Here is a 144179-nt window from a genome sequence, read left to right on the forward strand (position 1 = left end):
TTTTGGCAATTCCTGCCTCTTCGTGTAAATTTGTTATCCTAGTGTCGAAAGGACGATCAAGAACCATCCTCAGCACTCTATTCTGAGCGACCTGAATTTTGTTCCTGTGAGTCTGTGCACATGATTCCCACACCGGAGCTGCATAGATGATCGCAGGTGCTATGATTTGTTTGTAGACGGCCAGTTTGTTTACCCTTGAGAGGCGAGATCTGCGGCAAATCAGCGGATACAGACACCTAACCAAGGCAGAACACTTGACTATAGTTTTCTCTACATGCGAACGGAAGAGGAGCTTTTCCCGAGATAGGTTACTTCGGCAGACCACTCAACCCTTGTGCCATCCATGATTACAGTACAAGATGGAGCCGGTTTTAGTTTGGGCGATTGCCGATGGAGGAACATGATCGCTTGTGTTTTGGAGGCATTGATTTTGATTTTCCACGGGGTGGCATAATCAGCAAAGGCGTTAAGGCATCGTTAAAGTTTGTTCGTTATTTCGCGAGGCATCCTTTCTTTGACGGCTATTGCAGTATCATCTGCGAACAGGAAAAACACGCAACCGTCACCGAGGGGAGGAATGTCGAAAGTGTAAATGCTGTAAAGTAAGGGGCCCAGCAGACTGCCTTGCGGGACTCCTGCTGTGATGGAAAACGTGTCTGAAAGACAACCATTCAACGATACCTTAAACGACCTTTGCTGGAGGTAGTTACGGGTGATTTTAAGCAGATGTAATGGGAAGTTGAAGTTACAAAGCTTGTACACAAGTTCGTCATGCCAAACATTGTCAAACGCCTTTCAACGTCTAACAAGGCCATGGCTGTGGACTTGGATACAGCCTTGGTACTTCGGATGTTATTCATCACCCGTACTAGCTGGTGATTGGTGGAGTGCCCCTTTCTGAACCCGAACTGTAAACTGTAAACTTGAGCAAACGATTGAGAATGAGTTTCTCGAACAATTTGCTCAGCGCTGAAAGGAGGCTGATTGGTCTGTAGCTTGAAGACAATATTGGATCCTTACCGGGTTTGCGGATTGGTATGACTTTTGCTACTTTCCAGATGCTTGGAAAGTAGTACAGTTCCAAACATCTGTTGAAGATAGCGGTTAGAAAAGACTGCACTTTCATGCTGAGTCTCTTCAATATCAAGTTGAATATACCGTCAAACCCGGGAGACTTCATGTTCTTGGTGCATTTCAGCGCTGAGCAAATCTGTTGTACTGTAATCATATCCGCCGGAGTCACGACACAAGGGGAGGTATCTAGGTTTTGAACGCATTGCGCAACCTGATCATCGAGCGGACTTTGGATAGTCGAGCCAAGCAAATGCGATGAAGCGACATGCTCGCCAATCGCATTTGCTTTCTCCTGTGGGGTGATAAAAAGCCGATCGTCATTATTTTCGACTCTGAGAGGTGGAACAGGTTTGGGATGAGTTTTCAGGACCTTGGCTACCTTCCAGAATGGTCTGGAGCGGTCGTCCAGATTCTGGACAAAACGCCCGAAACTTTCATTTCGGAGTGAGTCCGTTCTGGAAGCAATCTGACTGTTCAGATCGGCCATATCACGTTTTTTGCCCAGGTCTCCAGTCCTCTGAAACTGGCGTCTACGCACATTTCTCAATCGAATCAATAATTGGGTGTGGGAATCAATAGCAACAAACTCACCCCTCACAGGAACTTGTCGAACGCATGTCTCGTCAGCCACGGTTATGGCTTGGTGGAGTCCCTCCAACGCTCGATCGATGTCCTTCACGGTGGGTTGTCGATGATGTGCCTGTCTACCACGCGTCCAAACTGGGCCCAGTTTACGCGATGGTAGTCCTTGCGCAGGCTTGAAGCAGGAGCCACGTTGCAGCCCAGTTCAGCCACCACCGGTTGGTGGTCGGAGGTGGTTCAAGGCTACCGGCTTGGACAAGCCGATATTTGTCAGGAACAGGTCTAGCGTCGATGGGTTGCCCGCCGGTGAGATGAATGTTGGTTCATCCGAAAACCAAACTGAGCACAGCCCATGCTGTGAGTGGTCGAACAGGAGATGACCGTTCTGGTTCTGCTGGTAGTTCCGCCAGGCCTCATGACGAGCATTCAGATCTCCTCCAACTACGAAGCGGGAACCGGTACGGGTGAATTTAGCCGCTAGTCCACTGCTGGCGGCACACTGTCGAGGGCAGTAGACGGTGATGAATTGGACGTATTCAGTCGACGACTCCACCTCCACACCAAGGGTCTCGATGATAGAGGTGCGGAATGGGACAGAGTGTGGTATTTTATTCCTTTCTTAACGACGACCGCAAGCCCCCTTCCCCTGGAGCTGGTGCGTTCAAGCCGGATAATTTTGTGGTCAGGCAACCAGAAGCTGTCACCGGACTTTAGATGGGTCTCGGTTAGAACGCCCACGTCGATGCTGTGCTTGCGGAGGAAGTCGGCAAGCTCAATCTTTTTTGCTCTTACAGAGCAAGCATTCCAGGTGACACTAGTTAGCGGTTTAGACGCCATACTGGATGATGAACTTACCGAGCACTTGAATCTGTTCGGGCTTATTGAGGCACTTACGAAGAGCACCGGACATGTTGACGAAAATTTCCATCAGTTCATCCGCTGAGAACAGGTCGGGGTTGTTGTTTTGAGCTGTTGGTTGTCTCCAGAATCCAGGGGGGGGATGGAGAGCTTTGGCCAGCAAAATCACCAGAAGTTGCTTGAGCGGAATGCACACGCGAATTCGCTTGCCTTTGCTGAGGAGCACGACGAGGCGGGAAATCCTCCGTCCGAAATGCCGGGACTTTGTCCTTCTTGCGTCCTGGTTGGTTGTTAGTTGCCGCCTGTTTTCGGATGCGTTTGAAGTCCTCGCGTTTGGAGCACTGTCTGTAGGAACCTTAGTGAGCACCACCACAGTTGGCGCATTTAAACTCCACGACTCCATCCGCAGGGCAGTCGAAAGTGGCGTGGTCTTGAGCGCAATTGCCACAGCGTGGCTTAATGTTGCAGTTGCGGGTGCCGTGTCCGAAGTTCAGACACCGTTGGCACTGAGTCACATCACGATGACCGCCACGGTATGGCTCCCAGCGGACGATGATGGAATTGATGGAGCGGATGGCTTTCAGCGCGTTGAGCGTCACCGTTCCCTGCTGGAAGTGTACCAGGAAGAGGCTATCCGGGTACGCCTTCACATTTTCGTCCTTCCTTGTCATCCGATAGACGGCACTTGGGGCCAGCTTGTACCGGTCTCTGATTTCAGCTTCGATAAACTTCGGGTCGAAGTTTGGTAGGCCCCTAATGACGACCTTGAATGGCTTCTCACCGGGAATATCGCGGGTGAAGAATTCCACCTTGGAAGTCCTCAGGTGGGCGACGACCAAGTCATACTCCGCCTTTGGTACGGAGCACCACCTTGGTGCCGACTCTGGCCAACTTGTATTCGGCTTTAACGCCCAGCGTCGCTAGATCTGCGATGAGCTCATTAAGATGGGCATTTTTCACTACCAATGGAGGTAGCTTCCCTTTTGCCGCACTCGGGCCGGCAGAATTTTCGTTGCCGATGGCGTCGCCGAAATCACCGATGTCGCTGGCGTTCGTCGCAGTGACATCGGACTGGCCTCGATTCTTCTTCCTCTTCTTGCTGCGTTTTTCCAACACAGCTGGTTGGATATTCCCATCCATGGGGAGAACAGCAAACCTGTTCGAGGTAGGCACATCGGAGCTTCCTTCACCGGGGTTCTGGACCTTCGCCGGGCTTCGCGACCGATGCTTCCCCATTTCGGGACACACACACACGCACGACAAACCGCGAAAGAGAGAGCGCGAACACTATCGCCACGAACTTTTCAAACAACTCGAGAGACCGAGCTAACACCGAACTGAACTGCTTGACGATCAAGCAGAGAATCTCGATTTTCGATGACAAAGATAACGATTTGGCAAGCGTTTTTATTACCGCTGCTTTTTTCGTCCTTTCCATTCATTGCAATGCATTGGTGAGCATGCGCAATGTGTATTGTGTTCGATTTGCGCTATATCGTTACGTCCGTGTATGGGATTTTTCGTAACATGTCTGAATTCTGATTTTTTTTTAATGTGAGCCCCAGTATAGAAATTAAAGACGTAGTCCTACGTCAAAAAATCTCCTCATCCATCGTATAAAATGAACATTTGACGCTTAGCATCTTCAACTATGTAAATCATTAACTTCAAGCAGAAGTCATCAAACAAAATAGTTAAAGTAATAATTTCAGGCAAAAATCGTTGCAATCCTCAATCGCAACGATTAACTCCCTTTATACTCAGATAAGATTTAGTTTTAGTTTTTCGTTTCAGGAAGTCAATTATATATATATATATATATATATACTGACATGCTGTTTAAAATACTGAATTTCCAAGGCAGGAACAATGTAAAAACACTTAGATTGTTAGAGTTCTTTTATCTGGGGACTACTTTTTGTCCCTCTCTAGGCTTTGTCCTGGGATTCAGCGTCGTTTGCTTGCTCCAGAAAGGAATTGAGTGGAAATGCTTCCCAAAACTTATCGAAGGTGACGATCAAAAGAAGATGGAGCTTACAGCTTTTTATTTTTATTTTATTTTTAGACATCATATCAACAGTTGATATGATGTCTACAAATTTTTAACAGCTAAGATAGAAGGGGGTGCATTTTGTTCGCCATGGGCATTTAAACCCCCTTTCTCCTTATGGGATTTCACGCTCTCATACTCACAATGCTCAAAACTCATTCCAGCTCAAAACTAGTAAAATCCGGACAAACTTAATTTATAGCATGCACATTTATTTTTGCGCAGCTGAATTTCGCAATGCCAAACTCATAGACGAATGATCTCACACATAAAATTGGACTTTATGATTTTTTTTTTCTGAATACTGCAGTCAAGTACACTCCACGCGTTAAATTTCTATCGGCTTTCCTGACATTTGAGCCGACTCTTGAGGGAAATCGACGAAAATGTATCTCATTCACTGAGTAATCCTATTTTTTGCTATTTTGAGTTACTTTCAGCGGATTTTTGGGAAAAATCAAGGAAATTAACCACTTCATTCGAGCAGTTAAAATGACGTTTACTACCACTCGAACTTTGGAATAAAACATTATTTTGGGATTTTTTCTTCTAGAACCACGAGAAAAGTAGCCATCATTTGTGTTTCATAAAAAAAAAATATAGAAAATAGTTGGTCCAGTTTTGTGAAATCGCTGGTAGAAAGTCACGCCAAAACTGCTTGACAAAGTGGTCAATTGAGTGAAGCTACGTTTTACAATTTTTAGTGGAATCCGACTCAATTTTGAGTTGATCTCATCGTCCGTGGTGTGGTGCTAAATTGTTCACAGATCCTACGCATTCTGTTGTTGGTGTTTTGAACTTGGGTCTTAGCGCGACCGCCTTACCTTATTTTATCCCTAACGGAAAATATAGAGCTACGTTACGGGGTGTAAGCTTTTCCAACTCCGCAGTCAGTGTATGTATGTTGTAGTTAGGTCAAATTACAGGACATCATCTGAAGTCTTAGGAGCACAGCTGGGCTTTTCATGTTTGAAATAATCTTAGACCTGTCATCTGTATCAAATGTATGGATTAATTCAACGGTTCGATCATTTGAAAAGTATTATCTCGGATGAACATGCGTTTTTAGCAAGGTTGGCAGCCCTGCTCTTGCAGTAAGCATCGCTCTTACTCCAACGAGTGATTATTCCTTCCAAAGTAGGTACTGCTACCCTGCTAGATACTGTAATCTGACGCCATCGACCGCGTGAAGAAGGCAAGGAAGAGTGCGAGCCGAGCCGACAAGCCGAGTTCAACGGGCGATCAAAGTTAATGATTTTATATAAATTTTTCAACACATTTTTGATTACGATTATTTAGAGACGATTTAACACGATTCGGTGCGAAAAAGAAGAGACAAGAACGCATCGTTGTCGTCGCCGTCGTCGACTTCGACAATGATGATGATAATGATAGAGTACGGTGACGTTACAGAGTGCTCATCGGGGAGAAGTGAGTGCTCAGCTCATCGTTTACTTCTTCCGTTAGTGAGAACCAACCGCCGTCAGCAGGGAGCATGTTGCTTGAATTATGTAATAAAAACATTATAAACTGAAGAGTGTTGGATGTTGGATCTGGAGAGGTTTATGATGACGATGTAGATGATTGCTAACGATGAGCTCGAGCCGCGGTTATTAGCATCATTAGAAGTGTATCAAATCGTTTTGGGTTTTATCTTAGTGCTGTTACTCGAAATTAAGCAATGAAGTATAATCTTAATGGGTTGGCGGTAATCTCATGTTATGGTACAATATTGAGCACAGCGTACAAGTGTGATTTGATTTGGGTTTATAATTTAGACACTAATAAAAGTATGAAATTGCCACATGAGCCACGTTCCATTCGGTCGGTCGTCATAGCATTGACGTTTCGATCCGGCTTATCAGCAAAGTGTTTGAGTTAATGTCTGTGTAAATTGGATTTCCTTGCCGTTCCTCCTTTCGTTCCCTGCGATGCTATGGAAACTTGTCCTTTCTCGACGGTGGTGCAGGCATATAGCAACATTACAGACGTAATGTAAAAAATCTTATTATCAGCTTCTCGAGCCTGATAATTAGTGTCAATTTAATTGAACTTTAAATTATAATAATTTTATTGCCCACTGGTGTACACACAAACACTACACCACACCCCAACAGTGGGTAAATGAAAAAAGCAGCAAACTCCGGGTGCTTAGTGGGCAAAAATAGCCTTGGCTGACTCGAGGCTGCAGCTTGGAAATTAATTAAAAATTGATTACCGCTCTCCGTTTGGCCGCACGGGCTCGGAGTGGAGTGCGAAAAAACAATCTCGCTTAGTTATCGCGCAAATTTTAATTGCCAACCGTGCTAAATGAGCCCTGCCGGGCAATGCCGAGACCCGAGAGTGCAGCTGATCACTTTGGCCACTGCAAGCTCTGTTATCAACTCGTTGCGACTGGAAGCCTCGTTAAAGACATAGTTGAGCCAATAAATCTTGTCTCGTGTTACTCTAGCTGAGTCCCCAGGCATGATTAATGAAGAATGATAGGCTTATCAATATTTCATTGGCAAATTCCTTTCAAAAGGAGTCATAGTCCAAATTTAAATTGCTGAATGCTGATTCAAATAATCGAAGCTACCAAAATCACATTCTTCAAGCATCGTGTAAGATTGATCACCTACCACCCGACACGAGTGACAGCAGCCAGATTTCCAATCCAATTAAGCCTCCCGTGCACGCACTGTTCGATCCGTCGATTAAACTGCAAGCGCGCCCACGTTTCCAGCCAATTATCAAATCATCGCTTTTCCCATGAAATTGCGCTTTTAATTACAAATAACCAATTCCTTCCAGTCAGCCATCCGCATTTGTTAATACCTACTCCACGCTCATGGCTCATGATTGCTTCCTTTAATTCGCTTCGATCTTCAACTTTAAGTATCACTTCGCTGTATATTTCGTTCCACTCGATAAAGATGCCCTTAAGGGCGTTGTTTTTCATTATTATTATTGCTATTATTGTTATTATTATTCAACCCTGGCAATAATGGTTAAGATGGTGATAATTTCCAGCACTCCTCACAAAGCAGGGAACATACAGGCCATCCAAACCGATCGAATCGCTTCTGCCCTCGGGCGGTAATTGCCGGGGCATCTTTTCTCGTTTTCTTAATGAAAAGAAAATTAGCAATAAAAAATGAATTGGTTTCGCGACTCCCGAATGTGCAAATCTTGCCGATGGCATGCGAAGGGGTTTTGTTTTCAAAGTCTGACGGGCAGATGGCGCGAGAAATGGTGAACTCCCAGGGTTGACGCTCAGTTAGAAGCTTAAAGCGATGGAGGACGAACGTGGAAGGTCATCAAAACGCAAACCCACAGGATCAGAATATGTCAAGCAAATGTGACGATGGATCTCAAAGATCATATTTTCGCCCTGACAATCCCTTAGGAACAAAAGGAAGGTAGATTCACAACGGTCCTTGACAAGAGCCGATGAATAGGCTGTGAGGCTATACCTTATTGTTATCATGTTGAGTATGTTAGTGGGAGAGATAACATCGCCAACCCATTCGTCACGATCCGTCAGGACTTTACGTTGCAAATGACATACATTTTTGAGGAAAGTCAGAGTTCTTGTGAAATTGGCACGTTGGAGGAGGACATAAAATTTCTAACAGAAATGAGTTTCAGTTAGAAGTTTACTTGATCCAGAATTGAATGCGGTCAAAGATTGCATGGGAAACCGGTCAGTGACTGACTCCAGTTAGTTGCGAGGGGTTCTAACCCATTCTGCGTCCTACACAAGTTTGTTTTTCTGCTGATTATTGTTCAGGATCAGGGTCCTCAGATGTGGGGTACAGTATTACAGATTTCGCACCTGATTAGACTCTTGCACTAAAAATATCAGGGTGCTTTTATTTTTGCACAGGAATCGAGTGGAGCAGAATGCGCAAAACATGCGTTTTTTAATAATGTTTCATATTCAGTTTTATTTGACTTCCAATTGAGAGTTTACGAATAAACGCGTGTGTGCTGGTTGAGAACTGAAGAAAATTGTATTTGCTTGGTTGCTACGTTGCTAGGGTAAAGGAAACTCTTAAATCTTAGGTTACTACTCAACTACAACGCTCCTCCTTACACGCTATTTCAAAACTACAAAAAATTGAGTAGAATTAACCCAGATCTGTCAACACTGAACCTGCCCAAAAATAGGTAAACTATGTTGGGAGTGACAAGTTGACAAATTAACAACGTCAATCGGATTTATGTCGATGTTGTTCATTTGTCAAATTGTAACTGCCAACACAGTTTACCCATTTTTAGGTAGGTTCAGTTTTGACCGATCTGGGTGGATTCTTATCAAATTTAGGTACTTTTGAAATAGCGTTTAACCAACGATGCCAAGCAGTTTCTTGAAAGCTTCATGATTCTGATTGGTTCAAGGGGTGGTCACTCTACACACTTGTTTTGCGCCAACTTTTTTCTCACACGCTAATTTGAAAGTACCCATTAATGGTTGAAAAAGACCCATTTTGAAGAAAAGTGGCTTAACTCAATAAATGAGTAAATTTGTTACCCATTAATGAGTATCTGTTACCCATTAATGAGTAATTGTTAATCATTAATGGGTAACAGATACTCATTAATGGGTAAAATTGTTTAATCATTAATGAGTTAAGCCACTTTTCTTCAAAATGGCTCTTTTTTACTCATTAATGAGTACTTTCAAGTTAGCGTGCAGTGTACCTCAGTGTGCCACAGCTGTACCGGCAGTGCTAAGAAGTCATCGAACTGACTTTTGATTGCTTGTGAATAATGCCTTGTTTGGCAACCCGGTATATTAATAGCTCTTGTTTTTGTTTTGTTTTTCAATGTTTTCAAAAACGACACGGTCTCCAGTTGGGACTACACACTGGATGCATCCGTCTCCAAGGATGCCTGCAACGGACGAGCTCCGTTGCTACACGATCCTTCCATCTTCGTCGGAAGTCCGACCCCGCACAACGAACGTCAATCATTAGCCAACCAACCCTTCTGGGAGCCGGCGGAGGAAACGGATTTGCACCGGAAAACTGGAAAACAACACCGGCCGGAACACAAGTCGGACTGATGAAGGACGCACCGCTGACCCGAAATGGACCAGCCAACTCCATTTAACCGGCACTGCAACAAGGCGCAGTGATGATGGTCTACGAACTCGATAACAACAACGATGAACACCGATAAGCTGTTCAATCTGTTCTGCCTATACGGAAATGTTGTCACGATAAAGTTCCTGAAGATCAAAGAGGGCACCGCCATTGTCCAGATGGGATACGCCATCGCAGTCGAATCAGTCGAACGCAGCATCCAGCACTTGAACAACATTCCAATCGGAAATGATGGTAGCAAAATTCAGATTGCATTTTCCAAGCAGAACTACTTGTCAGAGTCCACCAACTCCTACACCCTGCCGGACAAATCGATCAGCTACAACGCCTCCAAGAACAATCGCTTCCTTTTGTTGATCCAGGCCAGCAAAAATCGCATTCTCCACTTCTTCAATACGCCACCCGGCATGTCCGAGGATCTGCTGCTGAGTGCATTCACCACCAAGGACTGCCACCCGTCGCAAGTGCGAATGTTCCCGCCAGAATCGAAAAGCTCCTACTCCGGATTGGTCGAGTTCCCGAGCGTAACCCTGGCGGTGAACGCTATCATGAAGTGCAACCACAGCGCGATCGAACACAAAGTCACAGAATTCGCGTACATTATGAAGCTGTGCTTCTCCTCCTCCAAGACGATGAACGGTGCGTGGAGCAACGAGATCATCGAAAACACGTGAGCGGAAGCTTCTTTTCCTGAGAAAAGAAAGGATTATAATTTTGTGTGGGTAGTTAATGTTATGATTCGTAATTATAATGTCTTATTGTGTTAGTTGGAAGCATGCTTGTCATACACAGTTGTACTCACCAACTGCTCATTTGCTAATAACTTCGCATACATTTGACGCAACATAATTTTTTTTTAAAACAGTAGATAGAAAAGAGTTCAAGCTTGTAGATTTTAATTCTATATAGTAAGAAACTGTACTTGTTTTTGCGTTGTTAAAATGAAGTGAGAAATGCTCGCTGCAAACCTCGTACTTCACGTGTAAAAAATCATTGGCGTTGATTCAAATGTTAAGATTTACCTACTCTTTGCATATCTACAGTAAACTATGATCCTAATCTATCAATTACTTTAAAGAAAAACAAATTTCAACAACTGAGTGAAAAGTTATTAACAAATGAGCAGTTGGTGTGTACAACTGTGTATGCCAAGCATGGTTGGAAGTGCAAAAAGGCAGGATAGTAAAAATAATTTGTTGAACTATTTGAGATTTTGCCAAGACGGTCCTGCAACATTATATATTAAATAGACGATGGAATGGTTGGTGTAGCAGCCACCGCCATGGATGTATTCGAGCAGTTCGAATGGTCGGATAGTATAGTTTTTGTTTGGTTGTTGACTTTCCGATTAAAACTCAAGCTCCATTTGTCGTGACCGGACCAAGATTTCTTTCGTCGGCCACGGCTACACGAATTAGCGATGCAGCTCCCACGGCTGTGGCTGCTTCCAATGCTGCTGCTGCTGTTCCTTCTGCTGATCCGTCTCCTCTAAAATTCGTCAAAAAAGACGGACTAGCAGCAGCAGCAGCATTGGAAGTAGCCGTAGCCGTGGGAGCTGCATCGCTAGTTCGTGTAGCTATGGCCGGGAACCTAAGTCAGTTCAAGATACCGCTGACAGCTGTGGAAATGTGGACGCAACTGCCGTCACGGGTGTAACGACTTGTCTCACGCCAGCGACTACACTGATAGGGACTGACAAGGCTCCGTTATGCAGAACTCTGCCCGTGAAAGCCTGATACTGCGCTTCGATGAGGTTGACACTTTTATTAGGGACTCCCTTGCATCTCAGGGTGCCCCACAGATTCTCGTGATTGAGTCGGTCCAAAGCTTTTTCGTAGTCAATGAATACCAAATAAAGGGACTCTTGGAATTCATTGACCTGCTCCAGGATGATGCGGAGCGTGACAATATGGTCCACACAAGATCTTTCGGCACGGAGTCCTGCCTGCTGCCGTCGGAGGGTCGCATTGATCTTCTCCTGTATCCGATTCAGGATAACTTTGCACAGAACTTTGAGAACAATACACAGTAACATGATGCCTCGCCAATTACCACACACAGTCAGATCCCCCTTCTTTGGGACCTTCACTAAGATGCCCTGCATCCAGTCGGCCGGAAAAGTAGCGGTGTCCCAGATATTACAGAATAGTTGATGCAACATTTGTGCGGATAGCATGGGGTCAGCTTTGAGCATCTCTGCTGAAATGCGATCGACCCCTGGAGCCTTGTTGGATTTCATGCTTTGGATAAACAGCTTCAATCTCCTGCAGTGATGGGGCCTCGGAATTGACGCGAGTGATGCACCGCACCCTAGGCAGATCATGCCGAGATGTTGATGGCTGGTTGGCCGTCGAAACTTGAAGCAGTTGTTCGAAGTGCTCGAAGTGGGGTCGGTAAGCAACTGTCCAGTCGTGTCCTTCACTGGCATCCTCGGGTTCATCCTTGCTCCACTCAGGCGTCGTGAGATATCGTAGAGGAGGCGTATATCGCCAGTGTTTGCGGCTTTCTCCCCTTCGTCGGCCAGGGAGTTCAAACACGCTCGCTTGTCCCGTCTGCAAGAGCGCTTGACTTCCTTCTCTAGAGCCGAGTACCGTTGACGGGCTTCGTTCTTGGCTCCTCTGGTTCTCGACCGCTCTATCGCGGCTTTTGCTTCTCTACGCTCCTCAATCTTCCGCCAGGTTTCATCTGTGATCCACTCTTTCCTCTGGGTGCGCAGCTCACCCAAGTTGTTCTCGCTTGTTTCAATAAGAGGCATTCTTGATGGCCGTCCATTGTTCTTCTACGCTGCCATTTTCTGGAACGTCCGCAGCTCAAGTCTCAAGTTCTTCAACAAAAGACCTTTTTACCGCTGGATTTTCAAGTCGGCGTGTGTTGAACCGCCGCCCGAGTCTCTCCTCCCGTCGCTGGATCCGCGCCATGCGTAGGCGGATTTCGCCGATTAGAAGGTGATGGTTAGACGCGATGTCAGCGCTGCGTTTATTCCGGACATCAAGAAGGCTCCGTCTCCATTTTAGACTGATGCAGATGTGGTCGATCTGATTTTCGGTATGTCCATCACGGGAAACCCACGTGACTTTGTGCACTGACCGATGGGGGTCGTTATTGCCACAAAATTCTGCAAACAGCTCACCGTTCTCGCTCATTTCGCCGAGACCATGGCGTCCCATGACACACTCATAGTCCGTGTTGTCGGAGCCGATCTTTGAATTGAAGTCGCCAGTGTAGATCTTGATGTCACCCTTTGGAACCTTATCCACGACGACATTCAGTTGACTGTGAAAATTCTCCTTGTCCTGTAGCTCGGCAGCATCGGTTGGCGCATAACATTGGATTATGGTAAGGTTACGAACCCGTGTTCTAAAGCTGGCAACGATTATCCTCTCATTAATAGGCTCCCACTTGATGAGCACAACACTTGCCTGGATGCTAAGTAGAAGACCAACTCCATGATGGCGGGGAGCATTTTCACCTCGAATACCAGAGTATAGTAGTACCTGTCCCGACGTCAGTTTGTGTTCTCCAAAGTTTGGCCAACGAACTTCACTCAGTCGCAGGATTTCTAGCTTCATGCGTCACGCCTCGTTGGCGAATTGTGCCAGTTTACCCTGCTGGGCTATCGTCAATACATTCCATGATCCAATTCGTGTCCGTTGTTTTGCGCTAAAAGTCGTTGCCGTTAAATCAGATCGATGTCTTTCTCTGTTGGTTTCTGAAACAATTGTAAAGGTTTCAGAGACAGTAGGTGGTTGGCCTAAGGTCTCCTATCCGCCGTGATGGGGCTGCCATCTTAGGTGTAGTTTCCGGGGAAGAGCATTTCTTATTCAGCCGCTGGATGCCAGTCAGACGCTGTTTGAGCCGCACCTCCATGGTGAACAGACGCTCGGGTTGGCGAAGCATTTCCTCTATCACCGTGCTATGGTTACCGTTATTAAAGTTATTTCCTCTATCACCGTACTATGGATCGCGTCGCACCTCCTCACTCTGCTATTGTCGGATTGACAACATTGCCTAGGCTACGCCAACCAGCTGTGTCCATGTTTCAGCTGGCAGTCTTTTGTGATCATGTGACTCGTGGAGGCGTGAGGTAATTTAATACCAATAAAACAAATATGCTAACCAGGGCCCAACAAAGTCACTATTAATCGAAAATCATCTAGCGACGACGAAGCTGTCAATTGACCACTTTGTCAAGCAGTTTTGGCGTGACTTTCTACTAGCGATTTCACAAAAGTGTACCAACTAGTTTATATTTTTTTATGAAACGTACAAATTTTGGCAATTTTTCTTGTGGTCCTAGAAGAAAAAATCTCAAAATAATGTTTTATTTCCAAGTTCGAGTGGTAGTAAACGTCATTTTAACTGCTCGAATGAAGTGGTTAATTGAAAGTCATTCTGTCTTGTTTTCGAGCCGATCCCCTTCTCCATCAACAGAACCACTTTCGATCAGTTTTTGTCCTGTTTTGGCTAAACTCCTGTTAATTTCGTCTTTCATTGTCAAATGAACTTACTTTCGCATTGAAGCCAAATTCGCGCAGTTTTTCTGACTTTTGTTAATTGTTCACTCGGTTTATTTAAGCACATGCGCATAGATCTGTGCACGTGGATGTCAAATTTATCACTGTTGGGTGGTTTGTTTACTTATCAATATGGGTATTTTGAGAATCGGGATGACGTCTAGAGGACGGAAATCGATATCCGACGACATTTTGAAACCCATGATGGCAGCTTCCGATTTCCGACAAAAAGTGGGAACCACTCATGCCGACCCATCAATATGGAATCGGGGTGACGTCTAGAGATAGGAAATAGATATGCGACGCCATTCTCAAATCCAAGATGGTGGTCTCCATTTCAGAAAAGTGGAATATTTTTCGAATCGGGATGACGTCTAGAGAATGAAAATCTATATCCGACGCCATTTTGAAATCCAGGATGGAGGATTCCGGTTTAAGAAAAAGTGGGAAATTCTATCAAATACCCATACATATGGGTTTTTTTTAGAATCATGTGAATATATCTTCTGGTGAATATGTCATGTGGTATCAATGTGAATTTTTTAAAAATCCCAGTAGTATCTAGAGACCAGCAAACGATGTTTGACGTCATTTAAAATCTAAGATGGTGGCTTTGGTTCAGAAAAAGTGTGAAATACTGTCAAATACCGATAAATGTGAGTATTTTTGAAATCAGGGTGACATTTAGAGGCTAGAAATCGATGTCAGATGCCGATGAAATTCAAGATAGCGTCGAATATTGATTTTCAGCATCCACACGTCGTCTTTATTCCGAAAATACCCAGATCTTAGGGTATTTGACACTTTCTCTGAAACCCGATGGCCACCATATTGGATTGCAAATTGGCGTTGGATATCGTTTTCAGCATCTACGCGTTGTCCCCGTTCGATAAATACCCATATTGTAGGATGTTTGAAACTTTTTTTTAACCCGATGGGTGCCATCTTGGATTCCAAAATGGCGTCGGATATATAAAGTAGGATATTAGAAACTTTTTCTGAAAGCCGATGGCTACCATCTTGGATTCCAAAATGGCATCGAATGTCAATTTATGGCATCTACGCGTCGTCCACGTTCCGAAAATACCCATATCATAGGGTATTTGACACTTTTTCTGAGCCCAATGTCCACCATATTGAATTCCTAAGAGGAAGAGGTGACAATTGGCTTCTTCCTCTTTTATTTCTATCTCTATCTCTATCTTTATCTATCTCTATCTCTATCTTACGCACATGAAATCGACCAATCAGGAAGTGGTTCGCGTTTGACAGAAAAGTGTTTTTTTTTCGCCCCCGTATTGTCACCTCTTCTCTTAGTTGAATTCCAAAATGACGACGGACATCGATTTTTGGCACCTTTGCGTCGTCTTCATTCTGAAAATACCCATATTGTAGGGCATTTGAGACTTTTCCGGACTTAACTTAATTTCGTTAATTTAATTTTCGTTTAACCCCGAATTGAAGTGAAAGTGGAAAAAAAACAAAGGAAGTACACTGTAACTGGAAAGTACCCATTAATGGGTGAAAAAGTGCCCATTTCGCGGTAAAGTAGGTAAACTCATAAAATGGGTAAAACGTCTTTACCCACTAATGGGTAAAGAGCTTATACGTCAAATCATGAGGTACTTTTTACCCATTTCCAGAATGCATTGTTTTCCGTAACTGGGTAAAAAGTACCCCTTTTTTAAATATATTGATGGGACTTAATCTGAAATTTGAGAATTAGCAATAATTTTAAAATCAATCAATAAAATAGAAACTACAGATTACTGAACTTGGTTTTTATTGAACATCATTGCAATAATTTATGAAAACAACGATGAAACCAAACGATTGACTATCTGACGGGTGCTGGTCGTTGTGATTCCATAACATATGGGGGCTTATTACGGATGTCACTTCACGGTGAAAACTTGTCACTTGTCGTCACGGTGAAGTGATTACCATTTGATTTGTACGGCAATCACGGCTCTTATTATGAGTATCACTTCCTTATCACCGTGTAGTGACACCCGTAATAAGGCCCATGATCTCGATGAAATCAATAATTTTCTGCACTTCTGCTGGCGGACGAATGTTGAAAACAGTGAACACTTTAAATAGAGTGTCCAGCGCGCGGATGGAGTCAATTCCACCGTGGATGAGTTGAGCGTCAACGTAAATGAAGTAATTGTTGCCGTTGAAAATCAGATGGGGCGCCACATCAACGTTAGCATCGACATTCCAGGCAACATACTTCATTAATTGTTCTTGTAAAGGTGTTTCAGCATCCTGAAAAAAAAAAAAATGAACGTCTTTTTAACAAAAGCAAAATCTAGTGTAATGGATTTATTACCGAGATACATCGAATTATCGGAGCCGCTAGTTCTGCTTTGAAGTCTGTAGACTCCTCCAAGGAAGATTTTCACATATTTATCACTTTTTTACTAAAACGGAACAAAGGCACTCGACACGGCACACCAAGTATACCAGCAACGTTACCGAGCAACAAAGATATTTTTCACCCAATATAGGGTAAAAATGTACTCATTTTTGATCCCTGAACAGGTTTCGGAAATGGGTGAAAAAGTACCCATTATTTTGAAATTTTCATTTACGCATTTTTTGACAGCTCCATACACTACCACAAAATGGGTACTTTTTCACCCATTAATGGGTACTCACCAGTTACAGTGTAGTTTTTGAGTCATTCATTGCGTCAATTGAAACAATGCTTTGCTTCAAATGAAATGTTCTGCCGCACTTGACGAACGAAACAAGCGATAGTCAAGTCATGTTTGACAGGAGGAATGTTCACCGTGACTCGATAACAAGAAACACAATGACTGATACAAAAATGATATTGCTCGAAGTGAGTTCATTTTCTTTTCTTTGTTTAGAAAATGCAGAACCTGATTCTAACCTGTTAAATCATTCACCTAATCAAGTATCCACATGTCAAATGAAATCAAATTATTAATCAAATAAATAATTACTAAACTATATTCCCATCATGTATGAGTGTTACACTCACAACTTTTACTGCGTACGTACTACACAATTTATTTCTAAATGATATCAATGATCACACTAAATTACTGTTATAAGTGATATGTCATAACAAGATAGCTTATGTAACGTAATACCAACGTTTGACTGAACTTGGCGTTAATCTACACCAACTTTCCTATGATCCGCTATAATTGAAACATTTTTATTATTATTTTAAAAAATGAATCGATTCAAAAAGATCGATTCAAAATGATTGATTAAATCGGTGAATCGATTATTTTCAAAAAAAAAATGAATCAATTCACTAAGATCGATTCTTGCCTGAAGATCGCCCAATGCTAATTGATACCCGGGTATACAATAGATGACAATATTTCAGTCACACAGCATTCTGATATTGATATCAAAAAATGATATACACGGAGAAAAAATACTACCCAACATTTGAGTTCTTTTTACTTAATATTGACTTCAGCCTCTCACTTGCACTCGTTATTGTTGTCAAAAAAGGAACGAGAGATTCGACCCAACGATATAGTTCAGCCCAAGTAGGTGAGTAAATTGCATATTCTCAAATGTACGTGAATTAAACATAATTTTGGGTAGAATATACTTAAGAGTAGGTAATTTTTTTGCTGGTGTTAAGTGGAAACTACTATATGCGATTTACTCAAATTTGGGTTATTGGGCTGAACCCCAGAATTGATGGAAAAGCACTTAATTTTAGGTAGTTTTTCATCTCCGTGTACATTAGCACGATATAGAGACTGTACTCGAAAAAAATGCAACCGACAAAAATGATCACCAAAAGAAAAGATCGAAGAGTGTTGTGCTGTGCTACGACAGAATTGAAAAACTTTCCTCCAGTAATATTTTTTTGGATTTTGCGCTTTTCCGGATTTTTGCATAGTAAATTGATATTGGTGAAGTACAGAGACTTGAATGTTCTGAATAGAATTCCACAGTATCGAAACTATATTCGAGACATTCTATGCAAGCTCTACCACAAACCGGATTAGTTTATATCGGTCCCCGTTAAGCGAACTATCTACAATTGGGACATCTTCTCCAACAAACACATAAAGGCAGCTTGTTAGGTTCACTTGGTCAGATTTGGTGAGTTCGTTCCATTTTGTTCTTTTAATACTTCATTTCCGAGTACTAGTGATATCGGTGGTCCATGTTGAATCATACGTTAAATTTGATTACAAATCTCTTCCTGGTGATCAGTACTACACCGTTGGTGATGGCTGAAGTGTTGACGGCGCGGATAAGTCGATTTTTACCGAAAAATTCGGTAAAAAGGCTATGGTTTGTGGCAAGCCATTTGTGAGTGTAGTATGCTTTCCAAATCACTAGTGACAACGGAGACAATGACAACCGATGTTTACGTGAGTGAGTGTTTAAGCAGGCGTCTGTTACCCATGCTCTGCAAACATGACGCCTCAGTACTGTCATGGCCGGATTTGGCGTCGGTTCATTACTCCAAGGACACGGTAGCCTGGTATAAAACCAACAAGGTCCAATTCGTACCCAAGGAGATGAATCCACCAAACTGTCCCCAGGCCAGGCCAATCGAATCTTTTTGGGCCCTGACCAAAGCACATTTGCGGAAAGATTTTAAGGGCAGCGGATTCCGTTACAAAGTTTGCGAAAGGCTCGGAAAAAGTATCTCAAATTGTTGGAAAGGCATCTGTGCTGGCCCCATAAACAATAACCATAAGAAGCGCCTATCCACCAATTCGGGATATCATCCGAACTTTATATAGTATGGTCATACCATCTATTATATCGTTAGTGTATGGTTCCCGTTTATTGGGGGAAGCTAATGAGTAGCGTGAGATCAAAAATCCGCTCCTTGGCTTACGACTGATCGGATCTCGGATTTTCAACGTTTAACTGTAAGAGAATACTATAGAAATAAAAATCGAATTTGCTGTAAACTGAGTTACGTTTCGTTTTTTAACATCGTGCTTAGACATTCTGGGACACCCTATGTAACATGCAGCATTCAAACGATACATAGAAGGTTAGATTTAGATGATTTGTTTTGTTCTTAATCCACTTCATTTTAGTAATATCTATTCTGTGACACCCAGTAGAAGTATGTTAGGTTTATACAAAAATCATCATTCAAATATGTACGAAATGTAATAGTGTGTTAGTTCTTGCCACAAGCATCCCCCGTGTCGCTTAAACCCTGGAAGATCACGACAAGATTTATTTCTGCCATTCACTTCAATGTACAGCCAATGAGCGCGGGAGCTTCGGTGCAATTTACGGCGTGTGTATAATGTCTCTCCTTTTCAAAATGACTCAATCGAATCCGTTCGATGCCCAAGAGCTCGTAACTCTTTCCGAACAACTCATTCGCGCAGCACCATATCTACTTGACTCACTGCCGAAAGCCACAAAACTACAATAATAATATCTCATTTCGCTCGTAAAACATCAAAACAATTTTTCATGCTTCGACCAGATTTGAGTATCCATACGTCCGTCCTGACGTCTCCACCCACTGTGCTGCCTGCTGCCGTCAGCGTCTTTTGTTTCGCTTCGCCTTCACTTGAACTCTCACGTTAATTATTTTCGATCGTTAAAAACTCAACCGCACTCCTCGCCAATGCACGGCGCAGCCCTAGGATTGGCTTATGACGTTTTCCAGGAAATTTTCCTTCCAACAGGAAGATGTCTTCATTTCATATCATTATGACTTGAAAACATACTTACTGCTTACTTGTGCGCCGGCAAATATCTTAATTAGAAAATTACATTTGGCTTCGTTTGGAAGATTTCACATTTTACGATTTTGGAAATGTTGGTGAGTGAGTTCCCTTAAAAAAAAAAGTTATAACAATCGCATTCGAAATGAGTTGGGCAATAAAGCAAGAAGGGAAAAACGGAGTGTTTAATATTTGTTTGTTCGGTAATTATATTGCAATCGCCAATATGTCGGTATTAATAATGTGTACTCATGGAAGTGCGAGCCGAGCCAAGATGAAGCACTTTACGACTTGGATGGAATATTACCAACAGAGAAGGAGGAGGACCTGATGCGGTTTACCAGCTATAAGTTGCTGTGAAAAGTGGATCAGACCGTAGGCTTAGTCGAATGACGAACAATTTAACGAGCGTTGCTGGTTTGCAATTGAGAGTTGGCCAATTAGGCGATCATTTAAGCCTTCTGGCAGATGGGATTGTAAAGTGCAGGAGAAAAAAAGTGACTTAATTGGAAAGTGATTTCAATGTTTATGCTCCTCGGGGGATTGACTCTAATTGAGATGCAATCGTGAACAGTTTGGAGAGAATTATATATTTTGAGAGGATATTTTGTTGTAAACGTTTGAAATAGCCTTCTATGTGACCCCTTTTACACCTGAGCAGAAAGAGGACGACGTGGAACAACACATCCGCAACATCAAACGTGGTTGACGACGCTTTTTACTGGCCAGAAGGAGTTACAGTCCGTGTCTACAAACAAAATAAAAAACGGTTCTTCTGCTCCATGCCCGATATCGATGTAGTGACACCAAACGTTCAAGCAACCTCTCACCAAGCGTCGTAGCGTAACCTGAATCACACCACCAGCCCTGCATCAACAGATGACGTCGAACTAAAGCCGGGACGCATTAAAACAGGCTCTATGGGCGACCCTTATCCTTTTGGCACAGCCGAGCTATTTCCAGCGAGTTCCAGTCGTTGTCGTCCCGGTCCTGTATTTGAACTCGGAGACAGGGCTGCCCAGGCTGCCTTGTCAGGCAAGTACATTTGCAATATAGAACCTTCACTCTCTCACAAAGCTTCGGTTTTCAGCAACACGTCTGGTGAATCTGGGAACATACCTGTTTCATCACTCGTCTGCAGTCATCGAACACCACGTACTGCTTCGAGACACGCTTTAGATAGCATAATTGAAGCCCCTGACTCCTCCTATCCTGTCGTGCCACCATCGTCGACTACTCCGTTTGTATCCTGCCTTCCAGGTTGTCCAGTTCACTCCATGCTTCAGTTGACCCTTTGACTTTGGGGATGAAGGCAGTTCTGTTGCGGAACCACTCGGCCTCCCATGCCGCTTGAATGGTCCGCATGATCCACCGTCAGACGTCCTGTAGGCGTACCTTGTCAGTGAGTCTGGGACTCGATGTCCCGGCTCCGACAAGGTGATCAACAGACTCGTTACCTGGCACTCCGCAGTGTCCGAGAATCCATGTGTATATGGTGTTCGGTGGGGCGTACTTGATAATCACCTGGATCCATGGGTGTTTTGGTGCTTCCGAGGTGATCGCTTGAACGACGCTGTGTGAGTCGGTTAAGATAAGTATCGGTTTGTTGGCTGGCGTCGTAGCGGCACGGAAGATCGCTGCAGCCTCGGCCGAGAAAACCGAACACTGTGGAGGAAGACTGCTGCTTTCAGCAATACCGTCTCTGAAAATCCCGATACCTACTCCGTTTATCGATCGGGAGCCATCGGTGTACCGGTGTACGTGGTCGGCATAGTTGAACTCAAGTAACTCGGCGACCGATCTGCGCAAAATCACGGATGCATCCCCTGCTTTGAAGCGGTTCTTGATCCGATTGTCCAATTGGATACGTGAAGAGTGCCAATGGACTTTGGCCACTGGGGGGAGGTCGATGTTGGTGGCCGTGCGTAGGGCTCTGTTCCCCTCTTCGAAGAGAAAGATCCTATTGTTTCCGGAGGCTTTGGTGGAACAGGCGGCGGCTTTTGTGGCAATATTTGCGTTAAAGCAGAACCGGAAAGGAAGAAGACCCGCTTCGATGCATGCGGCGTCTGCTAGAGTGGATGGCAGGAGACCAGATATGATGCGGATGTAGCTGTTGTACACCGGTGCTAGGGTTCTAACCAGCTTCTCGGAGGCGATACAAGAAATTTCCATCCCGTAAAGCAATCTACTGTTCGGTGATGCCGAGAGATCGTTTTAACGAGTTTCAGTCTACTGCGGCAGTCCTTTTTGACCTGTTGGAAATGCTGGTCGAAGGAGAGCGTTCGGTCGATCAGTACGCCGAGGACGCGAACTGTTTTTCTGGTTGGAATGGCTTGATTGTGGATAGTAATAGGGGTGCTATTGACTCGGTGATGAGACGGACATACGTGGCATCGGATGCTCTTCCTTGCGGACAGCTGGAAACCCATCGAGTCGGTCCATTTGACGACGGCAGAGACTGCCGCTTGCACTTGCCGTAGGGTTCGGATCTGTGTGGGACCGGTGGCCACAATCAGCACATCGTCAGCGTAAACAAATATGTTTTTTGCCACCATTTCCACCATAAAGAACGTGACTGTGATACCGGAGCCTTGAGGGACTCCGGTCTCCACGCTGAAACTTTTCGACCGCGTGTTCCCCACCAATACACGGAATGACCGGCCAGCCGCAGTTTGTAAGTTTTTCCGGGACGGATGGCATCCACGTCCGGTTGAAGGCCTTGGAGATGACCAATGAGATGATTTCAACGTAGTATTCCTGGTCGTAAGCTTCCTTGAAGACGTCCCCCAGAGTGGCAAAGTACGTGGACGTACCGAAACCTTGTCGAAAGGCAAGGGGACGCAAGGCTCCCCAAAATGACTGACACAATGGATGGTACCAGCCCTGGTTCTGGCGACGTGTAGCTCCCAGAGTGGCCGAAACAATGGCTGGTCCTAGCCGTCGTTCTGCCACTAAAATGGAGTACTGGGAGAGATGTGGTGGACCTCACCGCTCGAGAAAATCCTTCATCTGCCGTGGGACGATTCCTGGCTCGAGGATGTATTTTCCGGAGAACAACAATGTCCACGTGATATTTGACCGTCGATTAACGAGCTATGTGGTCCGAGTTCTAGCTAGACGGACGGAAAAAGGCCTCACTTGGCCTGTTCAAGTTGAGATTAGTCTCACGTCACCGAATTTAAGGTACATTTCAAAGGCCATCCATAATATCGATAAAAGGCTACCTTTTTTTTTCCAATTTGCACTGCTGTAATTTCTAGTATTGGAGATGGACAATGGTCCCTTTCTCCGGCACAGCACCCCTAGGTAAGTAATACTAACTTTTAGGACATATTTTTACTAACAAACTTAAATTTTTACCAACAATCAATACGAAACTAACGATTTTAAATTGGCTCACTACTTGACTTGGTCCCAAGCAAAGCGATAAACGCACCCCATTCTAGTCAAAATTCTAGTACTACACAATGTTTGTTTTGATTCGCTATGAAAGTATGACAGATAAAATGAGGGTTTATTGGATTTTCCTATGTTTCGAGGGGTGAATCGATTAGCTTGGGACCGAAGATAGTACCAGAGCTGAGCCAAAAAGTTGAGCACGTTTCTTCGGGACCTACTAGTATTAGAGTTACCTCTATGCTTTTACCTCTACTAACACGTATTAACACTAACTTTTCAAACACTCGACGTTATAACTAATCTAAAATAGAAAAAATATATAAATATACAAAGAGAACCACACACTTTTTACACAACGGACAACCTCAATTTATTGTAAGAACGCGCCGCGCACTTCTAACTTTCTTAAAGTCTTGAGCCAGAGAGATCGAATCAGTCCGACCGAAGTAACTAGAAAGTTCTAGAATTGTAGGGAGCCTACAATTTTCCTGTTCATTTTTTGACTCGCCCCCTACTGTTCAACCCGAGAATTATGTTTCTTCCCTAGTTTGGATTTACAGTGTAAGACATACTGGAGTGGACCCAATTAATCATGTTTTGTTGTTTTTGACATCATCCACATTCAGAGGGCCAGTCACTTTCGAATGTATGGGAATGGTAGGAAACCATTTGGAAATGCATAAAAATTTTCAGTTTTTATTCATTATCGTCTTTATGGGCAGTTTTAGATGCACAAAAATTGCACGAGTACTTTACTATGGTGATAAGGTAAACACTCGATTATTTGTTTCCTTCTGTGAAAGCATGTTTAGTCACAAATCGTGGATTTTCTGATATTCTCCATACTGCAAAAATGATTTTCCTACCACTGAAGGGGCGACATCTCTCGGATCTTCAGTATAGCTACTACTCAAATCATATGATTAATTGATGAATCAACGTTACGGTCGACCGGCAGATGGAAATGATGTGAAAATGATAATGACGTTTTGCTACCTGTCAAATCGTATGGAATATTTTTTAGTACATCATCACTTTTATGGTTTTGGAATCCAAACCTAGGGTTCGCATGCATTGGTGCAGTTTCGCGTAGATTCATCAATTCATTTGCTTAGAAAATGAACACATATTTGTGACACACAGATGGCAGCATTTGACTACCAAATGCAAGGTACGTTGAAAGAAGTAGCTATATGTTAGCACAGAGAACAGACGTCCAAGTTCGATCAGAAACTTGTGTAAAGTTAAGTGGAAACGTCGCCGTTACGTACCGCTAGCATCTCCTGATTTTCTCTATAAATTTATCACTTTCGACCAATTGGGCGCTAGAATCGATAAATTATCTGTTGAAAATTGCCACTTGGCACTACCAGCACTTAGTGTTTAGTGTAAGTTTTGCAACGCCAGCGCCATCATGTTGTCAAAGAGGGTTTTTAAGTGGGGAAGTCGCCGTTAGTAGCGCTTAAGTGAAATAGGAATCTTTACAAGTTTTTAGAGAAATTTTGTTCGAGCCTCAATATCTGTTCTCTGTGATGTTAGTGCACTTAGCAAAGTCAATGCAAATGGGTATATGAAACCAACGGTTACAGATTGTGAGATTTCATCAGACTATCACATCTACCGCTGTGACCGCAATCAAGCTACAAGTGAGCTCACCATGGGAGTTGATGTCCTAATCGTTATCAAATCAAGGCATTCCTGTACATTGGTTTCGTTCGAGAATGTTGGCCATCTTGAGCAAGTGGCTGTGCGCATCTATCTTGGTTGTTACTGACACTACATTCAATCAATATTCTTAATGAAAGCTCCCAGAAACGATTCTGCAGCGGTTTTACTCCCGCTAGAACCTCTAGGCTCATATTGTGTGTTGAATGCATACCCAGACAACCAGAAAGCACGTATATTCAAAGTTGTTTTTGTGATATACAAACATATATACAAGCCAACAATTCGTATAGAATGCAAAGAAATGGCTTATACGTACAAAAGTGGAGGCCATATACGTGCATATTTTAATTTAACTTTAAACGAGTTGGTTTAACATCATATACGATTCAATCTGTAATAACAAATTCATTTTGAAAAATCTTACGATGTAATCCGATTTGATTTGTGATACAGTACGACGAAAAATTGAGCCATCGCATATAGGTCGGAAATTTGCATTCTATACGATTTCACTTAAACATAATGCGAGGTATGCCATTGTTATATGTGATTTTGACTTAAACGGTAGCAATTTACGATACTTTCTGTACATTGTTATACGACTTCTGGTTGTCTGGGTACAGCCCAGGGCAAGCTACTTCCAGAATCGTGTGTTGACGTACGACACAGAAGATGGCGAAAAATGCGTAAGAGTCACCGCAGGAGTGCCACAAGGCTCCATCCTGGGCCCGGTGTTATGGAACGTCCTACGAGAGTTCCTGTCAGGCCATGGCTGCTTTAGGAGCTACTTGCATAGGTTCGGACATGCAAGTACTCCCATCTGCCCTATGTGTGCTGGCGTCGAGGAGACCGCCGAACACGTTGTGTTCGCCTGTCCACGCTTCGAGCCAGTATCGAGCGCTATGCTAGCGATATACGGAGCGGATACCAGTCCGGATAACATCGTTCCTAGGATGTGTGGTACCACCGAGAACTGGAGCGCGGTGTTGACTGCGGTCACCCACATAGTTTCGGAATTATAACGACAGTTGCGTGCCGAGCAGCAGTTGCCTACTGCCCGACTTGATCGATAGAGTATTGCTAGAAAGGCACCATAGCGCTACAGTGGCCCCTCCCACGAAGTAATGCCTTCGGGCGGTTCCGGGGAGGTCAAGGGCCAATCGCACAGGGTAAAGTTTAGTGGGTCGGGAGTGAAATTCTCCCATCCCCACACCCTGAGTTCCTTCTCAGGTGTCTGTGAGCAGATTCCCCCCTGTAAAAAAAAAAGGCAATACGTAAACAACGATTTTGACTTACCTTACCAATCAGACTAAGGCCTTGTTGTCCTCTGCTGTCCGAAGAAGTCGTCTCCACTCTACTCGATCCATGGCCACACTGCAGTTCCATGTTCCGAGTTTCCAATCGTAGTCCTTATTTCGTCGCGTAGGTCTGTGCCGATTGTTCCGATTCGTGTTTCTTTCTTCAGTATTTGCAACTTTGTTTTTTTTTCCAGGGTGGCTTGTTGGGCCTGCCCCAACCCTCTGTCTCGCCGGGAGACCATCGTGCACAGCTCTGTTTAGAGTCCCACGCTGGCACTAGGACGGTGATCAGCCGCTCCTAACATGGAGAACAGACGCCGTTTTGAGCCGCACCTCCATGGTGAACAGACGCTCGGGTTTGGTGAAGCATTTCCTCTATCACCGTACTATGGTTACCGCGCCAGTGCTCGCGTCGCACCTCTTCACTTTGCTATTGCCAGACTGGCAACATTGCCCAAGCTACGCCACCCAGCTGTGTCCATGTTTTAGCTGGTAGTCTTTTGTTATCATATGACTCGGGGAGGCGTGAAGTAGGAACTTGTGAGGACTAGGGCTAGGTATTCCGCTCCTTCCAGGTTGTCAACTCACCATTTTGTAGCCCACGATTTTGAATGCGTTCCAATTTAATTAGGTGGCTTTTTCTAGCTAAGAGGAAGCAAAAAGAGCCATAATCAAGAACTGAAAGGTCTTCCGGGTGAGCACCCCACCATGTCCCGGAAATTGATCGTGGAAAGTTGATCCTTTGTTGACACTTTTGTTTCAAATACGTGATCCTGGTACCCCAAGCGTATTTTGAATCAAACCAGAATCCAAGGTATTTGAAGGTTAAAGATTGGATAATGTCTTTGCCCAAAAGATTTAGACGCAGCTGGGCTGGAAACCGCTTCCTTATAAACACTACCAATTCAGTTTTTTGCAAGATTTTCGCATGTGGACCTCTCAGGGAAACCACGGCATCGTCTGCAAGCTGCCTAAGCGTACATCGATTATCTAAGCAGTTATCAATATCTTTGACATAGAAATTATAAAGTAAGGGACTTAAACAGGAACCTTGGGGTAAGCCCATGTAGCTAATTCTAGAAGTTGTCAGTTGACCTAGATTGAAGGTCATTTGTTTTTCTGACAGCAAATTATACAAGAAATTGTTTAAAATACCGAGGGAGGGGGACTCTATCTGCAATGCAGGAAAGATTTTGATTTGCTGTGATTAGCTGCGCACACGCTGACTAGATAGAATGAAGATTGATGACGATTTTGACGATTTCCTGCCAAAATATGATGCTCGATGCAAGTAGATGCGAAAAATGATAGAAGTTTTTTCGAAGATTCATTCGCTAGTGTGAGATTTTTCGAGCATCTAGAATTGAGATTTAGATGTGTCGCCCCCTCGTAAAATACCGGGTAATCCACTACTGTGCAAATTGTCTGACATATGTCAATTGAAACAGAATCTAATGCACCCTTAATATCCCAAAAGACTGAAGCCAATTTCTCCTTGTGCGCCTGATAACTCTATGAGTTTTGCCTTGCAAAATTCAACTGTGCAAAAATTACCGATGAGTTTTCAGATTTAAAAAGTCATTGCTTTATAGCAGTTTTAAGCAGGAATGATTTTTTGAGTGTGAGTGCGCGAAAATGCACGAGTTTCGCACGCGAATTTATTCTCTCAGGGAGGCTCAATGAATGAGATTTGAGAATAATTTTCCGAACACTTAATACGTAAGAATATGCATACACCATTCGACACCCTTTCTATAAATGAGGAATATTTTAAAAGACAATAGGACCATTCTTGCTTCTGTAAAACTGTGTACACCAAAAAGCAAAAGTATGTTCCCGTACACAGCAAAAAATTAATTTTGATATCACATCAAAGTGGATGCACTTCAATCGTGTCAAAAATATGGTGTAATATTACTTTGAAGTACTTACTTGCCAAAAAGGACAAAATTATAATTAATACAGTGCATGCACAAACATTACGCTGCTTTTACTGCATTTGTTTATTTTTGTGACCATACAAATTACATGAGATTTACGACATGATTGAAGTGCATCCTCTTGGATATAATATTAAAATTTATTTTTTGCTGTGTACTTACTTTCTACAGCATATTTCAGCAACTTACACCATAAGTAAAAAAGCAAGTACAGGAAAAGACCGATTCCTACCATGAGCAGACTGTGAGGTCACAAATCAGTTTTAAATCATCAACTGTCAAAATATCATCACCATGTCAATTGATCGCGATTTCCATCCGGCTCTAGATAATCCACTCAATCGATCCTGCTGCAGACCGATGGGAATGAATCGAATGAACGCTTCGCTGGTTGGCAACTAATTAAAATAACAGTTTTCGGTCAACCACGAAACCAGAACGAAAAAAAAAAAATATCCCACTGATAAGACCCGTGACCTCAAATTGTGTCTAAAATACGACCACATCATCAATCGAAAAGTGTTACTTTATAGCTATACTGCAAGAATAAACTTCTGATAACGAGGAACATCTTCTTATACATGATGCAATTGCGGAACCGAATTCAGTCGATCCACATTTCTGACAATCTGCTGACAACCCAAGTCAAAAGAGAAGGAAGGGCAGATCCCGCACTTGACGCACTTCACACGTTCCCATAGTCGATCGAACTCGCGCACCTCACTATCAGCTATAAAAGTGAAACAATTTAGTAATGATCAGAAGGCAAATTATCAACCAATTAAAAATTATCACTTCACAACTGTAAACACAGACGAAAACTGTTGTGATTCCCTTCGTCCGTTTTTCGCTTCTCTAATCTCCGCCTGACCTTTTTGCCACCATTGGCTTGTTTACATTCAATCGACTTTTATGCGGACAACGGCGAAGCCTGATCAGCTGTGGCAAATGATGAATAAAAATTTGTCTTTATCAGGCTGCAATTATTAATAGTGATGATTTCATTCATTGCTTTTATAGCGGTTAGTTCCATTTATTTACTTTTCGCTTCCAGATAGTGTTCTAATCAATGAAACGGATGACGTGTGAATGTGAATGAGTCTGGTCGGACAAGATCGTTAGCTACGTTCGGAAATGTTTGCACATACATATAACATGATTTAATAAAACGATGCTACAAAACACTCTCGAAACGCAACATAAGGATTAGAATCAATGGTCGAAAACCCAGAACAAAATAAAAAAAAACTGAGCCCAGAGCTTCAGAAATAAGTACTAAGAACGGAGGTCAGTTTTTATTTTTACCATGCTTAATCATCGCATTGCAATGTGCACAATGAGCAGTAGAACGTAACACACTAAGAATAGATCGCCGAAAATTTTACATTAATTCACAGAAATATTGGTGAAACCAAACAAGTTCTTCAAAGATCAGTTTTTCACCGAACTTCTGAAAATACAGTGGTTAGCCATATTGACAATTGCGAGCGTCAATTTGTGAACGCAATTTGTGAAGTAATCCGTTTAAACTGAATAAAATGGATGAAATTTTGGAAGTTCTGCAGAAGAATAACGAGAAACTCGTCGGTATTTTCCGTGAGTATGATAAATATGTATTATAAACCATATGTTTTGTTTTGTTTGTTGCCGGAAATCAGTTTTTTTCTGCCGGATCAAAGTTCCCGGTTATGTGACGGGTTTTCATCGTCACATAAACGATCATTTAAAGAAAAACCACTTCCGCCTCGGAGACACTTTCTTCGATTACACTTTTTCGAAATGTAATGCTCGATTTATTAAATTTTACACACTCAAAAGAAACATTATAGAAAAGCATCCAGTGCAAAGTGCTACAACTACATGGAAACGTACCGATTTAGAGCAGAACCATGAACCGGATCACATCTTAGAGGAGTCGACTGAACAGGAGCAACATGCTATTCCTTTCCTTCCGACATCAAACAAAAATTTGGGGGGAATCCGGAAGATGATTGGTTTGAGTGTTTGTCGATTGTTAAGCGACGTTAGTTTGCCCAAACGAAAATTGCAGAAGTAATTAAATTATGCGACACAACGGTTCAACATGTAACTGAGTACATGGAGGCACAAGCACAATGATCTCATCGATTTGGGAAATAATTTTCAGCTTGATCTGTTTTCCTAGGTTTCAAAAACAAGTTTTGGAGAAATAAATAGCGTATCAGCTCCAATTCCTCGTGATATTTTGTTGAGTTGCCGTCAAGATGTTCGACAAGTTGACTCACTTCCCAAAAAAGTGTTCGTGAATGAAACTGGCTCCTACACGGTAAGAAAAAAGTACCCAAAAGTAAGTTTTTTTCACGCATCTCGGCACTTTAGTGCAGGAACACAAAAGTAGGTAAAGCGGGTCAAAGTAGTTTTCATTTATTTGTGTGCAATTCGTATGGAATTTTCCACTCGCTTTCTACTTAAAAATAAGTTAGTTGTACCCAAAGGTAGGTAAATATGACTATACTCAACGTTGGGCTCCCACACTTTACTACCCTTGTTGGGCGGTTTTTCTCCTCCGTTTTTGACAAACATTAGAAGGAGAAAAGGAGACAAACTAGTCAAAAGTAGGTAAAAGTGAACTGGCCGTAGGGTACTTTTTTCTAACCGTCTACATAAGAAAAGTAATTGAAGTAAGTTTGGAAGATCAAAGTGTGCTATGCTTCTGTAAGGACATGAAAAATGTCCGAATGTCAAATTTTAGGTTTCATTGTTTCTGTGATTGATTTTTTCATCGCGTTTTAACCCGAACAATGTGCCACTCGATAACATAGTTCGAGAAAAGAACTTTAGTGCAAAGAAAGTACAAGTGATCGGGTGAAATGCAATTAAAAGTGTTTTTTTTTATCAGCATCCTTTTCGTCACAGCTGTTATTAGGTAATTGGTAAGCTGCCCGTTGATTCTGATTGGAGGCGGATTGTGCAAGAGATCCGATGGAATGGTTTGATGTGTTGAGCTAGAATTAGGAAATGCAACAGTCTTCCAAGTTTTTGCTTCACGGGCAAACCATCGTTCATTTGGTAAGTGCGTTCCTGTTTATATATTCACTTGTTTCGGTTTCTAAAACATTGTCTTAGTTATCATTTCGAAGAGCCGCTTTCGTGTTGTATTTTGATGAGAAATCAAATGTCGAGCGCACTATTGTCAAAGGTTGGGAACGAATGGTTATGGCTATCTATGAGTTCCAACATAGATTTGCCAATTTGGTTCAACAGTAGTGCAGCAGAACAGTAAGAGTTCAAAATTATGAAACTGGATGAGACCTTCCCTTTAAATTCATTTATATGTTCTTATATTTTTAATATATTTTCATTCTATTACTCTCTACTGAAATCTAGTTCTCACCTGTACGTGTTCAGCGTTGGAAAATTTTGCGAGGTTTTATAAAGCTCACAAAAGGAAAAGTTCGCGAGTAATTGGCCCTTACATATTACCGATGTCACTTCACGGTGAAGCGACAATTTGTCACTCACGGTGAAGTGATTTCCATTTGATTTACATGGCAATCACTTCACCGTGAGTGACAACTGGTCACTTCACTTCGTTTTCACCGTGAAGTGACATCCGAGATAAGGGCCATTGTGAGTTTTAGTGAACTTTTAGATTGATTAGAGACCCGCTTTTTCTTAAGGAAAGATAGAACCAAGGTTGCAAAGACTCATTTCAGCTAAAATAATGTTTTTCGTAATAATAAAACCAAAAGATGGTATGATGGCATGTTTTACTTGTAACTTACAAGAAGAGGTTACAAAGTATGCGTTGGAAACATAAAACCTGTAAATTTTGCTTTCTATGAGTCACAATCAGCGATTTGCTGATCGCTGAGTGAGTGAGTGAGTGAGTGAGTGAGTGAGTTTGTGAAAAATCGCTGACTGTGACTCTCATGAAGTGAAATAAACAGGTTTAATATGTCAAACACATTCTTTGCAACCTCTTCTTGTATCCTACCAATTCAAAATTTGATCATGGCATCTAATTATTTCATAATTTAGAAAAACATTGTTTTAGCTGAAATGAGTCTTTGCAACCTTGGATAGAACTAGGGTTCCTTCCTCCATTTCCTTTCTCCTACGACCTTTTATTCCATTTTTCTCTTTCCAGAAAGCGAGTAATGGCGATATAACCATAAGCCATATGGGCTAGGACAAGAGTTAGTGCTCAACGTTTTAATCTTTGATTTTAACATGCCCGATGCTTTTGAATCAGCTTGCCCCTTAAATGCTGCACAATAAGCCTGGCCGTTTTGATATATTTTGCGCATCTCTGATGTTCAAAATATACCAAATAGACAAGAAAAAAGATGGAGGTATATCTATCATTTTCCAGGATGCTTTCATGAACTGACTGTGTTGGCGTTAGATTACATTAGATTTCATTAGATGCGATGAAACTGGCTCCTACATAAGCATCAGGCTTGGAAAATCATTTGCATTCATTTCATACATTCATTCACATTCATTTGCCTCTAACTTTTTTCATCAACAGAATTTTGCAAAATAATGTATAGAGCTCTTGTAGGTTTTGTTATTCCCGTTGCTTTTCTGTAATTCAATTGCCGTTAAAAAACAAGGGTACGAAAAATTTGTATTAAAATTTGCTGGAACACGCAAACATCGGTCGACTAAAAACCGTTTCTTTCAGTCAAAATTCATATCACAAAAATCTTCTTATTTTTCTTTTGGTAGTTCAATTCATACATTTAAAGGAAAAAATATTCACAGTCCGCATCGTGCTCTCTTGCCGTGCGGATCTATTTGCTTTTTGCTTAAGGAAGTGTTACTACCACCTAAAGCTACAACAAATTTAAACAGCACTTTTCAGTGCTCAACCTGTAAAATTTTTCTACTTTTCAACTCTTATTTCTCTTCGATCCTTGTTTGGACCCTACCCGAGGTAATCCTTCTTGGATATCGATTTGGAAAATTCCTCTTCGATCTTTCAGATTCTTATAGTAATCTGCTTGGAAGTCGATTTGGATAAAAAATTACTGCCGCCATGGCGCCTAAACGCCAAAGAAGGGGGCAAACTCTTGACCACCCTTCTGATGAAATTAATTTGAGTAATCAATATGATTTGCTCACGGATGATGAGAATAATCCATCATCCAAGAAAAATTCTAGTAAACTTTCCCGGCTTAATGCCAAGAAGGAAAAGATTCCTTCTATTGTGATAACCACTTCCGATTTCCATGCTCTTCGCATGGAACTTTTGAATTTCGTGAAAGTTAAGTTTTCACTACAAATTGGACGTCGGGGTGAATGCCGTGTATTGGCTGAAACCTTGGACGGCTTTAAATGTCTTCTCAAGTATCTTACTGAGAAGAAGCACAAATTTTTTACTTACGACACCAAAACTGAACGTGTGTTCAAGGTTGTCATGAAAGGACTGCCCAGTGGTGAATCCCTGGATCAGATCAAAGATGAACTGGCAAAATTACTTGGAGTTGTGCCACTCCAAGTAATCAAAATGAAAATGAAATCCCGTCCTGGCGATTCGCGCAACGGGATTTCTAATGATTTTTATTTAGTTCACTTCAAGTCTAGTGAACTAAACAACCTTAAGGCCTTAGAAAAAGCTAGCCTTATGCTCCATGTCCGAGTGAAGTGGGAACACTTCAGGAAGACTGGAGGAAATTTCCAAAACCTCACTCAGTGCCGTAAGTGCCAGGGATGGGGTCACGGAACTAAAAATTGCTACATGCCAGCTAAATGCATGAATTGTGGTGATTCCTCTCACGAAAAGGACGACTGTCCTGTGAAGGAAGATCCTAAGAAATTTAAATGTTCAAATTGTGGTGAAAACCACAAATCCAATTTTTGGGAATGTAAGACTCGCAAAGCGATCCTACAATCTCGTTCTAACCATCAGGTACGAAACGCTCCACGTTTCCGACCAGGTACAAATTCCTCTGCTGTTAACAACGGTCAGCGAGGAACAAATTCTACATTCGTACTCGTAGGAACAAATATCAACCCTGCTTCAAATTTTTCATCTGTACCTACTCCTCTTGCTGCTAACAATGTTCAGCGAGTTAATGGAGCTACCTATGCTGCTATTGCAGCGGGTAGAAATCAAAATACTAACCAACGTTCTAACGAAAATTTTGAGAATTTTGACTTAGGAAGCATTACTGCCCCTAAAATGGAATTTTTACAGAAATCATTAATTGACATGATTTCTGATATGCTGAACTCTAACTCCATGTTTGATGCTATTCAAACTGGAGTAAAATGTGCTAATAATATTGTCATGACTTTAAAATTCAGTAATGGATTTTAAAGCATTAAACATTTTAAATTGGAATGCTCGATCTCTTAAAGATAATGAAGACGAGCTATTTAACTTTTTGAGAGTTCATAACGTGCATATTGCCGTTATAACTGAAACGTTCCTTAAACCCGACCATAAGGTTAAGAAGGACGCAAATTATTTGATTTATAGACATGATCGTCTTGATGGCGTTGCCATCATTATTCATAGACGAATCAAACATAAAATTCTTTCGTCATTTGAAACCAAAGTTTTTGAAACTTTGGGAGTTTCTGTTGAAACAAAATTTGGACAACTTACGTTTATAGCTGCCTATTTGCCATTCCAATGCGTAGGCCAGCAAAATAATTTTCTCAAGGCTGACCTCCAGAAACTTTCCCGTCATAGGTCTAAATTCTTCATTATTGGTGATTTTAATGCAAAACACCGCTCATGGAATAATGCTCAAAGCAATTCCAATGGTAATGTTCTGTTTGATGATTGTTCTGCAGGTTATTACACTATTCAATATCCAAACAGCCCAACATGCTTTTCTTCAGCACGAAATCCCTCAACTATTGATTTGGTCTTAACTGATTAATGTCAACTTTGTAGCCAATTGGTTACCCATGCTGACTTCGGTTCTGATCACCTTCCAGTAACTTTTGAAATATCGAAAGAAATAATTTCTAATCCCAACAGCTCTACTTTCAATTACCATAGAGCTGATTGGGAGCAGTATCGAACATTTATGGAATATAACTTCGATCCAAACATTCCTTTGCAAACCAAAGATGAAATTAATTATGCTCTTGAATCTCTGACTACTTCTATAGTTGAAGCAAGAGCTGCCTCAGTACCAAAATGCGAGGTTAAATTCGATTCAATTATAATAGACGCCGATCTTCAGCTCTTGATCCGTCTTAAAAATGTCCGTATGAGAAAATATCAAAGAACACGCGATCCTGCCATAAAAGTTATCTGGCGGGATTTGCAAAAACAAATTAAAAAACGATTCTCTGCCCTGAGGAAAATAATATTTCTAAATTAGACCCGAGTTCCAAACCCTTTTGGAAACTCACAAAAATTTTGAAAAAACCTCAAAAGCCAATTCCGCGCTTAAAGAAGGTGGTAAAATTTTGATTATAAATTTGAAACTTGCTCAGCAATTTGAGGGTTCCCATAATTTCAGTTTGGGTCTTACTAGTCCTATTGAGAATCAGGTTGTTCGGGATTTTCTGAATATTTTCTCTCGAGAAAATATTTTTGATGATTCCTGGGGGACTGATTTGGACGAAGTAAGGTCTATAACTAAAAAGTTTCAAAATATGAAAGCTCCAGGTGATGATGGAATTTTCTATATCCTCATCAAAAAACTCCCAGAGAGTACCTTGTCTTTCTTGGTAAAATTATTTAACAGATGTTTCCATTTGGCATACTTTCCTGATAAATGGAAAAATGCAAAAGTTGTTCCAATTTTGAAGCCGGATAAAAATCCAGCTGAAGCTTCTAGCTACCGTCCAATAAGTTTGCTTTCTTCAATAAGTAAACTTTTTGAAAAGATAATTTTGAATAGAATGATGCTTCACATCAATTCGAACTCAATTTTTGCAGATGAGCAGTTTGGATTTCGCCATGGGCATTCAACTACTCATCAACTCTTAAGAGTTACCAATTTAATTCGTTCAAACAAATGTGAAGGCCACTCAACTGGAGTTGCTCTTCTAGACATAGAAAAAGCATTCGACAGTGTTTGGCATGAAGGTTTGATTGCTAAATTGAAAAAGTTTAATTTTCCACTTTATATTATTAAATTAGTTCAAAATTATTTAACTGACAGAACTCTGCAGGTAAATTATCAAAATTCCAAATCTAATCGACTACCTGTTAGAGCAGGAGTTCCTCAGGGTAGCATTCTTGGGCCTATATTGTATAACATTTCACTTCGGACCTCCCTGATTTGCCTCAGGGTTGCCACAAATCTTTGTTCGCTGATTTTCTCTTCTTATTTACAAAAATGGAAGATTTCTCCCAACGCTTCCAAAACTCAACTTATAATATTTCCACATAAGCCTAGAGCTTCCTTTTTGAAACCTAGTAGTAGTCACATAGTAACTATGAACGGAGTTCCAATTTCCTGGTCAAACCAAGTGAAATATCTTGGATTAGTACTTGACCAAAAATTAAATTTTAAAGATCACATTGAGGGCATTCAAGCCAAATGTAACAAATATATAAAATGTTTGTATACTCTAATAAACAGAAGATCCAAACTTTGCCTGACGAATAAACTTCTAATATTTAAACAAGTTTTTAGACCGGCCATGCTTTACGCTGTGCCAATATGGTCTTGTTGTTGCACTACCAGGAAAAAAGCACTTCAAAGGATTCAGAACAAAGTTCTGAAAATGATTTTGAAGTTGCCTCCCTGGTACAGTACTACCGAGGTACATAGAATTTCGAATGTTGAGACTTTAGAACAAATGTCCAACAAAATAATGAATAATTTCAGGCAAAAATCGTTGCAATCCTCAATTGCAACGATTAATTCTCTTTATACTTAGATAAGATTTAGTTTTAGTTATTTAGTTTTAAGCTATCAATTGTTATACTGACATGCAGGTTTAAAAAACCTGTTTAAAATACTGAATTGCCAAGACAGGAACAATGTAAAAACACTTAGATATATATCATAACAATTAAGGCTGGTAAGTTACTGTAGTAACTGGAGCACCTAGGTTAAAAATGAAATGTAATTTATTTTGAATTTGAAACAAATAAAGGGTAAAAAAAAAGGAAAGAATATTTGTTTATTTTTTTGGTTTTCCAAAACCGAACTGCCGTGCCTTCCGCTTAAGGTTCAATTTACTTTGATGCTTTTTGGAAAATTTCAAAAGCAGTTTTTTTCCGACGCATTATTTCAGATTGCAAAAAGCTGGCACTTTTCGATTCCTTTTGACATTTTACACAAAATGACGCAAGCTTTTTGCAATCTAAAATAATGCGTCGAAAAAAACTGCTTTTGAATTTTTTAAAAATGCATCAAAGTAAATTGAACCTTAATGGCCACCGGGTGACCAAATCAATATGTTACTGAGAAATATCTTCTTAAAGGGTTCTTCACATTTTCCAAAAAAGCACGGATCTCCAGGTATACTTTTAAGAATTGAATATTTTTCCGGTGATTCCGGATATCCAGAGGACCGTATTCTGGCCACTTTGTTGCTCAATCGATATGGTGATGGTATATTTCCTCTATGCTCATGATTGTATGCAATTTAGAAAAAAATCTCGGATCTCTAGGTCTACTTTCTGGAAATGACCATTTTTCCGTTGAATCCGAATTTCCACAGAGCCACCTTTCACGGGTTTTATCGTTCCGGTTGGCCACCCACAACTCCAATCGGTTCCTTGTCTGTTCCGTTTGAAAGTAGATCGTCATACCTTTCATGTAGTGGCTCAATTTTACGATGTGGTAACCAAATTGCCGGGAACCAGTCATCTCAACATGAATCGACACGCATTTTGCTCGGGACTTTTCCGGGTTTTTCCGTTCCGGCTGGCCAACTACAGGTCCAATTCAAAATAAAATTAGATAGCCATATCTTTAGATTGATGGCTGAATCATAACAATTGGTCATCACATTGCTGAGAATCAGCCATGTCAACTATAAATCGACACGCATTTTCTAGCCTTGGTACTTTGAGGAAGTTTCGATGGCTTTGGATTATGTCAGTTAACTCCTAACAAGAAAGGGTCGTGGTTGGTCTAATTCAGAGAAAAGTTTACTTTTCAATCGACTTAGTGCAAGAAGGGTGCGAAATGTTTGGGTATCATATGTCGCAAAACAAACTTCACCCAGATTAGACGGCTCGCTCCACTGTTCGAGGCAAACAGGATCTGGCTTCCCGGCGTGATAAATATGGCATTGTTTTTGAAACTAGCATCCTTTCTCAGCTATCTCTCCTAACAGAAGGGCTGGCCAAAGGATAATGATAATCCATTCGAAGAGAAAATAGGAAAATTTGTTTCTCCAAATGCCCGTTGCTCATATTTTGGAAGAAGCGATAATCCGATAAGGTAATTTTTTGGCACTCGGCAATGGTTCGCTCGTAGGCAAATGTTCGCTTCTGAGAAATTTTAGATGTTAACATTTCTAGAGGCTGGACAGCGATAATTGATTGAAACGCCCCAAAAAATCTAGTCACATTTATTCAATAGTGCTTAAATTTGGTCTCAGCAGGGTGGAAAGATTATGCAATAAGACACGCCTAATCTGCTTTGAAAATTTGTTGACGTGACTTATTGGCTGCTTTCTATGTAGGTTTTTTTGGTTTCCAAAACAACTGCAATGCGCTGAATGTTCCTTGATAGGTACATAATTGATTTATGACACCAATTTAACATCCATTTTGTTAATATATTTCTATGAATTATCTGATCCAACATGCCATTCACATACAATAGAAATCCTTGCCATCTGGCAGTAACTTCCATCGTTCTTAAACATCTCATTAATTGAAACGAATTATACCGAAATAAATGCGACTCCATAAATAACATGCCGACATATTTGAGCATAATTGAATGAATGCGCGTCCTTCTCTGCCGATCTTGCGCGCGCACTCATCCCGTCCCGTCATTGTGGATAGCCTTTTCTAAAGGCCCAAAACGAACAGCGTGACACACAAATACATTGTGTGTCCTATAGCGTTTGCCTCGCTTTCAAATCGCGTTGATTCGTTTAATTTACCAATCCAACCCCTCCCCCTCTCAATCCGCTTTTCGATTGCTGCTCTCATACACACACTTCGTGGATTGCCGCCGCTGCGATTTCCTTTCAAATTATTTACCATTTTGTTACAGCACTCTGACAAAATATTAACTGGAACCGGCAGTGGCGGTGCGACGACGGCAGCGACTTTCAGTGACAATGACACCTTTTAATAGCGAAAATTTACGAACGAAAATTACCCTTAAATAGCTTTTTAACTGCTCGGATGGTGAAAATCCTGAAACTGACTTTTGATTGTTATAAATTGCCGCTCTCCCTTTGCAGTGCTCTTAGGCCATTGTGTTGCTATTCACATCACCGTCGTCAGAGGGTCACCAGGATTCGAACCCGAGGCAAGTAGAGGCTTAGGTTGGTACCTACCCGGGTAGAGGGAAATAGCAAATCCAGAGCAAAATAATATCAAAGTTTATCAATAATAAGCTATTAAATTGCTAGATGAGATATAATAACAAATTGTGATATTAATTTACTATGATTTTTGCTATTCTTCAAATATGAAAACAACTGACATTGGTATTACTCAGTTATGGTCCCATCGATTTTTTGATATTTTTGATGTTCTGATCACCAATTCTAAAAATAAAACTTGCTATTGATTTGATATTCCCGTCCACTCGGGTACCTATAGAAGACGGTTGCTCTTTGTGCTGATCATTAGCCACTGACTGCTGCGTTGTGGCGTTCGTGAAGAGCGAACGTCAGTACGTAACTAAATACGGGCTTCATTTTCTACCAATGAATCAAATTATTAAATGGTTTTCGCCCCTTATCAACTGTTTGTGCATTTTAGTGCCAGTCACGGCGCTCAAGGTCTGACAACAGCCAAAGCGGGAATGAATGAATATTTCGCCATGATTGAAAGTGGAAACATTATGGATGCTTGTTGAATGTCAGCTCTTGGATATATTAGCGTCACCAATTATGACCGATAAGACAGAGTTTTCTAACTCATTGAGTCGAAAGATTTTTCCCAGTTGTTCAGTTAATTGGTTAGCGTAATGCAACCAAGAAGACGTATGCTAATGGGTTCAACATAATAAACGAATGGACTACCGGGTCAAACATGTTAGCCCAACACTGTCAAATACTACAAAATTAACACATTAAAACTTATAATCTGAATGATAACCTCGTTGTTACTACCGATCCCAAATGATGATGGCTTATTTGTTAATTCGAGCGTCGGATCGTCAAGATTCTGATTACATGCATTCTGTTCGATTAATGAGACGATATTTGAAAAAGATCCTTATAATAGATAATCCCTGGTTCAAAATGTATGTAAAGGGTGTCCCACATCAAATTGCATCCCGGATAAATCGCTGTAGAAAAGTACCAATTGGATATATTCTTTTGAAAATTTGGCTAGATGTAGTTCACAGTGCATTGTTTACACTGTACTTTTATCGCTGTCAGTTTTTCGAAAGTTGAAAAAAAATGGCGGCACCCGAAAAGCAACGTCGCGAATTGATTTTGCGTAAGCACCTGGAAAACCCTCAACTCTCTCATCGGGACATCGAAAAACAACTCGGAATCGTCCAGTCAACGGTGAGTCGTGTGATTAAACGCTACTACGAAACTGTGAGCATCGAACGGAAGGAGAAATGCGGTCAGAATGGATGTTCTATTAGTAATCAGGATCACAAGCGTGTCGTGAAAGCGTTTAAGCGGAATCCCAATGCTTCGGTCAGGGATGTGTTCAAAAAGTTGAATCTGTCCAAGTCTTTCGTTCAGAGAGCCAAGGACCGGGAGGGACTGCATACGTACAAAGTGCAGAAGGCTCCAAATAGTGGCAAAAGGTGGGAAAATCACGGGGCCAAAAACTGTACACCCAGATGCTGACGAAGCCTCATTGTATCATCATGGATGATGAGACTTACGTCAAGGCGGACTTCCGGCAGCTTCCGGGGCTACTGTTCTTCACCGCTCAGCACAAGTTTGAAGTTCCGGAGGAAGTAAGGAAGCAGAGTGCCCAGCCAACCGCAGTCAGATTTTTTTTTCGGTTTTTGTGGACGATGGGGCATTCTCCGATGGGTGGACGATGGGTGATTTGTGGTTCATTGGCGCGGTGGTCCTCTACGAGCATAGTCCATAGAACCATAGAGGTACAAAGAACTGTATTATACCTATACAATATAATTTATTGTATTTACAATAAATAATATTGTCTACAACGATAAAATAACTATAGAATGTTGTTTTGTATTCGGCCGTGAACACAACGACGATATAGGCGAAACGGTGGACTGGGAGTTACGGACAGCACAAGGTTCACCACAGGGTACCAACTCCAGGGCAGGGTAGGCAGGGATAATCCAAACAATTCACGTACTGCTGCTATGAAGTAGTTATTATTTATTCTTTAATTCTTTGTTTTTCACTGGTTGACTTCCAATTTTATTCTGATCACCCTCGGTTTAGGGGTCCCATATTTATACCAAGTTTGGCTTACTTCGAGAACATTCGAAACAAGCCTGTTACTAACGACGTTGTTACTGTTGCTAACCTAACAACGTTGTTTGCTTGTTGTTCCTAAAGACGTTGCTGACTTGGATCGTTTTAGGAAGTGTTCGTCTCTCACGTTCTGCCCCCGTTGGAATGCAATTCCAATTCTAACTGAAGATTCTGGTGGTTATCCTGTAGCGGCAACGGGGCTAACTTGCTTACTGCTCGACGATAAACTCCAGTTGTTGTCTGTATATCAGCAACTCGCACGATACCGTCCTTCCCTGGGTGAACTGCGATGATTTTTCCTAGTTTCCATGTTTGTACTGGTTGGTTGTCCTCTGCCAATAGAACAACTGTATCGACGTCGATATTGGGTTGTTTATTGGTCCACTTCACTCTTAATTGGAGTGTTGACAGGTACTCTCGAGACCACCTTTTCCAAAAATGGTCCCGCAGCTGATTCAGATACTGCCATCTTGTCAGACGATTGATAGAAACGTCCTCGTATGATGGTTTGAGTATCGGTTCCAGTGGTCTTCCAAGCATGAGATGAGCCGGAGATATCGGTTGTGGATCGTTCGGGTCATCTGACGAAGCATACAATGGCTGGGAGTTTACAATCGATTCAATGCTAGTCAGCACTGTATACAATTTTTCGAAGGTTAAAGTGGCGTTTCCCAGAGTTTTTGCCAAATGCAATTTTACCACCTTTACTCCAGCCTCCCACATCCTCCGAAGTTTAGTGATCTTGGTGGGATAAATTCCCATTCCACTTCTCGACGTAGCAGGAAATTGTTGATTTTGTCCTTTTCGAGCTCATCATTGAACAAGGCACGTAGCTGGCGTAACTCCTTGAATGCACCAACGAAATTTGTTCCGTTGTCCGAGAATATTTTCCGCACCATGCCTCGACGATTCACGAATCGGTCTAGTGCGGCCAGGAATGCCTCCGATGTTAGGTCTGTTCATAAGTTCAAGGTGAACCGCCTTCGATACTAAGCACACAAATAAAGCGATGTATGCCTTCACGACCTTTGTCTTACGTTTACCTTCCTTCACGAAAACTGGCCCAGTGTAGTCGACGCCAGTCAGTTCGAATGGTGCGGCGATATTCACTCGGGATTCAGGAAGATTCCCCATTAGTGGTTGGATCATCCTTGGCTTCATACGGAAACATCTCATGCAATTATGGATTACCTTGCGGATGGTTGAACGGGCGTTGATGAGCCAAAATCTCTGATGAATTGCTGCCAATACTCCGGACTGGCCTTCGTGGAGTCGTTCTTCGTGAATTTTCTTGATAAGCAACTCCGTTACTCGGTGTTTTGGTGGAAGCATCAGTTGATGTTTGGCGTCAAAGGACAATTTCGAATTTTGTAGACGTCCACCGACTCGTAGGAAACCGTCCTTGTCTATGAATGGTTGCAATGCGGCCAGACGCCTTGGAATTTCACCACGTTGGACACACTGGATCTCCTCATGTAGTTCGTTTTGTTGAAGAACACGGATGATGTAACTTGTCGCCTTACGCATGTCCTGCACGGCCAATCGTCCACAGGAATCTCGCTTATCCTTAGGAGTTCGCACACGGCGAACGAGGCGTGCTATATGAGCGTAAACACGCTGCAGCTTGTAGAATGAATCGAACCGTTCAAAGCTAGTATCGAGTTTCTTCACTATCGGGTTTGCGATGACCACAGTTTTTAGTTCAGGAATCAGGTCGTCGGGAATCTCTTCTATCGGCTCCATCCTATAGGTGACTTCACGAAGAAAAACTGGACCGTTCCACCACAGCTGACATTTGTTTAACAGGGTTGGTTTTTTTTTTTTTTTTTTAATCTTTATTTTAGAGATTTTTAGCCTGAGGCTAAACAGGGTTGGTTTCATTCCTCGGGATACGATGTCCGCCGGGTTTTCATCCGTATTGACGTAGCTCCAACGGCAGTGTTTGGTCAATTTGTTGATTTCAGCCACTCGGTTGCGAATGAAGACTTGCAGCCGATCCAAAGGTTTCTTTATCCAAGCCAAAGCTATTTGACTATCGGACCACAATCTGATTTCGCGGATCTCCAGTTTTAACGTCGGGATCACCTTATCCACCACCTTGGCTAACAGTTGAGCGGCACACAACTCTAGTCGAGGGATGGTCAACTCACGAAGAGGAGCTACCTTGGATTTGCTGCATAAAATATTAGACACTGCTGACCCGTCTTTACGAATGCAGCGAAGGTAAACACATGCGCCATACGCATATTTGGAGGCATCAGCGAAACCATGAATCTCCATTGTTTCCGTATCAGGAACCACAACGCATCTTGGAATCTTGACATTGTTGAGGTGGCTCAATGATGTCTGGAACTCTGTCCATCGCTGGAGTAATTCACCTTCCATAGGTTCATCCCATCCAAGGTTGGTAGCCCACAGGCACTGCATGATCATCTTTGCTTCGACGATCACTGGTGACACTAATCCCAACGGATCAAATAACTTCGCTATTTGGGACAGGACACGCCGCTTCGTTGGTTTGTCTTCGTTATCCGTTGGTTCAGACGACTTGAAGAACAGGAACAGGTCTTTCTTTGGATCCCACAGAAGTCCCAAAGCCTTGATTACTTCATTTGCGCTGGAGTCCTGGATGGGCCCTAGGGTCTCTCGATTTCCTTCAGGAATTCCTTCAAGCACATCTTCTGAGTTGGAACACCACTTTCAAATTGGAAATCCTCATTTCAGCATCAACTCCTCCAAATCACGACGTAACTTCTTGGTTGACTCAATTGAATCCGAACCAGACAGAATGTCGTCCATATAGGAATCATTCAGGATAACTTCGGCCGCTTGTGGATAATCCTCACTCTCGTCACGGGCTAGCTGGATAAGTGATCTCACAGCGAGAAACGACGCCGCTGATGTACCGTAGGTAACGGTTAATAACTCCAAGACCTTCAGTGCTTCCGACAGGTGTCCTCGCCAGAAGATTCTCTGGTACCGAGTCTGGGAGGGATCAACGAGAATTTATCGGTACATTTTGGATACGTCTACGGTGAAAACGTAAGTATGGATTCGAAAACGTAGTACGATGCTGAACAGGTCGCTTTGGCTGCTGGTTCCAGTCATTAGTACGTCATTCAGGGACAGTTCACTCGCTTTGGCTGTTGCATCAAACACAACACGAAACTTTGTTCTGCTACTGGATGGCTTGAAGACACAGTGATGCGGTAGATAGTACGATTTTAGACCAGGAGGATCTTCTTCCTCCCTCACTTCACGGCAGTGACCCGACGATTGGTATTCGTCGATGAACTCCGCATACTGAGCCTTCTGGAACCTTTCAACTGGTCCACTGATTAACGGAACGGCAGCTGGACAACAAATCGTCCATCTTCATTACGACGATAAGTCCGTTGAAAGTGTTCTTCGAAACGTCCTTCTTCACTCGTCATCATTGCTGGTTCAGCGATTTCCTGTTGGTCGAAAAACCGCTGCAAGCATGCTTCCAATCCATCGGTCACAGCAAGGTTGACACATACTGAAGAATCTTCTTGCATTTCCTCGTACGAGCCAGCCACGACCCATCCAAACTGCGTTTCGTACAAGGTAGGTAGGTGATCGGCAAGTTTGATTTGGCCTTGCTTCAGCATGTTGAAGAAATGTTCGGCACCAATCAGCATTTCCACTTCTCGTAGACGGTTGAATGAAGCATCGGCCAACAACAGTACACCGGATGGAATATGCCAGGAATCCACTCTAACATTTGCCGACGGAATGGTGCCAGTCACCTTCGGTGTGACGAGACAATCAACATTGGCAGTGAAGTTGCTGTAGTTGGATGTCTTTCTCACCACCGTTCGATGGCGTATCGCGTACCTCCTACGCCGACTACAGGAACATTAGCTGGGAATTTCGGCAGGTTTAATTTCTTCACCACAGAATGACCATTGCTGTCATTAGGAACACCTGCTTGCTTGGTGAACGAAACACGCTGGAACAGGAAGCATGCACAGGCTGCTCCGCCACTGCTGGTACTGGATCTACGTCGGCTGGCTCGTTCTTACTTCAGGTTTCTCCCGTTGCTCGAAATGAACTAGAGTGTGGTGCTTTTTGAAACACTTTCCGCAAGATTTATTGCTTGGACACGCTGCACTACGGTGGCCCTTCCTCAGGCAATTGAAGCACAGATTCGTCGCTTTCAGCTTGTCTTGACGCTGGTCTACGGTCATCCTTTGAAAAGTCGAGCATTTGAAATTCTGGTGCTGGCCGGAACAAAAGTCGCACGCATATTCCGATGTTGCTGTTGCAGCATGCGACGACTTAGAAGGTCCACCTTTCGATGGAGCAGTCTTGGCGATCGGTACCTTAGATGCTGTGGTCGGAGTAGTGGTTTCACATCGTTCCAGAATCACGCACCGCTGCTTCAAGAATGCGATCATCTGCTCATACTCAGGAAGCTCGGACTGGTTGATTGAAGCTTCCCAGAGTTCACAAGTCTGATCGTCTAAGGCACGTGTCAGTAGTGTCACCACAAACAAGTGAGACATTCCGGTTAAACGCTGGTTGAGCTTAACGAGATTGTCGACGTGACGGGTGCATTCATCTACCAGGTTGCGCAGATCCTTTGATGATTTCTTGAGAACCTTTTGCATATTCAGGAGGCCAAGGATGTGTGACTCGATGATCAATCGTTGGTTTCCAAATCGTTCTTCCAGGATCTCCCATGCTCGTGCATAATTGTTGTTTTGCAGTGTCTCCAAGTTGATCACACCTGCAGCATCTGCCTTCAGCGAATTTTCCAAATGATACAGCTTTACAGCGTCGGAATCGTTTGATCGCTGCATCATGTCCTGAAACATGGCCTTGAAGCGTGGCCATGATTCATAACGACCGTCGAAGGTTGGTAGAGGAGTACGGTAAGACTGGGTGTGAATGATGACAGGTTGACTTGAAGCCTTGTTCGCTCTTGCTGATGTCGAAGGCACTGACACGGGCAGGGTTGCTCTGTTCTCCATCTCAATCATCTCGATCATCGTCTCTATCATGACCAAGGTTTCATTGTAGAGGGCTTCGAATGCAATATACTTTTCCTCCTGAGCATCGACGTTCTCTTCTTCCACGGAGGCGGCGATGGCATCGTGAATCTCGTTGTATTCTTGATAAATCACTTGCAGGTTCTTGGAGTAAACCCGCAATAAGGGAAGCGGTAGCCTTTTGTTCGCAGTTTCTGCTGCAGTCAGGGAATTTAAGATCCGTGTGACCTTCGCCTTTACTTGACCACTAGAGTGATGCAAATTTTGAAATTTTCGCTCCACAATACTTAAACGATTCCAAATCGGATCCTGACTAACCTCTCAAAATTTGAACCCATTTGATGAGAAACTGAGATGGCACAAACCATTTGAAGTTTGTATGGGAATTACTATGGTAAAACCAAGATTTTTGTTCATGTCTATCTAATAATTCACCATATTAGTCTGCTTGAAAAATTTTCAATAGTACATGAAGGAAATTTTCCCAGCTACAACTTTGCTGAAGACCACATTTTGAATAAATGCAAGAATCGAAAGTTATCAATGGTTCAATGCGCTGATGTCTTATGATCATGCCCAATCAACTGCTCAGCAGGCAACATTGGTGTTTCTGGGGCGTTGAGTAGGACACTAAAATCATGGCTACTATGTCACACTGCAAAATACAGTGTTGCCTACAGAGCAGCTGCTGGATCATGTCATAAGTTTACCAACCTCTTAAATAATTAATAACTTTTTCCTGTCTCGTTTTACATAGACACGATCTTCAGTAAAGTTGTAGCTGAGAAAATTGTTTATAAGAATGGCTATCGAACTGTTTCGTAGCTCAATATGGAAAAAGACTAGAAGGCAATGAACAAAAAGTTGAGATTTCCCATAGTAATTTACATGTAAACTTCAAATGGCTTGTGCGAAGTCTGTTTCTAACCAAATGAGTTGTAACTTTGGGAGGCAAGTCAGGACCCGATTTGAAACCATTTAAGCACTGTGGAGCGAAAAAGTCAAATTTTGCATCAGTCTATTGACCACGCTTCTGGATCATCACATTCACATCTTCCGAATTTTCCATTTTCCGGGGTGGGGTGCGAGGTAACATCTCCTCATACGCGAAGGTTTACGGTTACTCGGAAGGAATACTTCACACTTCGCAGGTTTTCTTGGCACGGTTCACGTTCGGACTACAATCGCAACGGTGGAACACACACTCACGAAACATCCGCTCGATTTAGTACGACACGTGGATAACGTTTCTATGGTAACCGTGACGGAAGGGCGAAAAACACTCACGGACGTCGCGACGAGGAATATCAACACGCACTAGGGCGTCGCGACGACGGAATAAATCACGGGGTTTCGCGTTGTCAAAGCCACGCGAACGGTTTTTCACGTTGTCAAGCCTCGCAAAACGCTTTTCTCACCTAGCAGCAGCACGCCAGTCCAGTATCCAGTTCGAAGGACCAATGTTTTGTATTCGGCCGTGAACACAACGACGATATAGGCGGAACGGTGGACTGGGAGTTACGGACAGCACAAGGTTCACCACCGGGTACCAACTCCAGGGCAGAGTAGCAGGATAACCATACGAAAAATCACTTTTTCCCGAACAAGTCAAGTAGTGAGCCAATTTGAAATCGTTAGTTTCCACCGGTTGTATTAGTTAGTGAAATTAATCAAGTCGAAAAAAAAACGTACCGGCTATGGGACTCGAAACACAAACGTTGCGATTATCAGGAATATGCTTTCGCCACTGCTCTCTCTATGCTTCGGGATATGAATACAGTAAACTCTCCACAACTCGATGCCCAGTAACTCGATAACAAGTTATGGAACCATAGTAAAAATGCATTTCATGGCTACTGTGATAGCGATTTTGTATGGTATTGTTGTCAGTGCTGCAAAATATCGACAATAAATGGCGATACACTGATGTCTTTTTTTACACGGGTTTTTTTTTACGCGGTTTTTTTTACACGGTTATTTTTGCGGTTTTTTGCGATTTACGATTTCTCGACAATGGTACAAGCCATCGGCTTGATTCTAATCACATTATCCGTTTCAAGCTATAGGTAATCGAAGGGCATACTTTAAAAAAAAATCACAATTTTCGGTGTAAATACAGAAATTTTTAAAATATGTCTATATGGACCATAGCATGCTATAATTACAAATGGCATAGCATGCTATAATTACAAATTACAAACATTTAAGCATGTGAAAAATTAAAATCTCGTAGGTTTTTTACACGGTTTTTTACACGGTTTTTTACACGGTTTTTTTTACACGGTTCATAGACCCCGTGTAAAAAAAGACCTGAGTGTACAGTGCTTTCCTGATTGTATCAGCCCCTCCTCAAGTTATAGGATGACAAAAACGAGAAACTGACAAAATCGAATTTTTTTTCCACTATTATTTTGATCAAATTATTACAGAATAATGAAGTAGGATAATATGCGCCATGATGTAATATGATCAACAGTGCATATATACGGGTTTTTCAAAACAAATTTTATGGGTTTCCACCCAGAATTACTTGAAGAGCTGCTGAACTCATCATATAGAAAATTGTTGATATTAATTGGTCTTTGAATAGTACCCCCCGTTTTACCCCTCCTTACCCTTCCTATGACTATTAATTGTAAAAACTCTTCTTCATCAAATTATTATAATTATTGAATCAATTTTCACATTCAGTGTGCGTGTATATGTGTATGTGTGTTACTTTATGCGTTGACAGAAATTTTTAATGCGGAAATCCGAAATCGATGCAATTGCCTCGTGGGTGAATTCTTTAGGATGGTCCGCACAGTGTGCCAAAAATAAGCTTGGGCAAACCTGGGCACAGTCATTGGCACTGTTTGGCACCGATTTGATTTTTCTAATCTTTAAAGTTTCTGGCTACACTGAACTTTTTCTGCGCCTGCGCAGTGTGCATTAGACTGATGCAAAATTTGACATTTTCGCTCCACAGTGCTCAAACGGATTCAAATCAGGTCCTGATTAGCCTCCCAAAATTTAAACTCATTTGGTAAGAAACTGACTTGGCACAAACTATTCGAAGTTTATATGGAAATTACTATGCGAAAACCAAACTTTGTGTTCATTGTCTCCTACCCATTGTCCATATTGCTTTTTCAAATTTTTTTTAACTATTCTTACGGGACATTTTATAAGCTACAACCTTGCGGAACATTGTTTTTCAGCCAAATCTCAAATGAAATAGTTATTAATTGTTTAAGAGATTGATAATCTTATGGCAAGATTAAGCAACTGTATTGTGGACAACACTGTATTCTGCAGTGTGACATAGTAGCCATGATTTTTGTCCTCTATTCCACGCTCCATAAACACCAATGTTGCCTGCTGAACAGTTGAATGAGCATTATTATAAGACATTAGTGACTTGAATCATTAATAACTTTTGTTTCTTAAATTTGATTAAAAAGTGGTTCTCAACAAAGTTGTAGCTGAGAAAATGTGCTACAATCACTGCTATCATTTTTAAAAGCATAGTGATGTAAGGAAAAACACGGCTTAACGGTTTTTCTTTATTTAATTGAAAGGATTGCCAAGTTAGTGCTCGAGAAAATATTAGAATAAAATCACTTGACCGAATTTACACGCAGCGGTCGCAAAAACACTCTTGCTCTCACGGTAGACCACGGCTCACTGACTCGTTCGGCTTGCAGTACGTTCTACTGCTCTGCGTCGTCCGTCTCTCTCACTCCTACAACTCGGTCATCCTGCGAGGGTTCTGGTCCCCAGACCCGATACAGCTTCAGATGACTCGCTGCTGTCGAAGTCTTCTTCGGCCCTTCGCCGCTGATCTTCTCTACATCATATCGACTGTTGGGCTTCACGTTGGTTATCTTGTAGGGCCCGAGGTACTCGGCTGCATACTTCTTACCTGGACCAAACTGCGTTCGTTTGATAGCAACAACATCACCGATCTGATAGGTAGGTGCCTGTCGTGCCCGTAGATTGTACGATCGTTGTTGATCATGCTGGGCCTTCTCGATTGCTGCTCTGGCTTTTGCTCTGATTTCGCTCCGTTGGTCGTCAAACTGTGCCACTCGAATTTCCTCTAGCAATTCACACAAACGTATATCACCTTCATGGCGCATCTGTACACCAAACATAGCTTCAAACGGAGACACAGTTGTACTCTGGTGGACACTTGCATTTATCCATCGCTGAATGTAGCCTACGTGCTTGTACCACTTCGTCGTATCGTTCACACTGAGCTTCGTGAGCATCGCCAGAATCACTTGGTTCACCCGTTCCACCTGGCCGTTTCCTCGTGGTATTCCGGTGGTGATTTCCACATGTTCGACGTTCTGTTCTTCACAGTAATCGTTAAAGTCATTCGAGGTAAATGCTGCCCCCTTATCACTCACGATTCTTCGAGGATTCCCAAACAACTCACTTTGATTTCGAAGTCTCTGGATCACTTCATGGGCATTAGTAGTTTTCGTTGGGTATATCCAGGTGTATTTTGTAATAGCATCGACGACTACGAACAGATACTTATACAACTTCTCGGTAACATCCATGGTCGTGGACCATGATAAGTGTCGAACGGCACATCTCCTTTAGGAATTGGAGCTAACAACCCATCTACTTTTCCTCGCTTCCGATTCGCCAAAATACACTTTACACAACAATCAATTTGTCTCTTCATTTTCTCACTCAAACTTGGAATGTAATAGTCACGTTTGATAATTTCTTCAAGCTTTCGCGCACCAAAATGACCATTCTCGTGAGCTTTCCTGATCACTTCACTTTGAAGTTCTGTCGGTACCACGATCACCTCTCGTCCATTAATGAGTTTCATTAACAAGTCGTCACTTACGAAATAGTCATCGAAAGTTTGTGTCTTCAACAGCTCGGTTATCACTTTCAACTTTTCGTCTCGCTTCTGAGCACTTCTAATCATCTCAACAATGGGATCACTCGATGTGAGCATCACAGGCGCGCGACTCAACGCGTCCACATGCTTCATCCTTGTTCCTGCTCGATGTTCCACGGAATAGGTAAACTCTTCCAAAAGCAAGGCCCATCTTGCTACACGGGCTCCCAAATGCTTCGCCTTGAGCGTATGTTGAAATGCCGCACAATCGGTCACGATCTTGAATGGAACTCCCAACAAGTAAACACGGAACCTTTCTACAGCTCTTACCACTGCCAATACTTCCAAATGGTACGCACTGTAATTCTTCTCCGCAATTGACGTTTGCTGGCTCATATAGTACACTGGATGCATCTTACCGTCATCACTCTTCTGGAGCAGCACTGCACCGTAACCTTCCTTAGAGGCGTCAGTGTGCAACTCAGTCTCGGCATTAGGATCAAAAATCTGTAACACCGGATCAGACACTAGACACTGTTTCAACGACTCGAAACTCTGTTTTTGTGAATCACCGAACTCATATTGTGCATCCTTCTTCAGCAGGGACGTCAACGGCCTCGCAATTATCGCGTACCCCGCAATGAACTTACGGAAGTAACTTGTAAGTCCCAAGAAACGTTGTAACTCTTTCACGTTAGAAGGCTCACGGTAGTGTTGAACTGCGCGGATCTTAGTAAGGGGTATACGATAACATCCACCACTTATCACGTATCCCAGATAGTCCACTTCGTTCTTCAAGAATTGGGATTTCTCCCAATTAAATTGAATCCCATTCTCGGCAGCCACTTTCAAAACTTCTTTCAAAACATCGATGTTCTCTTCTTCGGTCTCGGCGGGAATGATCGCATCGTCCACATAAATCATCAGACGACCACTCCTTATCAGGTCACGGAAGACATCGGCCACAAACCGACTGAAGCTCGCCGGACTATTGCACAGCCCGAAGGGAGTCTTCAGGAACTCGTACTGTCCCGCATGCGTCACAAAACTAGTATACTTCTGACTCGACTCTTCCACAGGTACATGAAAAAATGAGTTCTTTAAATCAAGTGTGGTAAACACTTTCGCACTTTTGAGTTTGTCCACTTGATCTTCAATATTTCTCATCGGAAAACAATCTTTCACGACCTTTTGATTCAACTGGCGATAATCAACACAAACTCTCATCGAACCGTCCTTCTTAGGTGCAAGCGTCACGGGACTTGCGTATTCACTCACACTTTCCTTTATTATACCGGCCTTAAGCCAATCGTCAACAGTTTTCTCTAGGATCTCTTTTTCTTTCGGTGCAAAACGTCGCGGGGAGATATGCACCGGAACATCGTCATTCAGAATTATTTAAGTTTCCACACGGCTCTTAACGTCACTGTTTCGCACGTAGTTTTCGATCAATCCTTTGATGGTGTCGGCATATCGTTGTGGCACGTCGATGGCAACATCACTTTTCACATCCTTCAAAATCATCATCAGTTCACTTTCTTCATCGCACTTGTTTACATTTTCATTCTTCTTCATCTTTACCCCTTCTTTGCTTATCTCTGCATCCATCTGGTTCAAAGCATCGATGCCCAGAATAGCGTCGTACGACATGCTACCCACGGGCACGACGAAGAATGACATCTCCGGGAACTCTTCCGCATCAACACATACACCGACAACGACTTTTCCACACGCTCGCGTCTTCATCGCACCGAAACCACTAAACACCATAGAAGTGTTGGTGAGCGGAGGCTCTCCGATTCGCTTGTATGCACTTTCACAAATCAAGTTGTATTGGCTGCCCGTATCGAACAACGCACGCAACTCGTTATTGGCCACTGTGATCTGCAGCACGGGCATTCTCTCTTCGGCGAGAATGTTTACTTCGGACTCTTTCTCTTTCTTCTGCTTGCAGTCCTTCGCACGGTGCCCAAAATCACTACACACGAAACACTTCGGTCCGCGAGACTTCATTTCACAATCGTTTGCGTAGTGCCCACGGTTTCCACAGTTGTAGCATCGGACACCTTCGGATGTGGACTCGGCAGCGTCGGTCTTGCTGGAGGTATTAGTGTTCTTTTTTGGTTTCTCTTTCTCGGATCTACCGACGGGTTTCAAACCACTACGACCACATTCTCGCATTTGATTTTTCATTTTCTCATATTGCTTCAGACGATCTTTCAGATCACTAATTTTGTTCGCACCGAACAAGCCCACTTTATTCACTGGATCGTCGGTTATGCCACGAACAACGTAATCACACACAGCCTCCTCTTCAATATGACCACGTTTAGCGATATTCTGCATGTAGTAGATGTACTGCAGAAATGACTCGTCATTCTTCTTTTTACGATTACGCAACAGTTCGTGAATTTCCGCACTCGTCACTTTATCCTCAAATTCGTCTTCTAGAGCCGCGCTCAATGCAGCCCAGCTGTTCAGCCCAGACGAACTGCTCACAAACAGCTTTGCAGTGCCTTTAAGCAGCCGTCGGCCGTAAACAAACTTTTGCACGTCGTTCCACCCAAAAGTTTCGCTTATCTTCTCGAAATCATACAACCACTCGCGTACGTCACGATCGGAACTTTCTCCGGAAAACTTCTCAAGAGAATCACTGATATCGTTGAAAGTAAACTGCGGTGGCCGCGCATTGCCTTCTTCGTCACTTGACACCATTTTGTCACCACGTTCTCGTTGATTCTTCGGTGTTGATGCCGTAACCTTAGAATTAGCAGCATCAATCACTGTTTCATCTTCGGCGGCACTGTTCTCCAACAATCTTCGCACAAGGGTCACTTTTTTACCACTACTCGATAAATTGTTCTCTGCACACAGATCGCGCAATTGTTTGATCGTTAGGTGTGCAAACTGGTCTTCACGTTCGGACATTTTGCAAACCTCGTTTCTCGATCAAACAAACACTACTCAAATCTCACAGGGCTCTCACAGAAGAAGTTATTCATTCTCCCGCCACGTCACTCACAGTGGAGAGGAAATTTCGCTTCGTTCACATAGCTCGCAGTGTGGAGATTTCTCTCCCATCTCACAACACACGGAATTGTGGAGACTTTTCGACCTCCAACCACACAATATGGCGTCGCGATTATCCGATTCAATTTCACAGAATAAAATCGCTTTTCGCCTGCTTTTACTGATCTCGAGACACTGGGAGGCAATCCCGGTTGAGCCCCCATGTAAGGAAAAACACGGCTTAACGGTTTTTCTTTATTTAATTGAAAGGATTGCCAAGTTAGTGCTCGAGAAAATATTAGAATAAAATCACTTGACCGAATTTACACGCAGCGGTCGCAAAAACACTCTTGCTCTCACGGTAGACCACGGCTCACTGACTCGTTCGGCTTGCAGTACGTTCTACTGCTCTGCGTCGTCCGTCTCTCTCACTCCTACAGTGATGTAGTGAATTTTTAGATAGATATGAACAAAAATATAAGTTTTCCCATAGTAATTCCAATATAAACTTGAAATGATTTGTGCCAAGTCAGGTTCTTACTAAAGTAGTTCAAATTTTGGGAGGCTAAGCAGGACCCAATTTGAAACCGTTTAAGCACTGTGGAGCGAACATTTCAAATTTTGCATCAGTCTAGTGTGCATGTCTCAAAATTTGTTATTAATGTTGCCACAATCTAATCAAATTCAAAACCATTCCATCGTCCAACATGCAATGTTACAGGACCGTCTTGTCAAAATCTCAAATAGCTCAAAAAATTATTTTTACTCTCCTGCCTTTTTGCACTTTCAACTAACAATAATCACGAATCATAACTTTAACTACACAGAAAAAAGAAAATCCTTTCTTTTCTCAGAAAAAGAAGGTTCCGCTCTTTACCGGTTTTTGATGTTCTCGTTGCTCAACGCACCGTTTATCGTCTTGGAGGAGCATAGCTTCATAATGAACGGGAATTTTGTGCCTTTGTGATCGATCGCACTGTGGTTGCACTTCATGATGGCGTTCACCGCCAGGGCTACGCTCGGGAACTCGACCAACCTGGAGGAGGAACTTTTTGATTTCAGCGGAATCATTCGCACTTGCGACCGGTGGCAGTTCTTGGTGGTAAATGCAGTTAACAGCAGATCCGCGTATTGAAGAAGTGGATAATGCGATTTTTGCTGGTAAACGAAAGGAAGCGATTGTTCTTGGAGGTGCTGTAGTCCTTGGAGCTAATAGAATGGTCCGGCAGGGTGTAGGGGTTGGTGGGCTCTGACAAGTAGTTCTGCTTGAAAATTGCAATCTGAATTTTGCTACCATCATTACCGATTATAATGTTGTCCATGTGCTGGATGCTGCATTCGACTGATTCGACTGCGATGGCGTCTCCCATCTGGACCATAGCGGTACCGTCTTTGGCCTTCAGGAACTTTATCCCGAGCTTTATACTGACAACATTTCCGTACAGGCAGAACAGATTGAACAGCTTAGCGATGATGGTTGTGTTGTTATCGAGTCCGTAGACCATCATTACTGCGCCCTGTTGCTGTACCGGTTGAATAAAGTTGGCTGGTCTGTTTCGGGTCAGCCGGGCGTCCTTCAAGTTTTCCGACGGATGATACTCAGGCGGTGAAAAATCCGGTGCAAATCCATTTCCTCCACCGGCTCCCAGAAGGGCTGGTTTAGGACCATGGTTGACTAATGATTGACGTTCGTTGTGTGGAGTTGGCCTTGATTAAAGCATGTTTGCGAAAATATGTAAAGGCAGCGAATTCTGTTACAAAGTTTGCGAAAGACTGAGAAAATTATTGGAAAGGCATCTTTGCTGAAGCTGATGAGTAGCGTGAGATCAAAAATCCGCTCCTTGGCTTACTACTGATTGGATCACGGATTTTCTACGTTAAACTGTAAGAGAATACTATAGAGAACATTAATACGACATAAAAATCAAATTTGCTGTAAACAGAGTTACGTTATCGCTTTTTTAATTGTAATTAGACATTCTGGGACACCCTACAGCAAAGATAAGAAATATAGGTTTTCCGTGGTAAAAATGATTTGTTCAGCAAACAGCAATCCAAAACTAATAACTCCTTGTAGGGGAGCATGGAGTAAAATGAAGAATTAACCGTTTAAACGGAGAAATCATTCTAATACATCCATTTAGTAAATTGATTAAAATGTAAAAAGTACATTGGTTGAAAGACCTGTGCGGTTGAATTGATTGATATCTGAATGAATAAGCACTTAAAATCGTTAATTTTTCACTTTACCGCTTATGCCTAAATGCATGAATTAGGGTGATTCCTCTCACGCAAAAGACGACTGTCCTGTGAAGGAATATACAAACTTACTTATAAAGATATAAGTAAGTACAATGAAGAATTTGAGCTTGTGAGCTGATGTACCTGCGGGTAGTGCTGAGATTTGTCATTGTCGTTGACAGACTTTCGTGCGATATTGACAAAATTGTTTTTCACATAGTCACTGATAGACTTGATCCTAAAAAAAAAAACCTTTGTCAAAATCTCATTCATTTTTCGTCAATGACTAAGATTCACCTGGTAACGAAAAGTGTTATTTCGTGCCTTCTGAGTCACATTATTGTTAACTTTAACGGCTCCATGTAATTGTTTTGCTCAATAATACATATATACATATAATACATAATAAAATACATATTACCATATGGCTTGTCTTGACGATGACTGTTACCTCAAATGAATGACCAAACCAGAACTTTGAATACCACTGTGTTTTGTCGAGATTTTGCAGGACTGATGTGGTGTTGGTGTTAATTATTAAACTCACACTTCCCGGAAAAAAATAACCATACAATTACCATAAAATAAAATACAATTACAAATAAATCTATTGCCAACAATCAATCTCATTGTGCGTGGATAGTACACGAAATTTTAACATATTGTTATTACAATAGATGCACAGTACGTCCCATATAGTAAGAGTTTTCAACAATAGAACAACAATACAATTAATGGTAAATGGCTCAAGTCTGTTCGGGAAAAAGTGATTTTTCGTATGGTTAAGATACATAACGACCCCCTTGTTCTATTGTATATTCCCCCATATACCATAGATTTTAATGTAAAAACAATACATTGTATTGTAATTTAATTGTTGTGGAGAATACGACAATGCGTCACGTCATAAACTCTATTGTATGGTTACAATACATTTCATTGTACCTCTACGGTTCCTTTTTTTACGGGTTAGCTTCTTTACTACTCTGGTCCAGATTTCAACGCTTCTGCTACTGCCTTATCTTATTTTCCTTCATTCGTTCCACTAAATATTCATTACATCACATACAATTCTTTGCACTTATTGTTTTCTTCTCTATTTCATTAATTTCTTCGCTATCATATTATCTTCAACTTTCTTCCTCTCCACCTGCTGTTAATTCCCTTCGTCATCTAATATGTTTCTGATTTTTGTATTCCCACGTATTAACGATTGCCGATACAATGCCCAGAAGAGACTCACGTTGCCTTCGTGCAAGTTTAGCCCCAATCATTTTAAGAATTCGCAGCCTTGAATCGCATGTAGTTTTCACAGTCTTACAATGCTGCTTGAAAGTCTGTGACCGGTCAAGGACACCGGTACAGCTACACGATCGATGCAGATATTGTTGCTAGGTTCTCGACGGGCGTTGGGACTGCCGTAGAAGATGTTCGATTTCGTAGATGATAATTTTAACCCAACGCTCTTCGATCACTTATCTACAGCTACAGCTCACCGTGGCTTGCAGATCGTGATAGAGGGGTCACTCCTCATTTCTCCTTACCACCAGCAAAATATAGTCCGCATATAAGAGCACGATGACAGTATGCAGCATCGCTCTGAATATTAGCTGCATCGCGACGAGGAACACCGTGACCGACAGCGCAGACCCTTGGGGAATTCCGTTTTTTAATGGCATTTCACTCGGTAAATGCTATTCCACGGTCACTCGGAATGTTATGTTGGCGAGTAAACTGCTCAACACATTGAACATCCGCCCACCTATCTGCCACTTCCGCAGAGTGCGTAAAATGCCGTACCTCCAGGTGGAATCAGTGACCTTTCCAACTCCGCCAAGTACATTTCAACCCCGCGCCCAGCTCTAAAAGCGTGCTGCCTTTTGTCCAATCGTCCTTTTGACTCCAACTCCATCGTCAATCTACGATTCACCATGCGCTCGAACACCTTCGCGATACAGTTGGTCAGAGAGATAGTCCGGAAAGCTGCAGGACCAAACTCAGATGAATTTGGCTTCGGAATCAGCGCCCTTGTCTAATCCCGCTTCTCTGCTGCGCTTCAGTGCTCTCAGAAGTTTTCGGCGCCGCTTAATCGCCGTTTTCACTTACGGGCACCACCATGGTACTGATTTGGTACCAATTCGTCATGATGTTCGAGGGATGTTTGCTGTTGCTGCTGATAATACCCGATCGACGAACTCATCAACGCCAAGCTCGTCGACTGGTTTGATGCTGCGGGAAGTCAACCGTTTGAACGATGTCCAATCCGCTTGGTCGTTGAGCATTCAGGATAAGAGACGGTGATCAGAAAGTGGTCGCTGCTGTGGGTGTCCGGAAGAGTCCGCCAGATAAATCTGGTAGCTAGCACCTCCGAACCGATCGAGATATCTATAGCTGAAGATGAACCAGTTGCTGGGTCCATTCGTTTGTGCTGAAATGGTTCAAAGAGGTAGTCTAACCTACCTTAAACTGACACTAGATAGAAAGCTGATATACATCGACAAATCTAGTGTCAAGTGCAACATCTTGATGAGTACCCTCTTATCAACATATGTTCACCCTGTCCTTGAAAATCAAGCTTGCAGTCTACAAACAAATAATCCTATCAGTAATAGAATAGAGTGTGTCAATCTTTGATAATGGTGCTAAAATCCACCACCTCAAGCTGCAAAGGATCCAGAACAACATCCTGTGGAAGATCTTTAACAATCTTCTGTGGACTCGTCTGGCAGGTCTTTAGAGGAACGGAGAACGATTTTCCTGGAAAGATTCAGAGATTGCTGTAAGCAATCCGGTCAGAAGTTCACTAGGAATCTAACACGTTTGGTTAAGTAAGAATAGCTAGGAAGGTTATAACAAATTCATCTAAACATGCCTTTTTGTAGGCTAAGTGTAAATTAGAGTTTACCCAAGGGGTAAGTCACTCAGCATATTGTGCCGAAATTATATTGGACACATCTATCGGCACATTTTCATCATACCTTCGGCACAATCTCTTAGGCATTAGTTTGTTGTAAATAAAATGGGAGCACTGGTGGACAACTGTCATTGAAGTTGTTCAGAACATTACGCGCTGTTTGACTGTATTTTCAGGAACATCTTCTAATTGAATATATCAGAGGAACTCAGACCAGCATTTCACTTATAGATCTAAACATGTAATGTAGGTTCTAGAGTGGACTCAAGAGGAAGAGGCAGTCAATCAGACCTCATTTGTACCCTTAATTCAAATAATGCTGCAACTCACACAAAACAAACTAAATAAGTCTATTCATCACCCTCTATAGTCGGTCTCCAATAATGCTCCTCACCGGTTCCAACTCTTTCCGGCCGAAAGGCTAGGTTTCTGGTCTGCCTTTGAGGGCATTATAAAACACTAAAATACAGGACTTTTATTACCCTATGGATCACAAAACACCGAAATTTCGCACACTGGCCACTTCACGCGTCATCCTCAATCCGATTTATCCTTGCGATTTCAAACCAAAACATTCAAGGTGTCAGAAAACCGGGTTGCCGGGATGGGTATTTTAAAAACAATCGCAGCTTGCTCTATGACCGGCACAATCGTCATACTTGCGGCACACTGACAAAAAAAGATGACCCAAGATTGGTGTGCGGAGTGACCTACCCCTTGGGTTTACCCGTAAAATCAAACTCAAGTTGAACGAAACGAAGTGCTACAAAAAGCCGCGTTGTAGACGGTCTACCGTTAAGATACCAAGTTATCAATGTTTGGTCCAAGCAATGAGTGGCAACAGTACAGCATTGATCCGGGCAAGGTTGCAAACACTCATTTCAGCTAAAACAATGTTTTTCTAAATTATGAAATAATTAGATGCCATGATCAAATTTTGAATTGGTAGGATACAAGAAGAGGTCGCAAAGAATGTGTTTGACATATTAAACCTGTTTGTTTCACTTCATGAGAGTCACAATCAGCGATTTTTCACAAACTCACTCACTCACTCACTCAGCGATCAGAAAATCGCTGATTGTGACTCATAGAAAGCATAATTTACAGGTTTTATGTTTCAAACGCATACTTTGTAACCTCTTCTTGTAAGTTACAAGTTAAACCTGCCGTCATACCATCTTTTGGTTTTATTATTCCGAAAAACATTATTTTAGCTTAAATGAGTATTTGCAACCTTGGATCCGGGCAACTGTGAGATTAAAAAAGAGAGGAGAAAAGCTGTGGTGGTCTTCGAAAATTCAGATGTTCGTGAAGCTATGCTGTTCAAGAGAAATTTTTCAGCTCCCGGTCCTGACGGAGTCCAACATTTCTGGTTCAAGAATGTGACCACAGATTATCCTAGGATGGCTGAGTATTTTAACAAAGTAATACCAACAATCAATACGAAACTATCGATTTGAAATTGGCTCACTACTTGACTAGTCTATTGGTCCCAAGCAAACGATTAACGTACCCCATTCTAGTCGAAATTCTAGTACTACACAATATTTGTTTTGATTCGCTATGAAAGTTTGACAGATACAATGAGGGGTTAGTGGATTTTCCTATGTTTCGAGGGGTCAATCGATTAGCTTGGGACCGAAGAGAGTACCAGAGCTGAGCCAAAAAGTTGAGCACGTTTCTTCGGGACCTTCTAGTCTTAGAGTTACCTCTATGGTAATACTGAGCCTTACACACTATCGGAATTTGCAACCTCCCTCCCCCCAAGAACATTATTCGGCAGACCCTTTCAAAATACAGGTCAATCACCTGATTATCAAGTCTGAACAATCATTATTGTATTATTGTAACTATACGTATTATTTCATTGATTACAATTGAAACAATCTAAAATCTTGTACATCTGTCTAACATGCCATTAATACCTCACGATCTTCCATTAAAGCTGCTGCAAATAACTTAGCAGAAAACAAAACGTTTGTTAATTACTATTATTCATTCTTCACGCTTCAGAAGCGTTTCACACCTTGCTTTCAACATAGATGTATGCATATTTTATTGCACTTTTGCAGCAGCAGCAGCAGCGTCAGCCGGGCACCAATAATGGCAATGAACAAACATTCTCTACCTCGCGTTCGTCTACCTTCTATTCACGTACGGCTCATTCCAGCTAATATATTGATCATTAATACGTGTTAACTCAATGAACAAATTATTCAAAATAACTTCCATTAGATGCCTATCCTTCGCCGATGTTAGCTATCGATTCGTCTGAGTAGAGCTGGGTACCTACGGTTTGACCGCAGTGCTTTTCCACAGCGACACAAGATTTGCCGGATCTCATACGACTCCCCGCACGTTCCTTCACATATCTATGCTTATCCACCATTGTCGATTGAGCCTCAAATGATCAGAATTGCTTCATTGTTCGGTACAACTTATGATATTCAATTTATTTTATTGAAATGCGCAGCTTGTCCCGTCCCTCTGGCCACTTATGGCGCTGTTGTTAAATGCGAAAAATTATACCTTCATCCAATAGGCCCCATATGAGCAAGCACTCATTGCATTGGTGTGTACAGAGATTCGCGAGCTACGGTGATCATTACCATATATTCAACTTTTAGCTGCTCATTCGTTCGAGCGATGTATGATTCGTTTCTTTTGCTTATTGAGGCTGGCCATTTGACAGAGTAGGCTAGGGAATTCAATGCGTCCGAGCAATAAGCATAGCAAGCGAGCCGATGATGACTAGATGCGGGTCCAAGCCAGCTAGGAAATGTTTACAATGCGGATTCATAAAGCTTAATGATAATCGTGTGCATTTAGTGCAGCATCTTCATATGTGAGGTATGCAATTTTTAGGACAAGGCTAATGATCATTTGTATCGTCTACGATCAGAATAATTTCCATGGGAGTTTTGAGTACAAATTTTAAATATGCGAAATCCGTGTACCATGTGTAGGGAATGTATGTGGCAGCTGATTTTGATCTTTCACGCCAAAAAGCTTACGCTTTTCATAAGGAACAGAGCGCATACTTCTTTCAACAGTTGCTGTCCCATTAATCTTTCAACAGCTATAATTTCGGTGTCCATTAATTTATCACCTCGCAAGGATTTACTTTTCCCCTTCATATTTGTTCCTAATGAGCCAGATTCAATAGAGGGCAAAAACATCTGCTTCGATTTCAGGTTGTTTATGCGAAGGTAGCATCTTGAATTTTTCCGCCGTTTAATCAAAGCACGTTCAAAGAAAAGTGTACATAATATCAAAAATCCACGTTGCGTGAAATACAACACAGAAATGTTCATATTCTTTCGTTTCTTTTTCTTCTTCTTTTAATTGTACGTCCCTTTGACTGTTATGCATTATTAACTTCTCACCATTTAGTTGACTCTGATTTAGGCAACCCTCCCTGCTAGGGAATGTGCTTTTGTAGTAGAAGACCTATAGGGGACGAGCTCGAAAGAGTATCCACTTCAAAAACGGCTATTAAGCGACAATAAAGTACACAAGTTTGTACAAAAAGTCGCAATGAATTATCAATGGCACTTTAGACAGAGAGAGAAAGGGGATATTTATTACAAAATGAACGACTAGCTGCTCATAATGATGCTTGTGATGCTGCGCATCGCTTCTCCTATTCATTGATTCGTGTATGGCAGCAACTGGTGTTCGAAGCACGGTCTAATGTGCCAAATGCATCGCTGTCTCTAATGAAAGCGACCATGGAGGGGATGAGGAACATATGATGATTATTGACTGCATGCTTGTCGTCAGCATTATTAATGCTAAGTGAATTAAATCCCTTTGAATTGGTATTTGAACGGGGACAAAATATGTCCCATTGATCATTTGATAATTAAATGGATAAATCCATGCATCATTAAAGTGATACCGAGCACATATAGTTGGGAAAACCATGATTTCCGCCCTTAACTAGTTCAATCATGTTTTTAATCAATTGTTGTTTTTCTGAAGATCGATAAAAAATAATACCGTAGAATAAATCAAAAAAATCAGATCTCTAAGCCATATATTTACCGTGATACAGGCAACATAGTCGGACTATGGCCAATTTTTGTAAAATCAATAATACATTCAATCTTATTTTTCTCTGTGTTGAATAGATCTTTTCCTATGTTTGAAGATATTTCTGGATGGTTATATCCAAAACAAACTGACATAATACTTACAATCACATTCTTCGCAAATAAGGTTTTAGTTAGGAATGTAGTCGCATTTGTCATGGTGGCGCCACTGAAGCATTAAGCAATCCACTACATTTCGAACTTATCAGTGATGCTAGTTCATTTTCAGGTCAATTTAATAGATGTCAGCTCTTGAAAATGATAAGGGGACCAAGGCATCCCACTGGGTACATATACAGTAATGACCCGATTTTGCCAGCCTCCTTTTTTGAAATGTTTTCTAATGTTCTACGAAACCCATGTGCTTTTTCAGTGGTCTTAAACACCCATCTTGAAGATGCATGAGAATGATTTGGAATTACGATTTTATGAAATTATTTAATGTTCAAGTTTTAAGCGCAGAGGGGCCGAAAAAACGGGGCATTACTACACCACATAAGCTGACGAATACAGGAAAAAAAGTTGTTGAATATTTCATCCAAACAGTTGATTGGTCATTCCGCTTGCGATGACCAATCAACTGTTTGCGCTGTAAGATGCATACACAATATGTGAACAAATTATTTAAATGAGTGTAATATGGTATCCACGTTTAGTAAAACACCATACATCATCAATAACATTGATTGATACATATTGTTTGCTATGTACACGTTAAAGTGATGAGCGGTGGTAGAAAGGGTACTCATTAGTTATTCATTTCCACGTTTAAAAACTTGTTTCCAGCAATAGAAAAATCACATTAAGCAATCAAAACAATTCCCTAAAAAAGACTGAGCTTTTGTGAAAAATATACCGATGTGTATACATCATCTGATAGAGCTTCGTTTTCTGAGCACAACGATATTTTCTATCGATCCCGTAGACATTCATCTCTATTTTCAAATCAAGATTAAATTTTTTGTTCGTTGACACTAAATCTATTCGTTGACAGCTCACTCCCATACAAAGTCCCACCAAGGAGCGCTAAGATGGTGATTTTTGCTAATGTAATTATACTTATTTAAAATAGTTCCAGTGTACCAAAATAGATGAAATTTTGGATTTCGGATCCATTTTTAATCCAGATATCGAATATGTGATACCCCTAAACAACCCAATTCTACACGCAAACCAAAAATGTATTACAATGCATGTTAGTTCCAATTCCTATCATCCTCTGTTCATGAACATCGTAGCGAATGTTAGAAGTTGACCTTACAGACAATGCAATGACTTTTAACTGTTATGTGATCGACAGGGTACCCGGGTACCTTTTCAGATTTCAAGTTAAGAAATTATACAGTTATCTTCACGACAGGAAACCAGAATTCAGTGACATCTTAGAACTCAAGACAACTTTTCATGTAAAAAGATTCCATATTGCAGCAAGAGGCTTTGAAAGGGGGGGTCCTGACATTGTTTACCTTTTAGGGGCTCGACAAGGGTACCTACAAAATTGAAATGCTTGCTACTGCGGCCCATTTTGACCGATTTTGAATCTTTTGGCACCATTGGATTCAAAAACTTATCCCCTTTCTAAAAATTGTCAACAATTTTCATCCGGAATCGCCTGGTTTCCAGGAATCCGGATTTCTTATATAATGTTCTAGAACTAAGCATTTTCTTGCCCCTTTCGCTAAAATTTCGAAGGAATCGATATCAACGTATCAGAATCTCCTTCAAGCAACAATTTCTGCTCACTTGATGACCAGTTTAAGGTTTGTCTCCGGAATGGCCATTTCGGAGCAGGTTCCCGTAGGGCCTCTAGAGGCCATAGAAGTGTTTGGGAAGGAACCCCTATAATATGGGTATCAAAATATATCTCCTGGTTTATTTTTAACCCATTCGGAATGCGTAAAACAGGAGATTTATTTCCATTTGATGCAACTGCTGCCCAAATCATCACCGAATCTGGTTTTTGCACTCTGTACACGAATTTGTTGTTGGGATCAGCCGAATTTCGATGTTTGCATAGCACTCTGTCATTTTGACGGTTAAATTTGCGGCCGACGTCAAATAGCTTCTCATCCAAATAAATCACCACGACGTCAGGGTAATCCGTGAGCCACTTCTTCAGGATTTTGCTTGCTTTACCAGGCAGAAGAGTCTGCTTACGTCATTCCAACTTGTCGTGAAGTTCGTGGACGAATACCAGGAAGATACCGAATGCCACGAAGTGCCCGTGAGGTTGGAACACCTTGTCACCGTTTGGAACGAATTCAATGCCGTCCAAGGAGAACTCGAAACGCTAGACGATGCCCATATCGACGCGCATGTGAAAAATCGCATCACCTTCGAGACCTCTTATTTTAAAGTAAAGGGGTTCTTACTATCCGTTAATAAAACACCACCTACGCCTGGTTCTTCGTCGAGTTCTTCATCACATTCACAATCCTTCTCTACAACGTCCCATGTACGGCTGCCGGATATTATACTGCTTGTGTTCGACGGTACTCTCGATCGATGGTTAAATTTCCACGATCTGTTCATGTCGTTAGTCCACCCATCGCATGAGCTTTCCAACATACAGAAGTATTATTATCTGCGCTCATCACTCACCGGTGAAGCTCTAAAGCTTGTGCAAACGATCGCCATCTCAGCCAACAACTACATGGTTGCGTGGAATCTCCTTCTCGATCACTACCAGAATCCAATAAGACTAAAACAGTCGTATATCGATGCGCTCTTCGAATTTTCACCAATTAAACGAGAATCAGCGGCTGAACTTCACTCATTGGTGGAAAAGTTCGAGGCTAATGTCAAAATACTCAAGCAGCTTGGAGAGAAGACGGAGTATTGGGACCTCATCCTGATCCGAATGTTAAGTATTAGTCTCGACACTACTACGCGGAGAGATTGGGAAGAGTACTGTTCCACGAAGGAAGCTGTTACGTTTCATGACCTCACAACCTTTATACAGCGTCGCGTCACTGTTCTGCAAACTATCGGGAAGACCACTGAAGTTTCAGTACCGACCCCTGCTAAGAAACCGGTTCCACGGCCAGTTTCCAGCCACGGGGCAATCCAGGCCATTGCAAGGAAATGCCATGTGTGCTCTGAAAATCATCCATTGTACCAATGTGTTACGTTTTCCAAGATGAACATCGACGATAAAGATAAGGAGATCCGACGTCACCAACTTTGCAGGAATTGTCTGCGCAAGGGCCATCAGGCAAGAGACTGTCCGTCATCGAGCACCTGTCGAAAGTGCAGAGGCCACCACCACACACAAATCTGCACTCAATCTGGATCTAGTTCGTTCAATGCTAAGTCCTCAGAACCATCTCCACCAACGGGCGCCGTTGTCCACACACTTAGAAAAATTCATGTACATTTAGGTGCTCTGAGACTGACATATACGAGCGTCAAATTTGACATAAAATTGTGTCATAATAGACGCGAAATTCAGTTCAATCAAACGTACTTTTCGGCGAGTAACGAACTTTTGAGTCTCGGAGCACTTAATTTAACATGACATGTTTGTTTACGTCTCTTCCTTTATGTCAAAGATGGATTCCGTCACGTGTAAAGTTAGGTATTTCTAAGTGTGCAGTCTACAACCGGCCAACCATCGGCATCGATTTCAGCGGCTCTAACTGAAGTTTCCAGTCACGTTTCTACAGGAGGCAAGCCAAAACGAGTTTTGCTTGCTACAGCAGTAATTATCATAATTGACGACAATGGAAGGAAACATCCATCCACCTGGACAACGTTTGTGGCAAATAGAATATCCAAGATACAGTTGGCCACTGAAGGCTGCAACTGGAATCACATCGCAGGGAAAGAAAACCCAGCTGACATTCTTTCTCGTGGAGCCACTGCAGAATCTCTTGTCAGTAGCACCCTTTGGTGGAGTGGACCAGCTTGGCTACAGTTGGAACCAGATCAGTGGCCGATCGGACTACACAACGATCTACAGACTCCTATGACTCGACGAGAAGCCCGCAAGGTATCAGTTGCAGCTCTCAACGTCCATCAAGAGCCGACTTTCATCGATAATTTTGTTCCGTCGTTTTCCAATTACCAACGGTTGCTACGTGTCACCTCCTACTGTAACCGCTTTCTTCGAAACTGTCGCAGTAAAACACAAAGGACGTCAAGTGAAAATGAAGCTTTCCTACGCTCGGCAGAAATCAAGGCATCAGAAATCACCCTCATCGCACTCATACAGCAGCAGGCTTTTCCCGTCAAATGGACACAACTTAGCGAGAGACGACCAATTTCTACCAGATCAAGACTCCTTTGGTTTAACCCGTTTCTGTCCGATGAAGGAATCATTCGCATCGGAGGTCGATTGACTAATGCACAACAGTCATTTGACAGCAAGCATCAAATTTTGCTTCCGGCACACCACCCATTCTCGTTTCTTCTGGTCAAACAAGTCCATGAACGAAATCTTCACGCACACCCACAGCTTCTCGTCACTCTTCTTCGCAACCGATACTGGCTCATAGGGGCCAGGAGTCTGGCCAGGAAAGTAGTCCACAACTGCGTTGTGTGCTTCAAAGCAAACCCCAAAAAGTTGGAACAGTTCATGGCTGATCTACCTCCAGCTCGTGTCACAGCAGCCCGGCCGTTCGCAGTAACAGGTGTTGACTACTGGGGACCAATTCTTCTTCGACCAGCCAACCGACGGTCAGCAGCAAGGAAGGCGTACGTTGCGGTGTTTGTATGTTTTTGTACCAAAGCCATACATATCGAATTAGTTGTGGACCTAACAACAGCAAAGTTTATGCAGGCGTTCCGACGATTTACTTCACGCCGAAGATTCTGCTCGGAAATATACAGCGACAATGGACGCAACTTTGTTGGTGCTTCCAACGAACTTCGAAGATTGTTACGCAACAACGACTTCAAGCAAGGTTTCGCCCATGAATGTACCAGTAACGACATCAAATGGCATTTCAATCCACCGAAGGCCTCCCATTTCGGAGGGTTATTGGGAATCTGCCATTGCTTCAGCTCAAAAACATCTGTTCCGGGTATTGGGGCCGCACAAACTAGACTACGACGACATGGAAACACTTCTCATTCAGATAGAATGCTGCCTCAACTCCAGACCCATTCTCCCGATCAGCGATGACCCGTCTGATTTCTAGCCGCTTACACCAGGGCACTTCTTGATTGGATCATCTTTGAAGGCAGTTCCGGACGTAGATTTATCAGTAATTCCGTTCAACAGACTCCACCATTGGCAGCAGACGCAAAAAATCTTCCAAGACATATGGAAACGATGGAGCACCGAGTATTTATCATCACTACAGCTGCGCACTAAATGGTGCAAGCCTCCTGTTGTCATCGAAAAGGATAGGCTTGTAATTCTTCGTGACGAAAATTCTCCACCAACGCACTGGCCTACAGCACGTATCACAGAACTTCACCTTGGAGCGGATGGAATCACACGGGTAGTGACAGTACGAACTTCCGACGGGCTGTACACTTGGCCTGTATCCAAAATTTGCCTGCTTCCTCTGCCAACAAACTCGTCTTCAGGGGAAGATTATCCAAACCATTTTTCGTCGCGCACAGATTCTACGCCATCCAGTAGCCGTAACATCGAGGAAACCCGAAAATGAAATAATACAAGGCATATATTATGCCTGGACCAGCTATCTTCGCTTGCTTCCTGCGATGCCGAGGGACAACCAACCATAGTTTATTTTTTTCGAATGTCGTCAGAAATTATATTTATGAAGGGGCCAGCATGTTCGATGTACGAAAGAGTGTCTGCGCCATCTGTACTTCAGTTTTCATCGCACATCGAATAGGAATCCCTCGTTAGACGAGATCGACGTAAAATCAACGATGCGTTTGAAGAAACGCCATATTGAGCAACATGGAAACCACCTAGCTTCCGTCTACCCATGATAAAAAGGCCTATGAGACGTCACGTTGTGCTCTTTTTTTACATCTGGAAAGCCTGCCGTATTGAACCGTAATGTGAAGTGAATTGTTATTTAGATTAGTTTGATAATTATAAGGTACAAGTAAAGTGAATTAAAGCAGAGTGAACACAGTGAAAAATTAAGTTTTAATTTAGTTGAAGATGCTAATTTCAAATAACAGACTGTAGTGGTAATTTTTATACGATAGATGGAGTAGATGAAAGCATAGAGTTGATAGTTCCGTTAGAGTACGGCAGTGTGAAGATTGTATATAGATATTAGACAAGCGAGCTAGGACAACTTTTAAGGAAGGTACAAATCGGTTTGTTTCCATCTCTCTTTACCAAACTCCCCCTTTGGAGAGGGATGGTGAGGGGTGTCGCCCCCCGCCACCACTGGCAAAAAGAGATGAAAACTGACCCGCTCATGTACCAACTGTGTGTTTGAAACAGTTCTACCGATTTTTTACCGCACTTCAGTTGTTATTTGAAGGAAGGCATCCAGTCGTAGGTTTGGAAATTGCAACTATTGTTTACCCCTACCACGATATGTGCTCCTGTCATCGTTGACTTGACGATCTCGAGGGGACACGGGTGGAGTTTGGTAAAGAGGGATGGAAAAAACCGATTTGTACCTTCCTTAAAAATTGTCCTAGCTCGCTTGTCTAATATCTATATACAATCTTCACACTGCCGTACTCTAACGGAACTATCAACTCTATGCTTTCATCTACTCCATCTATCGTATAAAAATTACCACTACAGTCTGTTATTTGAAATTAGCATCTTCAACTATGTAAATCGTTGACTTCACGTAGAAGTAATACTAAAAACATATAGTCAAAGTAAGTTTTAATACTCACCAGTAGTGTTGTGCTTGATTCCCTGATTGTGACCGCCTTGGTGTCCTGCGAATCCAAAAACTGCAAGTGAACAGACTTACCAGGTACAATTTCTCCGCTCCTCCTACTCTGCTATCAACACTTTATACTGAATAACCAGCAATGCGGAAAATTTAGCTAGTTGTTCAGCTACCCGCATGATCTGTCAAAACAGGGTTGTGTATTAAGTTTTATATTCCCGCGTTTATTGTTTTCATGGATCGAAATGCACTTTATAACAAATTCTTCGTGCACATTACTAGCACTCCGGTGGCAGAAACGTCATCCACGAACATTTTGCTTGAAGCCAAAGTTGTTGGTTTTTTGGCTCGATTATCTGCCAATCTCAGACAGCTGATGCATACATTGAGAAATTATGCTCCGTCCACATAGAATTTTGATTTGTTGCGCGGCAAAATAATCGTGATAAATGGTCAACAAACGCGTAAATGTAGGAACTAAACATTTATTATTTTAATTTTTCAATTAGGCAAGCTAATCATGAAAAATTCAAGTTTCATCAATGATTATTCATATAAGATTTTTAACGCATACGTGTCGTCTATGCACATATAAACACAGCATAAAAACTGTAGGCTACAGTGCTGACACCACCGATGGTGGTGGCTTCAGCAACCTTCCTTCTTGGCGGAGGATTGATTACTAGCCGCATTTACCAGGTATAATGAAGTAACTTATTCAAATTTATCATTCATTCAATTCAGAAATATTATCCATTTGTTTTCAGCGAACAATTTTCCCCAAATGTTCATGAGTTTCTGCCTACATTAGACAATTGAAAAGCAAGACGAAAAAAGATAACGGCAATCAAATGTCTACTGTGCTTTTTTTTAAATAAATAATCATCATGCATAACACAGTTTACTTATTTTCTGCTGAAAGAAGTAGTGAAATTTTACTGAATTTACAGTAAAGAGCTGTCACTTCTGCGACAATGTATTTTGCTGGTCGTTCAGCAATCATATTTTGCTGGATGAATTACTGTATTTACAGCTCGGCGAAATCAAGCAAAATTTTGCTGGTTTACGGCAGTTAAAAATAGGTGTGTTCAGCTACCCTGTATAAACGGAAGTGAGTATTCGCTGTGATTATTTTTGAGTGATATTGTGCACTAGCGCACTAGATTACTAGATAGATTCACTTCAGCTTCCGCTAAGAGATATACCTGCCGAACTTACATCATTTTGAAAAATTTGTCGAGTTAATTTTCAGTGTGGTACTCGAAGATTTAAATTCATCATGCTGGTAGATTTCCGCATTCAAATAAGCCAGCTTTCTAAAAATCGAGATTAAGATAGAATCAAAGCAGAAAAGCACCCCTATAAAAATGATTATGATTTCACATTCATAGCAGTGCATTTAAACATGTGTCGTAGAGTTACGGTAACTAGCGTTCATGATGGGTAGGAAAAAAGATCATTAAAATTTCACTAAAACTCAAACTGGCTTACCCTCTGATCGTTTTTATTTTTTGCACTTTTATTTTTCATCGTTATCAGCAGCTTTCAATCATAATCCGCTTCTAACGAGGTGTTTTGTTTGCTCAAAACAACAACGGCGAACGGAGAAGATCTTTCGTAACAGATACGCCGCACACAGTCATAATATTCCGTTGTATAGTTTGTTTGACGATGGCGGCGCCCTTATGGCTCTCGCTAGAATCCGATTTTCGTTCAGTTGAGGAAATAGTTGGAATTTTTCACAACCGAGTCCCAATGGAATAAGAGGACCCTCATGCCGTAGCGGACACTACCTGATTGCGAACAGATGCACCGAATCTGATAACTCTTCCGATATGGAATCGGAGAGGGATGATGGTCACCGTTCGTCGGGAGGAGACGCATAATTGGCTTTAGTCATTCGCGCGATGTGATTAGGATGATAGTTATTAGGAATTTACTGATTTGCCGAGTCCGGCCGTTAATTGGATGTGCTGTCGTCGGGGGGAAATTATCGCGACAGACAGGAAGTTCGCTCGACTATTTCCTGCCCCTTTACGAGCTTGATATTAACCACCCTCATCGAAGTAACGAGGCAACAATCGGCAAATTAAGACGACCGATTAAGCGATGATATGCTAATTGTGAAGTCTGTCCTGATGCCTCACTTTGACTGATTGATAATTAGTGATTGTCGATTAACTGGCCGGATGTTATTCAAACCCCTGATTACTGGTTCAGGCATGTTTAGTCAATGAGAAAATACGATTGGTCACCTTCGATCTGTTTATTTTCAAATGTTCAAGTCGATTTCAACTCTTTAGTAAAGTGTTGTTACTATATGGGAAAGGAATTCATCGCCGATTGCCTAATTTCCCTCGAAATAAAAAGCCAAATCACTCTACCTTGATTTATGACTCATTTATTGGTCACAACTTGAGAAAATGTGGTGTTAAGCCATTTTCGACTCCTTCTCGTTCACATCCACTTCCCACCGCATCCATTACCACGAGGTGTAAATCTCAACCAGAACAACAACAAAGGCCACAAAACACCGGCAGATATAAAGCCTAAGTTATTAGGTATGAATAATCGATCTCCGGCGTATGCTGCCACCGCCATGGCCAAGGAAAGTCGACTATTCTGATGTTAATGAGAACGGTGCTCGTAAAACTGCAACCAATACTGGACTGGAACTCTTTCGGATAAGCGGTGATTTATGAACGTCCCGAACACATCCGAAAGAAGTGCTGACCTGCTACCTTAGGTCTTCTCCACCCGCGAGCCGTGTTTGAGTGCGCAGCTCACTCGGCAATCATCGACTCGCCGCCATCCGTGACTAAAATTAAAGAATCCATGCGAAGGTGCTGCTGCCTGTTTCGGCTTGAGCAGCACAATCGTCGTTAATCATAAAATATTTATGAGGCTCAGTTTCTAGAAGGAGTTTAAAAAATCATATTTGTGTCGAATGAGAGAGCTGGGGCTGCCGGCTGGCGATAATTTAGTGTCCCGCACCGAAAAGCTTCACACCCCTAAAGTCTGTCGTAATTTATAATTAGGCAGCAATCAAGCAGCTGAAGCACCGTTTTGGACATATTTATGTAAATATCAATAATCAATTTTTGATTAATTTCGGTAGTATAATACAAATTGAGCGATTAGCGCTTCCTTTTTCCCACCAGATTTTCTCAATACATACTGCAGTTGGATAGCATCTTTAGTTCAAGGTGTGTGGTTTCATGCCGTGGGTTAGAAGCCTTATGGAACTGAACCATAAATACGTAGAATTATGTAGTGTTTACGTGATGCACGAGATGCAAGGCACGCACCACGAGGCAGGTGAATAGTACTAACCTGGGTCTGGCGAAGATGTAATGATTATCGAATCAATCTGAACTGTCAAAATCGAACCATTTTTTTGCAGTTGCAAGAAGGAAATAAATGAGAAGCATTGTGTTTTGAGATAATCAACCGTTATTTTACAAAAATCACTTCAAAATACAATCAAGATGCTGCCACTGGATTCCTATAGTACGGTCGATCCGGCATTAACGAATACACGTAGCATATGGGATTAGAGCTAATTGGAACCAAACACTGATTGTACGGCAATTTGAAGAGATAACTTCCTGATGTTCTTTTTTCAGAAGTTGTTAAGCAGAAAGGCCACCTTTTGGGACGATTCAGCTTCCGGTAGGACACAAGTCTGGTCCTGTGGAAGATCCGGAATATCCGTAAAAGTGGTCAATTCATGAAACTGATCCTAGAGCTTCGCGGATTTTTTGAAACCACTCATAAACGTCTTATCACAATTAATTCGGAGTTTCGACTGGAATATGGACTCTGGGGACTACAAGAAGGTCCACCGGAAGATCCGGAACATCCGTAAAAGTGATCAATTCATGAAACTGATACTAGAGCTCCGTGAATTTTTCGAAAACACTCATATACGTCTTATCAGAATGAATTCAGAGTTGTGAACTGAATATGGACCCTGGGGACTACAGGATGGTTCAAAAGAAGATCCGGAACATCCGTAAAAGTGGCCAATTCATGAAACTGATGCTAGAGCTCCATTTTTTTTCGAAACCGTTCATAGACGTCTTATTACAATTATTTCGTAGCTTTGACTGGAATTTGGACTCTGGGGACTACATGATGGTCCACCGAAAGATCTGGAACATCCGTAAAAGTTGTCAATTCATGAGACTGATCATAGAGCTCCGCTTAGAGGTCCGCTTTTTCGAAACCACTCATTGGCGTCTTATCAGAATTAATTTGGAATTAAAATTGACCCTGGGGACCAATGCACAATGGTCCCAAAGTCTTATTTATGAAGACAACAATATTTACCCCCAAACCATCACTTTTAGGTATATGGTGTCTTGGGGAAGGTATCTTCTTTTTTTGACCGATTTTAAATTAGAGTGGTCCTTAAAATTGGTGAATTGAAAATTCAACCTCTTTTATTACTTGAGATAGACAAATGCAGTGTTCTAAAAAGTTGTAGAACAATCAATTTGAACCAACTTTGCTCATGACATCAAATTTTTATCTCTTTTGGTTCATGACTTATGATAATTTAAATTTTTTTGAAGTTTTTGATAAAAATTATATGATTTTTTTTTTTAATTTAATTAAATACTATAATGAAAAACACAATCTTTTAAATGAAATCAAAAGTTTGAAAATCGGTTTGCTCCATTTAGAGACATTGTCATTTTAATAGAACCATTTTTTCGAAGAAAATCTCCATTAATTTTCTAATAATAAAATAAGATAGCAGCCTGGTTGCTTCAGCAAAAATATCCTTCTAAATGTAACCAAAACAAGGTTTTTACGAGAAAAGAACTTATGAAAAGGTATTCGAAGAAATATGTTTTTAGGGGCCACCCTAACCTACTTGTTTAAAATATCATAACTCATGAACCACAAGAGATAGAAATTTGGTGTCTTGAGCAAAGTTGCTTCGAATTGATTGTTCTCCAACTTTTGGAACGTTGCTTTGGTCTATCTCAAATAATAAAAAAAAGTTTGTATTTTCAAATCTCCAATTTTGTGGACCATCCTAATTTCACTAACATAAAAAGATCGGCCAAAAAATATGAAGAAACATTCCCCAAGACACTATATACCAAAAACTGACAGTTTGGGCGCAAACCTTTTTGTCTTCCTAAATACGGCTTTGGGACCATTGTGCAGTGGATGGTCCTCCAAAAGATCCGAAACATTCTTAAAAGAGGTCGATGCATGGAACTGATCCAAGAACTCAGTATTTTTTTTCGTAGACTCTCATAGCCGTCTTATAATTATGAATTCGGAGTTATGATCGGAAAATAGACCCTTGAGACTATGAACGCTCTTCTGGAAAATAAAAGACAACTCATCAGAATGAACTCGGAGTTGTGACTGGAAAATGGACCACAGGGTCCATTGGATGGTCCTCCAGAATATCCGGAACATCCATTAAAGTGGATAGTTCAAGAAAACTGATCTAAGCACTCTGTGGCTTTTTAGAACTGCTCATAGACATATTTTTTTATTCATTATCATGGATGATTTCTAGGTGGTATTTAAATATTTAATAACTTCTAGACACTTTTATCGGAATTTTTGAATATTATTCCTTGGATTTCATGGCCTTTCTCTTGACTTCTTGTAGATCTTTCTTTGGAGTTACAAGTTAACGAAGGACTAGCTTCAATATTTATATTTTTAATTCATCACATCAAAATGTAATCAATAAAGCACGATGTTTTCAGTCTTAATGAGTTATTATTAATATGAATTTATGAGTGGTTTCGAAAAAAAAACCGTGGAGCTCTAGGATCAGTTTCATGAATTAATCACTTTTAATGATCTTCCGGATCTTTTAATGGACCATTTTGTTGTCCCCAGTATAAATTGTCTGGTCAAAACTCAAAACTCCAATTTGATTGTGATAAGATGTCTATGATTGCTTTATAGAAAATCGTGGAGCTCTAGGATCAATTTCATGAATTGAGCACTTTTAGGGATGTTCCGGATCTTTCGATGGGCCATCACGTAGTCTCCAGAGTCTTCTTCTTCTTCTTCTTCGCATTTAAAGCTTGTTGCATATCGCACATTAGCTTATTGCGTGCTCTCAACTTAGTGTTCTAGATGCACTTCCAAAGTTGTTAATTGAGAGCTTTCGATGCCTGTACCATTTTTGCATTGGTATAATTGTTTGGCAAGTCCAATCATACTTCTATGCCCAGGGAAGTCGAGAAATTTTCCAACCCGAAAAATTCCTAGGCCGGATCGGGAATTGAACCCAGCCACCTCCAGCATGTTTACCACCCCGAAAATATATTTTTTTTCGGTACGTTTTAATTTTTCAAAGAAATTTGGAAAAATTTATCAAAAATCCAAGAAAATTCGTTTTTTGCTTTAATTTTTGAGAAAACTTACCTGTAGGGATATGTTATTTATCTCATCATGAAAAAAAAATGGGTCTCTTAGCAAAACCGAAAGTTCGACGATTTGTGGTTTTTAAAGTCCAACTTTATGCCATGATGACTTAAAAAAATGTTTTTGCACGTGAATTTTATTTAAAAATAAGAAAAAAGGTGATATGTTTAGGGTTTTGAAATTTTTTTGCACCATTTTTAGAAAAAAAAAACCGTAGTTAATCGTAATTATTTTTTCCAGAGCGGGAACTTTCCCTTAATAATCCACGGAGATAAAAAAAAAATATGCTTTTTAAACCGTCCATCCCTCCTCCTAGATAATGCTTTCATAATTCAAGCTGAACAATGCATTAGGTCCTAAGTAACATTGACAGATTCTCTTTGTCAGCTTTTTCTTTACATCCTCATGACCATGTTAAGACAGTCCCAGCTAATTTTAGCAGACAGATCTATGAAACAAGATCTAGCATTGTATACAACAAACACCACAAAAAACGGTTCAGTATCCAAGTTATTAACGAAAGACAAAGTCGATAAAGTGAATAGACCAATGTTACTTAGGACCTAATGCATTAATGCATCATGTATTGTTCTGCTTGATGCATAATGCATTGTTGAGCTTGAATTATGAAAATCAATAAATCGTTGTATTATCCTTAGATTATATTGTACTATTCATAATTATAAATCGACTTTAACAACATAGCGTTAACGTCCCTAATGTCGGCCTAAGTTTGCCTAGAGTGTTGGAGCTGGTCTCTTGGCTTAAAGGGTGTCCACGATGAAATTGCCACACACAAAATTGATTCGCAAAATTCGAGTTTTCATCCGATTGCCATCAAATTTTCAGGGATTGAGAAATAACTATTAAACTTCATTTTACCATTTTACTCGTATTTTATTTACAGTCCATACGCAAATGCCCGCACCTTGGCCTTAACCCCTGCCATAAGTTTCTGCACAACCTGTGAATTAACCGTTTTTTGCATGTAAACCCATACTTTCTTCAGTTCCTCGACTGTCTTCACTACCTTAGGTCGTTTAAGAAGGTGCTGCTTCATAATCGCCCAGTACTTCTCGATGGGGCGGAGCTCCGGAGTGTTGGGAGGGTTGAACATTTTCGGCACGAAATTGACCTTATTGTCCGCATACCACTTCAGCACGTCCTTGGAGTAGTGGCATGAGGCCAAATCCGGCCAGAAGATTGTTGGGACGTTGTGGGCCTTCAGGAGAGGAAGCAGCTGCTTCTGGAGGCACTCTTTTATGTACACCTGTCCGTTCATCGTGTCCTGGGTCACGAAAGGTGCAATCCGCTTCCCGCACGTGCAGATGGCTTGCCAAACCAGGAATTTCTTCGCAAATTTGGACATTTTCTGAGTGCGGACATGCTCCGGAACGCTGAACTTATCCTTGGCCGTGAAAAACAGGTTGCCGGGGATCTGTTTGAAGTCGGCCTTCACATATGTTTCGTCGTCCATGATGCAGCATTCATCTTTCGTCAGCATGTTGAGGTACAACTTCCTGGCACGGGTTTTGGCGGACTTGTTCTGCTTCTCGTCGCGATTAGGGGCCTTTTGTACCTTGAACGTTCGAAGCCCAGCCTTAGTTTTGGCCTTCTGGACAAAACTTCGGCTTAGGTGCAGCTTCTTAGCCACATCCCTAACGGAGGCGTTCGGATTTCGGTTGAAGGCCCCAACTACGCGGTTGTGATTTTTGGTGTTGTACGGAATACTTTTTCCTTCACTTCTGGGCTTCCGATCGGTGGTCAACCGTTCCTCGAACCGCTTAATCACTCGCGACACCGTGGAATTCGCGATTCCCAACGTTTTAGCGATGGAACGATGCGAGAGATCCTTGTTCTCGTGATGAATGCTCAAGATTTTATCACGCACGAGCTGTTCTTTCGACTCCATTTCCGCGAGTTTTGATCACAGGACTTTAAAACTTGCAGGATGTAAATAATGCACTATGAACTAAATCCACCCAAATTTTCATTACATTCTACCCAACGGTTAAAAAGTTAGAGCAATTTCATAGTGTGGCAATTTCATCGTGGACACCCTTTATTGTAATTATCTGTGAGCCAGCAGAGCAAAAATGAAAAATATATGGAGAATGTAATAATACCATAGGATCGTTTACTTGAGAAGACTAAAAGTGGGAGGAGAGTCGATCGATTCGGTTGTATTTTTATTGGTCCTGGGCATGGCGCATGATAATTTGATTAATACACGCATCATCCTCTGTTCATGAACATCGCAACGAATGTTAGAAATTGACCATGCAGGCGATGTAATGGTTTTTTGCCTTTTTTATTTCGTGTTCTATCTACGCTTTCGACTATACCAGTAAGCTTGTAGAACGACGCACATTGTAGAACATTGTAGAACGACGCACACACTTGCCTCGAATCTATCCAGCAGAAAAAGCATACGAAGTCGAGTATGCGAGAAAATGAGCGCTTCATGTTTGCTTTTAGGCTATACTTATTCAGAAGCATGGAGAGAGCAGTGGAGAAAGCGCAGGTCTGATAATCGCAAAGTTCGTGGTTCGAGTCCAGTCGGCAACCTTTTTCCTATTTTTTTTTTCGACATAATAAATTTACCTCACTAATACACTCTAAATTTTTTGGTCTCCAATTTTCTTGCATTGGACCGCAGCTAGGTATATCGCATCCTCGGTTCATGCGGTCTCCACTTACATCCTCTGATGATGAATCCCACATAATTGTAAGCGAATCTTACATCCACCGGTTGGGTGTACCAACTTTGTGACCAAAGGTTGATTATTCAAAGTGATTTTATTGAAGTTTGACTTAGTTTCATGCTCGAAGATATCTTAAAAGTGAAGAATTTTAAAGTATTTGTTCTACGAATTTTCCACCCATATGATATAAAAATGTGTAATCTACGGCATAATGTTCCTTATACTATTCTAGAAGTTTCGTTTAAACATAGTTTTCGTGTAAAATCCATAGATTGAGAGATAAAAATCAGAAAATAGGCCGTTATAGCTAAAATTCACATGACAACAGAGCCAATAAAAGTTTCAATTAGATTGACAGATCATAGTTGCATTGCTTTTCAATGACGGCCAATGACTGTTTCATTGATAGATGATATTTTTAGAAATATAAATCCTCGGTAGATATGTTTTTATCAAAGGCAAGTGTCACTCGAGCCATCCAAAATGCTCATTATTTTATAAATTACTGTTATGGCTCGAGTGACACCTGCCTTTGCTAAAAAAAAATTAAAGGGTTGTGAGTGGAGGTGGGTCGGCCACACACTTCGACGGGGCGGAAACGAAATCTGCAAGCAAGCGCTGGATTGGAATCCAGCAGGACATCGCAGGGGGAAGGGGAGGGGGAGGGGGTTGTTAAGCGGGAGAGGGTTTTACAGTTTTTTCAAGTCTCAAACCTCATTTTGGTGGATACGCTGTGATCCACCTTTAGCCGCTGACCTAGTCCTGCTTGATGCAAGACCTAGTGCCACGCCGTCCGAAGCGGTAATGAGCAGAGGCATGAGAGCAGCGCTGATTTATATCTTTTCAGGTTCAAGCAGAATGATGTGCAAGTGGTATTCGTTTATGATGACTGGGTTTGGGAAAAAGGCTTATCAGTAATCAGTAATAAAATTATCATTTGTACATTTTCAAAAGTTTAATTACAGAAAAATTGAAAAAATATTTCTTTCAACAGGTTCGTAATGTAATATCCTATCGATTGGCGTATTTGGATTTTAATTTCATCTATAAATGACAAAGTTACAAGCGTTCAAAACCTAACACTCCTTCACCACACATATTTTTTGATTTGCACCCCAGTATAGTCGACAAAGACGTAGTTCTACGTCAAAAACACGTCTACCAAGGATTCATATTTCTAAAAATGTCCAAAAATACTGAAGCCAATTGCTTCTTGTGCGCAAAGGCCAGTTGAATATCTGAGGAAAGCAGTGCTAGACAATCAAGACAATATTTCATAGATTTCAGTGAAATTTTACCAAATTCTCAACAACTGAACGTTCGGTAAACAGTTCGGTGATTTTTCACAGTTTTCTTGAAAATTTTCACAGATATTCTGTGACAATTATAGTGCACGAAACGAAAATCAATTATTTAATTCATGTGTTTCACTTATACATTTTTGCCAAAGCATCAGCCTTATACATTCCATAAAACAAACCACATAGGTCCTATTAGAATGCATGAAAGGTATGTGTGACCGCTTATACATTTCATTTGACACATGATCTTTATTAACTTTTTGCAAGGCGTCTGCTTATTAGTTGACTTATACATTTTATGAATAATCAGCAATGGAAATTTGCCAAAAGGTATAAGGAGATTTCTATCCGTGTGTGTAACATACATTTCAGCACAATAAAATTACCATATAAATACATGATTGTTCACGAATTAAAATTTAATATGCTACTACTAGAGAGTTCAAATACACTTTTGGCCCACGTCACCCCTGGCAACACTGGTGTGCATCTTTCAGGTTTGGGTAAAGATCCACATAGGCCATGAGACCTGGTTTCAAGCTATCTCATGGTTTTGCAAATGCCAGGGACAACTGTGATAAAAATATTATTGTATCTATTGATTTAAATCATTTTAGTTTAATTTCAGCTCTTCGACAATGGAACATATTTAGATTCACATTCTTCAGTCTTCGTTCAGGCTGGATCAAATGATATAAATTATTCAAATCTATTTCCAGCTCCTCGATGATGGAACATCTTAAGATTTATATTATAATGATTTACTTTTTTCAGTCATCGTTCAGGAGAATCCTAAAATATTTGAATGTATGAAAACTTATTCCACCCTAAATCTTAAGCTAAATTTTATAGGATTGGCTTAATGTCAAATTAATTACTCGTGGGTGCATATAAAAAACGCAGTTTTAAAATCAAAGTTTCCTAATTGTTTGAAATGCTTTGATCTACGAACCGAAAACAGAACTCGCTCGCTAATCCAACGTCGGCACGCATCTTTGATCGCACTTGTCATAAATTTCATAGCAATACACAATTAATAGCCAACTGACGTGAATAGCCATAAAGCAACAACGAATATGAATACTAAATTCCTACTACCCGTGCGCCATTTGGACTTTCAGAAGCGATAAATTCTCAAACGGCAAAATCCGGAGTTGACCTCTTGGCACCCGACTGCGCTATACGAGCATCGATTCTCCAACTGTGTGGACGACGACGTCACGACGGCAATGGCACAATCATGAACGAGCTACTCAACTCCTAGGTCATATTCTTATTCGGCATTAGTATGGCAGGAACCAACTATTCCCGTCTTTATTTTCCTACAAACACATGTTTTGACCACAAAATAAATCATCGGATCATGTTCACGCGCAACGCAAAGCGTACCCACTTCGAAATACGCTTTATCAACGGAGAGGCCCGGCAAGGTTTACTAGATAGAGCGTGAATGTGCAATCCTGTAGGGTAGAACAGGGGACAAATGCACCCCGGACAAAACGCCCGATGTGGTTTTTCATAGCTAGTCCACTCTTAATTCTCGGATTTTGTGTGCAGGAATGGTAGTGTAAGTACTAAACTAGCAATGTGGCTTAGAGTCAATTTTATGAATTAAAAACGGGAATGCTATGAAACATCGTATCGGGCGTTTTTCCCCGAGGTGCGTTCGGGCTGTTTTCCCCTACCCTACTCTTGAAAGTGCCGACACGCTGCTGTAAGTCAGATTGGAAGCTGCGCGTTAGGGTAGTCACATTTTTACCCAGATGATTTTTTTTGTCACTTGTGTGATCATATAATAAGAGATGTTTTAAAAGCTTGAAGATCAGAAGACGTAAAACAGGCAAGGTTGCTTTGATTCGCTTCGTTATACAAAAAATAAAAAAAGTACTAGGTATACAACTTCTTTTACATGTTGCAAGTATACTGTGGACCCGGGACGAGACTTGACAATCGAGCTTCTCACGCATCTTAATGTTTTTGAAGAATGCCCTTCGGAAAGTTTTACGTGGTGTTTGACGGAGTTGACCAATGATGCCAGGAATTTAAAATTACTTGTTCTTTTTTTAATTTGGATTTTATTCGGAGTTTCTACCGCAGTTTAGCAGCTTGTACATCATTTTTGCTCAACACAATAAAAACAACCATAAGCAAACAACAATATTCATCGGCTTAAAACACGCAGTGCACTCAATTTTTCAACTTTTTTTTCGCAAGTATAAACAATTAACAATGCCATTCACGTCAACATTGATTCTGGCATCACTGCCAGTCAGATTGATGCGATCCCTCTGTCCTTTTTATTCCACGATTGCTACTGTCAAATCGACCAATCAGAACCTGGCTGGGATTTGGCAGCAAATTGGCTCGAAATCGCTACCCGATTGTCAAGTCTCGTCCCAGCCGTGGACCACCGCTAATCTGAACGACACTTCATTCATATTTACTGGGTTCATTTTTAATTTGAACTTCTAGTAACCCTATGAGCATAAAAAATCGTGTTTCATGTAGTCTTGTTTGCTGTTTTGTTTTAATTCAAGAGCAAATTTTCATTATGTCGTAAGTAACATTCGCACCAATCCGAGAAAAATAAAGTTTTGTTGTGATGACCGAAAAATTATTCCTATTTCCAAGTAAACACATATAATCTCATAGTGATAGCAAGGTTTAACATATTTAGCAGGGTTTTAATCATACAAATGCAAATCGCTAGCTTTCATGCTAAAAAATACTGGTTTTTGAGTCAAAAGTTATTATACGTCGTTTGGTGGCCCCTATTGTTACTTAAGTCAAAGTGTATTTACCAGGATATTCGGGAGAATTATCAATTACGTCTCCTTACGTGCAGCCCATTCATCATTTTAGGACCACCGAAATCATCTTAGCAACAAACAGTTCGATTTATTCACTTTAATAATGAGAAAGCGAAACGACGAACGTACACTTTTCACGGGTTTCTCAGCGCTGTTACATAAGTCAAACGGCATCTCCATAGAAATTGGGTGACTTAAGTAACATCGAAAACTATTTTGATCGGAAGGTGATTACGTTAAAAAGCAGTTTGGCTGGCAAATAAATTTAAAAATGGGATTTGATCCTATATTCGGACAGTATATAGTGTAATAGCAGGAGAATCGATTGACACTGATAGCTCGACTTTGTTTACCTTTGTTACATTCGACGTAATGAAAATTTGCTCTTGAATTCTGCGTTTCATTTAACAATGTTGTATTTCATTACTCCGTTCCATTAGCTAATTGACGTTTGAAACAGTTTTAGATTACACGGAGTGCAAAAAGTGTTAAGATTACCGGGTGTCCACGGTATTTCATAAATGAGAAGTGAGTGGAAGCATCCTTGAAAGGAGGCAAAAGTTCAAGTTAGAACGCAACACATTTGGAAGCACATTCTATTTAAGACACTTCCTGAAATACATGACTACCTCAAATCATATTCGAATTATTTCTTCAAATTATAATACGGTTCTGCAAAATGAAAACAACCACCCTAAACTCCCAATACGATCGGCTTAATGTGTGTAACTAAAGTCACATTTGTTTCCCGGCAACACTTGAAAGACTGACATCGCGGCCCTGCAATAAGTGTCTAATAGAGAGAACCGAAAAGAAAATAAACACTTGTGCCGGTCCTGTCTCGCTGCCCTACAGTAAATCTTGCAGCATGTCGGCACTCGGTCTCGAGCAGAAGGCAAGAAAAATGATCTACTAAACGGCTGAGCTTTGGGCAAGTAACCGGGTAGAGAAGCGATGCCTAATTTACGCATTCAGAAATTAACGAGATAATTTGACCCCGAAATGTGTCGGCATTAATGATCCTTGCGTGCGAGAGGGAGGTTGATCCTGTCCAAGGATATTCGAACATACACTCAAAACACAATACAGACGGCAGAACGGTAGGGAACGCCTCTGGCGCCAGCTAATTTTTCTCGCATTTTTAAGCGAGGTCTTTCGAGAGAGCAATTCTTAAAAATTTCACGCACCGTGGCCTCTTTGAAGTGGTATTAGGTTTGAACGAGCAAACAAGGATTATACGTAACCTTTAGCGAGGTGTAATTGGAGCCTTTTTTTTGCTCGTGTGAGAAGGATTAGTTTTGCATTCGAATTAGAGAATGATTTATTGTTGACGGGCATTATAAAGAGGAAAACCGCAACCGACCATGCGAGAGAACCGATGGGATGCGATGCCATGTGGCAAGCTGACTATTAAGATTGCGAGAGGATTTCGTAACTGGTCTTTAGTGTAAGAATGCAGTTCTAGAAAACATGTTGCTGATGCTTGGTAGAATATATTCCCATTACGATTGAGGAAATGCAGCGAGTTGGGAAGCTTCCTTTCTACGTTCATGTAAATTTCCCGTACACCTGTCAACAAATCGAGGCTCAAGGTGGCTGGAAATTTCTCCCGTACTACACGCTTTACGGCACCGTATTTACCTAGCACCAATCGCTATCTGGGACTTCTGGTGGTAGGTCGTAAACTCTCACATACTGAACGGTATCCCCCGCAGCCGACATGCGTACTGTATGATTAAGCCGTAGTCAGCTTCACGATTATCCAGACAATAACTATATTAGGGGAGAACTGTACATAACGCACTCCCGGGGTAGGACGCACTATTTCGTTTTATTTTGAGATTTTCTTGGAATTTTTAATCCAATTCTAGGATTTATCATGCAGGATTTTGAGTTCAGATGCTATGCTACAAGTGCTGCTTGATAAGACAACAAAACAGTTACGTAAATGCCATGAAAAACACAAATGAAAGTCAGCTGGTGCGTTCTGCCCAGGAGGTGCGTTGTATACCATTGTCCCCTATATATTCCCAGATAATTTGCACCTCCTTTACTCCCTGTCTGTTATTCTAAAAATCCCTACCTTCACCTTTCTTCGTCACCTTTTCTTCATTCCTCAAATTAATGTATCATCAACCAAGGATCCGTATTCGCAAGTATCGCGAGTTCAAAACTATCGCATGATTAATGAATAAAGTATGCTAGTATAAAAGTTATGAATGTATTTCACGAAGAACCCTACACGTACCTCGAATGATTTTCCTTTCCATTTTTATATCTTTATTAAGGAGACTTTTAGCACATAACATATGTGGAACTTGGTCATAAAAAATTAAAGGGTTGTGTCCTAGACACGACCGCAGTATGACGTAGAACCTATCCATCTATCTCTATCTATGATGCATGATATATGCATTTAGGTTAACATCCGACGTCCTTCATTTTTTACATATTTTGCAGAAAAAATACATCTGAAGTCCCTCCTTTTTTACATATTCTGCACAAAACATATTTTCTAAGCCCCGCAACTTTCAGGATTTCCCGCCAGAGAGAGGGGGAGAGAGGGTTTACATGCATTGCTTTTCCTCATTCCTCATTGTGTCGCATTCTTCATTGTGGTCACGCCGTGATCCACCTTTAGTCACTGACTTGGTCCTGCTTGCTGCAGGACCAAGTGCCACGCCGTCCGAGGCGGTAATGACCTGAGGCAGGAAAGCAGTGCTGATGTATATCTTATAGAACCTGATAGGATTTCTCATTTCCGTCGATCTTGTTTTCCGTGCTGAGCACCAATGCTACCGACGCCAGGGAGGCAGCTCCCACACCTGGACCCTACCTATCGACCCATCAACTCATGAACCGGGGACCAACGGCTTTACTTTCCATCCGAAGGAAGGCGTGATCAGAGATGTTATGCCTCAGAACATCCCAGCGGCGCCGACTGGGATTGAACCCAGGCCTGCTGGGTGAGAGGTAATCACGCTTACCACTACACCACTGGCGCCGCTAGTGTATGTCTCCTGTTGAGCAATTTTTTTTTTGCAAATGTTGGCTCTGCATGTAAAAAAATAATTGTTTATACAAAATTGTGGTTTGCTTAAAATTTATTTCCCGTAAAAAAATTATCGTCAAAGTCCATGTCTTTTTCGGGATATGTTAAGGGGGGAGGGGGAGAGGTTGTTAAGGGGGGGAGGGGTTTTACATGCACGTTTTTTCAAGTGATTTAAAGTGGTATAGTACGACATCGATCTGTCAAACTAATTATACCAGCTGAAAAATGAGAAAGGAGATCAAGGGGGTAGTCAATTCTGTAAACATATTTCTTACGTGGTTTATAATCCTATGTCTTCTTAGCGCTCTTAAACTTATGTCTTTGTATTGCCATAATAATTTACGTTTTTTTTTATAATTATATACCTTTATTTATAATTATAATAAAAAAGGAGACATTTTTTGAAGATGTTTAAAGCGATGACCTGCAATCTAAAAACGATTTTTAAAGCTGCCATGTGTTAACCAAAAATTGGAGAAACTTAAATCGAATACTTGTTTATTTCTTTAAATTTTGATGGGTATTTTTTCAATTTTCTTTCTCTATGATAAAATTAGATAACAAATGTATCCACCATTTTTTTCCATTAAAATTTATTGTTTGAACCAATTGCATTAAACTTTGATTTCATTTCATAACGTAGGAGGAAAAATACGACCGCATACATTTGGAGTTAGATGCACGCACTTTAAAGCAGGAACATTTTTCAACAAGTGTCCTGGTTTATATATAAGTATAGCAAATCTTAAGAAGCTGTCAAAGTTTTGCAACGTTTTGCTGGGGGGGGGGGGGGTGATCGGACCCGTGAATTCGCTTGTCCATGAAGAGGCGGAAAGTCCTCCGCCCTGAAAGCTGGAGCCTTATCCTTCCTTCGTCCTGGTTTGATTAGGGCATTGCTTGTCAGATCCTTGGTGAGCACCACCACAGTTGGCACATTTGGACGCCACAGCTTCATCCGTAGCACATTCGGTGGTGGCGTGGTTTTGAGCGCAATTTCCACAGCGTGGCTTAATGTTGCAGTATCGGGTGCGTTTCCAAAGTTCAGACATCGTTGGCACTGAGTCGCATCGCGATGGCCACCACGATATGGCTCCCAGCGGATGATGATGGAATTGATGGAGCGGATGGCTTTCAGCACATTGAGCGTCACCGTTCCCTTCTGGAAGTGTGAGCTCGTTAAGATGGGCATTTTTCACTACCAGTGGAGGTAGCTTCACTCTTGCCACGCTCATGTCGGCAGCATTTTCAGCAGCGTCACCGAAATCTTCGTTCGTCGCAGAGACATCGTCGACCAATCGTGCCATCGGACTGGCCCCGAGTTTTCTTCCTCTTCTTGCTGCGTTTTTCCGTCACAGCTGGCTGGATATTCCCATCCATGGGGATAACAGCAAACCTGTTGGATGTAGGTACACCGAGCTTCCTTCACCGGGGTTCTTGTCCTTCACCAGGCTTCGCGAGCGATGCTTCCCCATTTCGAGACATCATCTGATTTATCGATTTATATTTCTCATAGTTACTGCGGTGACGATCTAATGTCGATTACGCAATTGACGAGAAGGTGCATAAAAATTAAGTCTTGATAATAAATAAGCTGGGTCAATGCGTTGCGAAGCAATATTTATTGTTCACGGAAGAGACCATAGCATAATCCCGACGCTCTTTCAATGACTGAATGTTGATTAACAAGCAACGAGCTTCATAAGATGGGAGAGGAAATTCTGTCCATCCCAATTTACGTAGTGCATATAATAAAAATTGCATTTGAATTGACTCTATTCGTTCTTCGTGCCTTTTCATATAAGGTGACCAAAAAACACTGCAATATATAATATGTTTTAATTATGTAAGGATCTTTAAAGTGGAAACCAAAACGCTTTATAAAATTGTAATTATCGTCTAGCCCGTGGTTTATCCACTCAGGGTCGGCTGGCTTGCTCGAGGAGGACTCAGAAACTGGTGGACAAAGACACAATAAAGCAGAACAAAGACAAGTCATCCTTAGGCTCGGAAAATAGAAATAAAGTAACAAATAGAAATTTCACTTAAACATTCTTAAATTTTATTCCAACAAGATACATAGGTTGGAGGGTGAGCTCGTTGCGGCCGTTGCTGCATCCGATGGGGCCCTTTGGTCCGTTGCATGCGAGGAGGAAGAGGAAGGGAAAACTCATACCTTTGTTGAATGCAGGTTAGATGCCAAAAACGTGGTCTCCGGGCAGTTCCTGGTTACCGCCTGTGACTACGCCCGATGCTTCTTCTGTCCGGGGTGATCTTGAGAGGGTTCGTCGTGTGCCCGCCGACGGGAAGTGAACTCATAGGTCAGGAGCCCAATAAGCGGGGGCGGACCCGCCGGACCTTAATGGGCCCTAACTTCCAAAACGTCCGTTCTAGCTTCCACGTCGCGTGTGATCCAACGAAGTAGCGGTTGGGGCTCGTTGACCACCGGCACCGTAGGGTGTTGAGCAGGGGCTTACTTGTGGTCCGTCCTGGAATGATGTCCAACAGTAACCCTCCGGGTGACGTTCCAGGGGGAATTCCGTGGATATTCCCCACACCAATCACCGAAGAGGGGTTCGAACACGCCGGACTTGCAGCGAATGATCTGGACCCACCGAGGTTGACGCCCCCGATCGGTACAGTCACACGATCGTAGTCTTCCACGATGTATCCTCCAGGCTAGGGGCCGTAATAGTACCCCGGTATCACACTTCACTGACTTCGTGGTTACTTCACCAAGGTTGACTCGTGACCTTCAACCAACCACTGTCACTTGAACACCCGATAGCAGATATAGTGTTTTTTTTTTGCGCACTTCTGATCGTTTCGACGAACCAAGCTCAACTGTCCGGATCTCTACAATTCATCTCCTCTCAACCTCCTAGATGCTCCACTCCTCGTCCTTTCCTCTCTCTCCTCTTCCATCTCCTTTGATATATCTCCGGGACTACGAAGACGCATTGTTTGCCATGGTGAGATGTGAGATGTCTCAACATTTATTCCCATGAAGCAGCATTCAAGAGCTTTTAGTTCTTTTTTGTAGGGTAAATGGTTTAGTGTGGTCTTTGTCGTCTTTTTTTATCGTTTACAGTAATAGCAATCTAGTAAACCGTACACCACTTTTATTATGTGTGTTTACGAGATTGTTTTTTTTTTATCTTTTGTTTTTTGGTTCTTATTTTGTCAACATGCAAAGACTTACATGATTCAAAAAAGAGTGCTGGGTGACTTGTTATTTGGTTTTTTTTTAATGTAGGGTTAGGTATTTCATTATGTGTTGTGTAGCCGGTTCTTCAGGTTATGACCACGGAAGTCCAGCAATGTATAATTATGTTTTCAAGTCTGCCTTATATGTGTTTCAAATTGAATAATATAATTTAACTGACTGTTTTTTTAAATACACATAGAAAACAAACCCCGTGAAGGAAACATAACACATGAAATAGTAACTTAAAACTATTGTACATTTGAAAGAAATATATCGAGCCGGGCAAGAACAATAAATAAATTAAGTGTTTTTAAATATTTGATTACTCCTAATGGAAATTTACTGTGATAAACAAAACTGTGTCCCTTATCTTTTAAGTATAACTTGTCCTTGGACAAGCATATTGTGCCGAGCATTGAACCGGTAACAAAATTAAGCATATTGCCTGCTGTATGAATTATTGTGTTATAATCAAGGTTGCAAATACTCATTTCAGCAGAAACAACGTTTTTTTAAATTATGAAACAATTAGATGCTATGATCATATTTTGAATTGATGAGCTACAAGAAGAGGTTGCAAAGAATGTGTTTGACATATTGAACCTGTTTATTTCACTTCATGAGAGTCCCAATCAATGATTTTTCACACACTCACTCACTCACTCACTCACTCAGCGATCAGCAAATCGCTGATTGTGACTCATAGAAAGCAAAATTTACAGGTTTTATGTTTAAAATACATACTTTGTAACCTCTTCTTGTAAGTTACAAGTAAAACATGTCATCATAGCATCTTTTGGTTTTATTCTTTCGGAAAACATTATTTTAGCTGAAATGAGTATTTGCAACCTTGGTTATAATGATCCACAAATGTTAATGTTGAATCAAGAATAATTCCTAAATCTCTAATTTTATCACAACTTTGAACAATTTGACTACCTAATGTAAAAACGAATACACTGGAACCTCCATTTACGAACCAAAACGGGGGTTCGTAACTCGAATTAGTTCGTAAAAAAAAACCTCGTTATTTGGGATTTACTTCGTAAAAAGAGGTTTTTGGCAATATTGTCAAATACCCCACAAAAGGGATATTTTTGGAATCAGGGTGACGTGTAGGGACCGGAAATCGATATCTGACGCCATTTTGAAATCCAAGATGGCGGCTTCTGGTTACATAAAAACTTGGAAATTCTGCCAAATACCCCACAATATGGGTATTTTTGGAATCGGAGTGACGTGTACGGACCAGAAATCGATGTGTGACACCATTTTGAAATCCAAGATGGTCACATCCGGTTACAGAAACACTGGAAAATACTGTCAAATACTCCACAATATGGGTTTTTTGGAATCGGGGTGACTTATTAGGACTGAAAACCCATGTCTGACGCCATTTTGAAATTCAATATGGCGACTTCCGGTTACATAAAAAACACAAAAATAATGTTATATAACCTACAATATGGGTATCTTAAGAATCGGGGTGATGTGGTGGTATTTGCTAATTTTTCTGTAACCGGAAGCCACCATCTTGGATTTCGAAATGGCGTCAGACATAAATTTCCTGTCCCTAAACGTCACTTCGATTCCAAAAATACCCATATTGTGGGGTATTTGGCAGAATTTCCAAGTTTTTATGTAACCGGAAGTCGCCATCTTTGATTTAAAAATGGCATCAAACATTGATTTCCGGTCTCTATACGTCACTCCGATTCCAAAAATATCCATATTGTGGGGTATTTGGCAGAATTTCCAAGTTTTTATGTAACCGGAAGTCGCCATATTGGATTTCTAAATGGCGTCTCACATCGATTTCCGGTCCCTACACGTCACTTCAATTCCAACAAGAGGTATTTCACAGTATATCCCAGTTTCCCAAAATCACAAAAAAAAACTCGTTATTTGGAATTTACTTCGTAAAAAGAAAACTCGTTATTTGGGATTTACTTCGTAAAAAGAGGGACGTAAATTGAATACTGCGTAAAAAAAGACTTCGTAAACGGAGGTTTCAGTGTATCTGGTTTTATTAGTTTTCTACTGTAAGTTATAAGATTACATCATCATCATTTCATATCTCTGAAAATAGTTTCATGTCATCAGCATAAATAAGCACTCTGAGATTTTTCAAAATTTGGGAGATATCGTTAACGTAGGGTAGAGAACTACTTCGGCCTAATCGCCCATTTTGGGCCTATCGAGCAGAAAACTTCAAATAAATCCATGATTTCAGAGTTAACAAGCCAATTATGCGTTTGGTACGATACTTTAGTTAATAAGCTATGGAACGAAGTCAATGAGAACGCGTGATATGAAGGTTTGCACCCATTATTCCCAAAAACAAAAGAAGCGCTCCGACTAAATCAATTTTTACCTTCATCCGATAGGCCGAAGTGAATTCAATTGCGTTTCAAAGGCGCTTCAATGCGTTGGGCCGAGTTTGAAATCCGTAGGCCGAGTTTGGCGTCAAGAAGCAGTGTTAGATTTTTGACAATATCTCAACGATTGGTTTCTCTTTATTAAATCTTACGGTGCAAAAGCCTCAAATTCCAATATCAATCTGAATAAGAAATTAACCAGTAATAGACCCCCATACGGTACGAGAAAATACACAACTTAACAGCAGCAGTGACAATGTCACACATTTCCAGGGTCAGTTGTTTATAAACAGTTGCTACCGCGTCGTCAGCGATGCGCGCTGGCTTAACTAGGTGCTTCGCGAAAGGTCAAAGTAAACATTGATGAGTAAGCAATTAAGCATCCTACATAGCCGTTCCTACCGCGAGCAGCATTAATTCTTGTTAAAAAAAACAGACACCGACTTTCCAAGAGAAAAGCTATCTGTCTCGCTTTATATGTACATACTGGAGAAAAACTATTGTGTAGAGTTTAAGTAACAAATTCATGTATAAAAGGTTTCGAAGAATAAAGAATCGGGCAGTTGTTCTGATGAGTTTATTATCCGAGGTTTGCTAGGTGCGGACGAGCACAGTTCCAACCTCAGGATAACTGATTCATCAATACAGTAGAAATGGAATTGCACTGTCTTTCACTTTACGGAGAAAGAAAGACCACGCGAGTTGTTGCTCTACGTTGGGCACTTCAACACGGGAGTGAAACATGGATGCGCAACGGAGTATGGGCGCTTCAACGGTACGTACAGAAAGGTAAATAAATTTGGAAGCCATCAGTAATAATAACTTTCCGTTTGGTGCTAAACTGCGCTAGATTAAGAAAGACTAAGTGCGGGTTGTGCTTAATAGGCCGGAAATGGGGTAGTTAACCCTACAAAATGAAAAGAAGAGGTCCCAAGGGCGAGCCTTGTGGAACTCCTGACGTGACTTGAATTAGGTTGGATTTTTTTTCTCGCTGAATCTTACAATTTGCTGACAATCCGTTAAATATGACTTAATCCAGGTAAGGAGTTTCATCACAATTCCCATTTTTTTTTTTTTTTATTTAAAAATCAACTTTGCATAATCAACAAATTGCAAGGACGTGGCCGGTGCCGTTATTGATCTACAAAATATGGAGTCACTGAAACTTGTATAATGAGTTGTACAAAGTCCCAGTTGATTCATTGTACAATTTCACTGATTCTGATCAATCACGGAGTAGCAACCATTGATATGTGCAGTCAGTCGAAGCTAAGCTAAACTAATCAGCAAATTCCAGGAGGTCTGTTGTGGTAGAACGACCTTTAAAAAAGGCACAACACGGCTTTCCATTTGTTATTCTATGTTTTATATGACTGAAGATGTTTTTGTTTATGATAATTCGAATAGTTTAGGAATGCACGAGATGATTGCAATCCCACGATGATTTCGGACATAAGATTTTTTTACCAGATTTATAAATGGGTATTAAAAACGAATGATCCAGAGACAAGTGACAAATTAAACAGCCAATATAAAGGGGTTGTGAGCTCAATTGCTAAATTTTTCGTTAAGACTGTGTAGCCGGCACAAAGTTGGCTAGCCTAAATCGGTCTACTAGAGTGTTCCGTGGATTGGTTTTTAAACAAATGGCTTAAGCGCCACCTCCAAAGAGGACCACTTGTCGTTTCGGATGCCCGGCAAACTCAAAACCCCAGGGCGAGTTCAGTCTATGCAAAAGATTGGAACGCGCTAGTAGACGTTAAGTACTTGGGATTCAAAGAAAACACTAAATCCAACCGAATGAAAACTAACCAGAAACCGTCTTTCTACCGGAGCGAATGCACTGGACGACCTGTTCTCATCACAGGTCAAGCTCTTCCCCAAACACAAAACCTACACGCTTCAGGACAGAAATGGTGGATTGAGATTCCCAAGCAGTCCGACTTGGAGTAAAACCAAACAACGAAAACTACAACAACGAACGAAACGTGAGAAACTTCTTTAGACCAGTGCACTCATTGAACGGGAAATTCTAACCTAACAATCAACACAATTATTTAGCAGAATAGGAAAACATTTATTTAGAAAAACTAATAGAACGAAAATTTTATTATCTAAACATTTTTATCCGGGAACCCTCATTCTTCTCTTACTCTCTCTCTCTCTAATTCCCTACCTAACTGTGCGGATTTCTAAATGGCTATTTATAACTGGCGCTTCATCCAGATTTAATGCATGCATGCGGACATTGTACGGTTCTACTCACGCTTCTGCTTTACCGACTGCTCCTCACCATCGTCTGTCGCCCCTGCGACGCTCGCTGCACGGAATACAAAAAGATTCACCAAATTGGGTGCGAGTCTTGATTCTCTAATTCACCAACTGCTTTTCGTGGTGATATCCCGGTGGGTGGGAAAATTGCTCACCTGGAGCGCAATATTGATGGCGCAGCTCCCTTCTAAGTCCGGCCGAAGTTAGGTCCTTTAATACCGACGCGTGGGGTCAGGGTAGTGGTAATATCGAGGGGGCGCGGTATGCCGAGCGGGAGGTGGGACGAAACTAGAGACAAAAAGCCGTCAACCGGCTTTTTGCTTGAAACTAAAATCGCGCACAGTACCGCACTAGCCTACTCAACTAAATCAACAGTAACTACACCTCTACAAACACACCGCGAAACTATACAAAAAACTTCACAGTCCTGCCTCTTCCACGGGTTGGATTAAAGTGCACGAGAAAGAACTTGGGATTCCTCAGAAAGGCCGCTAAAACAATTCTTGGCCTTCGTTCCGGAAACCGAGAAAACGATCTTATCAAAGGGCGATCTCCGATTACCTTCCGATTCGATCAGAGATACTATCTCTTTTCCTCCCAAGTATCCCACATCTGCCTAGCTCATTCCAATCTTTAACTTAAAGTGTTTTTCTTATTATTAAATTTCCGACGACAAGTAATCCTACTGGGAGATTATACTCAATCCCACGGATCAAATTTGATGCCACCTCAAATGAGAAAACTTACGCGCCTAGTGAGCGGATGAACAAGTAATGAGTGAAATTTCATGCACGGATAATTTACTCTTGATATGAGTTCACCAGTTGCATACAAGTGAACTGGGATAGTGCGTGTCGTTTCGAGTAGTAACAGTGAACATTTGTAGCATTTGAACTTCATGCTACATTAATTTAATATCTAATTAGAATACCGCTACAACTGGTGGGCGTCCAAATGTTTTAGACTTGTCAAAATAGCTTGAACATAAATATTTCTAACACCAACATTACTCGAAAAGTCAGGAAAGCATGAAGAATACTCATTATCCGAGAAATTGGAGTACGTCTCTTGAAAAAAAGATTGCATAGGGGAAGTGGATGTAATGTTTGCCTAAATGTCCCTAATTTGGACCATACATAAATTCAGCAATCGACTAAATTTTCAATAGCGACCAAAAATATCCATTAGTACGGTCCCAATGCTGCGTTCATCTAGATAAAATTGATAAATAGCAGCTTTTTAGCGATGGGCCCAATATTAGATCCACAGGCCAACATTAGAGCCATTTCCCCTTATCTTCTGAATTATTTCCTACTTTTTCGTCTAAAGTCATTTTTGATGGAGAGTTGCAAGAATTAATTTTAGTTTTAACGTTATTGAAGAAGTTTCTTGGACAGGATTTAATTTCATTTTCTGTTTTTGTGTTGTTAATGAGTGCAGAAGAAACAGCAAAATTAAGCTGGTCACATATATTCGAATACTATTCCAAATTACTCTGATTATTCTGTTTTCTATATATTTTGTGAGCCTTTTGTTTCCGATTCTTCAAATAAATGATTTGCTTGGATTGCACCGTCTGCAAACTCTACTGCTATCATTCTCTGTGGTATTCGCTGCGGAGGATGATACGAATTGCAACTATAATTAAATGTAATACCTTTTTAGAATTCGTGTCTTGAGTTAAGTCTTTTAAATGAACAGAAAACTGAACTCAATACACATCTATAAGTAGCACAGCATAGCTAGTAATGCATAATGCAATTTAAAGAATAGCATTAATGTTTTGCATTGAAGTTCATGTAAACACGCTAAATATTAACTTAAATATTCCAAAAATGGTCCAAACAACCCACCTTACGTAAGACTTGTGAGTAATATTTTACTCAAATTATCTGAATTGATTGAAACCAACCACAAACTTACTCACCTGGCAGTTTACACAACATGTGATTTAATTTTCTTAGTTTATGGCTGAAGCATTCTCGAAGGCTAATTTACTATTGGTATCCCAGATCCCCAGTGAATGCGATGATCTTCGGTTGCCTGCACTAGGCACTGCTGGTGGTGCTCCAAACAAATTACCCGTGACGAAATCGCAATCAGCCGCCGAATGCTAATTGCACCACAATGGAGCTATAAATTCCAAAGCGGTTGCTGCCGCACATCCACCATCACGCACCCATCGTCACACAGCGGGGAGATTCCAATTATTTAACGATGTCAGCAAATTAAATTTATGTCAAATTTATAACCTTCCGCCAGGCTCTGGTGGATTTGAACCGGGAATCCGGGGAGGTGTGATGTATGTGTGTGTGTGTGTGTTGGTTGAAGCTCATTCAATTTGGCAAATGATATTGCACCTCATGGGTCGTTGGCAGCGTTGGTTGCATTGGAGTCGGCTATGCAGGTGGCGGCATCACGTGTGAAGAAGAAAATAAACCGTCAGAAAATCAAGAATTAATAAACGATAATTTATTGACACTGTCGGAAGGCCAACCGGGCACTGGTGGTTAAGCTTCTTTTCAGTTTGCTGATCAATAAATAAAATTAATACGATTTTAAAGAAGCCAGCACGGAGCCCATTTGGGCGGTATCACAAAAGAGTCCGATGTGACCACGTTTATATTGTAAATTGATTGCAGCTTATCTGCGTCGCTTGCAGAGGGTTTGAATGCAGCTGAAAATTACCGAAAACGAAAACATTCCACCGGTTTCAACCCGTGGCGAATCTTCATTGTCCGGTGACCATCGTGCTTAATGAGGTGATCTTTCAGCATTCATTTTTTTTTTTTTTTTTTCCGGAGGACAACACCCTTAAAATTCCGAAGAAAATCCTGGCAACTTTCGACAGAACAAAAGGAAGGCGCAAATTGGAGTGCCAAAACAATGCAATTGTAGCAGAATATGGGCTCTTTTCTGTCATCTAGAGGCCTCTTCAAAACACTCCAGGCGGTATTACTCAGGGCCTTGTCCTACCTTGGTTGGGCTATTTTAGAGGCAAGGTGCGAGCGTGCCTCTCGTAAAATGAGAACAATTAGGCATTTGTTGGTATTGTCTTGTACGGGATACAACAAAGGAAACAGCCGCAATGTCTGAAGGTGCTCGATTTCTTTTCCGAAAATTTTGTGTCACCCTGGGTGTTGGAAGCAATTAATTTCTTTCCAGGGGTTCTTCCAACAAAATGTCTAGTACCAAGGCAATCACACGTTCACTTACATTGATTATTTTTTTAAGATACTAAACGCAAAAATAAAGCTATAGGTTATGGTAATGTTCTACAGAATCCGCATAAAACCAGATATGTTACTTGGGGTAGGGCTTCGGGTTAGTTGTTGATGCTCTATTTATTCAAAATTTTGTTATTACAGGATTTTGACAGACAAGTGTTCTTTAACAGAAACTTATTTCAGTTTGCGGATATTCAATTAACAGTCTTCCAACAGGCGAGTGTAATTCAATAAAATTGTTAGTGAATTTGTGTCGTTCCAAATCATCATAATTGAAACTCATTTCCGCTCTGAACAATACATATTAATATCTATAATTGTAAACATTATCGTAGCATTTCTTTGTTATCATTTTTTTCCACGCTTTTTCTTGAAATTTTGTCAAATCATTGTAAGGTATGTGGTCAGATATTGGTATTGGTATAAAAGTTACGGTTAGTCTAAGATACAGAACAAAATTATAGTTGAAGGAAAACACAAAGTTCCACTTGAGACAAAATAACAATGAAGAAGAATTAATCCAAATTTTCAAAAGAATCAGACCACTAGTAGGAATTGCTCACCAGGGCAAGTTTGCCATAAGCAGCAACTTCTATCTATTTATGCGTACACCGATGGATTTGAGTTCACTCACTCACTGAGATGACATTTTTGACGTAGACTATGTCTTACGGGAAGGTACTGGGGGTAAATCGAAAATCTAAAATTGCGACCGTCATGAAAAGGTGTAAGGTTTTGAACACTTATAACTTTGTCATTTATAGATGGAATTAAAATCCAAATAAATCAATCGATACAAAATAACTCTCGTAAGCTGTTACAATAAACGGTTTTTCAATTTTTCATAAAAAAACTGTTTTAAAAATGTACAAATAAAACAAACGTTCATCGAGTACCATCGAGTGCAACCAATCGTGCTGCTTGAATCTGAAAAGTTATAAAACAACGCTGCTAATGTGCCTCAACTCAACAGCTCATCGTCATTCTCTGTTTGAACGTCAAGCTTGACGCTTGACGCTTTACTCGCTTTGTCGAGTTGTTGGATAAACCTATAGTTTGTTACAAACGTTCGCAGATATACTGCACGTCGCGTCGTCAGTAGTGTCGGCCGCATCGCGTGTTGGGAAGACAGCGCTCCCGGAGCATACTTCGTGACCAAGCGGAGAAGAAGAACAGTGGTGAGGGTAGCTCGGTACCTACCTCAAATAGGTACGCTACTCTTCCCACCGATGTTGGGAATACCAACCCAGTCCCGGTGAAGCAGACGAAAAAGAGGAAGAAGAACCAAGGACAGTCCGATGGTACGAGCGGACGCGACGATGTTACCGCGACGAACGCCAGCGACATCGGTGATTTCAGCGACGCCGTAGAAACCGAGAATTCTGCCGGCCCGAGTGCGGCGAAAGTCAAGCTTCCTCCACTGGTGGTGAAGGTAGTGGCACTCAAGACGCTCATTGGCGATTTCGCATAGCTGGGCATCGCAGCTGAGTACAAGATCAGCAGAATCGGGACTAAGGTGATGCTTCGGACGAAAGCGGAATACGAAATCGCCGTCAAAAATCTGAAGGATTCCAATGCGGAATACTTCGCACATGACATCCCCGGTGAAAACCCCTTCAAGGTAGTCATCAGGGGTCTACCGGATGTTGATCCCAAGGCGATCGAAGAAGAACTCAAGGACCGGTACAAGCTGGCCCCAATCGCTGTCTTTCGGATGACGAGGAGAGACGAAAACGTGAAGACGTACCCGGATTGTCTCTTCCTGGTGCACTTCCCGAAAGGGACGGTGACTCTCAATGCGCTGCAAGCCATCCGATCGATCTACTCCATCATCGTACGGTGGGAGCCATACCGTGGCAGCCCTCGTGACGTAACGCAGTGCCAGCGGTGCCTCAATTTTGGACACGGCACCCGCAACTGCAACATCAAGCCACGCTGTAGCAACTGCGCTTAAGAACACGCCACTTCCAACTGCCCTGCGGATGGAACCGTGGCGTTAAAATGCGCCAACTGTGGTGGTGCTCATCAAGGTTCCGACAGACAGTGCTCCAAACGCGAGAACTTCAAACGCATCCGAAAATAGGCGGCAACTAAATACCAACCAGGACGCAAGAAGGTCAAAGTCCCGGCATTTCGGACGGAGGATTTCGCGGGTGCATTCCGCTCAAGCAATTTCTGGTGATTCTGCTGGCCAAAGCTCTCCATCCCCCCTGGATTCTGGAGACAACCAACAGCGCAAAACAACAACCCCGATCTGTTCTCAGCGGATGAACTGATGGAAATTTTCGTCAACATGTCCGGTGCTCTTCGTAAGTTCCGCAATAAGCCCGAACAGATCCAAGTGCTCGGTAAGTTCATCATCCAGTATGGCGTCTAAGCCGCTAACTATCGTCACCTGGAATGCTTGCTCGGTAAGAACTAAAGAGATTGAGCTTGCCGACTTCCTCCGCAAGCACAGAATCGACGAGAGCCTTCTAACCGAGACCCATCTAAAGTCCGGCGACAGCTTCTGGTTGCCTGACCACAAAATTATTCGGCTTGATCACACCAGCTCCAGGGGGGGGGGTGGTTTTGCGGTCGTCGTGAAGAAAGGAATAAAATACCACACTCTGTCCCATATCCGCACCTCTATCATCGAGGCCCTTGGTGTGGAGGTGGAGTCGTCAACTGGATACGTCCAGTCCATCGCCGTCTACTTCCCTCGACAATGTGCCGCCAGCAGTGGACTAGCGGCTAAATTCAAAAGGGACCTGTCCACCATCACCCAGTTCCCGCTTTGTAGTTGGTGGAGATCTAAATGCTCACCATGAGGCCTGGTGGAACTACCAGCAGAACCAGAACGGTCGTCTGCTGTTCGACCACTCACAGCATGGGCTGTACTCCGTTTGGTTTTCGAATGAGCCAACATTTATCTCACCGGCGGGCAACCCACCGACGCTAGACCTGTTCCTGTCAAATACCAGCTTGTCCAAGCCGGTAGCCTTGAACGAACTCAGCTCCGACCACCAACCGGTGGTGGCTGAACTGGGCTACAACCTGGCCCCTGCTTCAAGTCTGCACAAGAACTACCACCGCGTGAACTGGGCCCAGTTTGGACGCGTGGTAGACAGACACATCATCGACAACCCACCGCTTAACACCGTGGAGGACATCGACCGAGAGTTGGAAAGACTCCACCAAGCCATAACCATGGCTGACGAGGCGTGCGTCCGACGAGTTCCTGTGAGGTGTAAGTTTATTGCCATTGATTCCCACACCCAACTCTTTTTTTTTTTTTTTTTTTTTTTTTCTTTGGTTTGTTTTCCGTCGATCTTGTTTTCCGTGCTGAGCACCAATGCTACCGACGCCAGGAAGGCAGCTCCCACACCTGGACCCTACCTATCGACCCATCAACTCATGAACCGGGGACCAACGGCTTTACTTCCCTTCCGAAGGAAGACGTGATCAGAGATGTTATGCCTCAGAACATCCCGGCGGCGCCGACTGGGATTGAACCCAGGCCTGCTGGGGTGAGAGGTAATCACGCTTACCACTACACCACCGGCACCGCTGACACCCAACTCTTGATTCGACTGAGAAATGTTCGGAGACGCCAGTTTCAGAGGACTGGAGATCTGGGCAAAAAACGTGAATGGCCGATCTGAACAGGCAGATTGCTTCAACAATGGACTCACTTCGAAATGAAAGTTTCGGGATTGTTGTCCAGAATCTGGACGACCGCTCCAGACCATTCTGGAAGGTAGCCAAGGTAACGAGTTTCACCTCTCAGAATCGATAATGATGACGATAGGCTTTTAATCACCCCACAGGAGAAAGCAAATGCGATCGGTGAGCATGTCGCTTCATCGCAATTGCTTGGCTCGAATATCCAAAGTAAAACAGATTTGCTCAGCGCTGAAATGCACCAAAAACATGAAGGCTCCCGGGTTTGACGGTATACTCAACTTGATCTTGAAGAGACTCAGCATGAAAGTGCAGCCTCTTCTAACTGTTATCTTCAACTGATGCTTGGAACTGCATTACTTTCCAAGCATCTGGAAGTAGCAAAAATCATACCAATCTGCAAACCCGGTAAGGATTCGACGTTACCTTCATGCTACAGACCAATCAGCCTCCTTTCAGCGCTGATCAAATTGTTCGAGAAACTCATTCTCAATCGTTTGCTCAAGTTTGTTGAGGAAAATAACAATCTCCTTCCGGAACAGTTCGGGTTCAGAAAGGGGCACTCCACCAATCACCAGCTAGTACGGGTGATGAAAAACATCCGAAGTAACAAAGCTGTATCCAAGTCCACAGCCATGGCCTTGTTAGACGTTGAAAAGGCGTTTGACAATGTTTTGCATGACGGACTTGTGTACAAGCTTTGTAACTTCAACTTTCCTTTACATCTTATTAAAATCACCCGTAACTACCTCCAGCAAAGGTCGTTTAAGGTATCGTTGAATGGTTGTCTTTCAGACACGTTTTCCATCCCAGCAGGAGTCCCGCAAGGCAGTCTGCTGGGCCCCTTGCTTTACAGCATTTACACTTCCGACATTCCTCCCCTTGGAGACGGTTGCGTGTTTTTCCTGTTCGCAGATGATATCGCAATAGCCGGAAGGATGCCTCGCAAAATAACGAACAAACTTCAACGATGCCTTTGCTGATTACCTATGCCACAACATGGAAAATCAAAATCAATGCCTCCAAAACTGAAGCGATCATGTTCCTCCATCGGCAATCGCCCAAACTGAAACCGGCTCCATCTTGTACTGTCATCATGGATGGCACAATGGTTGAGTGGTCTGCCGAAGTAACCTATCTCGGGATGTTGTTCGATGAAAAGCTCCTCTTCCGTTCGCATGTAGAGAAAACAGTAGTCAAGGGCTCTGCCTTGGTTAGGTGTCTATATCCGCTGGTTTGTCGCAGATCCCACCTGCGATCCTCTATGCAGCTCCGGTGTGGGAATCATGTGCACAGACTGACAGGAACAAAATCTAGGTCACTCAGAATAGAGTGCTGAGGATGGTACTTGATATATATATTTATACTTTTTATATAACGTCAACGCCAAATTAACCTTAAGCCAATTTATCTATAATGATATTTTTAATTAATCATGTGTAAATGAATCAGTTTGGCCAACTTTTACAGTACTGTAAGAGTCCGATTTAGACTACACACATTTTTTGCTTAAGGATACCCACAATGTGAAATAATATCAATTCTGAATATGTGATCACGTTCAAAGCTACAAAATTATCCGGAAGTCCAAGAAAAATGTTTGAGAGTTATGAGTTCTGAGTATAATCAAATAAAAACATTGGACCCAAAAAACGGACCCATTACTGTACTCCGAAATTGATTACTGTATCAGAACTACTTTAATACACCTTGATATTTCACATCTTAGAAAAAATCCTTTATGCTGAAAATCATGATAATTCAAATTAATAATTCCACGTTCCAAGACCTCCGAACGATTTAACAAGCAGAATGTGCTTCAGTATTTAATTTAAAAAAATGCTACTTAAGTCACAATTAAGCTGTCCAAATATTGATCCTTCGGTTCAACCGTCTCGAATCAAAGACAATCGCCAGCAAGATAAATCAGTGACTCATCTGCCTTCGATGTATTTCTCGTAAAGAATCCTTTTGATTGTTCATCGATTAGCACCTCAATTGAATTATATGACACCTCCGCCAGCAGCGAGAAGCGCGCTTCAGTATCACCGTTAGCCGTATAGGTGGGAGCTAAATTGAAATTGTTGTTTTGTTACCGTGATGGTGTTCAAACAATCGACACTGTCATTACCGGCAGAATGGCTTGACGAAAACGGTAGTGGTTTCACATCCGTGGGAAATTGACGCTCCTATTCGAAGGTATTATTGACAGTAATGCCACATTTTGTGTCACACTCTAATTGGCTAGTCAAACAAACCAGTTGGCAAATGCTGTTTATGGGAATCGCTTCAGTCATACGATGTTGAAAATATTTTGCGATGGGAAATATTAATCGTTGCATTCGCGTGATATCAGATCACTCCACCGACCAACACGCACTAAAATTTACATGAATAATTTTAGCGTGGAATATTTCTGTGATGTTGAAATCATCGTACTCAAATCAATGATTCAATTTGCGTCATAATACATGGGATTCTATTTTATAAAATTTGAAAAATAAATATGTTTTCCAAGTAGTGACAAATTTGGCTGACCCCTACTTGAAGTTGCAACGAAAAGAGACAGTTTCCGATTTGTTAAACGATATGTATTTCATCATTAAACGGCGCCGGTGGTGTAGGGGTAAGCGTGATTACCTTTCACCCCAGCAGGGCTGGGTTCAATACCAGTCGGCGCCGCCGGGATGTTCTGAGGCATAACATCTCTGATCACGCCTTCCTTCGGATGGGAAGTAAAGCTGTTGGTCCCCGGTTCATGAGTTGATGGGTCGATTGGTAGGGTCCAGGCGTGGGAGCTGCCTTCCTGGCACGTCGGTAGCATTGGTGCTCAGCACGGAAAACAAGATCGACGGAAAAAACAAACCAAAGGAAAAAAAAAAATGTATTTCATTAAAAAAGTACACTAGTATGGTAGGTGAACCAGCATTGGCTATACGTTCCTATTATGGTGTGTTCCAATAGGCCATAATAGGAACGTAAAGCCATAACTGGTACATCTAACCTATAAGTTTCGGTTGTCATTAGTGCTGTGACGAGGTCTTATTTGTCGATAATATCGATATCAGTGTCTGAAAATATCAATATCATTTCGAAATCGGATTTTGAGTATCGATATCGGGTCCGATATCCAATATTCAATGGAAAATACATGAAACATATTTCATTCCCTTCCAGCTTCATAATGCATTTGGAAAAACAAAAAACACTTGGTTGTCCTTCGGCTATTATTGCGTTGAACCATTCCCTCGTGATAACTCCATACCCTATTAGCGGTAGAGATCTTTCTCATTGGCTCGTCACGAACAAATTATTCGATACCGATCCTTCAACTGGAGATAGAAGTACCGACGGTTGAACCATGTCGGATTTCGATTATCGTTGATATCGGATTTTTAAATATCGGTTATCGTATCGATAATTTAGACCGGATAACATCTGAATTATAGATATAGTTACAGTACTATTGTAAAAAATTATTTAAGATTATTCGTAGGTAATAATTAGATAAGTTTATTATAATTCTAATGATTAATAAAAAAGGCAATTTACGTTAAGTGTCCCATTTTTGAGTTTAGTATTTCTTTTTTAACTCTTTATTTGTTCTTAATACAATATATATTGCATTTCATTTTAACCTAGGTGCTCCAGCTACTACAGTAACTTATCAGCCTTAATTGTTTTGATATATATCTAAGTGTTTTTACATTGTTCCTGCATTAGCAATTCAGTATTTTAAAAAGGATTTCAGTATTACTATTGACATCTTAAAACTAAAAACTAAAACTAAATCTTATCTAAGTACATATTTGTTACATTTAGCTTGAATGCCCTCAATGTGATCTTTAAAAGTTAAATTTTGGTCAAGTACCAATCCAAGATATTTCACTTGGTTTGCCCAGGAAATTGGAACTCCGTTCATAGTGACTATGTGACTAGTAGGCTTCAAAATTGGAATAACTTTTGCATTTTTCCATTTATCAGGAAAGTATGCCAAATGGAAACATCTGTTAAATAATTTTACCAAGAAAGACAAGGTACTCTCTGGGAGTTTTTTGATGAGGATATAGAAAATTCCATCATCACCTGGAGCTTTCATATTTTGAAAATTTTTAGTTATAGACCTTACTTCGTCCAAATCAGTCCCCCAGGAATCATCAAAAATATTTTCCCGAGAGAAAATATTCAGATAATCCCGAGCAACCTGATTCTCAATAGGACTAGTAATACCCAAACTGAAATTATGGGAACTCTCGAATTGCTTAGCAAGTTTCTGAGAGTTGGTTGGAAATGCTAACATGAAGCTTTAGTGTGATGATTTATTAGCTAGAGAATGATCTTTAGAAGAGGGTAGGTGGATAGTTCCGTTAGAGTACGGCAGTATGAAAATTGAATAGAAGTTGAAAATGAGCGAAGGGCCATTAAAGCGACAGTTTTTCAAGATGGACGCACATTTTTGCCTAGCCCGTACGATGTACGCGGGGACTTGAAGTATGTCTCCAAGTCCACAGGCAAAAATGTGCGTCCATCTTGAAAAACTGTCGCTTTAATGGCCCTTCGCTCATTTTCAACTTCTATTCAATTTTCATACTGCCGTACTCTAACGGAACTATCCACCTACTCTCTTCTAAAGATCATTCTCTAGCTAATAAATCATCACACTAAAGCTTCATGTTAGCATTTCCAACCAACTCTGAAAATCGTTAACTTCGCGTATGAAGTAACATAAAAAACACTTTGAAAGTTTCTGAGCTTTTTCCAAATTTGTGATCAAAATTTTACCGCCTTCTTTGAGCAGTGGAATAGGCTTATGAGATTTTTTAAAAATTCCAAACGGGTTTGGAACTCGGGTCTAATTTCGGAAAAAAATATTTTCAAAAGTTTTGTTCCTCAGTTCAGAGAATCGCTTTTTAACGTTTTGCTAATGTTTAACGTTTTGCGATTTTTTGGCGTGGGACTCTAAACAGTGCTGTGCACGATGGTTCCCCGGCGAGACAATAGGGGTTGGTGCAGGCCCTACAAGCCAGCCGTAAACAAAAAAAGTACAGGAAGCAAGCTGTTCGCGACAAAAATCAAACAGTGCACTCGCGACGTTGGACAGGCAATCGAAACGGTGATATTGCCACACGTAACAATACCGACGGAGGAAAACCGAAGTGGCCAGGTGCAACTGATAAACTTTCGAACTTTCGGATTGACCGACGGGAAGGAAAACGACGTGTGTCCTTTCGACTTCACTGCTTTATTTCAACTGGTTTGTGTTGTGTATTGTTTTTAATAGAATGCGATCAAAACAATCTGTAGGTAGAGTTTCCGTTTTCTGTCTCTTTTCGTGTTTGGGTTGTGTGTGTTCGTGAGTGGCTGAGTGACGTCTAATTCAAGGTAGGTGTATCGGGTAAGGTAAGTACAATTTCGATTTCAATGTGTATAATTTTAATTTCATTTCATTTTATCTAATTTCAGGTTCACCGTTAACACAAGCAATGTAAATAAGGACCGGAACAATCGGCATAGACCCAAGCAACGGAAACGGACTAACGATTGGAAACTCGGAACATGGAACTGCAAGTCTCTCAATTTCTTGGGAAGTACCCGCATTCTTTCCGATTTATTGAAGGTCCGCAAGTTCGACATCGTAGCGCTGCAGGAGGTTTGCTGGAAGGGATCGTCGGTACATACGTATAGGGATGGTTATCTAGAGCTGTGGCAATACACATGAAATGGGTACAGCTTTCATCGTGATGGGCGAAATTCAGAAGCGCGTGATTGGGTGGTGGCCAATCGAAAGCAGAATGTGCAAGTTGAGGATCAAAGGCCGTTTCTTCAATGTCAGCATAATCAACGTGCACAGCCCTCACTTAGCAAGTGACCATGACGATAAAGACGCTGTTTACGCGCAGCTGGAACGTGAATACGACAGCTGCCCAGGCCATGACGTCAAAATCGTCATCGGTGATCTTAACGCTCAAGTCGGCCAGGAGGTGGAATTCAGACCGGTTATAGGAAAGTTCAGAGCTCACCAGCTAACGAACGCCAACGGCCTTAGACTCCCATATCGGTACACCTGGAGATCACCGCAGCAGACAGAATCGCAAATCGACCACGTTTTGATCGACGGAAGGCACTTCTCGGACATTATCGACGTCAGGACCTATCGCGGCGCAAATATCGATTCGGACCACTACCTTCTAATGGTCAAGGTGCGCCAAAAACTTTCCGTTGCCAACAACATTCGGTACCGACGCCCGCCACGGTATCTGGAGCGACTGAAGCTGACCGAAGTCGCAACTGAGTACGTGCAATGCCTCGACGCAGCGTTGCCTGATGAGGGAGAGCTCACCGAAGCCCCTCTTGAGAACTGCTGGAACAATGTGAAAGCAGCCATTAACAGCGCTGCTGAAGGCGCCGTTGGGTTCGTGGAGCGGAATCGACGGAACGATTGGTTCGACAAAGAGTGTCAGACGGTTTTGGACGAGAAGAACGCAGCGCGGGCGGCGATGCTGCAGAAAGGAACCCGTCATAATGTGGAGCGATATAAACAGAATCAAAGACAGCATACCCTTCTTTTCCGGGATAAGATGCGCCGCCTGGAAGAGCTGGGATGCGAAGAAATAAAGCAGCTGTATCGTTCTCAAGAAACACGCAAATTCTACAAGAAACTCAACGCATCCCGCCAATGCTTCATGCCGCGAGCCAAAATGGGTCGGGATAAGGAAGGGGGTATCTTAACGGACGAACGTGAGGTGATTGAAAGGTGGAAGCAGCAATACGATGAACATCTGGACGGCGCAGAGGCGGAGGACCAAGGCGGCAGGAGGAATGGCTTCGTCGGTACAGCGGATGAGGGGGACATGCCAGCTCTCACGATAGGTGAAGTTAAGGATGCTATCCGACAGATTAAGAACAACAAAGCAGCTGGGAAAGATGGTATCGGAGCGGAACTTATCAAAACGGGCCCGGATAAGTTGGCCACTTGTCTGCACCGACTGATAGTCAGGAACTGGGATACAGAACAGCTACCGGAGGAGTGGAAAGAGGGAGTGATATGCCCAGTACATAAAAAAGGCGATAAACTAGAATGTGAGAACTATCGAGCGATCACTATTCTTAACGCGGCCTACAAAATGCTTTCCCAGATCATCTTTCGCCGTTTATCGCCGCTAGTAAGCAGATTTGTGGGAAGTTATCAAGCCGGTTTTGTGGACGGGTGATCGACAACGGACCAAATCTTTACGTTGCGGCAGATCCTCCAAAAGTGTCGTGAATATCAAGTCCCTACGCACCACCTATTCATCGATTTCAAGGCCGCTTATGATAAAATTGACTGTGAAGAGCTATGGAAGATTATGGACGAGACAAGTTTTCCCCGGAAGCTGACCAGACTGATCAGGGCTACGAAGGATGGTGTACAGTGCTGCGTTTAGATATCGCGTGCGTTATCGGACTCGTTTGAAACTCGCAAAGGACTTCGACAAGGCGATGGTCTTTCCTGCCTCTTGTTAAACATTGCGCTAGAAGGTGTTATGAAACGTGCGGGCTTTAACATGCGGGGCACGATCTTCAATAAGTCCAGCCAGTTCATCTGCTTCGCTGACGACGTAGACATTGTCGGAAGAACGTTTCAGGCCATGGCGGAGCAGTACACCAGGCTGAAAGTGAAGCAGAGAAGGTTGGATTAAAGGTGAATACGTCGAAGACAAAGTATCTGTTAGCTGGAGGAACTGAGCGGGATAGGGCTCGCATAAACAGAAGCGTGACAATAGACGGAGATGAGTTCGAGGTGGTGAATGAATTTGTGTACCTCGGATCATTGGTGACGTCGGATAACAACTGCAGCAGAGAAATTCTTCGGTGTATTATTGCCGTAAGTCGTGCTTACTACGGACTCCACAAGACCCTGAGGTCGGGTAAACTTCACCTCCGTACTAGATGTACCATGTACAAGACGTTGATAACACCGGTAGTTCTCTACGGGCACGAAACGTGGACGATGCTCGAGGAGGACCTGCAAGCACTGGGTGTTTTCGAACAACGAGTGCTTAGGACCATCTTTGGCGGGGTATGTGCGAACGGTGTGTAGAGGCGAAGGATGAATCACGAGCTGGCGTAACTCTATGGCGAACCCTCTATCCAGAAAGTTGCGAAAGCTGGACGGGTACGATGGGCGGGACACGTTTTAAGAATGCCGGACAACAATCCCGCAAAAATGGTGTTTGCTTCTAATCAGGCCGGTACAAGACACTGATCTTAAAGCTGCGTTTGATAGAGTTGTGCACGACGTTCTGCTAGCAAAGCTTGAAAAAATTGGATGTTCTGTTTCCTTCTGCAGCTGCTTTAGATCGTACCTCGTGCAACGTGAAGTTACTGCTTGCATCGGAAACTACTCATCGTACTGTTTCTCGAACAGATCAGGAGTTCCACAAGGTAGCACTTTGGGACCACTGCTCTTCTCTTTATTTGTGAACGATGTAACGTTTATTCTACCACGTGGAGGTAAGTTGTTTTTTGCCGATGACTTGAAGATTTATCTAGTCGTTCGAAGCTATGCCGACTGTTTAGAACTACAAAACCTTCTTGAAATCTTCAATGATTGGTGTGAACGTAATTTTATGGTCCTGTGCGTCTCAAAGTGCTGCGTAATTAGTTTCCGTCAAACTACGACTGCCGTTCTGTTTGATTATAACGTTGCTGGGACTGTAGATCAATGTGTCGATCACGTTAAAGACCTCGATGTCATGTTGGATGAAAAGCTCACATACACTCGCCACTTCTCAACCACGATCGACAAAGCTAATCGTCAGCTTGGATTCATGTTCAAGATATCTAAGGAATTTCGTGATCCTCTGTGTTTTAAAGCCTTTAACGGTTCATTGGTACGCTCACTACTGGAATTCGCGTGTGTTGTCTGGAATCCCTACCAAGCAGTATGAAGTGGACGATTCGAAGCTGTTCAACGCAAATTCGTCAGATACGCACTGCGCTATCTTCCATGGAGTGACCCGCTGAATTTACCACCGTATGCTGACCGCTGTCGTTTACTGGGTTTGGATACGCTTGCTAAGCGACGAAACATATCGCAGGGCGTCTTCGTTGCTAAAGTTTTACTCGCAGAATATGATGTTCCTGAGTTACTGGCCAAAATTAATCTGTATGCTCCTGCCCGAACACTCCGTCCGAGAACCTTGCTGCATGAAGTAGTACATGCAACCAACTCTGCTGCAAACAGTTCCTTTGTCGCCATGATTCATCAATTCAACGAAGCCTCTGACCTATTTGACTTTGACATCAATGCCTCCAGATTTCGCCATCGTTTGCTGTCGGCCAATTTTTAATTTTTAATGAGTGACTACATTTAGATTTAAGTGTTTCATTGAGACTATCAAGTCAGATGGACTAAAATAATAATAATAAATAAATAAATTTTGATTTTTTTTTTGTAAAAAAAATTATAATTTTTTACGGTGTATATTTTTTCTTGGAAGGCACAATACTTGTCCGCAACTTCTTCCAAGACACCATCTCGATCAATCAAATTGTTCACGAGATATATATATTTTTCTATTGATGCGTATCATTTTTGCACAAGCCTTTTTCAAGTGTTAGTCGTGTGCAAAACAAGGAAACCAAATGGCATGTTGGACAATAACAAACAACTGTGCAAAGTTTCATCATAATCGTAAAAGGTCGATCCGAAACGTCTTGCGAATCTGTGTGGAACTGCTCAACATCGAGCATAACATTTTACAACTAATACTCATAAAATAATAATGCTTATTTTTCATTTTTAAAATTTTTGAGTAAAAAAAAAACAAATAACATAAAAAATTCAAATTTTACGAGAATGTGATTTTTTGTCATTAATTTTTTTTCAGGTTTGTCTCTCATTTTTGGGACATTAATTTTGTTTTTGTATTTTTAGACTTTTAAAAAAGATACAAATCACTCAAAAAAAATCAAGATTCAGGATGTCGATATTAATCACTTAGAAAGCAAACTTTAGTCATTCTTCAAGATTCTAAATAATGAAAAACTATTTCGGAACTTCAAATGAACTCAAGGTATATTTAAGACGATCCGCAATAAGATCATTCTATAGAATTTATACACATTTTTTTACAGATTTTTGTCAGCCAAAAACAGATAAAAAATATTTTTACGGTGAAACAACAGATTAGATTTGGAAAAAATGTGACAGCAGTCATCTTCGTATTGGTGCGATACGTGCTCTTCCATTCATACGTTGTGTCCGACGCTTACCCGCCGTTGCTCGAAAGCACATGACGAAGAAAACGATTTGGCAAACGTTTTTATTATCGCTGCTTTTCTCCTTCCTTCCTTTCATTGGTGAAATGGTGAGCGGTCAACCGAGCATTGAGCTCGCTCATGTGAGCATGCACAATGTGTCGAGTGTTCGATTTGTTCTCTATCGTTGCGTCCGTGTTTGAGATTTTTCGTTACATCTTCGAATTTTGATTTTTTCAATGTATAGAAATTAAAGACGTGATCCTACGTCAAAATTTCTTAAAGAAAGCTGAAGAGCTCCCAGCCTTCTTGATATTGTGTTTTCGAATAAACTCATTTTCTATAGTACGGGAACTATTTGTGCAGATAACTTAACCCTTTTAAAGCTAGTGGATCTAGCTAACTCAAGTCAACCTCGAAAGAATAAAGCTGTGATGACTCAAGCAGTCAAGCAAACCAGTCCAGGTAACCCACTCGTTTCGAAAGCAGTGAGTAAGAGATCATGCGTAGGTTACTTCAATAACTGGTACCAAATTGAGATCAATTCCGGATGAGTATAACCGAAGGGTGCAAGCGACATTTTTATTAGACCACTTCTGCAGCAATACGTTACTCCCTGAGGTTGTTCAATTAATGGACTCCAATTGTTACCATACACAGTATGTATCAAATTGTTGGTTAAAACTTCCGGATTTTCAAGTCCGTAAGTGACTGAAAAAAATACCGATGGCCAGGAATGAAACGGATGGATGGACAGAACAGTGCATCATAAATTGTGGGGTTGATGTGAAGGCAAATACGAATTCCAAAAGCACTGCCTGGATGCCGTTACTTTGCTGCTGGGTGCTGCGCGTTGCATGTAATCCTATTAAGTGGAGTTTAAGTGCAATTGAAAAAATCCCACGCAGTTTGGATGCTGTTACAATATGAAGTAATGTACGGCACGTCCCAAGCGGACAATTTGGTGCTAATTGAACTTTCTCAATCGGTTGAAAGCATGCTTTCAGCCTTCAGGCGTGCATAAAGCGATGTACAATATTGAACCAAACAACAGTCGGTATTTTTTTTAAATGAGGAGCACATGGAAATGAAAACGAAAACAAGCACTCATAGGATTGTTTCTTGCGTCAAAATTGATTAATTAATCACACTCACTCAGAGTTTCTCTTTTGCGGTATCCTAATTATCGAATTACATTCAAAAACGCGTGAAAAAGCGGAAACATCGAAGGATTCTTCCTTGTGTCGGTTCAATAAAGCGGAAAATGTCGAAATTCTTGCGTCCAGAAGACAAGCTGCATGCAATTAGAGGATAATTTTTCAAATTTTTCCGAAACAACATCATTTCCGCTGCCGCTGTTGGTTGGTATCACAAAGTTAAAAAGGAATTTTCTCCCTTGTTTGAAATCACCCCAACGCAAACAGTGTAATAATGGTGCGATTAGCACCATTCTTCTCCAATCCATCTTTCTGTAAACGGAAAGTAGATGAGCACATTCAGTCAGAATGACCGTTGCTGGTGGCATGGGATCTGTACTAATGGACCGAGTATGCACGCCTATATCTCCCTGTCTAGCACTGCAGAGCCGGATGACGACGATGTGTGTGGTCCGTGGACCGACCATTTGAATGAAACAATTATCATCATAGTTCTCGCTTTTAGGTTCACGCGCAGAATGCAAAACGGGTTCCGGCAACGTGGTGCTAAATGCACCATAATATTGTAATAGAATATAACAATATAATTATTCTGCCGGGAAGGTGCTAAATGGTCGGCTTGATGAGAGCTACCTGCTGTCTGGAAGCGAGACGTGTGAGAGAGGCCAATGACGGCATAATCTGAGTTTATGAATGTACATGCAAGATTTACTTTGTAAAGGCTTTGATCCTTGCAAAATCACGAAAATGCTGATGAAAATTTTCAAAAATGAAGGAGTGTACCGCTGTCAACGAATGTATAGTATGACCTGGATGAAGTAACAAACGGTTATTACTTATCCTTTTTTAATATAATCAACCGTTTTCTTGACACGAGAACTTTGGTCAATGTCATCGCTTGTACGTGTACGTTTTTTGGTATTATCAGGCTCAGTTGGTTTTAGACCTCAGTAGAGTTAACTAGTGTTTTTTGTAAACCTAAGTCTGGATGACACATCCAAAAGTCGTATAACACAGCTAATTTGGCCACTGGACGTTCATAAATTCCGGTCGATGTCCTCACCATCGATGATCTGGGTTGACCGTCTCGTCCCGGTTGGGTACATATGAACCTGCCTTTCGGCCAGCAGTTCCGTGGCATCTTCGGGTCAGCTATGACCCCTATTTCGTCGACCTAGATCGGCTTCGAGTTATCTCGGGCAAGTAGTCGCTTACCCAGCGCTTCCAAAACAGTTTGGTTTGGACTTGAGATAGTCGCCAATTTTGCCGTAGCACAGCACTGCTGTCATCGAGGGTTCAGAGTGGTTTGACTGGAACGTGCGTTACTGGTAGGGAATTTACCGTGCCTTCTATTTCTAGAGGGAGGTAAGAACTCCCAGCTCGTTTCGGCATCGATGAACTCCTTGATTAGCTCATCTTGGATCCCTAACTTGTCTCCAGTTTCGCACAGATGAAATTGGTGGCCCAGTCACTGTAGATCACTCGTGGTTTTCCTCGTCGGGCAATGAAGTTCCGATTCGCCATGACGCATCAGTCACTGTTGAGGGAATGAACGACGTATCATGAGGCAGGTAGCGAGCATCCCCCAGCGTTTCTCAACTCGACGGCCAATTATGGCTGCGAGTTAGCAATCGCAGGGCTGGTAGTGCTGATGCGATATAATAATAGTGACTTAAGTGACTAAAATTACGGAAATAGTGACCAAATAGTGACTTGTAAATACTAAATAAGTAACCAAATTCAAATACGGTTTGATATTGAAATAAACTTTTTATGTCATGGAACATAAAATCAAATTTCATAAATTCCTCTAATTTAATCGAATCTCACAACGAAATCTCCTGTGAAGAGCATTTGAAGTGATTTGAATAATTTACTTTTGCTTACGTTATACATGATGACTAGCAAATAGTCTTGATCTTGAATTTGACTCTGCATTCGAAATCTTTAAATATTTGATATACCTTTGATAATTTGCTTTGAACTTTTCACACAATTTGGCTCCTTCCATAAATCCATCCTCAGAAATTTCATAAATTTCTGCTTAGAATAATTTTAGACTCCTCCCTTGCATTCAATTCGTATTCTCCTTAGAATCCTCAGAATTATCAAAACAAAAATCCATCATAAACTTTGAAACTCTTCTCAGAATTCCTTTGGGATTGAACCCTCAAAACTCGATTCCATTGGAATTCTTCTCAGAATTTATTTCGAACTCTTTAGAATTCTCTTGGAGGTATCGTCAGAAATCACCCCTGAATTCTTTTAGAACTATCCGCAGAGACCATCTTTGGAGTTCACGGGATTTTCATGGAATTTTCATCAGCAAAATTTCAGAGCTAATTTTGAATTCTTATTAGAATTGGACCTTGAATCCTCATCCAATCATCATAGTTTTTTTCTCAGAACTCTCGTTAAAATGCACTCTCAACTAGGTGAAGGACAGGTCCAAGTATCAGCATCAATATCGATGGTGGAAATATTAAACATTTTAATGTGTGTGCTATTTGCGAATCTTATACCTACTCTGACAGTTGTTTTTTTGTTTTTGACTATTTATGGTTTGAAGTGTACATTTGACATTTGTTTAATAAAAAATGGATTTCACACCAGAGGCAAGTCATTCTTTGATGATCTTGCTGGCCACCGCCACCAAAAGTCGCTCCTTGTTCTAAAAAATTCGGCATTATTTGTTAGTTTCTGTCCCAGAAAATAGTCATTAATTTCCACGAATTCTTCATCGTCTGCGAACCAATGTGCTGTCCTCCGATGGAACGGGAATCGACTGACTACGGCTCCCCTGTAAACGGAGTCCCAGAGTGATGGTTCCGTGGTCGTATTACACTCAGGCCAGTGACAAGGCCTATATCAACAGCAGCGTTTGACAGTTGGCAGCATGTCCCGGGCTCAAATTGTTTATTTTGCTGTACTGGGCCCGCTGTCACGGTATAAGATGTTGTCTACGCGCATGCCACTGGGCTGATTACACTCGATTTGCCATGAGCCTGCAACTGGCTGCTGGGGGAACGTCCAGTACCGTTTTTATCATGAAAAGTCGAAGTCGCAATCGATCAGAGGTATCGAAAACGAAAATGTCGGCAAAAATGAAAGCTGCAGTAAACATAAACAACAACGGTGAAACGTCATTGAGTGTATGCGTTAAAGTTACACTGTTATTTTTTTTACTTTGAAGCTGACCGCTTGACAGTTAATATCATTAATATTTATACTAAAAATTATAATAACTACCAATTTGAGCAATTTTTACACCAAATATTACTTCAGATCAAGTTGTACTTCCCCTAGACTCTCAATTATATTAGAATTATTTCCAAAATTGTTTCGGAGCTGAATTTTGCGTCTCTAATAATTTAAACAATAATCAAAAGCGACGCTCGTATTTGTTAAACCAAGTTTAACTATATAGGTAAACCTGGCTTAAGAATAAGAAATCGGTCCTCAGAGCTCTTAATTTTACATGAGACTTTCGTAGTCTGTACTTTGGTATTCTTCTCTGATATATCTTGGTATCATCCTAGAATCCTTTAAAATTCACCTAAAATTTACTTTGGAGTTTCAAAGTTCTTAATCATCCTTGAAACACTTATGAAAATCTATCACAGGCAAATACCTTGGAAAATTTCCAAGATTTACAATTCATTTTCTGGGAAAGGAGGTATATTTTTCCCGATTTTTAATCGAAATTGTAGGCATTTCCCAATAGTTTTCCTGGTGTTGTAAAGTTTTGCGGTTCACCCTGGTTAAAATTATCAATTATTTAACAGATATAGGGGAAGTGTATGGAATGTCGGCCTAAGTGTTCCTAATTTGGGCCCATACATGCATACATTTATTTGTAAAACATCACATTTAAGATAAGACATAATCAACAATAGTACACCACAATACTCGATTTACGGCTGCCGCTCTCCATCCTCGGTCCCGATGAAATTGAGAGATCGACAGTTCCACGTGCCGAGTTTCCAATCGCAAGTCCTATTTCGTCGCTGGGGTCGTTGCCGTTGGTCTCGGTTCGTATTCCTCTGTTGCTGATTTTCCGTTGCAATGCTTTTTTTACGGCTGGCTCGCAGGGCCTGACATCAACCCCCTAACATTCCGGAGGACCAGGGTGCACAGTTGTGCTTAGAGTCCTTCACTGGCACTCGGACGTAGATCAGCCGCCCCTAACATGGGAACAGACGCTGTTGTGAGCCGCTCCTCCTGGAGAACAGACGCTCAGGCTTGCCGAAGCAAACCCCCCCCCCCCCCTTCCCTGTCAGCCTATGACCAAAGTTCCCACCGGGGTTTGTTACCCCATCTTCCCTAAGGTTGCTCACAGTTCCCGGCCGGTACCATGGGGAGGTAGGGATAGGAGTTGCTGGGAAGAGGCTAGTGATCTCAATGGGATCTGTATTGAGCATTACCCAGCATTAACCGACCGGGCCCATACATAAATTCAGCAATCGACTAAATTTTCAATAGCAACAGTGAACTGTAGTTATAATCGATTATCAAATAAAGTTCAGTTCGTTTTAGGCTAGCGTGTAGTACGGCCCGAAGAAGTCAACGCCAGTATGGGTGAATAGGCGTTCGAAAGCGGCAAGTCGTGTTCGGTCGCATTACGACAAGCGGTGAAATGTCCTCGTATCCTCAGGATCGCGTTCAGGTCCAAACAGTGTGTTTTCTGGTACAGCACACTTAACTTGGGAATCGGAGTCCGAACACAGCTGCGGCTGCTGCTGTTTCCGATGAACTGCTATCTCGTCCGGGTAGGCTTCTTGTTGAGCTTGACGAATTAGGTACGATATGTTGGCGGAGGATATGTCCCGGTCGGAGAATGATCCGCTCACGATTGGTTTATGCAGTTTCTTCAGCCTACAGTTGACGGAAAACCGATGAACAAGAGCGACCACTTTAACCAATTGCTGTAGGAACTCGGGCCGTTGAACCATCTCACCACCGGGGTCAAATCAGGAAGTCCTTTCCATTTCGTTCCATCATCATTGGAGTTCTAATTTAGGCGTGGATAGAAATTTCAACGGAGCGACTCTGGTTTTAGCAGCCACCAATCGGCATTCCACAACGTCGTCTTGGGCGAAGCACAGGTAACAGGCCGCAGCAATTCCGTTGTTACCTGCGTCTACAAACCAGTAGAGCTAGATATCTTCACAATCCGTAGTGGTTCGTGTGCGGTAGCATCGAGGAATGCTGATTTGTTCAACTTGTGGGAGTACTTGCAGCTATGTTAGCCACTTGTCGAAGAGAGCATCATCGATTTCGTCGTACCAGTAGATTCCGGAACGCCATACGTGTTGAAGCAGAACTTTCAAGTACATGAGGAAGTGCGCGAACAGTCCGAGTGGATCGAACATGGGCATGAGCGTTCTCTCATCGTTGGATGTCGTTTACCTTCCAACAGCGCTTTTCCGTAGCAAGTGCATCCTACTTTGTACGTAAAAGTATCCAAGTCGGTGCACCACCGCATTCCGAGCACTTATCAGTGGCTAGTTCTGGCAACAGTGTAACCACAAACGAAGTGACAGACGACTAACTGGCGAAGAAATCAATTAAAATAATGTGGTTCGCTGTAGCAGAATTTTCTTTGAAGCTTGTGCCATCATCCACCAGATGGGTTAGTATTTTTGTTTTGGTTTTGAACAAAGTTGATTTTGTGTACAATGATTCTTTGACAGTGTGCTAAGAGTGCATCTTTTTGTCATTATTTTATGCATTTCAGTTTTTCAATTTTGAGTAGAGTGAAAGAGATAGAACCAAAACATTCTAGTAAATTTAGTAAAAATGCTAGTTCAATTCAGTGGTAGCAGTTACCTCTATGGTAGTAGTGTTGCCATGTGGTACAATTCAGTAGTAGTAGTAGTAGTAGTGTTGCCATGTGGTACACTGAAAAAATGCAATAGCAGGTTAGTCACCAAAGATTTCGAGCCGCTCCGTCTGTCACTTCGTTTGTGGTGTAACCCTCGTCAAGGGTGACAACTACTAACCACCCTTTTAACGTGTTTGCCATGCGCGTGTGCCTTGTTTATATTTTGGTCGCACGCTCATGAAACATACTCATCACTGTTGTTTTAATATATATTTTAAATCGTAGTTTTTGTCTTTAATTTTATTCAAATAGTTATGTTAGGTGTTCTAGAATGTAAGGGGGAAAAACATCGTTTTAAATTGTCCCGCGTCTAGAATAAAGATAGGTCCCGTTTCTCCTACCGCTGCGAAAAACATTAGCAGCATGACAGTCGAGCGCGGTTGCAGGAGAACGATGGCGGTTTTTGTGATTGTTCGTTATTGTCCATGAGGAGAAAGTTACGAACCACGGTTGGAATACGACGCGTTTTATTTGCCCCGTCTGTTTTAGTGGCGAGAAGTTGGAGTGCCGTTTTCGTGGCGTTTTTCCGCTGGAGGGATAATTCCCAGCATCGTCGCATAGAAGTGACTTCGTTTCCTGTGCTGTGGATTCGCCCGGATCATGAGCTGCATAAACGAAGGGTGTCGGATCGCCACCAAGGGAAACTATGCGAATAGGATTATTTCGCTTCCCGGATAACCACCAAGGATCCCCGAACACCCACCGTCCTCACTGCGGTGGCTCAGTCAGTAGAGCCAGTCCCGCCACCGCAGTTAAGAGCCAAGGAGAGACGAAGCAGGCCGAACCGAAGGAGCGTTCGCCTGGGTAGTGCACTGTGGTGACAACCGGGACCATCTACGGCGAGCAGTGTGTTCGGTGATTCGTCACCATCGTCGCCGGAAGGGGGGGTGGTTCCAATAAAGGAGCCTTGCTCATCCCCCCGCTAGAAGCAAATGACCGCTGCTAGGCAGCCAATAGTAAATGAGAGGAGACGCTCGACACAGACCGTGTCTGGAGCCAACGTGAAGCAGTAAAATCGCAGTATCGTCGAAGGGCCCCACCGAGTGTCACCGAGAATCAGCGAGGAGAAAGGGAAGGTCAGATCAGTCAATAGACGTCTTAAATTTTCATATTTCTTTCCCTTTTCTATCGTTAACGCCCAAAATCCGAACGTCTTTGGGGGAAGTACTCTGCTCGTAGCCACCCCGCCGGCGTAAATCGGGCCAGCTATAGGCTGGGAGGTATGTCGCAACTTACAACAGGTCGAGGTTCTTTTCTTCGGTGTGTTCTGCTTGTAGAGCCTCCACGACACGTTTAGAGTTGCTGATCCAGTTGCTGATCTCGAATCCACCTTTCGAGTGTACCTGCTTCACTTGTTGCACTAGTTACATCGCCTCATCTTCCGTCTTAACGCATACCAGCATATTGTCAATGTAGTGGCGTTTCTGGATCACTTCAACTGCTGCTGGATGTTCTGCTTTGAAGCACTCCTCGTTCAAGTTCTTCACGAACTGGGCGCTGCTAAGGGAGCAACAAGATCCGAAGGTTGCAAACCTGCAAAACATAGAGGACGATGTTGGCGTCCTCTCGTCGTAGCAGAAAAATCGCTGGCAGTGTTGGTCCTCCAAACGCATGAGGACTTGCAGGAACATCTCCCGCACGTCTCCAGTAAATGCGATTCGGCCTTCTCGAAACTGTATCAGGAAAGAGCACAGTTCGCAGAGCTGATCCGGACCTTTCAATAGAGCTGAACTCAACGATACTCCATAAAAAAGTCATGATATTCATCCTAAGATTTGCTTCGAATTTACCGTATGACATATTTTACCACTCGATCTTTGCAACATTATTTTGAGAGTTTGTCATCTATAACCTTAAGAAAATAAGATGTATGCTCTCCCTAAAATATCAGCTATGAGTTGCTTACTTTTATTATATTCTCTGACAGCAGGTCACCCTAAAACTGATCGACTGTGCGATAAATTCTATTAAAATTCATTTGAGTACTCCTTTGGAAATGTGTGCTTAAAATCCGATTCCCTTGATAATTTTCGTGGATCCTGAAATTACATGTTTCACAGGATTTCTCAACAGTTCTACTCTGAACCCACACAACTGCCATAGAGTTCTAGTTAAAACTCTCTTAGAGGTCCTTCGAAAACTCCCTTGAAAGTTTTCTCAGAACTACCTCTTGAATTCGATCTTTTCAAAATTAATATGGAATTTTCGTCAAAATATCTTCATCCTGAAAATCTAGTCCAGTCCAAGAATCTCGACATTTTTGAAGGTCCAGAATCTTGTTTTTCTTCGATTTTTTTTTTTAATTGACGGGCTTTTCCGGTGAGTTGGACTTCTTCCCGTTTTCCCAGATTCCCGGTTCACCCTGTAACATCTGTCATTTTCTCATGAATCTTCAGTGGATCGTCTTCAGTGGGGAATCGATGACAACATGGTCTACCTCACCGAAACATCTTCACTGACCGCTGCAAGGGGTTCCGGCCCATGTGTGTTGATGAATGGGTGCGATATCCTACGCCGGTGTGGAAGCTGCCTTCCTGCACATTCGATTGCCGTCAATGGATGGCAATCGATGTCCGTCGGTGATAGGCACTAGATTGCGGAACAGAGACCAACGTTGAATAAAAGAAAAAAATAAGAAGAAGACCGCTGCAAGTATTACTCTCGTTGATGGAATGGATTTCGTTAATCTCAGTCATAATTTGGTATTTTGGCTGAATTTGGTATTTTGTCACGGTGAAAAAGATTTCGATATCGACGAATCCGCTGTGCCGCTTTTACCTATTTATACTCACCATCCCTCCTTAATTCTGTCGCTACCTGCTCCACTTGACTGGCCATCTCACCCAGCTTGCAACGTGGATGATAGAGCAGGGCTTCTAAACTTCAAGAAAGTTGATTATGTCTCAATACTGCAGTATCTTTTTGATCAAGACTGGGCCGATATGTTTGAATGCATTGATGTTGGAAAGATGACTGTGCGTTTCTGTAGCATTATAAAACATTGGTTGGAATCAAATGTTCCTTTAAAAAGACAACCAATTTCCCCAGCTTGGAGTACTCCTCAGCTTAGCTGAAGTGTGAGCGTAACGCAGTCCAGAAAACTACGGCACAGAACAGCTGACACGAAGCGTGACTTCAAGCGTGCCAGTATCGCTTACAAACTTAACAGTGCCTTGTGCAAATCACACGTCCTCAGAATCCAGTGGAATTTGCGGCGTAATCCCCGAAATTTTTGGAGCTTTGTCAACAGCAAAAGGAAAGATTCGAGTGTACCGGAAAGGGTTCACTTCTCTTTGCAAAACGTGTGCGATGTTTGCTAAACACTTTGCATCTGTCTTCGATAAAAATATGACAAATGACTTTGAAGCTGAATCTGCTGCCTCTGATACGCCTAGTGACTTAGTGGAACTGAGCACATTCGAAGTAACTCGGGATATGGTACTTTCAGCAGCTCACTCACTCACTGAAAACCTCACTCTCTCCTGGTCCAGATGGAATTCCGGCAGTGGAGTTCTGCCGTTGCTCAGCTGCCTTAGCAGAACCTTTAGCAGCCATATTTAATGCATTCTTTGAGCTAGGAAAATTCTCAACATTGTGGAAGCAGTCGTATATGTTTCCTGTGTTCAAAGCTGGCAATAAACGGGATATTAAGAACTATCGAGGTATCACCAGTCTTTCGGCAGCGTCCAAACTGTTTGAGATCATCTTGAGCGAATTTGTCCTGTATCGCTCGAAGAACTACATTTCAACTGACCAGCATGGATTTATTCCCGGTAGATCGGTAGTTACTAACCTTTTGGATTTCATCAGTACATGCATCACCACGATGGAGGATAAGGCACAAGTCGATGTCATATATACTGATCTGAAAGCCGCATTCGACAAAATCGACCAGAAGGTTTTGTTATGCAAGCTTTCCCGACTAGAAGTGTCTGAGCAACTTAGGTCGTGGTTACATTCCTACTTGACTGGACGAATTCTTCGATCTTGTGTCTCTTCTATGTTTACCAGCACCTCTGGAGTACCTCAGGGAAGTAACCTGGGTCCACTTTTGTTTACGTTATTCTTCAACGTTGTAGTAGCTTTGTTGGGAGTTAAATGCAAGCCCGTTTATTCAGATGATCTTAAGCGATTCGTCATAGTTCACTCGATTGAGGATTGTCATCGTCTTCAAGCTCTGATAGATTTATTTGTGGATTGGTCAATAAGCTCATCATCAGCGTTCCAAAGTGTGCAGTGATGACGTTTCACCGCTCTAAGAGTTCAATCCTATACGACTACTACATTGACAATGTAACGCTTCGCAGAGTAGAACGTATGACTGATCTTGGTGTTCTTTTGGACCCAAAGTTGACCTTCAATCTTCACTATTCTAAGGCGAATCGTCAACCGGGATTTATTTCGAAGATTGCATGAGATTTCAAAACCCTCACTATATTGCTATTTAGTTCGGCCCATACTTGAGAATGCATCTGTGGTCTGGTCTCCATATGAGCTAGTGTAGAATCTCCGAATAGAACGTGTTCAGAAAAGATTGGCTTTGCGCAGCCTGCCGTGGATCAATCCAATGAATTTACCACCTTATGCAGACCGATGCATACTATTGGACCTGGACACATTGGAACACAGAAAAAAAAATGCCACAAGCCTTATTTGTAGCGAAACTTTTAAATGGCGATGTGGACTGCCCTCAACTGCTTTCACAACTAAACTTCCGTGTTCCTCAAAGGATGTTGCGGCAATCATCCTTACTACAACCAAGATTCCATCGGACTGCATATGAATACCATGAGCGAATATCTGCGATGATTCGGGCATTCTCCGCTGTGGAAGAAGCATTTGAATTCGGAGAAACATCGAATCAATTTCGAAACCGATTGAGAAGATTGTGATTATTTTTGTAATCTGTTTATCTGTTGCTTTTTGTGTATTATCTAAGTTTTATTCATTAAGGCAACTACTGTCAGATGAATTACAACGAATAAATAAATAAATAAATAAATACCAGATCTTAAATTGATGAATTTTGTTCCACTCTCCAAGCATAGTTGTCTTAAGACGTTGCATTAATCTGGCTCAGAAAGGAATAGGAATGAAATTTCCCATGAAAATTAATACTTGCATTAAATTACTTTAGTTTTATTCAGGTTTAAAATTAAAAAAAAAACTTAATATCATATTTTGGTTAATAATTTCAAATAATTTAAAATGTAATGCCATACAAACTAGGTATGACATAAATACCTGGGAGGGAATTAATTTTTGATAATGTTTTACGAAACATAATTCATGAACGCTCCATAAATGGAATATGGGAATTCCTGTTCATTTTTGCTAAATCCAAATCATAATCGATCATTATTCTTTTGACAGATTATACTTTTTTCAAACAAAGGTAGATTTGTGCATAAACCAATAGGATTTCTATGTTCTAATGATGGATCACTTTTGCAAAGCGGATTTTTATCTTGATTAAAAATTAAGAATTCCCGTTCTTCTAACAGACAAAACCAGATACACGTTGATCATAATTAGACATAATTAATCTAGCATGAACTGCATTTTGATTGCAGTACCTGAAATGAAATATTAAGGAACCCCTCATAAATTTCAACCAGAAGCGAAAGAGATTTTACGACGTCGCCATGGATGATGCACCTTTTCTGCGGTTAGTTTACTGCCATAGGGATCCGGTACGATCAAAATGAGCTATGAATGCATCCATCCTAGTGCACCCAATTAACGGAACTTTTCTCCCTTTGCAGTCAGTCGGTCGGTCGTTTGCAATTTATAGCCACCATCGAGGATTGGTTTTCGGTTGACGTTTTCCAGAAATTAACAACAAACAAATGACACACTCGAACATGAAAAGACGATGGGTGATAAATTTCAACTCCTGCGTTGCAGGCAAAAGGTAAGAAATATCTTGATGGCCAGCTGCCAGGGCTTATGATTTGCCAGGTAGGGATAGAAGTTTGAAGATTCGCTATACCGAAAGTGAAACTGGGACATCAAACTGTGACGACACCTTGAGTGCCATCGTTTTGAAGAGGGAAGGAAATTGGTTGTAAATACGGTTCTAATGAGGACCACTTGAAAGTTGAAAGATTTCTGTGAGAGGACAAAGGTAGATCAAATGCAAAACATGGAATGTATGTAGCATTTTGAGATAGTCTCTTTGGATGATTTTGAAAATGAATAGGATTCGAAGAGTGCTTAATCTGATTTAGCATTCTGAGATTTCCTTTTTTTTTTGTTGCAATAAAATTATCAGCAAGTTTTGTTTCCTTAACCCTCCGTTACTCGCGCTGTTGTACTTTGTACAACACACATGAGTTTTCCATTGCCATTTTGTTGCTGAGTTACCAATCGATCTGAAACCAACGAGTATTCCTCAAAAAACTTGTTTTGATCTAAACAAGCTAAACTTTGATTGCAGTAAACACTAGACCTGTTCATTTTAAACGAAATGTTCGGAATGTAACGGGTCAACCGTGATTACTGTTCGTCATGTTAATTTGAACTTCTGTGCAAATTTTCAGCAAAATCGGTGATGATTTAGAGGTGCTTCAAGTTAATTTTATGTTTTTAAGGTAATTTACGGCTTACAATATTTGTATCTCGAGACTGAAACAACGAAAGCTGCTGTTACAACTTTCATAGCAAAGTTTAATGTGTTATGTATCAACTTTGTAACCAAAGGTTGACTATTCGAAGTGATTTTATTGAAGTTTGACTTAGTTTCATGCTCGAAGATATCTTAAAAAGTGAAGAATTTTAAAGTATTTGTTCTACGAATTTTCCACCCATATGATATAAAAATGTGTAGTGTACGGCATAATGTTCCTCATATTGTTCTAGAAGTTTTGTTCCAACATAGTTTTCGTGTATATTTCATAGGTTGAGAGATAAAAATCAGAAAAGAGGCCGTTTTAGCTAAAATTCACAAGACAACAGAACCAATAAAAGTCAATTAGATTGACAGAACATAGTTGCATTGCTTTTCAATGACGACCGATGACTGTTTCATTGATATATGATTTTTTCATAAATATGAATCCTCAGTAGACGTGTTTTTTTTATCAAAGGCAAGTGTCACTCGAACCATAACAGCAATTTATAAAATAACGAACATTTGAATGGCTCGAGTGACGCTTGCCTTTGATAAAAAAAACACGTCTACTGAGGATTCATATTTATGAAAAAATCATATATCAATGAAACAGTCATCGGTCGTCATTGAAAAGCAATGCAACTATGTTCTGTCAATCTAATTGACTTTTATTGGTTCTGTTGTCTTGTGAATTTTAGCTAAAACGGCCTCTTTTCTGATTTTTATCTCTCAACCTATGAAATATACACGAAAACTATGTTGGAACGAAACTTCTAGAACAATATGAGGAACATTATGCCGTACACTACACATTTTTATATCATATGGGTGGAAAATTCGTAGAACAAATACTTTAAAATTCTTCACTTTTTAAGATATCTTCGAGCATGAAACTAAGTCAAACTTCAATAAAATCACTTCGAATAGTCAACCTTTGGTTACAAAGTTGATACATAACACATTAAACTTTGCTATGAAAGTTGTTACAGCAGCTTTCGTTGTTTCAGTCTCGAGATACAAATATTGTAAGCCGTAAATTACCTTAAAAACATAAAATTAACTTGAAGCACCTCTAAATCATCACCGATTTTGCTGAAAATTTGCACAGAAGTTCAAATTAACATGACGAACAGTAATCACGGTTGACCCGTTACATTCCGAACATTTCGTTTAAAATGAACAGGTCTAGTAAACACCTAAAAATGCGGATAATGGGGAAAATGTAAATGGAAACCGCGTAAACTGTGACCATACTACGTGGGATTTTACTAAAATTGATTACAACATGAAATATATCGAGATCCTGACCAGATAGAAAGCTGTCCGTGCACACGTAAATATAGGGATTTTTTTTATTCTAGACCCCATCGATAAGACATTTTGAAATAAGCCTGAAATGAAAGGGAGACTCTAAATATTAATTTGGTGGAAGTTTCAGTGATTTTGATCTTTTAAGAAAATGTTTTCCATCTGAGATACGTGTTACCACTAATTTATCAGAGGAATACAAGTGGAACGACTCACCCCAATTTATGTATCCACAAATTTGCATGAAAATCTTCACCTTTAAAAGAAATCCAGAATATATTTGTCTTATCCCACTTAGGCTGATGTAAATTGTTTTTTTTTTTTTTTTTATTTAATGATATTTGATATGCGAGAATTTCCCGGCAAGTTTTGATAAATTTCTGAACTACTGTTCATAAGCCAAAGATCTTTATCTTCTTAACAGATTTGCTAAACACAATAAATTTCTACAGTGGCGCCGGTGGTGTAGGGGTAAGCGTGATTACCTCTCACCCCAGCAGGCCTGGGTTCAATACCAGTCGGCGCCGCCGGGATGTTCTGAGGCATAACATCTCTGATCACGCCTTCCTTCGGAAGGGAAGTAAAGCCGTTGGTCCCCGGTTCATGGGTTGATGGGTCGATAGGTAGGGTCCAGGTGTGGGAGCTGCCTTCCTGGCGTCGGTAGCATTGGTGCTCAGCAAGATCGACGAAAAATAAATCCAAGGAAAAAAAGCAATAAATTTCTGCGAAGATTTAACGTGTATTCTAGCGCCGCGTAGTGAGAAAGTTCTGTACTGTCGACCAGGGTTTCTCGCACTCACTTGCTATAAAAATTGTGTTTCCGAATAATGTGTTGTTTATTTAGATGTGATAATGATAATTAGTACTTGTAAGTTACAAAAAGAGGTCGTGAAGTATGTGTTTGATACATAAAACTTGTCAAAATTACTTTCAGTGCGTCACAATCAGCGATTTAACGATTCGTGAGCGCTCACTCAGAGTGAACGCTTGCGAATCATAAGATCACCGATTGTGCCGCTCTGAAAGCGAAATTAACAGGTTTTATGAGTCAAACACATCCTCTACACCCTTTTCTTGTTACAAGCAGGGATGCCATTCTTCCCAGTGTCAGCAGAGTGATGAGTTGAAAAGACACCTCGCACTAAGACAAAAGCAAACTCACCCGAGAGATCTTTATTTTGTTTTCAGTTTCTATCGCTTCTCCCACTTCGCAAACAAATACAGTTTCTGACCTCGCACCTCCACCAGTCCAACACACCGGAGCGTATGAGTGATCACTAGGGAGCACCGTAGAGAGTTCGTTTGCTTCACCGGGGAGAATCACCCCGGTGAAGACGTTGGTTGTTAGTTTGTTGCTACGAGGAAGAGGAGACAACTGATTTCTTACTCTTTTATCTCTATTTCTATCTTACGCATTTCAAATCGGCCAATCACGAGCTGGTTCGCGTTTGGCAGAAAAGTGATTCGTTTCGACCCCGTATTGTCATCTCTTCCTCTTAGGTTTGTTGCATACAAAGATTTTTTAAAGGTTACTTTTTCTATTAACGTACAGTAGTCAATTATTTTAAAATTTGGTGTACACATTTTGGAAATGCGAATACGGGAAGTGCATCAGCGCACCATTACTGACATTTGCTTCAGTTTTGTCGACAGACAGACATGGGGCAGAGATCGATTAGGATCACAGCGGAAGTTTCACAAGGCTCCATCCTTGGTCCAACGCTCTGGACCGGGATGTACAACGGTGTGCTAAAGGAGTTGAGATCGTTGGCTTTGCGGACGACATCGTCTTGACGGTTACAGGCGAGACGCTGGAAGAAGTGAAAGTGCTGGCGACCGAGGCGGTCGACATGATTGGTAACTGGATGTAAGAAGCGAAGCTGCAGATAGTTCATCATAAAACGGAAGTTCTATTGGACAGTAACTGTAAAGCGGTACAGCGGGAAGATATCACCGTCCGGGGCATGCCGTAGCCTCAAAATGGAAGACAGCGAGTGCTACAGGCGGAGGGAAGCCGGAAGAGTACGAAAAGTTGTGAGAGCGGAGTCGTTGGCTAAGTGGAAACAGGAGTGGAACACGGCAGAGAACGGTAGATGGACACGTAGACTAATAAAGAGATGAACCAGCCTCTGGCTGAAAATCTCGCTATTAAAGATAACCTAACCTAACCACGTAGACTAATACAGATTTTTTTTCGACCTGGGTGAACAGAAATCACGGAGAGGTCGAATTCCATCTAACGCAGTTCTTGACTGGCCGCGGCTGCTTCAGGAAGTATCTGCATCGGTTCGGACCCGCAGAATCACCCCTCTGTTTGGAGTGTGGCAACGTGGATGAAACGCCGGAGCATGTGGTCTTCGACTTTCCAAGGTTCGAGGCAATTTTGTGAAGGGAGATGTCCGTCCTTAACGTGGAGAATGTCGTCGATGAAATGTGTCGAGAGGAAGGCACTTGGAATGCCGTCAGCAGCTGCAGCGAAAATGGAGAGAGGAGCAGCGATCTAGCTAGCCGCACCAGAACACCCAATGAATATTGACGAGATGCCGCTTCAAGTTGAATACCGTGACCACTTTTAATGTTTTTCCATTTGCCCTGCAGAACATTTACAACCACCTTTTCGGTACCGTCCTCAAACCGCACTAAACTCTGCAACAGAAAGGCTTTCGGTGAAATGGCATTCAGCCAAATTTTCCATAGTAATTTTCGCCCCTCCCTAGCTCAAAACCTGGCTACGCTCTTGTCTTTGTATACAATTTTCAGCCATTTAATTGATGTTTTTACTCACTCACGTTAAGCTCTGCCGGAATCTTTGGAGAAACAATAACGCATTTGCGCTGCCAGCTTTCTCACGGAAGTGAGTGTATTAACAGACAAAAAGTGAACTGTCAACATTCTCACTCTCTCGTGCTGTGTCTAAAAATCTCTCCAGTGGTGCCAGGAAAAATCTCCGAGGAGACAAGCAGAGATTCACCCCAGAGAATGATATCTCTTGCACCCGGGTGATTCTCCCCAGATAATTTTCAACTCTGCAAGTACAGCATATCATTGTATCATCTGATGATCTCATAATTTAGAAAACCATTGTTTTATAGCAAGTGAGTGGAAGCAACCCTGCTGTCGACCAACGAAAAAGTTTTGATCTCCTGGACAACTTTGCTGATGACAGTTCAGCAGGTCTCGAAATATATATAATGCGAGAATTGCACGTGTATACAAGCGTAATGATGTGAAAAAAATGAATTTCTGACCACCAGCCAAAAGGCCTTGGTCCCCTTAACAACTTTGCCGAAGACAGTAACATTCTATTTGGTCAGGATCTCGTGATATTTTATATGTAAAAATTTCACGTGTATACCGCTTAGGAAATTCTCAACTATTGTACACCAAGTAATAGACTTTGACCTCCTGAACAACCTTGTCAGTAACAGTAACTTTCTATCTGGTCAGGATCTCGAAACAAACCACATGCGAGAATTTCACGTGTATACTAGCACTGTCCACTAGCGAAAAAGTTATGACCTTTTGAACAACTTTGTCGACGACAGTAACTTTCTATCTGTTCAGGATTTACTAGCGCCACGTGGTGAGAAAATTCTGGGCTACTGTCCACCAGCCAAAAAGTCTTGACCCCCTAAACAAGTTTGCCGAAACCAGTAGCTGTCCACCAACGAAAAGATCTTGAATTCCTGAACAACTTTGCCAAAGACATTTACTTCAGTTCTGAAGATGGAATAGAGTGACCCGAAAATTCACTCGGTCCGTGGCTGCTTGTCTCCAATTTCTTGAACGTCCAACACTTCCAAGATCCTGCTCCACTTGGTCTAACCACCTTGTTCGCTGTGCTCCTCTTTGTCTTGTACCCGCCGGATTCGAGGCAAACACCATTTTTGCGGGATTGTTGTCCGGCATTCTTAAAACGTGTCCCGCCCATCGTACCCGTCCAGCTTTCGCAACTTTCTGGATACAGGGTTCGCCATAGAGTTGCACCAGGTCGTGATTCATCCTTGGCCTCCACACACCGTTCTCACATACCCCGCTAAAGATGGTCCTAAGCACTCGTTGTTCGAAAACACCCAGTGCTTGCAGGTCCTCCTCGAGCATCGTCCACGTTTCGTGCCCGTAGAGAACTACCGGTCTTATCAGCGTCTTGTACATGGTACATTTAGTACGGAGGTGAAGTTTACCCGACCTCAGGGTCTTGTGGAGTCCGTAGTAAGCACGACTTCAGCCAATAATACACCGACGAATTTCTCTGCTGCAGTTGTTATCCGACGTCACCAATAATCCGAGGTACACAAATTCATTCACCACCTCGAACTCATCTCCGTCGATTGTCACGCTTCTGCCTATGCGAGCCCTATCCCGCTCGGTTCCTCCAGCTAACAGATACTTTGTCTTCGACGTATTCACCTTTAATCCAACCTTCTCAGCTTCACGTTTCAGCCTGGTGTACTGCTCCGCCACGGCCTGAAACGTTCTTCCGACAATGTCCACGTCGTCAACGAAGCAGATGAACTTGCTGGACTTATTGAAGATCGTGCCCCGCATGTTAAAGCCCGCACGTTTCATAACACCTTCTAGCGCAATGTTGAACAGGAGGCAGGGAAGACCATCGCCTTGTCGAAGTCCTTTGCGAGTTTCAAACGAGTCCGATAACGCACGCGATATCTAAACGCAGTACTGTACACCATCCATCGTAGCCCGGATCAGTCTGGTCAGCTTCCCGGGAAAACTATTCTCGTCCATAATCTTCCATAGCTCTTCACGGTCAATAGTATCAAAAGCCTTGAAATCGAGGAATAGGTGGTGCGTAAGGATTTGATATTCACGACACTTTTGGAGGATCTGTCGCAACGTAAAGATTTGATCCATTGTCGATCGTCCACAAAGCCGGCTTAATAACTTCTCACAAATCTGCTTGCTAGCGGCGATAAACGGCGAAAGATGATCTGGGAAAGCACTTTGTAGGCCGCGTTAAGAATAGTGATCGCTCGATAGTTCTCTCATTCTAGTCGCCTTTTTTATATAATGGGCATATTACTCCCTCTTTCCACTCCGGTAGCTGTTCTGTATCCCAGATCCTGACTATCAGCCGGTGCAGACAAGTGGCCAACTTATCCGGGCCCATTTTGATAAGTTCCGCTCCGATACCATCTTTCCCAGCTGCTTTGTTGTTCTTAAGCTGTCGGATAGCATCCTTAACTTCACCTATTGTGGTAGCTGGCATGTCCCCCTCATCCGCTGTACCGACGAAGCCATTCCTCCTGCCGCCTTGGTCCTTGTCCGTTAAAATACCCGTGCCTTATCCCGACACATTTCGGCTCGCGACACAAAGCTTTGGTGGGATGCGTTGAGTTTCTTGTAGAACTTGCGTGTTTCTTGAAAACGAAACAGCTGCTCCATTTCTTCGCACTCCAACTCTTCCAGGCGGTGCTTCTTATCCCGGAAAAGATGGGTTTGCTGTCTTCGCTTATGTTTATATCGCTCCACATTATGACGGGTTCCTTACTGCAGTATCGCCGCCCGCGTTGCGTTCTTCTCGTCCAAAACAGTCTGACACTCTTCGTTCCGTCGATTCCGCTCCACGAACCCAACGGCGCCTTCAGCAGCGCTGTTAATGGCTGCTTTCACATTGTTCCAGCAGTCCTCAAGAGGGGCTTCGGTGAGCTCTCCCTCACCCGGCAACGCTGCGTAGAGGCATTGCACGTACTCAGTTGCGACTTCGGGCAGCTTCAGTCGCTACAGATTGTACCGTGGCGGGCGGCGGTACCAAATGTTGTTGGAAACGGAAAGTTTTTGGCGCACCTTGACCATTAGAAGGTAGTGGTCTGAATCGATATTTGAGCCGCGACGCCAGACGTCGATAATGTCCGAGAAGTGTCTTCCGTTGACCAAAACGTGGTAGATTTGCGATTCTGTCTGCTGCGGTGATCTCCAGGTGTACCGATATGGGAGGCTATGCTGGAAGTAGGTACTACATATGGCCATGTTCTTAGAGGCGGCGAAATCGATGAGTCTAAGGCCGTTGGCGTTCGTTAACTGGTAAGCGCTGAACTTTCCTATAACCGGTCTGAATTCCTTCCCCTGGCCGACCTGAGCGTTAAGATATCCGATGAAGATTTTGACGTCATGGCTTGGGCAGCTGTCGTATTCCCGTTCCAGCTGCGCGTAAGAAGCGTCTTTATCGTCATCGTCACTTGCTAAGTGAGGGCTGTGCACGTTGATTATGTTGACATTGAAGAAACGGCCTTTGATCCTCAACTTGCACATTCTGCTATCGATTGGCCACCACCCAATCACGCGCTTCTGCATTTCGCCCATCACGATGGCTCATGTGTATTGCCGCAGCTCTGGTAGATGGTATAACCATCTCTATACGTATGTACCGACGATCCCTTCCAGCAAACCTCCTGAGCCAGCCCACGCACGTTTTGGTAGTAGATCCGGAGATCATTTTAGGAGCAATCACGGTAGCTGGAAATCGAAAGGACATCAGGTACCGAAAGCTCGGAATCGCAAACATACTCGCCTGAGGTTGCAGGCCGGAAGCCCCCGATACCATCAACGACCGCGACGATGAAGATGGCGGATGTTTGCAGCAAGCGCGACTGGGTCGGGCGGTTCGGAAGCTTCCTCAGTTCCTGTTTTAGGGTGTCCCGGATCGGACTGAATGCCGTCATGTCCTGCGGTGAACGAGAGCTTCAGTTTGCGTGTTGCGGCTATCACCATGTCTTCTGAAATGCGCGAAATATCGAAACTAAACACATCACGTGGCATCCCAACAGTAGCATCCAGCACTTGTGTCGGCGACGCGGAGAAATCGTGGAACACTTGCTTGAAATGGCGAGCAAACAAGTCGCCTTTTTCTCTTTCGCTATTAACCGAGTCATTCCCGAGAAACGTGGAAGAGCAGGTGGCAGCATAAACCTGCTGGCAGTTGGCAGGACGGATGCATAGACATGGAGTGGCTAGTGCGGAGGCCATAGAACCGGCAACACAGCTAGAAGTTGAGGCGGTTTCAGGCAAAGGAGAGGCTGAACAGTATACTTGCCAGTAATAGCTGGTTGGAAGACCCCCGACCTACATCTACACTCAGGGCTGAGCGGTGGCTGGAATAAGTGCGATTGAGACAGAGAAATCGGGGGCTTCCACAGTGCTATCCACGATGCGCCTCGGTGGTGGTGGTCCAGAAGCAGTAGAGATAGCAGCATTATTCTTGAAGATTGTGGAAACACCGTGAACAGCGGGTTCGAAATTATGTCAACTACAGCTCAAATTAAACGAGAGGAGATTTTACGCGACAGTTAACATTCAGATTTTTTTTTTCTGTGTAAGAGCACGGCTATAAAATAGACTGTACTTCCGATTTTTAGTGTATCATGCTTTAGAACTACATGATCCACACACACATACATGTTTTAAGTACCTCCAGGGTAGTAGCTTGCTTCCGGTTTAGTCCAAAACCAATCGTGCAATGCAACTAATAACAAGAGAATTGAAAAAAAAAAGTTCAATGGTAAATATATAGAGTGCCCAGGATCACATTTCTCAAACTCGGTTATGTTAAGACTACCCAGTGTTTGGAATGTCCCAAAACCATCATTCGACACATTGAAACATAGACCAAAATTATTGGCGGTCTTTTTGATCACTGGTCCAGGTAAGTCACATCCATTCATATTCTGGTGCCACCGGAAAAGTGGCCCGAATCTAACATTAGCTAAAATCCCACCAAATCATGAAAATTTATGAAAGCGACCATATTGAGCACCCAAAGTCCCATTGGCCACACCCAATCCAAGTGGTCAAAATCTGAGAGGATTTAAAACGCATCATCCCCTGAGATTTCAACGACATTTTAAACCTGTACTGTATTCAAATATTGTGCACAATGATGCTTTATGCCCAAGAAGTCTAGAAATTTACCAACATGAAACATTTCTTCAACGATCCTGATTCCCGGTTCCGCCGTCTCCAACATGATACGCCATGTTTTTGCTGCCTAGGCTATCATGAAGCCTCACTAGTGAAAACAAAAAGTCTGAGATAAATAAATAAACCGTTTAGCCAAAAACAAGTGCTTTTATTGAATTGAAAGTATTTTACTTAGTGTATATATCATAACAGACATAAATTGTACCATTCATTCGTTATACCTAAAAAAATGACAAAATATGTAGATCCCAAAACTGAACAAAACTTCATGAAACCACGAAATCTGATCCACACGTGCCTTCGGGTTCCATTGAAACAAATTTCCGAAAATAAAGCATGTCTCATTCAGTCAAGCACGCAGTAGTGATTTATTACCAGTCACATTTCAAATCGAACAAGACAACCAAACCAAAAACTCGAGACGGAATACTTACAAAATATGTCATTAATTAGACCACCGATGAACCGTAGCAGTTTTTTTTCTCCCATGTTCCACACCCTCTTCCTTTTCTCATCACTGACTGGTGGCAATTCCTTCTTAGACAAACAGCTTGCGGATCTAAGAAGGAGCAAAAGTACGAGCGCGGTAGAGAAATTAAGTCTCATTAGTCCTATTATTGTCGATTGGGAAGAAGGTCCTCCCTGTCCTTCCCGAATGAATGGGGTTGCAAAATGAAAAATCAGTTTTCCAGCTTCTCGCTATCATACTGAAAGCCGATCATAGAATACCAGCACGATCAAATTATCACCAATCTACCCTGCCGTTACGCTTCGTTGGAATGAAAGAGATAGCAAACTTGGCGAATCCACGGTTAGTCGTAAAAAATGAATTTCATGAACCGTTTTTAACGTTTACCTACTGGTTGAAGGGGACCGAGCTGGTATACCTAACGGAAAATAGAGGGGTCCCTGCAAAACCAGGGAGATAAACTACTATAACAATCAGCTATGATGAACGAGGGTTCCCCCATCAGCTCATACACACACGAGTACACTAACACAAGCAATGAAAAGATGCATCCTTCCAGTAAATCCCTGCTTTCGATGGCGTCGTCGTCGTCGTCGTTCTAGTCGTTTTTCAAAAGAGTCCCCGTAAGTCTATTATATCGTTAGGGCATAATAGATGATGGAAAAGTCACACCCGTAGTAGGGGAAGGGCGGGGAAGAGCGGGCCAAGCGGAAGCGTTATCAGTTGAAGTTTGCTCGATTGAAATTCACCCCTGTCACAGACAATTTATAAGAGCATCAGGACTATTAAGCACTGCATGAAACGCTCCGTACGAGTGAGCAAAACAGAGATAGCAGGTATTCGAGGGAGGTGGGTGAGTGAAAAAGCCATAAAAGAGCAATAGACAAACGATATTGCTTTTCTATTTATCGGACACGAGTTACAACAATAAAATTTTGGCGTAATCGGTCGGTAGAGCGGAGGTTGAAGTTGGGAGAGGGGTGGAGAGTAAACCAGGATAGGAAAGGTCTCCATGGCAAAAAGGATGGAAGTCGAGTAGAAACCGTTTAGGAATCAGTCGGTAGTCAGGGGTGCCATTTTTGAAGCGATGTGAAAAATGAATGAATGCGAAGAATTAATTCATTCGAAAGCCTTCTAGATGATGCTAGAAAAAAAAAAATTCCCAAGAGAAATCGATCAAATCTTCCGGGTGAAAACAGAGTTATCTTCCAGAAGTACCTTCCAGCGGAAGTCGAAAATGCTTCCAGGGTCGGATTAATCGTTCGGGGTTAGTCAAATTATTAAAAAGTGTGGCTCAATGTAATGCTAATTAGTAAAAAGTTATTACCTATCTGGTCACTGGATAGGGGAAGACGGGGTAAGACCGCCGTCCTAAGCAATACATTTAGAAGCTCATAATAAACAAATAACATAACATTTGGTTATGCTACATAAGAATTAGCGTTCATTAACATATCTAATCTAATCTAATCTAATACAAACGCAGCCAGTACGAGAAAGCATCCTGGAAAATGATTAGGTTAGATGAGGTCTAATCATTTTTCTTGTCTAATTGATGTTTACAGCATATCTGAAATATGATATAAACATCAATACGGCCAGACACATTTTTTGCCTGGTGGCATGAGCCGGGAGGCGTAGCGCTACAAAAAAAAAACACGACAGCACACGCGGCTACACACCGCTACGGACGGACCTCGGTCACTATCACTTCACTTCTCGTATTAGGGAAATATTTGACTGCCATCAATTGGCGTCTTGCAGTGAAACTTTTCCAAGCTTTCGCCACCTACATTTCGAAGTGAGAACTACTAGAAGGAGGATAGTTTCCAAATTTTCCAAGTAAAACAGACGCTTTTTGGGGCAGATCGGTCCATAAAGAAAAACTAATAATTTCCCGTGGAAACTTTTGCTTGAATCGTGTAAGAAAACGTGTTTGGAAACTATTTGTTATTATTTCGGTATGGATCGGAGATGTTTTCATGACAAATTATGCATAACAAGTTTGCACCCACAGGGAGAGGTTACCTCCTGCGCAGCTGCATTTTTCAGAAAACTGGTAAATACGTGCGATTTGCACTAAGATGAAAGTGGAAATTAAGTTAATTTACTTATGAAAGGTTGTATCATGCTGGTGGTAATAGAGAATTGGTTGTTTAGGACGCTAATATTCAATAAATGTTCATTTTGGCCTTTTTTAAGCAACCATATTGATACTCACAATTTTCGACGGAAAACGCACCGGAACTTGATTTACTCAACACGCACCATACTATAAAATGGTGCTAGATGGTCTTCAAAGTGAAAACAAGATGACAAATCATCTTTATTTTGAGTAATTGAGCAATTTACTTCTGTTTACCATCATATTTACGATGCAGCATTGATGGAGCCATGAAATGAAATGAATATATCTTATGAAAGTTCACCTGGAAAAGTCAAAGATGCACATCAGTCTGATCGTAAAAACGTTTTCTTCTTCAATTCGAATGTTATATTGGAAGGATTTCATGCAGGCTTGATGAAAAGTATGATTTAATGCTAATTTTCACGAATTTTATATGCAGTCTGTCAACATTATCATCATCATGCAGTGGCGACATCTGCGTTGAGCTTTTGCGGCAATCTTCCAATAAACACTACTCAATTACATAAAAAATGCCAAAACAAGCGAAATAAAATGACAGCGAAAAAATAAACACGTCTACTTGCAACCAGAGCCTACTTCGTTCCTAAGAATTAGCGTTCATTTACATATGGGCAAAAATTATAAAACTATCTGATTTATCGTATTGGTTTTTTTTTATAAATTTTTATAACGACAAAAAAGACTCGTTCTTTTATAGGCTGTCTAAGTAAGACCACCAACGAGGTAAGACGAACTTTTCGCCAATCACTGCACCAAATGATAGATGTTATGGTCACACAGATCGCAACTGAATGTCTTTGGAATCGGTCAACTGGTTCCGGAGGTATGGCGGGAACAGGTTCCAGTGAGCAGAAGTCCAGTGAACACAGGTTTAGAAAATATCAAAACGTTAGAAACCCATAAAGCGACAAAAAAAAAGCGCAACAGAATTTGAAATTTTTATCCACATTGGCCACTCCTGGAAGTTTTCCGAGTACCTTCGGGAATGTGGTCAAAACCACATTAAATCCAAACCCATCAAGCAGCACGTCAAATCACATTAATTAATTTATTAATTTATTTGATAAGGCTCAAACGAATCAACTTTACAGAGCCGAGAATTCTTGGTCACTATACAATACATCTTAAAACTACACATTTAGAAATAACTAATTTTACACGTGACGGAATCCATCTTTGACATAAAGGATGAGACGTAAACAAAAATGTCATGTAAAATTAAGTGCTTCGAGGCTGAAAAGCTCGTTATTCGACGAAAAGTACGTTAGATTGAGCTGAACTTTGCGTCTATTATGACCCAGTTTTATGTCAAAATTGACGCTCGTATATGTCAGTCTCAGCGCACCTAAATTTACATGCATTTTTATAAGTGTGTATAGTCAAAAGGTACAACACAATAAACACTTTATCTTCCGCTATCCAAAAAGCCTCCTCCTCCATCCGAACTGGATCCGCTTCAAGTGGTTTGATTGTATGACAGTTACGCCAACGAGGGTCAGAGCGCTTCCATTGCAGCAATGGACGCAAAACGTAGTCAGCACTCACACACTCATCACTAAACGGTTGCTTTCCAAAGTCGACGACGGATCGACCGAAAGAACTGCTGATGAAGAACAATGAGGAGGACCACACATTGGTTGCTGCCGAAAAAACAGACGATCGCGTGACACACATCGAGAGTCGCCTGCTTTTGTCGACAGCCGAGTGAACACTGTCAAATCACATGAGTGATACAGTGTTACAGTTCCCCGGTAGCGGTAGAGCAGACGATAATCTATCCAGTGGGATAAACTTAACGAATTTTAAAGTTGAAATGTGTTTTGGAATGTACCAATAGCGTACCTGAGCGTACCGATGTAATAAGTTTAGTATAAGCATTTAAGTGAAAATGAGAGGTACGTTAAAAATTAATTACAGATTCGTAAAGTACGCATTTGGTACGTCACATTTCCGTAGAAATCTAGTCGATCGACTTGGTCATTGCTGAAATCGTATGTCTATCCAGCGGGACACGGGTTTTCCGGGAAGCTTTGAGGTGCGTTCAAAATCCTTGAAGGTACGCTATGGTACGCTATTGGTACATTCCAAAACACGTATCAACTTTGAAATTCGTTAAGTTTGTCCCGCTGGATAGATTGACGGGTAGAGCAGAACTACTATAGTGCGGACCAATCACAAACACTAAGGGCAATGTGCACCACCCAACAAACATTGAATGCTGAATATGAGCTTATACAGGCCGAAATTTGCTTCTTCTGCTAAAAATTGGCTTATTCAGTTTTTAATCAGCTCAAATTGTTTGTTGGGCAACCAATTAAACAAAACTTAAGAATATATTTTATCAACAAATGTGTATTATCATATCCCACATATGGTTAACTACCCCATTTTTGGCCTATTAAGCACAACCCGCACTTAGTCTTTCTTAATCTTGTGTAGTTTAGCACCAAACGGAATGTAATTATTACTGATGGCTTCCAAATTTATTTACCTTTCCGTATGTACCGTAAGATTTGATAAAGAGAAACCAATCGTTGAGATATTGTCAAAAGTCTAACACTGCTTCTTGATGCCAAACTCGGCCTACGGATTCTAAGCTCGGCCTAACACATTGAAACGCCTATTCACTCCGGCCTATCGGATGAAGATAAAAATTGATTCGGTCGGAGCGCTTCTTTTGTTTTTGGGAATAATGGGTGCAAACCTTCATATCACGCATTCTGATTGACTTCTTTCCGTAGCTTATTAACTAAAGTATCGTACCAAACGCATAATTGACTTGTTAACTCTGAAATCATGGATTATTTTTATGTTTTCTGCTCGATAGGCCCAAAATAGGCGATTAGGCCGAAGTAGTTCTCTTCCCTACCATTACCAACAGTCACAGAAGAAGTACAACCGGACGAAAGGTACCGATACCAACAAATATCAGAAAACACAATTTTCCACCAAAAAACCTATTATTTTCAAAATTAGATCGTAAAGAAGCCCCACCGAATGAGAAGTTTATTTTGATTCGTTGTTTTGACGTTTTGTAAGTTCGGCAGTCACAAGGTGTTTCTGAATTATAAAAGCATTTTGTTAATCTACTCTCTATTGAAAATTTGCAAGAATTTTGATAATTTCTTGTAGAACCGGGCGGGGCGTTCTTACCTCGTCTTCCTCTACAAGTATTTCCCGGTTCCAGGAAGTTCGCGTGAAATGCCATCGACTGTTTCCTGATTCCCGGGTCGTCAAAAATGGCCGGGAAATATTGTCAGTTCTTCTTTTTCATCTGAGTTGATTAGACGTACCGCATACCGAAAGGTCAGTGGCTGTCACGTTAGCCACTTGGATTGAATTGGAGCCTGAGGAGCCTTAAGAATCCTTGGAATTTGAAGGATGGTTGCCCCTAGCCACCGCTCTGACTTGAAGCAAGCCAGGGTGTGGTGACGGCTCTTGCAGATCCGACAGGAAAAAATTGGATTGGCAATCATTTGCCTGATGCCCTGGATCGGAAGCAATTCCGGAAAAGTCCATGGAATTTCATCAAGCAATCCCAAACCACCACAGATTTTTTTTTGGAATTCGGAACATTGGTATAGAAGGTGGTTGTCCTTACAAGCCACACATCTTCCTCCTGATGGTTGAACAGAATTGTTGTTGGCCTTGATTATAGAAGCTTTCGGTTCGGGTGGTGGTTGTTGCTGATGGGGAACCTTGGTGTCCTTCTGCCTAGACGGAAGGGATTCGAGTACACTCAGGTTTTTTTTTACACGGGGGATATGTACCGGAGACGAGCCAGCCAACGGCTGAAAGTCTCCTTAATAAAGATATAAAAAAAAGCGTTTGGACGACTCGGTCAAAACCTTCCACCAGAATACGCAACTAAACAACAGATTCTTTGGAGAGAGTCGGAAGCTTGAAGAAAGATTGGATCTGCTTCTTCTTCAGCAGCTTGTTGTTGATATACCTTTTTAACAGTGTATCCCAAGCGATCTGGTAGAGGAAATGACGGCTTCGGCATGACAGACTATTTTCGGCAACACAAATTGTAACACTATTTTCACTGGATTTTCTTACGAAAACACTTCGCTGAATGCATGCAAACGATTCTTTATGCTTTCAGCTTCAATTTGACTATAATTTTACCACTTAGAAAAAGCAATCTAGCAAGGTTTTCTTGAAATGCAACACACGCACTACAAATTGTAGCTGATTTCGAGTTGCCGATAATAGAACAGCAGATTTACATGCAGTTCAAATGGAACGCTTGCCGAAGAAAAACTGGTTGCCGACAATACTCACTCTCACTAGAGAAGATTGGAGCTTTGTAAATAAGTTTCAAATCAGTTTTTGACAATTCTTTCGACTGAAATTGTTAGAGCAGCTGGCAGCAAAAGATTGTAAACAAACCAATACTGCATATGTGTGCGTTCCATAGAGAAAAAGGCTATAGAAAGAAGGTCACTGCACAGATAAAAATTCTGAATTTTAATTGTGATGTAAACATTCATTCACGTAAACTTAAATTTAATTTCACACAATCGAGCAACTTGTAAACAATGTTGTTTACAAAGATGGGCTTTTGTATACAATATTTGCTACATTGCATGAATTGTGCTAGAACTTTACATGATATTTAATGTAAAATTATATGATATATGACGTTCCATTTGTGTGCATCATATTGAACAGAAATTTACACTACTTTTTTAGCTGTGTGCTTAGGTTGCCGAGAATACGTAAAATTTTTCAACCTCTAGTAAATCGGTCCTCTAGTGGATAACAGGTGAACAGGTCTCGGAAGCTCAACCAGTCATCGATGTCACCGTTGAATGATTGGAGCTTGATCTGCGGTAACCGTACATTACCGACAACACCTGACATTGATTGTTCATGGGCGGACTGTTCCAACTCAGAAGAAACGCGAAGGGCCTTGCTTTTGTCCAACAGGAAGGTTTTCGCTTCATAGTAGCGATCACTGAAGTGCTTGCGTAGCTTCCCATAATAATTCTCCTCATCCTCGAATTTCACTAAATCTCTCCCACAAGACATCGATCCGTTCCAACCGAAATTCTACCTGAGTGCCGGTGGTTTCATCAGAAAACTTCTAAATGAAAGACCAAATATCGTGTCTGATTTATTCTAGACAAATTATTTTTATCTTTATCCTTCAGGTTCCATTGGCTAAACTTGGTGAGTTCGTTAAATTTGGTAAATTTTTATCTATTCAAACCAGTAACGTTGGGAGATCACCTTTTTGTGGTGCGTTACTGGTATAAGATCTACCACCGAACCCTAGTCGTGACAGCTTTAAACTAGGGAATCAGGATTTTCCAGTTATCAAAGGATCACATTTTAGTCCTTGTAACTTTTTATGACTTGATAATAGTGACAAGACTCGGGTAGTGACCACCGCGCCATTATGCATTTCTATATTGTATATTTCAAATCAAAAATATTGTTTATGTTCATAGATTTCACATATTCCTTTTCCCGTTGTCCTTCTCCTTTTCTTTTCCCTCTTCTCTTTTCAGAAAGCGAGTAATGGCGCTATAGCCATAAGTCATAAAAGGCTAGGACAAGACTTGGTGCTCATGCCCCAACCGTCAGAAGAAAATTGAGCATCACTTAACCTTTCTAGCTTTGATGCTTCCAACGACCAACCAATCATATAATTACCAAAATCGGAACGTACGGTACGAGATGTTCTCGTTTCATCCATTTATTGGATTCTGAAGCATCGCCGGACCGATGTTTTATGAATCATCTTGCCCCTTAAATGCTGCACAGTAGGCCTGGCCGTTTTGATATGTGTGACGCATCTTCGATGTGATACATATATCAAATAGACAAGAAAAATGATGTAGGTATATATATCATTTTCCAGGATGCTTTCAAGAACTGGCTGTGTTGGTGTTAGATTAGATTAGATGTCGGTGGATATACTTCAATAGATCAAATCAACCAAACAGAGGGAAAAAACATCTTCACCAACCAGAACGAAAAATCCTCTTCTGACAGAGTTCACAGCAATCTTCCTTCAGAAAAGCGAAAATCTGTGCTAACGGCGGATATACAATCGTTCCCTCACTGAATCATCCGTAGTGAGAAGTTGAACGCTGTCCTCAGTCCTCGGTACCACCAAAGAATTGCTCCGTTTCATGCAAAGAATACAAAGGCATGCATCGAAAGGTTGGCGTTAGTATACCGTAAGCCAATGCTTCGGTTAAACATACACCGAACTTATAAATAATTACCTGGCCAAAGTAGATATTTCTGCTAATTCGAAGCTCCAACGTATCTACGGATGACCAAGGGTTGATCCAAATTCAGCCAAATTTCTCTAAGGGTCCTCGAAAATCCTCACAGTATTCACTCTCCGATGCAATTTCAAATTCCAAAATGGGTTCAATATCCATCCACTTTTCTAAGCGGCGATAGCGCAATTTGTCCACAAATTAAAACGGCGATTGTCCTATTATTCGCCGGTTAGCGATGGCGATCCTTCAAAGGAGCCATGGATCCGCGATGGCGATGGGCTAATTGTGTCCTACCTCGATGGAGATTTTGCGGGGATACGATGGCGCTCACTTGGCACTGTTGGTTTTGGTGTGGCGCACTATTCTGATCCAAATGGTCCCCGGGTTAAGCATCCGGTTCGAGGGACCAAAATGCTGGCTTACCTCCTTCGATACGTGGAGGTTATTTGCGTGCCAGTACGTGGAGCATCCGTGCCGCCTCCAGCACCGCTTGGTGGCCAGTTGTTTGGTTACCCGCTGCTGATGTTGTGTTT

The 144179-nt window shown here is 41.8% G+C and overlaps 2 pseudogenes; one reads left to right on the plus strand and one right to left on the minus strand.

The window, feature by feature from the left end:
• LOC135713584 (heterogeneous nuclear ribonucleoprotein L-like) overlaps nt 1–10328 on the plus strand; it is a 10893-nt pseudogene extending 565 nt beyond the window's left edge.
• Nucleotides 10329–55457: 45129 nt separating this feature from the next.
• Nucleotides 55458–88089, minus strand: LOC135713585 (heterogeneous nuclear ribonucleoprotein L-like; annotated as a pseudogene).
• Nucleotides 88090–144179: the final 56090 nt, after the last annotated feature.

The sequence above is a fragment of the Ochlerotatus camptorhynchus genome, unplaced genomic scaffold (genome assembly GCF_037179485.1).
Source record: "Ochlerotatus camptorhynchus isolate MF236.1 unplaced genomic scaffold, CSIRO-AGI_Acam_v1.1 ptg000569l, whole genome shotgun sequence".
Classification (NCBI taxonomy): Eukaryota; Metazoa; Arthropoda; class Insecta; order Diptera; family Culicidae; genus Ochlerotatus; species Ochlerotatus camptorhynchus.